We start from the raw sequence: 144,179 nt of genomic DNA, 5'->3' as shown, positions 1-144,179 counted from the left end.
AGGGGTTGTAATGGCAGCCCTGCCCCTTATGCACCACTCAACAATGATGCCTTACTTGTATTCCCGGGCTTTTTCCGCAAACTTTCCCTGTTGTGGAGCTCCTTACTCCTTCAGGCTGTAAGCTGAAAAGACACCTCTTTCAGGCTGTCTTTTCACAGCCAACAGCTATCCCCTCCCTGGGTCTGCGCTCCAAACCCCACTTTCCAGCACCCAGCCCCCCTCTACAACAGGAGATTCATGACTCAGGCTGGAATGCACAGAGCTGCAGCACAGACCATGCACATGGTTCTTTCTTTGTCCTGCCTTACACAGGCCATCCACTGTGTTCTCCTTTGATCTTCTGCATTCTCCTTTGATCCCCCGAAGGTCCCTTTCTATCCCAGTGCATTTCCCCACCATGAGGGAGTTTTCCTGAGTGTGGGGACCTCCCCTCACCTTCAGATTCCTGCCAGGGTTGCTGATCCCTTTTTTTGATTCCTCTTTTCTTTTTTTCTTTCTTTTATCCTACCTGGTTGTGAGGGGATTGTCCTTGTCCTTTTAGATGTCTGAAGTCTTCCACTAATGTTCAGCAGGTGTTCTGAAAGAACTGTTCCTTTTGTAGATGTATTCTTGATGTACTTGTGAGGAATGACAAATTTTCCATCCTCCTGTTCTGCCATCTTGACTCCTCATTTTATATTTTTCATGGTTTGTTTACCCTTCTTAGATTTGTGATTGTCTCTTCTTTCATTTGATACATTTATAAACTGTAGTATGTTTAAACTACTTGAGATTATAATTCTACATAATGTTCTTTTTATAATTCAGTTTTGTTTACTAGCATATATTAGGTCCATCTTACAGTTTTCAAAAAATTTATTGTTCTCTTTCCAATTTGCATGCATTATATGCATGTGTTATTTGTTTTATTTTAAAAACTGGAAATAGTTAATATTCTTTATAAGCCTCATAAATGTCAATAAGTTGATTTCTCACTATCATTTTTAAAATATTACAGCAGTGCTATTTTGAGTTGATATGGACTTAGTTATTCATAAACATCTCACTGATTTCAAATGGTTAACATTTTTAGTTTACGTATTGTTCATTTTTAGTTTTATTATAACATAGATTGAAATATTTTCTTAAGGGAATTCCCTGGTGGTCCAGTGGTTAGGACTCCATAGGACTCCTCAGTCTCACTGCTGACAGCACGGGTTCAATCCCTGGTTAGGGAACTAAGATCCCACAAGCCGTGTGGCCAAAAAAAAAAAAACTCCTTAGAATTTTTTATTTTGGGGATTCATTTATGCATCAATTGTAGCCTCATATGTTCACCATGTACATACATATGTAGTAGCATACATATATATGTGCATATACATCACATTATATGTATAGTATATATCATATATATGTATATGTGAATAAAATAATAGTGATAGTGGGTCTAGAAATTAAATTGTATATGTAATAGAGTAGTATCTGATACAAAGTATTGGTATTAATATTTTATTTGGATTCTGATTATATACCATATTTTCTCATTGCATATATAATCTGTGACTGTGTTCTCATTTTGTTACTGCTGTAAAATAATACATTATGAACAATTTTTAGTTTATATATTTAACATTTTATTATTTGGTATATAGTTTTTCACAGGATAGTCTATGCTGAAGCAGTAAAATGAGCTCCTCTCTTGTTATATTGTACCTATTTTTTAAATTCAGAATTCAACTTTTTCCCCTGTGGTTGTTTCCCAGCAACTGATTATCTACTCTAATTTTCTTGAACTTATTTAGTGTGCTTCAAAAATAGAGTTGATTTGTCTGTGGAAAAATCTCTCATCACCATTCTGACTTTAGGTATAGATCTCTTTCCTGGTGGCACAAAATCTCCCTGTGTGTTAATAATATGCCTTTACTTATCTTTAACCGATCAAGTAACTATAGTTTAACCAATCAAGTTACTATACAGTAACTATACTGTAATGCTGATTGTCTTCTATGCTTTTTTCTTTACCAGTCATACCCAAAGCAAAGAAAATGAGTGTACATATGACTTGCAAAGAAATGAGTATACATGGGACTTGCAGAGAAAATGAGCGTGCATATGGCTTCACTGAGCACCATATCCACTGCCACTTGGCCATGTGTATGTACATATATCTTCCTTTATCACCATACTCACTGTCATTTTGCAGTGGCAGATAGTTTCAGGGAAACTTCTGTAGCCAGCTCAAACATTCTGTTTGTATTATACCAAACAAGGAATCTTTGGTTTTATCCCTGAGTATGCAATCTATTCTGTAAAATTAATGCCTCTGCTAATTTGCCCAAGATCAACAGTAATCAGCACTCACTCCCTTTCCTTAACTTAGCCAAATTGCAATGCAGTTAGCAGCCTTTCCTTATATATGTTGTAGTTTACATAGTACATGTTATTAGTTTTATTAAGTATGGAATTTTATTTTCTCATTATTTGCAATTGGTTTCAGAATGTTCAAAAGACTGAGACTTCTTTATTGTATTACTTTGGAAGTGGAGTCTAGCACCCTTATTTACAGAATAGGAATTCTGACATGCTAATTTAAAGAGAAGGAGGAGAAAAAGCTACTTAGTTTAAGATCGTGGACAAGAATTCAGATTTATTAGCTCCACGTTCAAATCCAGTTATTTCCTAATGTGGCACTCTGCTGCCTTGAAGATAATACCTGTGATCCTTTCCAAGGTTAAAATAATCTATTTTTTCTGCTTATCTTCATTAAATGGTTATGCATTTAGTTTCTTATATTAATAGCCATTGAGATATTGTAACCCATCACTAAATCTCTGGGGGATAACTCAAAGTCAAAAGTTTATCTTTCAAAAAATATTCTGATATCTCTGATCAATGATTTTAATTTTTGCAATTACAATAGACATTTTGGTTGCCTCCAAAAAATCCATTTCCCACTTTAATAATGGCTCCCCAATTGTCATTCTGTTAAGTAATCTCTGGCCCAGAACCCACATCCTTCAAAAGAAAAGTGGGTTTCTCCCCCATATCCAGAGAGAGACCTGATTTTTGAGGATAAGCCCATCCCTTTGCTAGTGATTCATTCATTATTAAGAGAATTGGAGCATAGCATCATACTGAACAAGGAACTATTTCAAGATAATTATGTGCCCAGTTCAGGTCAATGAGATATGAGAAGTATTCTAGGGAGAGCTTGGATTCTTCATCTATTTTCTATTAAGAGATTGTTGCTGCAAGAGATAGGTTTTTCTATCAATAATGACATATATTTATGTGAAAAGCTGCAACCATTTTACTGCCAGACTAAGACTGAAACTGTAAGGGAAGGTTGGGGGACAGAGCTAAGAGATTGGCGGAAAAAGGAGCTGAAGCCCTGACTGAACATTGGCAGCCATCTATTTAAAATGTAAAGTTTTTCAGTTAAATATGCCAGTTTACCCTCTTTATTGTATGAGCCAGAGTAGTTTTCTGCTATATGCAACCCAAAACATACTAGATTAAATGTAAATGCATGTTCATTAAAAGATAAAATAAATTGAAAATATTTTGAAGTCTACATTTTCTTGAAAATTATTCTCCATATATATTGTCAGAGGCCCAGTCTTTAAAGGACAAAAATATTTCAAAATACATAAATGTTCTGACTCTCTTTGTTGGACTGTAAGAAACATTACAATTAAGCATATTATTTAAAAGCTGTTTTAAATCTTTCCGGGGGAAAAGGAAATGTCTAAATTATTCACTTGAGAGTTTTTCTAGTTCTAGGGTAACTATAGCCAACATGTAGTTTAATTGTCTCTTAATTGTAACAAGAAATTGCTGGACATTTTTTAAATCAGTCTAATTTCATCTAGTTTAATCTTTTTCACTAACTTTCTATAATTTTTAGGCATTATATATTTAAGATATTTTTATGAAAGTAAGATATTGTTTTTTTACTGATTATAAATGTTGCCTCGAAGCAATTCTAACACTGTGGTGTATCTAAATCTCACAGCATAATATTTTCTCTTACTTCATTTTAACATTAATGCCCATCTCCTGCTTATGTGCCCATAAGCAAAGGTGAAAGGAACAGCAGTATGAAATTGACTTTACTAGCTATATGACTGAAGAGGTGGACCTAAAGGCAGAAAGACAATTTTAAATCAAAATTAAATAGCAGAACTTATAAGTTGAGAGAAAAAGTATATTTAGATGATGTCCATGGACAAACTCAGAATTATGTTTAAGATATTTTCTTTTTTAAAATAAATCCCTAAAACCTCCTTAGTTTTTCACTATGAACTTTCAAAATGTAATCAACTAAGGAAGAAAACTACTCAGCCTAGATTCAAACTAAGTTAACTGGGTGTATGTAGCAATTTGAAAAATTTATATTTTTAAAATCTGAAAATGATTGAGACTGCTTTTTTTCTTTTAACTAACTTATCACTTATTTTTAGAGATACTGCTATATTCCTCATTTCTATTTTAATTTTCTTTAAGAATTCCTAATATTTCTAAAAATACTTGAAGTATTTAGACTTATCTTTGTTTTTAGTTGAAGAAAGTATTTCATTTTACTATTTAATCAGTTGGTTTGGATATCCCACTTGATGTCTCTGAAACTTAGAGTTTTCACATTTTTACATGAAATCAGTGTTTGCTTTAACTTACACACATGAATTTTAAAACTACATAAAATAATTAATGTATGAGAGCAGTATAAATGTTTGATTCTATATTCATGTAAATATTATATATTTTCCCCATTGCTTACAAAATTTAGCTTTCTTATTTAATACTTTGTTATTAGTATTTTGATTAAATGTTTTGGAAAATGTGTTAACTGTCCAATTGTTTAATTGATTAATGGATTGAAAAGCATATGCCTGATAAAGCAAAAGTTGAGAAAATGAGGTTAATAGAAAATTCCTGTGAAAGTTCTAGAGTCATATGTTCTAGATTAAAATGAAGAGAATTTATAGTTTTAAGAATTTTCACTTAAGTAATATGACAACACTTCAGTTAACTGGAATCTTCCATTGACTAAAATATAGGTTAAATAAGGTTTTTATTATAATGTAGATATATACCTATTCAACAGTACAACTCTTTCCTTCCAATAGAATTTAAGATGATAGAAACATTCTACACTGTTCTTTATGGTAGCTACTAGTAGCCACATGTGAGCACTTGAAATGTAGATACTGTGACTGAAGAAGTGAACTTTGAGTTTTAATTAAATTCTTTTGAAATAATTATATATCCATATGAAGTAAGAAATAATACTGAGATCACACTTACCTTTTATCCAGTTTCTCCCAATGGTCACAGATTGCAAAACTACAGTACAATATTACAGAATATTGACTGTAATAGATATAGTCATGATACAGAACATTCCATCACCACAAGGATCCCTCCTGTTGTCCTTTTATAGACATACACTTCCTTCCTACTCCAACCCCTGCTAAACTCCTGGAAGCCACTAGTCTGTTCATTATTGAAATTTTGTTGTTTCAAGAGTGACATTAAAAATGGAATCATATAGTGTATGAACTTTTGAGATAGCTTTTTTAATCATCACACTTCCCTGGATATTCATGCATGTTGTTGTGTGTTTGCTCTTTTTATAGTTCATTCTTTCTATTGCAGGGTAGTGTTACAAAATATGTATGCACCACAGTTTGCTTAACCATTCACATAATAAGTAGCATCTGGGTTGTTTCAAGATTATGGATATCACTAATGAAGCTACTAAAAACATTTGTGTATAGGTATTTGTGTGAATATATTCCATTTTCATTTCTCTGGACTAAATTCCCAGGAAAGCAATTGCTGGGTCTTATAGTAGTTTATTTAGTCTATAAGTCTATGCTGGGTTTTATTTAGTTTTTTAAATTTTTATTATTTTTGCTTTTTTTTAATTGCCAAGCTGTTTTTCAGAGTGGCTGTCCCATTTTCCACTCCCACCAGCAGTATGAGTGATCTAGTTTCTTCAGTCTAGCCAACTTTGGATGCTGTCACTATTCTTTATTTTAACCATTATGATAGGTATGTAGTGATATCTCATTGTGTTTTTCACTTGTATTTTTCTGAGGCTACTGATGTGGAACATCTTCTCATAGGTTTATTTGCCATCTGTATGTTTTTTTCCCTGAAAAGCCTGTTCATGTCTTTAGCCCAATTTCTAATTGGATTGTTTGTTGGTTTTTTCCCCTATTAGGTTTTGAGAGTTCTTCATATATTCTTGATAGTAGCCTTTTATAGATATGTCACTTGGAAATATATTTTCTCCAGTCTGAAGGTTGTCTCTTTAGCCTTTACATATGGACTTCCACAGAGGAAAATATTTTCATTTCAATGAAGTCAAATTTATCAGTTTTTCTTGCTATGGACTATGCTTTTAATGTCAACTCTAAGAGCACTGTGTATAGGCTGGGATTGAAAAGATTTTCTATTTTTTTTATTATTTTATAGTTTTTTATTTACATGTAAGTATATTCATTTTCAGTTAACTTTTCAAAGATTGAGATTTAGATAAAAGTTAATTTTTTGCCTATGAATGTCTTATTGCTCCAGTTAAAAAGACTATCCTTCTTCTGCTGAATTGCCTGTGCAGCTTTATGAAAAATCAGTTGAGCATAGTGTGTGGTTCTACTTTTATTGTTTCATTGATCCTTGTCTATTTCTTTACCAATACCACACATTCCTGATTACTTTAGCTATATAGAGAGTCTTAATATTAAAGGTTTTTTTTTTTTTCCATTCTATTCTTATTGTCAAGATGGATTTAGCTATTTAGGCCCTGTGCCCATGCAAAAATTCTTAGTGATAGTTTGACAGGAATTTCATTAAATCTGCACAGTAATATGCTGTAATGAACATAGGGTGCATATATCTTTGGAATTAGTGTTTTTGTTTTCTTTGGAAAAATAACCAGAAATGGAGTTGCTGAATCATATGGTAGTTCTTTTTAATTTTTTGAGGAACCTCCATATGCCAACAATGCACTTGGGTACCCTTTTCTCCACATCCTCACCAACACTTGTCATTTGTTGTCTTCTTGATAATATCCATTCTGACAGGTGGGAAGTAAAATCTCATGTGGTTTTTGATTTGCGTTTAGCTGATAATTAGTGACATTGGACCTCCTTTCATGTGTGTGTCTGTTGGCCATCTGTATGTCTTTGGAAAAATGTGTATTGGGTCCTCTGCTCAATTTTTAATTGGGTGTTTTATGGATGTTGTGTTGTATAAATTCTTTATATATTTTGGATGTTAACCCCTTATCAGATAGATCATTCGCACATATCCTCTCTCTTTCAGTAGGCAGCTTTTTCATTTCATTGATGGTTTCCTTTACTTTTCAAAAGCTGTTTAGTATGATGTAGTCTAATTTGGTTATTTTTGCTTTTTGTTTTCCTTGCCTGAGGAGACTTATCCAAAAAAATATTAAGACTGATGTCAAAGGGCATACTGCCTATATTTATTTCTAGGAGTTTTATGGTTTCAGGTCTTAGATTTAACTCTCTTTAACCCACTTTGAGTTTATTTTTATAGATGGTGTGAGAAAGTAGTCTAGTTTGATTATTTTACATGTAGCTGCCCAGTTTTCCCAACAACATTTATTAAGAGGCCATCTTTTCCCCATTGTATATCTTGCCTCCTTATCTAGATTAATTGACCTTACAAGTGTGTATTCATTTCCATGCTCTTTATTTTCTTCCGTTAATCTGTGTGTCTGTTTTTGTGCCAGTACCATAGCATTTTGATTACTGTAGCTTTGTAGTATAATTTGAAATCAGGAATCATGATACTCCAGTTAGTTCTTTGTCTATATTGTTTTGGCTCTTTGAGGTCTTATGTGTCTCTATACAAATTTTAGAATTATTTGTTTGAGTTTTGTGAAAAATGTCAATGGTATTTTGATATGGATTGCATTGAATCTGTAGATTCCCTTGGGTAGTATGGTCATTTTAATTAATTCTTCCAATACGTGAGCACAGTATATCTTTCCATTTTTTGTGTCATCTTCAATTTCTTACATCATTGTCATAGCTTTTGGAGTACAGATCTTTTGCCTCCTTGGTTAGATTTATTCCTAGGTATTTTACTCTTTTTGATGCTATTGTAAATGGGATTGTTTATCTTTCTAATCTTTTGTAGTTAGATCATTATGATTTCTTTCCTTATATTAACTTTGGGTTTTGTTTGTTCTTTTTTCTACTTCCTTTGGTTGTAAGGTTAGGTTGTTGGAGATTTTTCGTTTCCTTAGATAGACCTGTATCATTATAAATTTCCCTCTTAGAACTGCTTTTGCTGTGTTCCATTGACTGGATCATTGTGTTTTTATTTTCATTTGTTTCCAAGTATTTTTTGATTTCCTCTTTGAGTTCTTTCATGACCCTTTGGTTGTTTACTATCGTATTATTTAGCCTCAACATGTTTGTGGTTTTTGCAGTTTTTTGCTTATGGCTGATTTCTACTCATAAAATTACTGTCAGAAAGGCTGCTTGGTATGATTTCATTCTTCTTAATTTGATGAAAGTTGCTTTGTGGCCCAGCATATGGTCTATCATGGAGAATGTTCCATGTGTACTTGAAAAGAATGTGTATTCTGCTGCTTTTAGATGGATAGGTTTGTATTGTACTTATTGCCATTTTGTTAATAATTTCGGGGTTGTTTTTGTAGTTCTCTTTTGGTTTTTTCCTCTTCTATTGCTCTCTTCCCTGTGACTTGATGACTATTTTTAGTGTTATGTTTGGATTCCTTTCTCTTTTGTGTGTGTGTGTGTATTATAGATTTTTGGTTTGTTGTTACCATGTGGTTTACATATAGCAATATATATGTGATTTTATACATATGATTTTTATGTTGATGATCTCTTAAGTTTGAATGCCTTCTAACAACCCTCCATTTTCAGCCCCCCCCCCATTGTTTAATGATTTTGACATCATATTTTACATCAGTTTGTTTTGTGTATCCCTATAGTGGATATAGATGATTTTATTACTTTTGCCTTTTAATCTTCTTACTAGCTTTATACATGGCTGATTTACTACTTTTACCACATACTTGCCTTGCCAATAAGATTTTTCCTTTAGTCATTTTCATGTTTTTAGTTGTGGCTTTTTCTTTTATGCTTAGAGAATTCCCTTTATCATTTCTTGTAAAGCTGGTTTTGTTGTGCTGAACTTTTAGCTTTTTCTTGTCTATAAAAGTTTTGATCTCATTCAAATCTGAATGAAAGCTTTGCTGGGTAGAGTATTCTTGGTTGTAGTTTTTTTCTTCCTTTCTTTACTTTAAATATGTCATGCCACTCCTTTATGGCCTGCAGAGTTTCTCCTGCAAAGTCAGCTGATAGTCTATGAGAGTTCCCTTGTACATAACTAGTTGCTTTTCCCCTTGCTGCTTTTAATATTCTCTTTAATTTTTGCCATTTTAATTATAGTGTGTCTTGTTGTAAACCTGTTTGTGCTGATCTTGTTTGCAACTTTCTGTGCTTCCTGGACCTACATATCTGTTTCCCTTCCAAGTTTAGGAAAGTTTTCAGCTATTACTGCTTCAAATAAGTTTTGAGACCCATAGCATGGGAATGATAGTACACTTCATGTTGTCTCAGAGTGGGTTTTGGAGTGTGTGAGATTTAACATGTGCCCTTGAAGAGCTGAGTCCCTATTACCTACTGCCCTCCAATTCTACCACACATAAGCACAGCTGCCCTTCAAAGCCAGATGTTCTAGGGGTTTATCCTTTGGTCCAGGACCCTTGAGCTTGGGAACCTGATGTGGCGATTGGCTCATTTGCTTCTTCTGTAGAACCTCTGCAATTGTGAATATCCTACCGTTTGTGGGTCACCTACCTAGGGGTGTGGGTCTTGACTATACCATGTCTCTGCCCCTCCTGTCTCATTGTGGTTCCTTCTTTAGTTCTGGAAAATATTTTCTACTAGTCATCAGGTTGTTCTCATAGATAGTTGCTCTGTAAATCATGGTAATTTTGGTGTGCCCATGGGAGGAGTTGAGTTTGGGGTCTTCCTATTCTGCCATCTTGGCCACTTCTAATCTGAAGTAATTTGATATAAATTATCTTTGGCCATCGAATATGTCAAAGAACATTGCACTCCTTAGCAGTGATACATTAAAAATACTGTATCATTTAATATATTCTTTAATATCTGTTAAACTTGATTCAAAATAAGATCTTCAAATCATAAAAATTGTCTTTAAGACTGTTTCAAGCTAAGGTAAGGCTTATATTTTATATAAGATATTTCATAGGGAAAATGTTGGAATTTGGGCTCCACATCTTTGTGTTCAAATATAGGCTATGTCACTACTATGCCAAATTTGACTTTGGCAATTTACTTAATTCTTCTGTTGAACACATTTTTATTTACTTATTTTTATTGAGATATAGATGATCTACAGTGTTGTGTTAGTTTCTGGTGTACAGCAAAGTGACTCAGTTTATATATATAGATAGATTTCTTTTTCATATTATTTTTCATTATGGTTTATTACAGGATATTGAATAGAGTTCCCTGTGCTATACAGTAGGCCCTTGTTTATTTTATATACACTAGTTTGTATCTGCTAATCCCAAACCTGATTTATCCCTTCCCCACCCCCTTTTCCCCTTTGATAACCATAAGTTTGTTTTCTATGTTTGTGAATCTGTTTCATAAGTAAGTTCATTTGTGTCATATTTTAGATGCCACATATAAGTGATATCATATGGTATTTGACTTTGTCTGACTTACTTCACTTAGTGTAATCATCTCTAGGTCCATCCATGTTGTTTCAAATGGCATTATTTCATTCTTTTTTATGGCTGAGAAATATTCCATTGTATATATTTACCACATCTTCTTTATCTATTCATCTGTTGATGGACACTTAGGTTGCTTCCATGTCTTGGCTATTGTAAACAGTGCTGCTGTGAACATTGGAGTGCATCTATCTTTTCAAATTAGAGTTTTCTCCAAACATATGTCCAGGAGTAGGACTGCTGGATCATATGGTAACTCTATTTTTAGCTTTTTTAAGGAGTCTCCACACTGGTTTTCATAGTGGCTGCACCAATTTACATTCCCACCAACAGTGTAGGAGGATTCCCTTTTCTATACACTCTTTCCAGCATTTGTTATTTGTAGACATTTTAATGATGGCCATTCTGACTGGTGTGAGGTGGTACCTCATTGTAGTTTTGATTTGCATTTCTCTAATAATTAGCAATGTTGAGCATCTTTTCATATGCCTGTTGGCCATCTTCTTCATAGAAATGTCTATTTAGTTCTTCTGCCCATTTTTGATTGGACTGGTTGTATATTTGGGAAATAATCCCTTGTCAGTTGCATCATTTGCAAATATTTTCCCCCAGTCTGTAGGTTGTCTTTTCGATTTGCTTATGGTGTCCTTTGTTGTGCAAAACCTTTTAAGTTGAATTAGGTCCCATTTCTTTCTTTTTTTTTTTTTTTTTTTGCTTTTATTGATATTTCAATTGCCTAGGGAGACTGACCTAAGTAAACATTGGTAAGATTTATGTCAGAGAATGTTTTCTATGTCCTCTTCTAGGAGTTTTATGGTGTCATGTGTCTCATATTTAAGTCTTTAAGCCATTTTGAGTTTATTTTTGTGTATGGTATAAGGGAGTGTTCTAACTTCATTGATTTACATGCGGCTGTCCAGTTTTCCCAATACCACTTGCTGAAAAGACGACTGTCTTTTAAGAACATATTTTTTAACTGCAACTTGATTGACCTTACAAGTTTTAGGTGATGACTTAGCTGTAATTGTTTTAAAGTATCCTGTAATGCCCAACATATTCATTTAACATTTTGGTATGTATTGGAAGTCCTCTTACCCTTCACCTATGTACTCATTTCGTTAACTGTTGCTCTCCATTCTTTCTGTGAAACAAAGTGACAATCACAACTCACGGGGCACTTAGTATTACTAGGCTATACTTTAATATCTACTATCCTTACATATCTGCTTCCACCAAGTACCAAGTTATGTTTATTTCCAAACTTATTAGTGCCAGTTATACTTATGACTATAGTACCTAATTAAGTATTACATAAAGTGTTAAAATATGACTGTAAAGAAGAAAAGTTTTTGCATTGAGACAAACGGTTTGGAAAAGCTACTTGAAAATATACATTCTAGCATTATGTGTGAACACAACAACTGTAAATGTCAGAAAGGCTCCTTAAAAAATCATGAATCATTCTTCACTTACATTTTACTTCTATTAATGAACTAAATAGAAATAAAGGTTCTTATCTACCTCATCAAACAATGGTCCAATAGATAAATATTTAAGTTTAAAGTATGTTCATATCAATTTTTAGAATCCCCTTAAGTTTTTTGGTTAATCACCTACATAAATACCGTTGATCACTCCTTGAAACCCTTTTGCACTTGGCTTTCCAGACATGACCCTCTCCTGTTTCTTGTTGTACCTTATTGGCTCCTCCACACTATTTTCATTTCTAAAAAATGTCCTTCATTTTGTAATATTATATAAATCACTAATGAAGTGACTTTCCATCCCAATTAATAGTATCTGGTAATAATTTTAATACCATTTCTAAATGACTTAATTCTATGATTGCACTTAAACTTTGGGGAGATAAAATTGAATACAACAACCCAAATCCCTGCCTTTGTATAGTTATGTGCGAGAGTCAAAATAAACAGTTAAATATATTTTATACTTTCTATTAGTTTTAGCATCAGCAGGGAGAAGGGGATAGATTGTTGTGTTCATCCCAGCTTGTTTTATAGTCACAGAATGGTGATATCTAGAAATTTGGGTTATAATGTAAGCAAGAAGATACAGTAAAATAGAGCAGATGGAAACCATCAGTGTACCAACATTTCATTTCAAATGGATAGACTGCATATTTTTCAGACTGGATAAATTTCTTAAAATATGTATGATAGAATAGTCCCTTTAATGCATGCAATACATACCAGGTTAGTGGTATTACTAATGCTAATACACTTATTAATGATAGTAACTACTGTATATTGACTGCATATTTGATCTTACTTTTCAAAGCTTCAAATATATTAATCCATTTATTGTTGCCTTAATAACTAACTGCATTGTACAAATGAGGAAACTGAAGTTCCAAGGAATTGATAACTCGCCCGAAGTCATACAACTAATCAGATTCTACAGGAGTCAAACTCTGGCAGTCCGGCCCCAGATCCTGAGGTCTGTTATACCATTTACATGTATTAAACTAAATCTTAATATTAAATATGCACAGATATGTATAAACTTTAACTTTCTTATATACTTAATCAATCATTATTAATCATGGTATTTATTCATTCCTTCAGGAAATGCACATTGTTTTTCTACATGCCAGGCACTATTATAGATGCTGAGTATAAAGTGATGGACAGGATTGCTAATGAAAAAAATTATTCTGACAGTTATTATAAAGCGGTAAGAAAGACCTTATTTAAGAGATCAGGCTCAACTCCAAATATAGCAAAAAGGTAGTTGGGGATTTATAGCCAGCTCTAGTGAGAAAGTCACTGAATGAAAAATTACTAAGAGGAGATATCAAGGGTAGGGGGACTGGCTAACCGACTTTGAATTCTTGCTACGACTGGAGGTGAAGACAAAGTCCAAAGATGAGGCCGAGTCAGAAAGAGGGCTCAGGAAAGCTTCACTCAAGTTTCATTAAGGAGAGAGTCTTTATCAAGATAAACAAAGACGCTACGATTTGTAGCTTAAAATCTAGTAGACAGAAACAGTTAACAAAGGGATAAACACGGACATTTCTGCTCCTGTTAAGGACTATAAAGAAACTAAATTAAGGTAATGCCTTGGAGAGTTACTGAGGAGGAGTTAAATTGAGGTAGTGTTTTAAGTTACTCATGGTTTGAGGAAGGGCATTTTCAGGACATGCTATTTGAACTGAGTTTATTACTAGATACCAAGCCCAAAGTTGTACCTTAAAATAATAGTGAGGGCTTCATAAATATTTTTTTCCACACAGTGAAAGAGGAAAAACTAATTTCCCACCTCTATTTTATGTTTATCTTAATAATGTTCCTTTTAAAAGCAATACAAATATTATATTCAATATATATATAATTTTAATATATAAAATTTTAATACATCCTTAGTGATAAACCTCTTCTCTTTCTCTAATACATCAAGAGAAGGTTTAACTTATGGTAAGAAAAATACAGTGAACTCAGAACATTTTCCTCACAAAAGCCTTAAAGAATCCATCAGAACTTCCACTTTATCAGATAATTTTTAGTCTCACATCTCTTTTATTTTACATTACCTCAGAGAGAAAAATAATTTAAAGAGAGCACTTTGTCTTGACAAATTAAACCACACTAGTGGATAACTGTTTTTTCTGGGTATTTTTTCTAGGCAGGGTTTCCTATTGATCTTTATAAATGAGGGGAGGGGTATTTTGAAATGTATAAAGAAAGCAACGCAACCTAACAGTCTTATATATAAAAGAAAATTCAATTATAATAGGGAGTTGACTTTGAAATTGGATCAATAAACAACTCTGAAGAGGATAAGAGCTGAAAGAGAGAAAGTAATGCTAAATCTTACTTATACCTTATATTCACTTACCTAAGAAATAACTTATACAAGGTGAGTTGAAAGAAATATCAACTAGTCACAAATATGTCACTTGGGCAAACAAGTATGAGGGGAAAGATGTTTTAAGGAAAATGTAGAGATTGAAAGCTTTCTAGTATGTTTGTGATAGGCTGACCTCACAGAGAAGAGCTGCATAGTAAAGTAGAAAAGCTAAACCTTCCCTTGGTATCATTATTCAAAGATTTTTTTTCTTCTAGATTGACTGCAATATAGCTGACATACAGTACTGAATAAGTTTAATTTCAAAGCTTTCTTTTAAAATAAAGTTACTTCTATAACAAAATTTCTTTAAGGCACTGATTATGCCAGATTTTGGATTTTTAAAAACAATTTTTAGATTCATTTTCAGGTATAAATATTGTGAATATTTCAAATTATTTTCTCATATAGGCTTCTTTCAATGTACTTCCAAAGACCAAAAATAAAAGATGCGTACATTCAACTCGGAATGTAACACGGTTGTTCGGTAAGAAATAAAGTGGAAGGAACACTGTTACTCAAACAATGAAAATGAGAAGAATACCTGCCCTATTTACTTTAAGGGATTTCTGACTGTTGAAAACATATTCAAAATAATATATTAAATTCAAATAAAATTAAAGATGACATGAAAATATATAAGCTAAGCTATGGAATGGATTAAATGCAAATGACAAGCATGTATGTACAAAGGTGCATATATATATATATATGCCATCAAGTAAGAATAGATAGATTGTAAAGAGTAGAAGATTTTAAACTTTTTGTTTCTCAAATGATATTGGATTATATTCATGAAACCTGCAATAGTTGAAATTTATATTTGACTTAGAAATTATATAATTAATTAAGCATTGATTTACTGTGCACTAAACTTCGTAGCCTTCACTTTTTTACATTGGTCAGCATGAATTATAAGTGTCAAATGATGGCAGTTTATAAATGTTGTAACTATACTTTATAAACTAATCAGCCAAGAGATAATTGATTTTATTTTTCTCAGCATTATAAAATCATACATCAGTTTAGGTGTTTCTATTAGATATGATACCAGTTTGGTCCCAGCTTTTTAAAAGAGTAATAACATGGGCAGCTGTAGTGTAGTAGAAATCATGTTTTTTTCAATGGTAGACAATTTTTGCAGGAAAATAAATAAAGCCTGGAAGAAATATTATATAACATGTTCTGTAATTTAGCAACAATTATCAATGTGATAGATTGAAAATCATGACATTGTTTACCTACAAAATTTATTGTGACAACTTATAGATGTGAATAAAATTTAATTTCTATCTGAAGATGATTCTTGCATTAAAAATTGTGGAATTTGGAATCTATTTTATTGAATTGTTATTTACTTTTAGCTATACCTTTAGAAAATAAATCTTTAGAAGTAGCAAGTAATGAATGATTGCAGATGATTGTTGAAAATATGGCATTGTTTTATTTTGGATAATAATTGTAAAATAAATATCCTGATCAACTTTCTTTAAAATCTTCTTCATGTCAGTGTGCCTCTTTGAAAATGGTTTCTCAAAGGTGTTATTAAAATCAAACAGAGAAGTAATTTAGATATTAGTTGCTAGGACTTCTGTAACAAAATTCCATTGGTTAGAATACACCAACTGAAGTTCTAGAGTCTGGAAGTCCGAGAGCAATATTCTGGCCAATTGCCTTTCTGGTGAGAATGCTTCCTGACTTGTAGCCACCTTCTTGCTGTGCCCTCGTATGTCCTTTTCTTGGTTCATGTGCACACAGAGAGACATTGAGAGTGTGCAAGCTCTGGTATCTCTTCTTCTTATAAGGACATTAATCCTATCAGATCAGGCCTCCACCCTAATAATCTCATTTAACCTTAATTATTTCCTTAGAGGCCCCATCTCCAAATACAGACACACTGGTGGTTTGGGCTTCAATATATGGAAGTATGAATTTTGGAGGGACACAAACATTCAATCTCTAACAGATCTATATTATCCTCTCTGAGTCATGTTGCCATCAACCAAGCCTAGATTGGATAATCTAACAAGTAAGAAGAAAGCTCATTTGTTACATTAAAATCTTTAAATACTGACAGACATACGTGGTACTGTAAATAATTTCTAGAGGTTAATGGTAGCTGCTTAAATCAAACTCTATACATCCACCCCTCAAAAATATCTAAATTTGAGAGTAAGATAAATTTGTTCATACATGACTTACTTATGACTTCAACATTACTAGGAGACAGAAAACCAAAAACTTCAAATTAACAGTATGTGGAGAAATAAATCCAAATTCCATCTGTGATCCTACTCTCACTGTAAGACAAATGGGGAAGGGGAGCCGTGGGAGGCTCAGTTTTTTAAAAAGGGAGGGTTTGGAGTAAAGAATAATTTCAAAAGGACAGGAAAACCTACCACCAGAAAGACACCATCCAGGACTAAATGTCAAATGAAGATATTATGACTGGGTAGTACAGGAAATGAGCTTGAAAGTGCACTGGAATGAAACATTGATTCTGGGGTACAATCAATCACATAAATAGAAAAGGAATGACAATGAAGGATGAAGGGAATGTAAGCATCCTGCAGAAATAAAAAGGAAACAGGAACAACACAGGCTAAGCCATTCTCTCACCACCTACCACTAACTCTGTTCAATAAAGAAATTGTACTTCACTATAGAGACCAAAAAAGGCACTCCTGAACATGAAAGACTGTTTCCAAAAGGCACAGGAACAGTAAAAAGCAAACTACAGACTAATCTCCTTAAGAAGAAAACAGAAATGCAAATCATTTCAGTTGATGAAAATGTCTAGAACAATAAATTTTAAACCTAAGTGCAAAAAGGAACAAACTAGAAGTGGATCTAGTTTTGATCAAACTCGGGAAAAAAATTGAAGGGAACAAAAAACCCATATCAGTATTTTTAAAAATTACAAGAATTTAACTTATTATAGATATGGAAGAAAACAAATAGGAAAGTGATATATATACATGGTACCCAAAGTATCTATGTAGGTATATAATATGGGGAGTTAATATTCAGTCATAATTTCACTTTCAATAAACAGCATGCACGATCTTAAGTCTCTCTTCCTTGTGCTAAGACCATTTGCCTTAATGGATTTACTAAAATGTATTTTCATGTCTATTATATCTAATAATAAAAGGCTGGCATTTTTATGTCTTCCTTAAGTTTTCTATTTATTATTTTTTATCTTGCAAAATATCAGTCTACATTACATTGGGGGAAATAGTCATTACAGGAGATTGAGAAGCTATATAGTTTACATTACTTAAAATGTATATACAAAACATCCCTACATGTTTCATAAGGCTATTCAAAGCTACATATCAAATATATTAGATTGGTATATGTATAATGTATATGATATACAGAGAGAGATTATAAGACCATATTCTACCTTGTGGCCATGTAGTATCCATACAAATGCACACCTACATAACACAATCTGTTCCTTCTTTTAAGCACATATATGATAAAATGGAAGGATTTCCAGCACTGTGAATAAAACAAATAACTAAAATAAATAGTAAATAAATAAAACTTGAACGGGGTCCTATACTGACCACTGATGATAGTTTCATTAGTTAAGTATGAAATGAGCTAATCTTTCTACATCCAAGACCAAGAAAATTTAAAATATAATATGTGACAATCCAAAATTATGCTAAAATACTATAATCCTTTACTTGTATTTTGAGAACCCCTTGAAAGTGATCCAAATCCTTAGTCAATAACATTTTTTTAAAATATATTATGTGACAATCCAAAATTATGCTAAAATACTATAATCCTTTACTTGTATTTTGAGAACCCCTTGAAAGTGATCCAAATCCTTAGTCAATAACATTTTTTTAAAAATTTTACCTTTCATCCATTTAAACACACTTGGTGGTTCTGCCTGTGCTTATTTTTTCATCCGTATCTCTCTGTCAAACAAAATATAGGAACATTTTCTTTTCATCCTGCAATTTTAGGACTGTATCTCCTCTTTTCTATTGGTATGATAATGTATAATTGCTTGTGCACTGGGGCTAAGCCCTCTTCCTTTCCTCTCAATTCTGAAATTCTGTTCCTTTATCTCCTTCACCCTGATTTTACCTGTTTAAGGCGTTTAACTCTGCAAATCCTTATCTAACACAAAGTAGACACTTTGTGAGAGTTTGGAAAAGGGGCCGAGGTATGGAGGGGTGATAAGGTGGGTGAAGTTGTAGAGAAACTGGGCCCACAAAAAGAATTTCTTTGGCAAGATGGAAAAAAAAGTTGTTAGCTATTCAGAGATGAGGTGTTTATTCTCTCACATATATAAGACAATTCAGTCTCATCAGTGCTGCAATATTTAACAACTATTTTTCTTATATCAAATTAGCTGACATTAAGAAAGTCTAATAGTACTTAAATCTTACATGTTATTTAGGAGAGAAGGGGCCATACTTTTTTCTTTTTTTCCAGAGGCTTTCAGAGATATAATTAACTGATAAATTACATATTTTTTTGGAAAGCCACAAGCACTGTAGGAAAAAAATAATAAGAGCTTGCCTAGAGTGTTCAAAAAGAGCAAGGGTAAGAGTGAGGCTGGAACTCAGTAAGTGAGTGAAGGAGAGAAACCAGAGCAGGTCAGAGAGTTTGGGGTTAAAAGGACAATATGAAACCTGCAGGCCAAGGTATGGACGTTGGCTTTTAGTCTTAGTGAAATGGAGAATCATGGCAGAGTTTAAGCAGAGGAGTGACAAACTCAAACTGGTATTTTAAAAGAGTCACCCTACCATTTTGAGGAAAAAACTGTAAGAGGTCACGTGTAGCAGCAGAAGTATCTGTTAGGAAGCTGTAACAGAAACCTTGATCAGAGTACATTTGGGGTGATAACAGAAGAGGTAGTATGCAGGTATTAGGTAATTCATACATTTTGAGGTTAGGGGAAACAGGAATTTCTGATGTATTGTGTGAGTGGTATGAAAAGGAGCAGTCATGGATGGCTTGAGGTGCCTGTGCAACTGGAAAATTATGAATCCTGACTGAGTAAGGTGAAATGTGGAATATGTTGCGGGGAGAGACCGTAGGTCTAATTTTGGATATGATAAATTTGAAAGTGTTTCACATTCTAGAAGAGATTTCAAGTACTCAGCTTGATATATGGGTATGTAGTTCCAGACACAACAACATAACAGATCTTTTCATCTTTACTAAATCAACTGAATGAAAGTCCTATCTTGGTATCAATTTTCATCAGAATATCTTTTCATATGTACTCCAGCCATTTAGATTTCTATGTGAGAGGATTATCCATTCCTAACCTTTTTTCTGTCAGTTTTTCTATGGAGTTGTCTTAAATTCTATGAATTTTAAATGCTCAAATCCTGTATGCTAAGGACAAGACTTCTAGTTTGAGATTCTGAATAGACCGCATCAAGGGATGCAGGGAGGAGGAGAAGTGGGTGCTTTGGGTGGAGTTACGCATTTCTAACATCTGTTAAAATATAAAGTACGTACCAGACTCAGAAATATTGTTCAGCTAAACAGACGGGTTAGGTTTACATGATGAACATGAATTCTGGAGACAGACTGCTCAGATTCACACCCCAGCTCTGCTAATTGCACGGTGTTAGGTAAATTTCCTTTTTCTTTCTTTCTTTCTTTCTTTTTGCCTCAGTTTTTTCATTTGTTTGGGTTGCCTTTTTAAAAATTTATTTGTTTGATATGTAGGCTGGGGTAAGTGGAATGAGATTGCATATAGGACCACTGGATATTACAGTTGACCCTTGAACAGCTCTGGGGCTAGGGACACCAACTTTCCACACAGTCAAAAATCTGTGCATAACTTTGAAGTCGACCCCTAGTATTCACATTTGCGGATTCAACCAACCATGGATCATGTAGTACGGTAGTACATATTTATTGAAAAACATCCACATATAAGTGGATCCACACAGTTCAATCCCAAGTTGTTTAAATTCAAGGGTACTACACATCTTCTTCATCCACCTTTGTATTTCATTTTGCTTTGTAGTGATCACATCATTCTTTTAGAATTAGAATTTAAGAAATTTTAACACTTCTAGTTTTTGCATCTTATAAGTAATTTATATTGCTATATTTTATTTTTGTTTTTATTGTATTTATAAAATACATATTTATTCAAACAATTAAAAAATTTTATGTATATCTAAATTATTCCCTTGTTTATTGAAGTATTCCATTGAAAATATTTATTGTTATGACCTATTCAGTGTTAGATAAACTTTTTGGATTATTCACTCAAAATTCCTTCTGGGAACACAGAGTATAATCAGTGCCTTCTGGTGGTCTACATGGATAGGTAAACTGCCAAGATGTGGATTCCTAATTCCACCAGCAAAAGGTATGTGCTGGCTTAATGCCTTGGTCAAATGTGGGTATGAGCATGCCAAAGTTGTCTGCCAGCAATCTTTACTGACCTGAGCCTCAATCTCTGGCAGTGAGGGCTTTTAATGTGGGATTTTAATGCCTGAATTTGATTTTTAAAAATTAAAATGTTTACTTTTCAACTATGACATTTTTCCTATACAAAAATAAGCCTTTGGGAACATCATTCAGGCTAGCCTAAATGAGCTTATATATGTTTCCAACAAATAATTCCATCATTTGTCTTTCCATATCTGCTTCAGTTTAACACTTAAATTTAGCAACTTTGCCTAAAGCCAGTTGAAGATTTTCTTTCCCTTTGCATGACACAGACTAAACTTTTATCTATGGAAATTCATATTTTACTGAAGTATTCTTTTTTATTTACTCTTGTGGAGAAATGCCTCAGTCTTTCATTACCTTATTTGACTTCTAGTCATTTCAGTTAGATTTATTTCAAGCAACATTTAAAAAGTACTGTATGCCAAAAATATACTGTCACCATTTTGCAAAGATGAAAAACTTTGAGCCCTGTTATCCTCAGGTAATGTAGTTCACAAGTATGCATTGTTTCCTTAGCTTTTGGCATCCATAGAGCACTCAACTGGAATTCATGTCCCCATAGGCTAATAATTTCATGAAATTTTATAAAGATTCAAATCAATTTTAAATAAAACCTGTTATATCAGTAGGAGGAATAAATTTGTTTGCAATCTTCCAGTAGACAAGTAAATCTGGTTTATGATATTAAAAAAAAAAAAACCCAAGAGTCATAGGGAAGGCTCTACAACCATTAACTTTTTTCTCAATAATTATTTCTGTTAAATTAGAATATGCTAACTTACAATTGTATGCCATAAGAATGCTAGCAAATACTTGAAAACTCATAAATTGTATGTATGTAAATTGAATGCAAATCCAGAAATCATGGAGAAATTTCTCATTGAAGATTACTTTCAGCATCTTAGAAGCTAAATTAACAAGCCTATTACTCTCAAGTTGAAATATTGCATTTTTCATCCTCAGAGTCAGTGGCAAATGGATTCTCTTTATAATCTTTTCTTAAATGGAGGTCTTTATTTCTTCATGCCCACTGGAACATGTGAAAGTGTTTGTTAAAACAACCCCAATCATCATTTTATCTTCCTGATGGATTAAAACAAATCACAAACAAATATCCAAAAATATATAGATATTAAACACCACAAACTGCACAACCATTGGGTCAAGTAAGAAATCAAAAGGGGAATTAGAAAATATCTTGAGACACATGAAAATAAAAACATAGCATACCAAAATTTATGGCATGTACTAAAAGCAGTAATAAGAGGGAAATTTATAGTGGTAAATGTCTGCATTTTAAAAAGAAGGTATCTCAAATCAACAACCAAAATTTACACCTCAAAAAGCTAAGAAAAGAACAAACAAAATCCGAATTTAGCAGAAGGAAGGAAATAATACAGATTAGAGCAGATATAAATAAAATAGAGAATAGAAAAACAGAGGAGAAAGTATCAATGAAACTACAACTTGATTCTTTGAGGAAAAAATAAAACAGAATTAACCAGACTTTATCTAGATAACTAATAAAAATAAAGACTCAACTGACACCAGAAAAGAGGAGGCATTACAATGGATGCCACAGAAATAAAATTATGAGACTACTATGAACAATTATATACCATCAAATTGGATAACACAGAAGAAATGGATAAATTCCCAGAAACATGCAACCTACCAAGATTGAATGATAAAGAAAGAGAAAATCTGAACAGACTCACAACAAATAGGGAGACTTGTAATCGATAATCAAAAACCTCCCAATAAAGGAAAGCCCAGAACTGAAGACATGACATCAGGAAGAATTCTATGAAACATAAAGAAAAAAATAAACCCAATCCTTCTCAAACTCTTCCAAAAAATTGTAAATGAGGGAACACTTCTCAAATTATTTTTATGAGTCCAATATTACCCTGATACCAAAACCAGACAAAGACACCACAAGAAAAGATTACAGACCAATATCCTTAATAAGTATTAATGCAAAAATCCTCCATAAAACACTAGCAAGCCAAATTCAACAGCACATTAAAAGGATTATACACCATGAACAAGAAGAATTTATCCCTGGGATGCAAGGTGATTCAACATGTGAAAATCAATAAATGTAATACAACACATTAACAAAACAAAAGATCACAAGAGAATCTCAAGTGATGCAGAAAATGTATTTGACAGAGTCCAACACTCTTTCAGAATAAAAACATCACAAAATATGATTGAAGAAAATTACCTCAACATAATAAATATCTCACATATGAGTATCTCACAGCTAACACAATACTCATTAGTGAGAAACTGAAAGGTTTTTCTCTATGATCAGGAACAAGGCAAGGATGCCCACTCCTATTCAATATATTATGAGAAGTCCCAGCTAGAGAAATTAGGCAATAAGAAGAAATAAAATAATCTTCTACGTAGAAAACCCTTAAGATTCCACACACAAAAAATATTAGACCTAATAAATGAATTTAGCACAGTTGCAAGGTATTAAAGAAACACCAAAAAAGATCTGTTGTATTTCTATACAATGAACAATCTGAAAGGGAATTAAGGATACAATGCTATTTACGATAACATCAAAAATAACAAAATATTGGGAAAAAAATGTATCAAGGACGCAAAAAACATGCATACTCAAAACTATAAAACATTGCTGATACAGATTTTAAAAGGCACAAATAAATGGAAAGACATCTAATGTTCGTGGGTAGGAAGACTTCATAATGTTAAAGTGTCTATTCTATGCAAAGTGATCTACAAAATAAAAGAAATCCCCACCAAATGCCAAAGGCATTGTTTATTTTTCGGAGCAATAGAAAAATCCATTCTAAAATTCATAGGGAATCTTAGAAAACCCTGAGTAGCCAAAATAATTTTGAGAAAGAACAAAGTTAAAGGCCTCAAACTTCCTAATTCTAAAACATATTATATAGCTACAGTAATCAAAACAGTATGTTATTTGCTTAAAAACATATATAGACCAAAGGGACAGAAAAGAGCTCAGAAATAAACCCATGTGTACATGGTCAAATGATCTCATGTTAAGTATTTTTTACCGCAATTAAAAAAAAAAAAAAAAAAAAAGTCAGATCAAACTTGTCCTCTGGATGGTAGTAAATTTAAAGATTGGTAAAGTACAAACTAATAATGTATTTAACTCCCCAAAATTATTTTTAAAGTATTCATTCATTTACCACAAGCATTCATAGTACCATATGTGTACAAAACCATATTTTTTTAAAAATGAAACACAACTAACTCTTGAAGATGTTGATAATGAGAAACATTCTACTGGAACTAATAATCAGACTCCAGACTACTTGCATTACATATCATGCAATGCCCATGTGATGTTTTTCATCAACAATTTTTATAAATTTCTGAATCATCAAAATTTCAGTTTTATCTTTTAAAAATGCTAGAAGAGATTTTATATCTGAATTATAATTATTTCTATTATCTCAGTCAACAGAAATATATGCCATATCCTCACTATAGAGCATATGCAGTTGCCTACAGAGTTGCAGGAAAAGGTATTTTAATTTTGACTTAGGCAGTTCATAAACCAGCACATTGACAATATATGATAGCCACTTATTTGAACTCATTAATGTTCCCATATTTTAAAATTAAGTAAGAAGGTATGTTAACCAACACCTGCATGAAACATCATTCAATCCTGTATTTCCTTTTAAGTTTTGATATTTCTCATTTTATTTTCAGGTCTTTCCTGTACTCATCTCTTCAGTGCTATTGTGCTCTGATGTGGCATTTTACCCTCATCTGTCATTTTTTCTGTATTTTACCCATGAGCAATTAAAATCTCATCCTTCTAAGGGATAATGACTCCCATAAACACAAATACACACCAATACACACAATCTATGTCTGTCTCTTGAGTTGTTGCTCCAAATAACCATATCCTCCACTTAAAGACTTGGGAAGTAGGGCTTCCCTGGTGGCGCAGTGGTTGAGAATCTGCCTGCTAATGCAGGGGACACAGGTTCGTGCCCTGGTCTGGGAAGATCCCACATGCCGCGGAGCAACTAGGCCCGTGAGCCACAACTACTGAGCCTGCGCATCTGGAGCCTGTGCTCCGCAACAAGAGAGGCCACGGTAGTGAGAGACCCGTGCACCGCGATGAAGAGTGGTCCCGCTTGCCGCAACTAGAGAAAGCCCTCGCACAGAAACGAAGACCCAACACAGCCACAAATAAATAAATTAATTAATTAATAATTAAAAAAAAAAAAGACTTGGGAAGCACCTCAAAAACTCTCATATTTAATACTTTAAGGAATAGAGTCCATCATGTCCCTCTTTTGTTAAAAAGAAAATGTCTACAGACATATATAAACACCTGAACTACATTTAGTAACCTCAAAATAAAGCTGTAAATAATCATTTTAATGTTCTACCCAAATCTGTATATAACATGGACTTTTATTAAATATAATCATTAAATGCCTTTTTATTCCAATTGGAGATTCTAAATATATGAAGGGGAGCAAAATTTGCCACCCCAAAATATGTCTCTTTGGTATAAGAAGTATTTTGAGTTGGTTATTTTTAAGAAAGAGTAGACACAAGAAAAGCTCTGAAAAGAGAGTAGATGTTACTCTGTGTAAGGACCATCTACATTTATAAAGGAAATCACCATTTGTAGATTTCTCTTATGAATATAGAGGTATCTCCCTCTCTGTATCAGAAAGAGAAGAAGGACTAAAAACTCTAGACATTCTTATCTATGGAGAAGGCATGGACGTAAATCATCATGACAACCATACACTGTTTACTGTGCTTTTCCTGATACCTCTCATAACTGGCCTTCCCCCAACAAACTCAAAATTTTTTTAAATTGAGGTATAATTGACATAAAACATTACATTAGTTTCAGGTGTACAACATGATTCAGTATTTGTATGTATTGTAAAATTACCACCACAAGAAGTCTAGTTACCATCTATTACCATACATAGTTACAGAATTTTGTTTTTTTCAACATCTTTCTCTTGTCTTTAGCTTGAGGTGGTATTTAGGTAATGGCTTGGACCATTTCAGGGGGTTATTCACTTTCCCTGTGTATCTCCCATGTATACAGGAGGTACAGAACTTATTAAACTTTTATTTTTCTCCTGTTAATCTATCTTTTTATTACAGGGGGTCTTACAAGAAGCTAGAAGGGTAGTAAAAATTATTTTTCTTCTCCAACAGTTTGGCAACCCACAATGGGACCATTGGAGGCACCATACTAATTTGGAGCCTGCAGAAGGGATCCTGGAAAACTGGCAGAAGCCAGCAAAGGGTGAGACTTCTTATCAAAGTTAGCTCTCCTAGATCTCTCTCTGTAGTGCCCAGTCAAGAGAGGAAGGTAAAAATTTCTTGTCTCTTCCTTTCTAAATTGAAGTTCCTTGGAGAAAACATTTCTGCAAACTAATTTCTTGGGTATAGCAACTCTGGTAAAGATTTTCTCAGGATAACTCTTGTTTTCTATTGATCCCTTTCCTCCCAGAGATGGTCATTGTTTTTATTTCTGTCTTTCTCTATGGAGAAAACCACAGGCTAAATGAGGTTTTCCTTTCATCGTGTTCTGGGTCTTGAGAGCATGGCTTTGTGACCACTGAGAATATTCTCTCTAGCTTCTCCCAGCCAAAAGATGTGCAAGGGTTTGCTCACATCTGGCAGCCAGCTGAACAGGCTGGGGACCCAAGATCATGAAGTGACAATCAACATTCTCTTTGTCCGACTGTGCCAGCTCTCAGGGGAGTTTGTATCAAGGGGTCACAGTCCATAAAGGGCCTTTTTCCTCTCAAACTTCATTGCCCCATTACTGCTGAAAAGTCCCATTCCAATAGTGCCTGCCTGGTATCACAGATGACTAGGTCTTTAGCTGGAGGCATATCACATTCTTGTATGAAACTGAAGACAATGTTTTTACTAACACCACAGTTACAGCCTGTGACAAAGGGCTTTGCTTTCTTAGGCTAGCTCTGGGAGTGAACTTTCTGGATCTCATAGGGCTGTATCTTTTACATCCTCTTTGGGGATGCCTCTTGCATCCATGTTTAAGCCATAAAAAGGCTTAATTCTTTGAATCACCACTGAGAAAAAAATATACCATTGAAGATCCTATTTGCCAAGAGCCAGATGAATTCTTTGAATTGGAAAAAATTCTACGTTTGAAAAAATTTTAGAGAGTTCTCATCCTAAATAACTGTCTTACTGGTACCCATGGAAAGACCAAATTGAACAGAGAACACAAAGGAGTATAGTGGCTATTCTTAGGGACTCCCTTAAGATAAATTACACAGCCCTTGGCCTCTACTTGCAGAAGATCCTACCAAATTTAGAGAGGAGTTAGAAAGATCAATGGACATTAATAACCCTACTCACAGGGACCTTGATGAGCTGCTAAGAGATGTTCTTCTCACCCACGATTATACTGTATTCACCAGAGAAGCCAGGTCCCCTGGAGAAAACCTCCCTCAAAGAGGAAACAGATGACTGGGATTTTCCCCAGGCCCTCTTATAAATGATCAGGCAATGGATCAGCTGGAGGACTGTGTTCAGGAGCTGATAGAAGCAATAGCAGAGGTTCTTCCCTCTAAAGTGAATTTGTCCAAGTTTGAATTGTACACTCAGAAAACAACAAGAGTGAGCATTTATAGCACTTATACAGACTTTACAAAGGCACGCTGTTGTCAACTACAAATTGGCATTGCCATCTACCTCTACAAGGATTAAATCAGGTGCCACTTCAACTGCTGACCTTCAACACCCCCTGAAAGGAATTCAGGGTAGAGATCAGGAATGAGGCACTGGGTGCTCTGAGAAAAACTGGCAGAACAGGTCTTCAGATAGTTAGATATTTTCAGAAGCTGATTTTATGAGCCCAATTCTTGCATCTCCTCATATCTAGAAAAACACTAAATTCCTTCATGGTGACATCTACTCCTTGTGACTAGCAGTAACCCTCATGAGACCTTCTGTAAAAATATGTGCTTGATTGCATGTATTCCCCCCTTCACCAAGATCACATATATATTGATCTTCCTCCCCTGTCTCTCTGGAGCAGTTTCTCAGAGCTATCTGAAATGCTGTCTCCAGGGCTGCAGTCCTCATTTTGCCCCAAATAAAACTTAACTCCCAACTCTCACGTTGGGCTTTTTTTTTTTAAGTCGACACTGCATTAGACCCTGAAGCTCCAGAGCATAGGAATCTTTTGAATCCCGTCTTAATTTATTTCCTGACATAAAGAAGCAAATTGAAGAAAATATAGTTGGATGGGCAGATAAGCTCCTTGATATCATTCAGGCTGCAATCCAATTCTTTGAGAAATTAAAAGCAACTGTCTTTGTCTTACAAATCAAGTTTTTACAACAACAGAAATTTAGCTCTAGAAGCTATTCAAAGCCCACATATCCATTCTGCCAAGCCCAAAACCTCCCCTATTCATCTCAAAATATTTGCAGATATTGTTAAAGATCAGGATATTGAAAACAGAACTGTCCTCACTTAAGAAAAATGAAAATTTAGATAGTAATTAATCTAGACTTCTGATAATAGGCAAATTTGCTGCAGGACTCCTTGGAGAAAACTTGAATACTTTCTCTGTGCCTTTGAGATGTAAATTTTCCATGCTGTTTTCTCTAGAACCTGAGAACTCTTTCTTTGAAATGCAAGCTTTAAGGAAATGCATCTCATCAGGAGGGGGAAAAAAAGCTATTTGGAAACTAGGCAAAGGAAAAAATCTTAAAAGTCTTCCCCACAAGTATTAGTAAAAACCTTTAGCCATCTGAGCAGAGAAACTTAACTTATTCCAACCACCAGAAACAGAATTTGGATTCACCTGTTATTTATAAACTAGTGAGTTTTGTATTACACTGCCTGTCTCATTACTAAATATTTTAAAGGTAAGCTATAACATCTCTGTGTCTGTATCTTTTTGTGTGTCTATATACATATATTGTAGATGTGTGATATTTTTTTCTACCTCTGGATATCATCACCAAAATTAATTTATAAGAGAATTCTATTTAATTGGCCTAAAATAAGTGTTAGTATGAAATAAATATTTCAAAGCTTTCAGAAATATTGTTTCCAAACGAAGTTTGTGTGCCCAATGCACAGTGAGGCCAAACAAACTGAAACATGAGTTTGGAGCAGAGAAAGGTTTATTGCAGGAACAAGCAAGGAGAACAGGTGGCTCATGCTCAAAAACCCCGAACTCCCAAATGATTTTCGAGAAGTTTTTATAGAAATTTTGGAGTGAGGGCTGCAGGGTGTGTGACTTTCTTCTGATTGGTTGGTAGTAAGGTAACAAGGTGGTATTTCAGGAATCTTGTGCTCAGCCTGAAGTTACCATCCTCCACCTGGGTGGGGGCCTTAGTTACCTCAAAATAACTCACAGATACTGTTATGTATATTTGATGAGGAACCAGGACCCTGCCCCAAGGCTGCACTACTGTTGACTGCTCCTTCCTTATTTCTACATTCCCTCCCTTCCCTGATTAGCAACTGTTTGAATTTGCCCTTTGTGAACTCAAGGAAGGTCAAGGAGGCTGAATGCAGCCTATTTCCCACGAACAAGAAACTGGAGACACAGAAAGGACTTAATGCCCTGGAAGGCCCCACAGGGTCCTGCTTCATTTCATTATAATAGAAACTAACCCAAATATTTTTCAAGTTCATGTGATTTGGGATAATCTTCGGTAAATAAAAGACAGTTGAAGTTTGTTGGTTCAATGAAAGTAAGACTGTTTTCAGAGTTATCAGCATTAAATATAATGCAGACATGCAACTTTGATTCTATCTGGGTTGGCTAGTCACAAGTTTATTATCTCTGTTGCAAATTTTGTCAGCAAGAAAAGTAATTTAGGTTGACGGTTAAGCTTGTCTAATGTCTCATGAATTTTTCATGACTAATCTAAACAATGTAAGCAGATAGGTTAAGGGGTCTCTGGAAAAAGAGAACCAGGAATGGCTTTCTTGACATAAGAAAACCCATCTTGGCCTAAGCCATTTTTGTGATCTAAGCCTGGCCACAATGCTTGCCCTTGAACAGGTCTCTTAAGAGACAGAATGCAGAAACAAGGGAGGAGCAGTCAAGAAAAAATACTACAGCCTTGAGGCAACGTCCTGGTTCCTCAAGGGATATACATAGTAATATATCTTTGAGTTCTGCAGGAACTAAGGCCTCCACCCATGTGAAGGATGGAATGATGATGTTGACCCTCCAGACTTCAATCAACTAAAGCTTGGACTCTGTCGACCTTTGCCCCAATTCTATGCTGAATTCTCCTCTGCTCAAGCCCCCTCATGAATACGCATGTACCCTTAGATTAAAACTTCCCAAATTTTGCTGTCTGGGGAGACACTGGTTTGGGAAAGATCCCCTGTGTTCTCCTTACTTGCTGCAAGTAATAATAAATCCTTCCTTCTCCTGTGCTTTGGCTTGGTTGTGTCTATTGGCTCAACACCCTCCAAGACGCAAACCTGTTTACAGGTAACAATAATTGTTTAAAACAAGTGAATTAAATAGATTTAAGAGGGATAAAAGTTCTCAAGTAAACTTTTCAACAATAATTGTGGTTTACAGAATGACAATTGTGAAATAAAATTCATATTTTATGGCAAGACAAGAAAATTTTAAATATAAAAATTCTTCTCTGCCCTTTGACCTCCTCTCTCCCCTAACAGTGCATTATGTATCTGCATTATGCATTGACTAAACCTCTCCCATCAGCAGGAATACCTGCTCAACCAGAAAGGGCAACATTCTCCTAGCATCACCAAAACAACTCCTTAAAAAAGAGCATTCCTTTTTGATCCCTCCATGATAGCACTTAGATCTGGATTATGTAAACTGTCAATAATACATCTTTTGATGTACAGCCTTCTGTCTCAAAAAACTTATATAACCTGTGTCTTGACTTCTAATGGGCGGGACAGTTCTCAGAGGTTTCTGAGACTCTCTTCCCCTGTAATAATCCTCAAATTTGGCTCAAATAAAATTTTCCAGTTCATTCTTAGATCGACTGATGAATTTGTCAACGCTACTTAAAATACTTATCCAAAACCCTTTGGTGATTTCCACTGTTAGAGTTTTACTTAGCTAAATGATAAAAATTCATTGACTATCTAGATAATTTCCAAATAAAATACTGAAACATTAATTGCTGAACATAGTTTTATCTACTTTTGGATTCTTATTACAGAGAAACTAAAGATATTTGGATCTATTACTAAACACGTTCTATGTTACATTTAAAGATTGTATTATGAAGAAGTATATGCTTTTAGAAATTATGAAATGTATTTGCCAACCTAAAGAATGCTGATTTAATGGTTCACAATTGCTTTCTTTTTAGTTATCACTGGAAAGTAAGGTTTCTAATGGTTAAGAATTGTAATTAATATATGTAATTAAAACTACTAGAAATAACAAGTGAAACAACTTTGTATGCAAGGAGAGTAGGATATGTTTTTGGCTAAGAAAATATGTGAGACATATTTTTGGTAAGGCAAAGAGTAATTTTTGTCCTTGTTTATTCAGAATGAAAACGAGGAGAATAAAGGACAAACTAAATAGCTATAGAAATTTGGGGGCAAGAGACAGAGAAATTTAACTTGTGTAGTCAAGCTGGCTAAAATGTAATGAATTTAAGCTTTTTTGAAGTAAGTTTAACATCAATAATGAACTAAAACTTAATTTTCTTTCATCTGCTAAAAGGACAAATTATGCTTGGACTGTTTTTCTGCTCTTGATAAGAGACTGTAAAAGGTTTTTCTTTACCTTTTGAATAATCCTCCCAGAAAACAAAGATTTTGCATTTTATCAAAATAATTTTATCTGTAAATTGGTGCAGCCACTATGGAAAACAGTATGGAGGTTCCTTAAAAAACTTAAAATAGAGTCGCCAGAGGAGGAGTCAAGATGGTGGAATAGGAGGACATGGAGTTCACCTCTCATCACAAGTACTGGTTTGGCCAAAAAGTTCGTTCGGGTTTTTCTGTAAGATGTTACGCAAAAACCCAAACAAAATTTTTGGCCAAACCAATACATCAAGAATACATCTACAAGTGGAACAATTGCCACAGAGCACCTGCTGAACACTAGTGGAGGACCTCGGACACCTAAAAGGACAAGAAAAATCCCCATGCAACTGGGTAGGATGAAAGAGAAGAAAAAGAAAAGAGGAAATGGGTTGGGACCAGCACACCAGGGTGGGGAGCTGAAGGAGAGGAGAGGTTCCCACACTAAGGGAAGCCCCCTCACAGCAAGGAGACCAGCTGGGACAGAGAAGGAGCTTCAGGGGATTGGAGGGGAGAGTAGCAAAAAGTCTGTGGAAGACAGGGCAGAGTAAGACCTATGCACATGGTCTGTGCTGCAGCCCCACGCACCCCAGCCTGGGTCATGTGTCTCCTGGTGTGGAGGGGGTCTGGGTGCTGGAATGTGGGGTTTGGAGTGCAGACCCAGTGAGGGGACAGCTGTTGGCTGTAAAAAGACAGCCTGAAGGGACAGGAGTAAGGAGCTCCACAACCCAGAAAGTTTGCGGAAGAAGCCAGGGCCAACATAGAAGCAAGGTGCCATTGTTGAGTGGTATGCAAGCAGCTCCCTTCCCCACCTACCAGCCCCTGCCTCCACTGGCATGTGGAGGGGCACCCACCTGAGCAGGCTCACCTGCCCCTCAAGACAAACACCCCCCACCCCCCCTCCAGCAGCACTGGAGAGCTGGAGCACCGCCCTAGCCAAAACACCTGTGGAACAACCAATGGACAACAAGTGCTCCCACAGCTGAGACAGGTCTGGCTTTAGTAGCTGTGGGCTCTGTGGGCATGTAAACATGGGCATGGGGCCAGGCCAGAGTCTGAGCTGCCTCCATAGCTCCCACAGTGGGTCCAGGTACACGGAGCTGGAGGAATCAGGCTCCCTGCCTTCAGACTACACCACAAAGCTCCCTGACTTCAGATCATACTACAAAGGCACAGTAATCAAAACAGTATGGTACTGGCACAAAAACAGAAATATAGATCAGTGTAACAGGATAGAAAGTCCAGAGATAAACCCACACACCTATGGCCACCTAATCTATGACAAAGGAAGCAAGAATATACAATGGAGAAAAGTCAGTCTCTTCAATACGTGTTGCTGGGAAAACTAGACAGCTACATGTAAAAGAATGAAATTAGAACATTCTCTAACACCATACACAAAAATAAACTCAAAATGGATTAAAGACCTAAATGTAAGACCAGACACTATAAAACTCTTAGGGGAAAACATAGGAAAAACACTCTTTAACATAAATTGCAGCAAGATTTTTTTCAATCCGCAGTCTAGAGTGATGAAAATAAAAACAAAAACGAACAAATGGGACCTAATTAAACTTAAAAGCTTTTGCACAGCAAAGGAAACCATAAACAAAATAAAAAGACAACCCTCAGAATGGGAGAAAATATTTGCAAAGAAAGCAACTGACAAGGTATTAATATTCATCAACAAAATATACAAATAGCTCATGCAGCTCAATATTAAAAAAATAACCCAATCAAATAATGGGCAGAAGATCTAAATAGACATTTCTCCAAAGAAGACATACAGATGGACGAAAAGCACATGAAAAGATGCTCAACATCACTGATTATTAGAGAAATGAAAATCAAAACTACAATGAGGTATCACCTCACACCAGTCGGTATGGCCATCATCAAAAAATCTACAAACAGTAAATGCTGGAAAGGGTGTGGAGAAAAGGGAACCCTCCTACACTGTTGATGGGAATGTAAACTGGTACACCCACTATGGAAAGCAGTATGGAGGTTCCTTAAAAAACTAAAAATAGAGCTACTGTATGATCCAGTAACCCCACTCCTGGGCATATATCCAGGAAAAACCATAATTCAAACGGATGCATGCACCCCAGTGTTCATTGCAGCACTATTTACAATACCCAGGACATGGAAGCAACCTAAATGTCCATGACAAATGAATGGATAAAGAAGATGTGGTACATATATACAATGGAATATTACTCAGCCATAAAAAGGAATGAAATAATGCCATTTGCAGTGAAATGGATGGACCTAGAGATTGTCATACAGAGTGAAGTCAGTCAGAAAGAGAAGACAAATATCATATAATATTGCCTATATGCAGAATCTAGAAAAATGGTACAGATGAACGTATTTGCAAAGCAGAAATAGAGTCACAGATGTAGAAAACAAACTTACGGTTACCAAGGGGGGAATGGGGGGGTGGGATGAATTGGGAAATTGGGATTGACATATATACACTACCTTATATAAAATGGATAGCTAATAAGAACCTACCGTGTGGCACAGGGAACTCTAGTCAGTGCTCTGTGGTGACCTAAATGGGAAGGGAATCTAAAAGAGAGTGGATATATGTATATGTATAACTGATTCACTTTGCTGTAGAGAAGAAACTAATACAACATTGTAAAGCAAATGTACTCCAGTAAAAATTAATAGAAAATTTTAAAAAATAGAGTTGCCATATGATCCAGCAATCCCAATCATGGGCATATATCTGGATAAAACTATAATTTGAAAAGATAGATTCACCCCAATGTTCATAGCAGCACTATTTACAATAGCCAAGACATAGAAGTAACCTAAATGTCCATCAATGGATGAATGGATAAAGAAGATGTGGTGTGTGTGTGTATATATATATATGTACACACACACACACACACACACATATACAATGGAATACTACTCAGCCATAAAAAAGAATGAAATAATGCCATTTGCAGCAACATGGATGGACCTAGAGATGATTATACTAAGTGAAGTAAGTCAGAGAAAGAAAAAGAGCATATGATATTACTTATATGTGGAATCTAAAATATGATACAAATGAACTTATTTACAAAACAGAAACAGTCTCACAGACATAGAAAACAAACTTATGGCTACTAAAAGGGGAAGGGGGTGGGGGAGGGATAAATTAGGAGTTTGGGATTAGCAGATACAAACTGCTATACATAAAATAGATAAACAAGGTCCTACTGTGTAGCACAGGGAACTATATTTAATATCTTGTGATAAACCATAATGGAAAAGAACATGAAGAAGAATATATATATATATATAACTTAATCACTTTGCTGTACATCAGAAACTAACACATTGTAAATCAACTATACTTCAATTAAAAAAATTTTTTAATTAAAAAAATAATTTCCTCTGCTTCATGTTGTGTTTATTAGGTCTTTGATTACATATGTTAAAATATAAGCTGAGGTTTATTAAACATTTTAAGAGTTTATTTGAGAAAAACTTGATTCAAATAGGCAGCAACCAATATAGAAGATAGAAAGGAGCTCCAAGGAGCTATACAAAATAAAAGACTTTTATTGGCAGAAGGGAGCAGGAACAAGGAAGTTATACTAGGCAAAACAGTGTGTCGGTTATTTCAAAGTTACTTTCCTGTAGGAGATGGCAGGAGTCTATCATGCAGATTACCTAACTAGTGCTGATCAGGGAATTCCTAATTGAATTGTTTAAGATTCCATTTCAGGGAGAAGCAAAACTGTAACTGAGTCTTGGATTGGTGACATGGGTCTTAGCATAAGTAACTTCATTTTGAGCCTATTGTCTTGTTTTTTAACACTTAAGAAAATCATATGTTCTGAATATTAAAAAGCCAAGTTTTGCTCACAACTATGTAACCTTTTGTATTTGCTTTGGGAATCTTATTGTAACTTTGATTAAATAGATATTATTCATAATGATTTGTGATACTATTTAGTCGCATCCAAGTATTTTGATATTTGACAAACTTTCCCAAAACAAATTCTACACGAAGTCTTTTTGACCTAGAACTAACTTTGAGATATTTCAGAGCTCTGCTGTAACATCTCAAAAGAAATACTTTTCTCTTAAAAAGAGACAGTAAATTAGGTTTATTTCATGTGATAAATTACATGAGAAACACTGTCAAATAGGAAGTGATGCTAAACTTTTTTAGGTTACATTTGTATGGATATGTGTGATTAATCCAGAAATTTTACAAAATTCAGGTGTAATTCTAGTTATCTTAAAATATATGTCACAGAAAGAACCAAATTACCTTTTCAATTGCATTATAATGAGCTCTCATCAGATCTTTAACCATGGCCATTTTTAAGTCTTTCGTCATTTACAGACAGTTATTGTTTTACTCTGATGCTTTTGCAAAAGTGCTTCATTTTCAAAGAAATTGATAGAAAAGTTTCTGACAAGTATAGGTTTCTGATAACTTTTGGATCATATCACTGAACTGGGTAAGAATTTACAGAACTCTAATAGAGAAACTGATGGCTTCATAAAACTGCTGACAAAATATCAAGATTAATAAGAATTAATTAATGGGACTGAATGAAATGATGATGATTATAATTTTTATGACATTTTGTTTAAAACATTGCTGGTTCTTCGATGTCTTGTTTTTCCAGATTTAAGAAAATCTTTTCTCTTAAGCTATCTATGACTTATAGCAACTTGGTAAAGTATATTTTTTGTTAACAAAGATGAAACAATTACTTTTCTTTCCTACTTCATCCTTGCAGAATTCAGAAATTTAGTAAGTATTCTCATTTTCGTGGCAACGTAATTATTTACATAAGTTCAGTAAGAATCTGTTCTCCTTGTAACAAGACACAGTGGGAAACATTGATTATATTACCAAAGCTTTGACTGGAATGTCTTATTTGAGAATGATGTACCTAGATTCAGATATGACAAGACAGTTTTAAGAAACTAACGTTGACTTTATGGAGCCAAAAAAGCCCCTTGGGGAAATAAAAGTGCAGTCTAGTACCTTGCTCACAGGGTTGCCAACTGCCTTACAAGGTAAGGAAGGTCATTTTCTGGCAGGTGCAGGAACCTCAGGATATCTGAGGGATCTTGAGAAATGTAAAATTTACCCAAAGTTATAGGTATTGCAGGTGAAGTCTAATAGTGATTTTTGGCTTGGCTTCCTAGCCTCAAGAGGCTTTTAAAAATCCAATCTGAGATTGCTTATAAAAAGTTCTAGCAAAGCAAACTTAAAAGAGCCTATATGGCCAATCACTATCCTTGCTGCACTTATGCAAATAATCAGGCCAAGCTTAAAGCAAACAAATTAGTTTTACTATAATTATCTTTGGTAAAAATGGAAGTGATCATAGAGAGAAAAAGTTATGTTTCAGTAGCACACGTTTGTGGATATCAGATTCTAGTCCTATTGTCTTTCAAGTTTTTTAATCTACCTGCAAAATGGACTGGATCCTGAATTCTTCTAGTGTCCTCCAACATCTTGCTACAACTCTCCACACTAATGTTTCCAATTTACTTCCACCCTTCTGACCTAGAATCACTAAGAACGAAACTTCCCTTTTCCTGAAGTTCTGCACACTAAATGTGAACAACTTCATATGAACTTCAGAGAAATCACCACAACAGCTTTATGGACAATCTTTATTCCTGTTGCTGCGTGGGCCACTCAGAAAGATCACCAGAGACATTCAAATTGCAAACCAGAAAAAAATCTGTCAGATGTCCCTCACTCCATCTGAAGATGCTTTGAGCCTGACATATGCCTGCCCTAAGAACTTAAAAACTGGGTTTATAATTTGCTCCAATGATTCAACTTTGTTCTTCTTTTGTTTCCAAAGAAATGTCTCTTATTAAGTACCTGATTGCCTGCACCATATAGGCCTAACTTTGGGATCCAACCTGCATCACCACCTTCTGAAACGAGACTCAACTATTTAACTGAAATGACCTATTCTCAGGACTAAGAGACTTATTCAATGAAAATGAAATAATGGAGCAATCTACCAACTCAGCTTCTGAATTGTGGAATTTTTTGGAAGTTTCAGAGGCATTATTGAAGGGGAGCAGAATATACCATCCCTGAAGCACGATTTTAGCAAAGAATTATTTTGAGGGTTTAAAAAAAAGAAAACAAACAAAAAACCAAAACAGCAGACACAGGGAAAGCTCTGAAAACAGAATGGAAGTTATTCTTTTAAGGGCCATTTATATTTATAAAGGAAATCTCCATTTTTAAGGGTTTCTCCCTCTCCGTACCAGGCAGAGAAGGATGACTAAAACTCTAGAAACTCTTATCAATGGATAAAGCACCTGACTTAAATCTGCATAACAGCCATATTCCTGTTACTATGCTTTTCCTGGTAACCTCCCTTAACTGGCCTTTGCCCCATCCCCAACAGCTTTCTTTTGTCTTTAGTTGGAAATGGTATTTAAGGTGGTGGCCTGGGCCATTTGAAGAGTTACTCAGTTTTATTGGGTATCTCCCATGTATACTGGAGGTACACATGTTATTAAACTTATATTTTTCTCCTGTTTATCTGTCTTTCATTAGGGGGGGAATCTCAGCCAAGAACCTAGAAGGCTGGAGGGCCAAATTATTTTCCTCTCCTACCTATGTTACTTATGTCAATAATGTTTTCCATAATCTTGTTTCCAAATTTGAAATTCTATAACCTTTTTTGAATTTCTCTTGTATCAATGATATTAAAGTATCTTGCAATAATGTATTTTGCTCTCTAGTAGATCTTCTTGTAGGTGGTCTATTTTTTTTTTTAACCTACTTCTTTTCTTTTTTTTTTTTTTAGCACCAGTGGTAGAAAGTCTTTTGTTGTTGTGATCACTAGCTATCTAGTTATATATTGGTGTTCTTAGATCAGGAACCTAAAAATTATCATTAGACATTGCCTTGTAGAGAGTGCTTTCTGTGCAGATTTCAGTTTATTATATAATAGCATATATTTTTCTACTTGCTCACTGATCCAAATCCCCACTCTTTTAATATTTATGGGGTGACTCAATCGCTTATTTATGCATGTTTAACTTCTGCAGTCTTATTAGAGCTGATAACATTTTGTCAGTATTCTTTTAGACATGCATGATAGAAACACATCTATTGAAAATTTGTTTGTTTAAGAAATGAATACTTCAAGGGAAGGTTGATATCTTTAGCAGAAAACAATAGTAGGACTCACTTTAAACCAAAGCCATTATCAGCTCTATAGCCTTGAAGCTGGCTTCCTTCTGACTTCTCAGGAAGTCCAAACCCTCTTTTCACAGCCAAGACAGTTTGAATTTCACAGCCTTATGCCAACAAGCCCAGAAGGGAAAATGGAATTTGTACCTCCCTTATAATGAAAGATCTTCTTCACTGAAATTGGACCAACTTAGTTCACCCAAGTATCATTTAATCACCCACTGTGGCTCAGTGACTCCAATACATTCCTTGTTTCAGGAAATAAGAGCTATACTTAGAAATGTAAAAGGGGGAGGTCATTCCTACTCAAATGAAATGTGTGATACTAATAATAAAAGCAGTTTCCTGAGGAAAATTTTAGACTTCATCTTCTAAAAGTAAAAAGGTCGACTATTATTCCAGGAAACTTTACTGTTTTAAAACCTGATTAGGGAATACGAGTTTCTTGAGGGCAAAGCCTGTCTTGTCTGTCTGCAGCATCCACTATAATGTCAAAACTAGGGGTTGACAGAATTATTTGTTTTTAATCAGAAGCAGGTTGGTCCCATTTTAAACTGCAAGCTTAATCTTTTATTTATTTATTTATTTCTCCTGTCATTGCAAATAGAGGCATGGTTTCTATATTTTCCAGTATCTGCTACCAACACAGAGTTTGGAGAACCTGATTAGACTCATCCAAGAAAATTTTCTTCCATTTCCCCCCTTAGCTGTGTTCTTTACCTTCTTTAGATGTATGGCATGAGGAGTGGTAGAAGCTGGGTAAACCTTACAGATACCGATGTTCAGGCTTGCAGCCTTGGAGTGGACATATATTCCCACCTACGTATTCATTCAGATATGTTCATTTCAGCGTGTGTGCATCCTTATATAGATAGGTACATACATGCACACGTAAAGGAGTATCATCCTTCTACTCATGCCACTGAAGCTGCAGCCCAGCAAAAATAAAGGGGTAAGAGCTTCGTATTTATACAGGTATCTCCTGCTTTTCAAAAGTTCACTTTACACCTGTTTTTGCTAACCGAAAAAAATCCAAAGAGGATTTTCACTTTTCCAAGAAGTAAAAATAGCATTCAGCATTTGCTTTGCAGCGAGCGGTTACAGAGGCAGCACACATCTCAAACAGCTAGAGTGGCTCCACCAAGCTCCTTCCCTGGAAAATACACTCAGCATCTCAGCATCACAGCTCTGAACTTTTCCTGCCAGCATCTGTACTTTATCCCAGTTTATTTTGTGCATCCATTAGCAAGATGTGTCCTAAGATAATTGCTTCTTCCCTTTACTCCATTTTGTGGCTTATGAAAGATTTCATAGAATGGTCTACTTTTGGATAGCAAGGGAAACCTGCACAATAAATTAACAGTGTATAGCCTCTTTCCTGACAAAGATACTTAGTTTTTTTCCCCAATGACTGATTCTTCCTTTTCATAAGCTTTAAATTATGAATTATCTTGCTATTATAGACTTCTTCATTTAAAGGTTTATGGTTATTCTTTAATTCTCAACTGGAATCAAAACAATTATTTTAGCTAATTGATATACACTCCCTAATTGTAATATTATATTTAGTATAATAAAAGTATTATCTCTGCCTCTATTTTTAATTTATTAATACAAGAAAGTTTTCAACCACATAGCTAGCTACATATGGCTTATGAATCATGCATCTGTGCAAGAAACTAAACTTTTCTGAATGAATATTGATCATAGGTCCTGTTATCAAATTATAAATTAACCTATAAATTGTTATTGGGACATGTCCTTTTTAGTCTTTGAAAATTACAGGTAAGTATACATATTTTTTCCAAATCTATATTATGGCTACTTGTTTCAGTGATATGATATATTGCATTGTATAAAATAGACTGTCTAAAATCATAAAGATTAAATATACATGTTGATATAGATGAAACTAAATGTATTAAATATTCCCAAGTAGATATTAATATATTAATTAATTAATATATATTAATATTAATATTGCGAAGTATATTCTCCAACTTAAATTATACAGGAGATTCATTCCTATTCACAGGTAACAGGAAATCATTTCTGGCAGAAGATTTGTCACAAAACAGACTTGTCAGCTTTTTCTAGCTGGCATGTAAAGAAGGAACAAATTTCCATACAGTGAGTGCATTTTGACTAATTTTACAGTATACTGATAGAGTTATGATACACTATCTGAGTATTTTTGAGGTGTCTCAACTTTTAAAATGTTCTAGAAATCATATTAAGTAGCAAATTTTGCTCTGTCTTTTTACAATAACCTGCTAGTTACAACAGGAGATATTACTTTGATTTAACAATGCTGTAAAAGTCTCCTTCCCCAATACTGTATTTTACTTTTAATACACAATTGATGTTTATAATAAAAATGTTCTTTGTTTAAAAATAGCATCTTCTGGGCTTCCCTGGTGGCACAGTGGTTGAGAATCTGCCTGCCTGCCAATGCAGGGAACACGGGTTCGAGCCCTGGTCTGGGAAGATCCCATATGCTGCGGAGCAACTAGGCCCGTGAGCCACAATTACTGAGCCTGCGCGTCTGGAGCCTGTGCTCCGCAACAAGAGAGGCCGCGATAATGAGAGGCCCGCGCACCACGATGAAGAGTGGCCCCCACTTGCCGCAACTAGAGAAAGCCCTCGCACGGAAACGAAGACCCAACACAGCCATAAATAAATAAATAAATAAAAATTAAAAATATATATATATATGATGTCTGAAATTTCAAAAAAAAAAAAAAAGTAAAAGACTCATATACCTATTAGCTAAAGAATACCCGTTAGACTTACAAAAACATTCAAACTCCCTACCCTGAATTAAGTGTTCTGACAGAGGTGGGCCTACCTCTTTCCCCCACTTCTAAATTCCAGCCCCTGGCCTTCATTTTGTTTCTCATATGCAATATGCTTATGCTTATTGATTTTTTTCTCAACTTGGATATTCTTCGTAGCATTCTTTGTTCTAATATTTACATGTGTTTGGCTTTGTTTTGTCAGTCAAGTACCAGCTCTTATGTCACTTCTTTGAGGAGATCAACCTTGATTAGACCAACTAAGTAATCTCGTCATCACTCTGTCACTTTCCTGTCCTCATGGCATTTCTCACTATTTGAAATCATGTCAATTTATCTATTATCTACATGTCTGTGTCTTCCACTCCCAAATTTAAGTATCATGAAGGCAGATATTCACTACTGTAATATCAGTGCCTAAGATGTAACAGTACAAAATACATGGCAGGTGCTTAATAAAAAGCTCACATATGCAAATCATGAATTTTTTTTTTTTTTTTTTTTATGTGTTTGGAATGGAATTCTTTAACATTCTGTTTAGGTAAAGTAAACAAACCTGTGCATTCTTTTCAATCTGAGAAATTCTTCATTTTGACTTCATAGAAACTCCTTTTCAACATAGATCTAACATTTGGAAGCCACAGAAACATTGTTACTGAAAAAGTTAAAGACTTTTTAGATGAACTGGGTCAAGTAGGCAGAAACTCTTAAGAGGGTAATTCTCTGTTCAAGTGGCAGTTAAAAGTCATGTGATCTGAAAGGCATGGTGAAGACATAGCAGATAATGGTCTTTTCATCAGGTTAGTGAGGGAGGATAAGAGGCTTACTGAAGGCTTAATTTATATTGAATCCATCATCAGACCTAGAGTGGTAGTCGATGGATTGAGGATTTACACTGCATCCTCCTGGGAGAGGACACAGGCAAAGTCAAGTCCTGAAAGTCCTGAGGACCCAGAGAAGCAGATTGAGATTCAGGACTGAACCTAATTTTCAGTTAGGAAAATGGAGAGCTAATCAGTTATCCACGGTAAAGGCCACCATATGGCCTGGATGAGGAGAGCTGGTGTGGGAAAAAGACTGCTGCTGCTCCTCAGGTGTTCAGGTACTTGGACCCTGCAGACCATCAAGAACTTAGGGAGGCACGACAAGGTCAACCTTATTTCAGGGCATAAGGTTTTCTTAACCTTCTGATTACAGTGAAAATTTTAATTGGAATAATACTAATAATAATATAAACAAAAATGTTTTAATAGCTGAAAAATATCTTATCTAGCCATGGATTAAGTGAAATAAAAGCATTCCAAAGCATATGGGACTTTTAATAACATCAATATATACTGAAAAGTTATATAATATCTGGCAGCATTTTTAATATTCTAAGTCTCTAGTAAACACTCAAAAAAAATAAGTATAATCATATATAATGATATCTAAATGGTTACCAAAGACCAACAGAAAGTTAAAAACTATTCTACTAGGGATAGATACCATATATGGCCATCATTATTTAATATTGCCTACATTTCTGACAAATTTATGCAAACACACAAAATAACTAGTATAATAAACAAAGTCTTTCCGTTCTTAGACCTGACAAATCCAATAGATTTTTTTATAAGTTGGGATAACTTGTAAAATTTGGTAAAATGGCTAGATATGAAAACAATTTACAAAAACAGAATTTGTCTACTTGAGCAAATAGTACATAGAAATGAAAATGAGAATTTCAGACTAAAAAATAATACTTAGAAATGTGTGTAAATGAAAAGTATCAGGACCTATGAAGAGTATAAAATGATACTGAAATATATAAAACAAGATCTGAACAAGGAGAAAGATATACCATATTTCTATATTCTGTGTGCATTTCTTTCAAGATATTATATAAATTTAATCGATTATTAGGAATTTTTACTAGGTTCTCTTTTGTTGTGTCCTTTAAAAAATATAGCACCTAAATGATAGCATTCTTGGAATATGTATATGCATTGGTGTCCAGGAGGGAAAGTGACCTCTGAGAAACAGGGAAGAAAACACACTGAAAATAGCAATAGAAGTATCTGAGGTAAACCCTGCCTCACATTATTTTAGCTGATGCAACTAAATCACCTTGGTTTTTAATTAGGATCACAAATATTTTTCTTAAGAGATATTCTTCATTTAACTGTATGTGTAACTGATACACACTTTCAGTTTCCAGGAAATGAAATGCATTTGCCTTTATGGTAATAAGCAAATTGAGATGAATCAAGGCACTATATTCCTTCTGGATTTTTTATTTGTTATGCAAATAAAAATGCTTTCTCCTGCTAGATGTATTTGAGGTGAACTGATTATTCAGATTATCCCTCAAAGACAGCCTAGGCCACATAGGTTCAAAATTCTATCTGATGATATAGTTTAATTTTCTGATCTTGCCTTCCTCAGGTCTCATTTGGCAGCATGGAGGAAACTTGCCCTTTTGAAAAAATATACATGTATGATATCATCTCTTCCTATTTCATCAATATATTTTTTTCCCCACAGTAAAACACTGACATGTTATCTCTGAAGGATGAACTTTAGATAATGAGAAATGAAACATTTCCTGCCATATCAGTAAACAAAGGAGGTCACAGTCATCAGCGCTTGCAGCCCTCCAAGGTGAGCTGGTGAGCCCTGAGGGAACTCAAGAAGGAAAGAATACCTGCCATCTAGCAGCCATCAAACTGCAGCCACTCCCCACGGTGAGCCCTGAGGAAACTCAGGATGTGAAAACACAGGACACTGGTTATTCAAGGTGTTTAGAATTTGAGCCCATGATACATAGTGTGAGTCTGGACAAGTGACATAAAATACTTGATTCCTATGACAGGTTTAAGTCAACTTGGTAAGGGAGTACTTCCCCGTATGAATCAGAGTATAAGATACAACTGACATTTACCACCACACACAAAAAAAGGAATGTGGGGAATAAACTCCAACTCAAGAGACAAGACATTTAAATATATTGCAATTGACTTTTAAGAAAATTTTGAAAATACAAGGAAAATTGACTTCCAAATTAGATAGAAATATTAATGTTTTTTATACCTTAAAATTTCATTTGGCGTGGATAGATTTCATAACGATGCCTAGTTCTCTCATGGTCCTCAATGAGTTCTCCATTTTTATGTTACTTCAGGAGAAAAGGAAGTTCCTAGTTTGACTTTTGCAGAGGAAAGAAAATTCAACATGTGTGTGAATCCAACAGAGAGAGTTTTGTACTTAGTACTCAAATAAAATATTGAGAAGTGTAACATTTAGCCATAAAAATAGGTTGATTGATGCCAAACAACTAGTTTTGATTTATTTTCCACTTAGTTTATTTGGTGTTTTGATATTTTATATATATATAAAACTATCATCTTGAAGCAGAAACTATAAAATGAACATAAAAGAATGCTTGTCCATTATCTTTTTAAAATACCTTTACAAATGGAGAGATTCATTATACAATATAAATGAAATATTCGGAAGCATTCTTTTACTTTTGATAACATCCCTTCCTTTGCTCATCTCTGGTATTTTCATGCATTATTTTTTCCTAATCTCATTTTCTTTCTGAAACTCAGTTGGGAAGTTAAAATATTTTTTGAATAGTTAAAGGCCTGCTCAGGACAGACTGATAGGTGATTCAACTAAGGTATGCTGAGGAAAAATATCACTGAAAAATTAATACTCCCACATAAGAGATAAAGAGCATTTAGGTCCTCGAGAATGACTTTAGTTTCTAACATAATGATATATTTTTTCAGGTTCTTGTAGTACCTTCTCAATTTAATTTCTTGTTTATGTTACACATTCACTGCCTATAGACATGTCTTCCTGGTGGAATATCATCTCCTCTCCTTAAAACTACGTCCAACGATGCAGCAACCATAGCAAGACTGTGTAGGCTTTAAAGAAGATCATCTTTTTTTGGTACCAGTTAGTGGAACCAGGGGTGAAGAAGAACAGCTGAAGGTGTTTAGAGAAAGCACGCTCATTGTGTTCCCAAGAGATGGAAAAACACTTTCTATGAGGAAACAAAGAACCAAACCAAATTCCTTAAGAATCTCTGATGACAAAATCACATTTTCAAATTTTCTTGCCTCTTCCACTAGTACAAACTGCAAACAGAAACACATTCTTTTTCTTCATAATTATGTAATTACAATAGTGGTTTTGTCGTGTTTCATCGTGTACATGTAGGGCAACACACATACGTGAGATTGTTCAGTACAGAGAATATAAACCCTTGGTCACTAATACACACATGCATGTGCACACACCCATTCTCCAAAGACTGAGAGATCTATGAGGGCGTTGGCCATGATGAATTCTCAATTTTTTTTTTTTTTGATAGTTCTTTTACATGGCAATTAAAAATAACTGAATCAGGACATTTTCAGTGAAAGCAACATTTCAATTACAAATTGTAATGCCTGTTAAACTACTCATGGAGAAGCTCAAAAGTCCTAGAAAAAGTTTTCAATTTCTTGCAGGCAAGAATAGTAAACATACACATCACACGGTCAGTAAACAATCATTCAATTAGTACTAAGATTAAAAGGTAATTACTAGGTTCAATTTAAAGATGTTTTCACTATTGTTAACTAATCCCTAGCAAAGAGGCTCTGGACCTAGAACTAGCTGAATGAGTATCTTATTCTAAAATTATTGAATGTAATTCATTTTGGAATGTATCCTTACGAAACTGTACTTTAAATGCACTAGGAACTATCAGCAAAAACTTTCCTTTAAGTTAAAAAAGAATTGGAGAAAAAAAAATGCAGGAGACATGTGTTCTTGGAAATTACTCCTTTCCATTTTCTCCTGTGGATATTTTATAAAATTTAACGTCTAGTAGATACCATAGTAGATACCTAGTTATAACTGGTGATCAACATATATTTGATAAATGAATTAAGTCCAGTAGGAGGCAAAACTTAATATTCTTAATGACAGGGGCTCATTAAGGTTAATTGATACCTGAAAGTATAGTCGGCAATAATTTGCTAAGATCTATCTAAATTAAAAATATTAGAGAAAGAAGGTACTTATTTCATAATATGGATATTTATTAAGTAACAGCCAATTGCAAGGCTGATTATTTAAAAAATGGTACCATATTGGAGGCAGAAATAAAGAATTTTAAGAGGAGGAAATTTGCCGTTATGCTAAACCAGATCACATACTGATCTCTTTAGCAGAACTCAAATTTTAAAATTATGAATCCATACTTTTTGATATTTTATTTTATAGAAAGTTAATGTCTAAAATCCTAACCAAAACAGTACTTTATAAGGGCCAATATTAGCCTCTTTGTCAACTAAAATCCAATAAAATGCCCTGGGTAAGAGACTCTCTCCTTCAGAAATGGCCATAGTATTTTGATAAATTCCCTTCCCTTCACAATAATGATTCCTCCCGAGTTAAAAATTCCTTTCTCCTTTTTTTATTAAAAGAGCGAAATGAAGTGGAGGTCAGGCAATGTGGAACAAAGCTAAACAGAAAAGTTGTAGCCCATTACCTAAGAGACCTGTGGCAAATATATATAGACCTAAAGGAAGGTGATAATTCCGGTAGCTCATCATGTGTCCCAAAGACAGGGAAGAGTTTCCTGGACTTGCCTGGGAGAGCTTCTGTGTGTAGGGCCAACCCTCCCCCCATCTCAGGTCCAATGGGCAATGGGAAAATAGAGCAAGAATAACCAAGCCTATGATTTTGTTATCATTGGCCCAATGATCAAATCCAGAGCAAAAAGATTTAAACTACTTACAAGGGAACACCAAGTGTGTATGTCTGAATAATTTGAATATAAATTCTCTAGGAAAAAACCACATTCCTAAAACACTAAAATAAACTATACTGTTGTGTCACATGTTTGGGTTAAATATCAATCAATCAATAAATTTACAGCATGATCAAATGACGGAGAACCACACTTGCAAATTAAACACTAACTTGCGCAACCTAGTTGGAAATGATCCATTGGTCTTTTTATTGATTTGGCTAACAACTTTAAGGGTATTTCATCACTTTCAGCTGTGTAAGGCAATAACAGTCTTTAAAAAATTCCCCTTGAGTGTCACAGATGCCTAGAATGTTTCCTAAAAATAGATCTGTTAAGTGGTCTTATAAATTACACAAATCATTTCAGGTTTTACCAGATCTTAAAGTCATTTCAAGTTTAAGACATGAACTTAAAATAATTAAAAGGATATTAATAGTGAAGCTAGAGGTTTTAAAAAAGTGGTATTTTCCCACAAAATCAAGTTAGACGTTAAATCTATAAGCAAGGTCATTTAAAGTAATTTCATATTCCAATTTAACTAAAAGCCAGTACTTTCTTCTCATTCTAGTTAGACGCACACACAAAATACAAAAAAGATAACTACCAACCCTATAGAAATAAATATTAAACTCAGAGGCAGTTACTGAAACTAAAATTTCTCTTTAACTATGAGTTTATATAGATTAGAGTATGGGTTATCTAAGTATCTTCATGGAATCAGCAGAATTCTATGTGCAAAGTAAATTCTTTGTTAACAATAAGGATTAGAAAGAGAAATAAATGATTTGGTAATTTTATCTGCAACTAAGATCATTACTTCTTTAAAATGGAGCACTGACATCAAAGTTAAACTCTTATAACTATCTGAAACACTTTACATATCAAAATCCTTTTACTTTAATGTGATGTGTTGCTCTTATGTATTGCTAAGTTAGAAAGTAATCTTAAGCATATTTGAAAATTTGCAATTTTTCTAAAACTCATATCATTACCATGACAGTATCAATTACATTCAAAACATCAATGTAAGGCAAGATGTTGACTTTCATTTTTTCTGTGAAGAAATTGTAATTATGCTGAGAGATAGATGGTCAAATATTTAAGGAGATTGGACAATGATTGAAGTAGCTGATGTGAAAAATGAAACAAAAGTTTGTTCTGCAACACAGAAGGCACAATTGAGGTGAACACTCTAAAATTAGTAGCAGGAAGCCTTCAAGGTTATATCATTTCATAGACGAATTTTCAGCTGCCTCAGATTTGGCATAGAGAATGAATAGTATTATAATTTGAGTTTCTCAGACTGTAGTTTTACCAGGTAAGTTTAAATAAAGAACACTGGTAAAACTGAGTTGAAATAATATGCCTTACTAGAAAGCTGACAGGCCAGATAAAAAGCTGATTTAAAAAACCTAAAAAAAACTTAGATATTATAGGATTGGGTTTTTCAATCAAGCCAGAGAAGAAATATAGTGGGAATAATTGAATAAGAAAAACTGACCTAAGATATGGGATTTGAACTTGATTTCAACTATGTAGGAAGTCAGTATTATTTAAAAGAATGTATCCTTAAAGTAGTAATGCAAGAAGTCCAACAGATACAAGGGTATCCTGTAACTAAGACTAGTTGTTGTTGGATATTCCAGATAAAACCAGAAGTCAGCAAAAATCTTCAAAAGGATAGAAAAGTTTGATCTAGGAAATCAACAGAAAATGAACATAAATTTACTTGGGGAAAAATGAGAGTCAGAGTGCTATAGCTTATTGTTTTTAACCTGAGTGCAAGAAGGCTATTTTACAAAAGGCGCAGATGGTTTGTGTAGAAGCAGCAGCAAACAATACCATGTAAGTTTCTGTCCCCACTTTCTTGTTTTGAGGGCCCTGGGTATGCAAGAATAAACACTATATACCTAAGAGGGCAACAGAAAGTTTCCAGTTTCGGTACAAGTCAACAAAAGGAATGTGGAAGGGAGAAGTTAGGATGGGAATTTGTTTTCCAAAATATGCAGAGGTTCCAGAGTACGTGGTGAAATGATCTGGTAATAAAAGAGGGGGTTTTGCGTGAGAGGAAAGTAATGACAGACCACTCTGTGATGATAGTGTGGGAGACGATACACAATCAGAGAGGACCTGTTTTGGGGAATCACAGATAATAGGAATAGAAAACTGGGTGGTTTTAACTGGTCACAGCATCTTCTAGATTATTAGTTAAAACAGTAGCCAGGTAATTGCAGCACATGTCACAGACAGTCAACGTTGACTTGTTGGGCTGCACCTCTGGTGGATACTTACTGTCTAGTAATTATGGGGACTCATCCTACCTGAAAGGAATGTGACTTGGATTCTTTGCTTTTTATAGATAATCTGTGGGGCCCTTTGTAGAGGCTCAGTGTTTAATGCCACTTGTATTCAGAATCCCATGGTTAGAGGTGTGAAATATGTAATTTAAAAGAAAAAAGAGAACATGTTTTACTTGTTCAACTAGGAAGAAAACATCAGTAAATTAAGTGTAGGGTTTTATTGTAAGAAATCAGAAACTACTACATTGGAATTAGAACTCAGTAATCATGTTAAAACTCAGATTAGAAAAAGGAGAGAAGTCTTGGCATTGTAACAGCATAATTAATTAAAGGAAGATAATAAGACTCAGATAAGTACTTGGATATAGAAAGGGAAAACATAGCTTGATGAAAACAAATACATGTTCCATCCCTGTTGGATTTTGAACAAGTTGAGACGTAAATTAAAACAGGGGCAGATGTATCCAAACCTTCAACTTTATCCCTGATAGAGGACAGACTAGAGAATAGGCCTTCAGGGTTGCTTGAACCCAGAATCAGGCAGACCTACTCAGCAAGGTACAGACTAGGCTGGACCAGTGAAGGCCAGCCCAAGAGGGTAGAGCTTCTGCACAAATGACTGCCTGGAGGGGTGGGGCAGGCTGGCTCTGGAGAGGAGGGTGTGAACCAATCACGTGTGAGCCAATCATCTCTTCTGAGATTAACAATCAGGCAAGACACAGCCGCTTATCCCCACTTGGGGGGAAAAAATGGGCGAAGGAAAAAGACAGCCTGAGAACATCCTCAGGGATCAGCTGTCCACATGGAAACTAGCCGTAGGGAAATCTTATTTTTAATACAAAGCAGTTAGGAAAAAAGATTAGAAAGGGCAGCAACTGTTGAATTTTTCATTGAAGATTCAGATAAAAACACGTTAAGGAAATTTTAAATTTCAAAAAAAGTGTTCAAAGGAAAAAAAGAGCCCATTCTTATGCTATCCCTTCATTATTTTACATTCTTACCTGTTATAATTAAAACTATTTATTTTTGTTCTTTCAGCCAAAGCTCATAAAAATATACGCATTCCAAATAAAATAGTTTCGATTATTTAATCCTATTTGTTCTTTTTCATTCCAATCTACTTATCATTAGAGTGTTCATTTTGTACTTTTATCCATTTATTCATCCTATGAATATTCAGCGCCCCTTTGTGCTGCTTAGTTTGCATTTGCAAAGTGTTGTAGATAAAGAGATTAAAAAAGTCTACATCTTCTAAAAAAGCGTTGTTAATCTGATGAAAAGTAAATCCAAATTTTGACACAGACAAAAAAAATAAAATAGACTTTATAACCCAGATGAATAGGACTAAGACACATGCTGGCTTTATACCTCCTAGCCATGAATATTAAATAGGCTTATGTGTGCCATCATTAATTAAACCAAGGTCCTTCAGTTAAATAAAATACCACATCTGTGTTATCCAATTTAGCCCTTGCTTGGCTAAAGGAAAAATTATTTTTCTGAACACATTTTACAAGAACACTTTTTACAATTATACTTCAGATTTGATGGATTAGTTGATTAATTGATGGATGGGCTTGTTTTGCTTCCTCATGAACAGGTATGTGATGGAGTGTATGCCAGCATGAAATGAGGCTTGCGGAGTGCTGATCTGCTGGAGTGGTACTGTCACTCTCCATTTTAGACAAATGAGTGATATACACAGAAAAAAGCAGGCCCTCCTTAAATGCTGGGAAATAAACTAAAATGAGTGTTGGTAAAATAATTTTTCTTCAACAGGGAACTAAAAATTCTTACTCACATTTTATCTTAATATTGAGTTATGATCCTCTAGGTCCAGGGTCCTCAACCCCTGGGCCATGGACCGACCGGTACCGGCCCATGGCCTGTTAGGAACCAGGCCTCACAGCAGGAGGTGAGCGGTGGGTGAGTGAGCGAAGCTTCATCCGTATTTACAGCCGCTCCCTATCGCTCACATTACCGCCTGAGCTCTGCCTCCTGTCCGATCAGCAGCGGCATTAGTCTCATAGGAGCGAGAACCCTACTACGCTCTGCACATGCGAGGGATCTAGGTTGCATGCTCCTTATGAGAATCTAATGCCTGATGATCCGAGGTGGAGCTGAGGTGTTGCTAGCGCTGGGGAGTGGTTGCAAATACAGATTATCATTAGCAGAGAGGTGTGACTGCACAGAGACCATAATAAATCAATTGCTTGCAGACTCATATCAAAACCCTATCAGTGAGTGGCAAGTGAAAACAAGCTCAGGGCTCCCACTGATTCTGCATTATGGTGAGTTGTATAATTACTTCATTATATATTACAATGTAATAATAATAGAAATAAAGTGCACAATAAATGTCATGTGCTTGAATTATCCAGAAACCATCCCCCCGACCCCCCACCCCAGTCCATGGAAAAATTATCTTCCATGAAACTGGTCCCTGGTGCCGCAAAGTTTGGGGACCGCAGCTCTAGGTAACCTAATGCCAGGCTTATGTAGCTCAAAAGATCATATAAAAATAACCATTTTACACTTTTAAGAGACTCTTTGGCTAACTTTGCTCTAAGTTGTGTATGTAAAGAACATATTACTGAAGAAGAAAGGACACAAAACCTATTATCAACTAGAAATGAAATGGTACAATGGCAAATTACTTTCTAAGCTGCAGCATTTTCTCTTTTGTTATGTTATATTCATTTGTTAAAGCTTTACTGAAAAACAATGACTTTCTCCTTTTACTTTTACTACTTATGACTTCTATGCTAGTTTTCACCACACCTCCATTTTTTTTTTTTTTAATATTGGAGGAACTATTAGGATTATGAGTCCCCACTGACATGGCGACAGTGTTCTGTATTTTCATCTCACCTATTATTTCAAAACTCTGTCTTTCATGACCTAAAATATCACCCAATCACATAGCTTTTAAAAATAAATAAATCTTGAATAAAATTTCATTCCTTGATGTATAGAACATAATGTATTAACTCTGTACAATTGCTACAAAAAAGCAAGAAGCTATCCAGTTAACACTATTTTCTAAATTCCCTTTTGTACTTAATGTGTGATTTTTAAAAACCTATTTTAGCTTTATTATATGTCCATTAATTTATGCCAAATAAACGTATTTTCAGCTTCAAATGTTAATGAAGTATCGGGTTTAAAGATCAACACACAAATTATCTTTCCTACACAAGAAAGTCCATTTAAAAGTTGCCATATTTGTTCAATAAATTCTTTTTTTGAAAGTCAGCATTTTAATCATAGATATATAAGTTTCTATAAAATTGTACATGTATGAAAATAGGATTAGGGATCATTCAAACCTATGCAAATGTGTAATTCCAGCACAAAAACAATTATCTAAATACATATACAAATGTAGTAAAATTCCTAGTAAATATTCTAATCAACTCTGTACTCAGCTGCACACCACAGTTAGCCTTTCTTTTGTCCCCCACACGTAAAAGTTCCAGAAGACAGAAGAAAATTCTCTCTCTACTAACTCAAAATATGGGTTGTCTCACAATATAAATTCCTGGCCCTCAAATATTCTCTTTTAGTAAGTTTGATTTTGAACTTTTAATTCCCTTTACTCATAAAGTTCACCAGCCACACAGTTCGCTGGGTTGGCCCAAGTATCTGCAACAACTTTTTCATACCCTGAGTAAGATCAGTATTTACTTCTGACCCTTATCCAGTAGAGACTTCTACTGGATATATATTATATTATTTAATATAAAACATTTCCACTGCCAACTCTGAATCTTGGTGTTGGTGCTATTAAGGCAGCACTAAAACTGAACTTATATATCTTGAGGGAAAAAAAGTTAACCCCTCTTGTACCACTCAACAAGGAAGCAGTAGGTCCCACTCAGCAATGAAACAGTCCCTTCATGGTGACATTGTTTGGCAAGATGCTTCTCTGTCTCGAATGACCTTTCTCACTGTCCCACTGTGCAATGTAGCTCTTGGCAGCCCAGTTATCAAAGGTATCAGGCTTACAATGCCTAACAAAAGGGATAAATTCTCAGGACTTTTCCCCCCAAAACATAGGAACAGCCTGTCTCGAAGTTTCTTCAAATAACATCAAGGAACAATATTTGGGGGAAAAAAAAATTATCACTACTCTGAAATGGCAGTTTTTGTCTAAGCCATAATTTTATCAGCTATTTCTTGAGTGGCATATCCTACTTTGGTGTGTTTACTTTGATTCCACAAAAAATTAAGTTGGTTTAAAATACTATGAGTAGGCATTTAAAAATTTTTTTCTTCTAAATATTAAGACTATTTTTAGGCCAGTTTTATGTTCACAGCAAAGTTGAGAGGAAGGTACGGAGATTTTCCCTTATAGACCCTAACCCCACACATACAGAGCCGCCCTCATTATCAACATCCCACACCACAGTGGTACGTCTGTATGTCTCTTTAATGAAGTCTTTGGCCTATTTTTTAGTTAGGTTGCTTGTTTTCCTATTGTTGTTAAGAGTTCTTTGTATATTTTGGATAATAAAAGTCAAGTCCCACTGACTTTCTGCCTGCCAGGTATGTTCATTTTGGATAGAAGGTGTTGAAATATCCAAAAGGATAGTGGATTCATCTATTTCTTCTTGCAGCTCTATTAGTTTGTCCCTCACATAGTTTGACACTGTTATTTGGTGCATACATATTAAGGATTGTGATGTCTTCTTGGAGAACTGGCCCATTTATCATTATGTAATGCCCTTCTTTATTGCTTACAACTTTCCTTATTGTAAATTGGCTCTGTCTGAAATTAATATAGCTACTCTTGCAATTTATAATTATACGTAGCATGGTATATTTCACAATCCATTTAACTGTAATCTGTGTGGGTGTCTGTGGGTGTGTCTCTGTGCCTCTGGGGGTGCTTGGGGGTGTATCTCACTGCACCTCTGGGGGCTGCCTGGGAGAGTGTGTCTCTGCGCCCCTGGGGGTGTCGGGGGGGCAGTGTGTCCCTGGGGGTGTCTGTGGGGATGTCTGGGAGGGAATATGTCCCTGGGGATGTCTGGGAGGGAATGTGTCCCTGGGGGTGTCTGTGGGGATGTCTGGGAGGGAATGTGTCCCTGGGGGTGTCTGTGGGGATGTCTGGGAGGGAATGGGTCCCTGGGGGTGTCTGTGAGGATGTCTGGGAGGGAATGTGTCCCTGGGGGTGTCTGTGGGGATGTCTGGGAGGGAATGTGTCCCTGGGGGTGTCTGGGGAGATGTGTGTCCCTGGGGGTGTCTGGGGAGATGTGTGTCTCTGGGGGTGTCTGGGGAGATGTGTGTCTCTGGGGGTGTCTGGGGAGATGTGTGTCTCTGGGGGTGTCTGGGGAGATGTGTGTCTCTGGGGGTGTCTGGGGAGATGTGTGTCTCTGGGGGTGTCTGGGGAGATGTGTGTCTCTGGGGGTGTCTGGGGAGATGGGGGTGTCTGGGGAGATGTGTGTCTCTGGGGGTGTCTGGGGAGATGTGTGTCTCTGGGGGTGTCTGGGGAGATGTGTGTCTCTGGGGGTGTCTGGGGAGATGTGTGTCTCTGGGGGTGTCTGGGGAGATGTGTGTCTCTGGGGGTGTCTGGCGAGATGTGTGTCTCTGGCGGTGTCTGGGGAGATGTGTGTCTCTGGGGGTGGCTGGGGAGATGTGTGTCTCTGGGGGTGGCTGGGGAGATGTGTGTCTCTGGGGGTGGCTGGGGGGTGACTCTGTGGCCCTGGGGGGGGGCGTGTCCCTGGGGGTGTGAGTGTGTGCCTCTGTGTGTGTGCATGCCTCTGTGTGTGCATGCTTCTGTGTGTCTGTCTCTGTGTCTCTGTCTCTGTCTGTATATGTGTGTCTCTGTGTCTGTCTCTCTGTGACTGTCTCTGTGTGTGTCTGTCAGTGTCTCTGCATGTGTCTCTGTGTCTCTGCGTGTCTCTGTGTGTGTCTGTCTCTCTGCATTCTGTGTGTGTATAAAATGGGTTTTTTGTAAGCAGCATATACTTGGGTCTTGCTGACTCACTGACAATCCCTGTTTTTAATTGGTACATTTAGAACACTGATGTTCAAAATCATTATTGGTACAGCTAGAATACTATGTCATTTATCCATTACTGTTTTCTATCTTTGTTTCTATTTTTTTCTTCCACTCTTTTTACCTTTAGTGTTTTTAAAGGGATATATATGATCCCATTTTCTCTTTTTTAAGTATATTGTATATACATACACACACATACACATATATTTACTTTTTAAATGGTTGCCCTAGAGTTTGAAAATACACGTGTACTGCCAATCCTAGTCCACTTTCAGAAAACACTACACTGCTTCAGGAGTAGTGAGAGTACCTCACAGGAACACCACCAAAAAACTCTTAATTCCTTCCTCCCATCCCTTGTAGCATTGCTGTCATTCAGTTCACTTATATATTCATACCCAAGCATATATACACATATAAGATGTATACGTAAACATATATAATCAAGTACATGCTATTATTTTGAACTTACATGTTTGATCAATAAGAAAAATAAGTGTATTTACTTTCACTTATTCCTTCTCTGATGTTCTTCCCTTATTATAGAGATCTAAGTTTCTGACCTATATTATTTCCCTTCTCTTTAAAGGACTGCTTTTAACATTTCTTGCAAGGCAGGTCTATTGACGACAAATTCCCTCAATTTTTGTTTGTCTGAAAGACTCTCCTTCCCCTCACTTTTGAAGGATAATTTCCAGGGTACAGATAGGTTGATGATCTTTCTCTGACCATTTAAAATAGTTCACTCCACTCTCTTGCTTCTATGGTTTCCAAAGAGAAGTCAGACTTTAATTCTCATCTCTGTTTCTGTATAGGTAAAGTATTCCCCCCACACCAAATCCTGGCTTTTTATTTTCTCCAGTATTTCATTTTTGATTTTCAGTAGTTAAAAAGTGATATGCCTAGGTGTAGATTTGTTGGCATTTATATGGCTTGGTTTTCTTTGATCCTCCTGGACCTGTAGTTTGGTATCTGACATTAAATTAGGGAAAATTCTCAGTTATTGTTTCAAATATTTCTTCTGTTTCTCTTTTCCTTCTGGTATTTCCATTACATGTATGTTACAATTTACCCATAGTCCTTGGATATTCTGTTCCTTATTTTTGGGATTTGTTTTCTTTGCTTTTCAGTATAGGAGGTCTCTAATGATGTACCTTCAAATTCAGAGCTTCTTTCATCAGTTATGTCTAGTGTGTTATTAAAACCAAAGTAATTCGTCATTGCTGTTGCAGTGTTTTGCTTCTAGTATTTTTTTAAGGATTTCCATCTCTGTTTATACTGCCCTTTTGTTTTTGCATGCTATGTACTTTATCCATTAGAGCCCTCTATCATACAGCAAATTAATCATAGTAGTTTTAAATGCCCTATATTGATAATTTCAACATCCCTGCCAGGTCTGGTTCTGATGCTCTATCTCTTCAAATTTTTCAAACTTTTTTTTGGGGGGGCGGTATTTTTTTTTGCCTTTCAGTATGCCTTATAATTACTTCTTGATAGCCAGACATGATCTACTAGGTAAAAGGAACTGTGGTAAATAGGTCTTTAGTAATGGGGTGGTGAGGTGTTGAGGGAGGGGAAGCATACTATAGTTCTATGACTAGGTCTCAGTCTGTCAGCGAGTCTATGCCTCTGGTCTGAACCGCAAGTGTTTCTCATTTTTTTCCCTCCTCCCTCAGGTGGGATGGGATAGCTAGAGTGGGCTGGAGTTAGGGATATTCCTTCCCCCAGTTCCATTAGACTCTGATAAAATCCAAAAAGTTAGGCTCTGGTTAGTTTCTCCTGGGGTCAGGCCTTGTTAAAGACAACAGAGTGTTCTGGTATATTTCCAAAAGGGTCCCTTTTTTCACCCCCTGCTGGAAGCATGAGGGGTTATTTTCTGTTATTTCCTGAGAGCCTGGTGGAGCTCATGGAGGTAATCAGTGCCAGGGTAGGAAAACCTGAACTAACAAACTGCTGGTAGCTCAGTGTGGACAATTCAGTTTAAAACCCCAAGGGCACCCAGTCACAGGGGAGCCTGCACTAGTTTTTGAGGTTTATCTCCAGGAGTGTCTACCACCGTGTTCTCACAGTAAATGTTAGATTAAAATCACCTCATGCCTCCAGCAGGGAAGGGGGGAAAGGAACCCTTTTGAAATACAGGAGAACAACACCCTCAGCAAGTCTGCACTGAGGAGAATCTAATTAACGAGAAGAAAGCAAATATATTTAAGCTATGTTTTTATTATGATGTTTTTTCCTGAATATATTGCCAGATGATTTTAGTTAAAATATTATACAATGCTTTCTAAAGTTGTTGGTTTTTAAAATCCAATTCATACAGAATACATGTGCCAGCTTCCCTGGGACAGCAACCGATACACTCTGTTCATTTATTCTGAGTTAACAGATAACAGTCTTAGTAACTGAACTCAAGTACCTTTAATCTCATATACCAAAGTGAGTAATGGCTCAGATATGGATTGTTCTAGTGTCACAGAGATTACACAACTCCAGGTGAAAAATAGTGAAGGACTGTGTTCTCGTCAGCTGGCTTAATTTTTATACACAATTTTATTTGTAAAAATTTGATCCTAAATATTTCAGATTAAAAAAAATAGTGGTGGTGGGTTTATAAAAATTAAGAAAGTGAGTTTAAGGAGGAAGAAAGAATAGGGAGTATAATTTCTGAACTTCAGGACAATTTCATACAAGAAGTAGAGAAATATGAATGTTAACATGTTAAGTACAGGAAAAGTGATGATCATTTAATTATAAAAGAAGTTTAATAAATCTAAATGTTTTATGATAATTGACAGGAATTAAGTTTAAAGATAAAGTTTTATGTTTCTCCCCCAGAGTAAACTAATTTTACATTTTCGTGTTCTTTAGAAACGTTCATACTAAGTAACAAAATTAAGTTAACTTTAGATTGCTGGTTGTGCTTCCCTGGTTGACAGAAATGACCTTATTGCCCAAAGAAATTTAATTACCTATCCATCTGAAAAACTTAATTAGAGCACAGAATTTTGGGTTACTCAGATAGAGTATAATAATGTCTAAAAGATGATGTGCTCTGATATAGAACAGCTGAAATAATGGTAACAAATCAGTGACCAAAAGAATTAAAGAAGAATCAAATCAGCTGAGCAGAGGTTTACTAAACATTGAGGAAGGCTATCTATTCTAAATGCATTTAGTCTTACACAGCAAAGCAATGTCTGGAAAAAAAGTTTTACCTGAGACTTTTAAGATTTTGTGTTTTTTCTACCGTTTAATATGGTTTGGTGAAATAAGAGCCCAGACGGCATGAATCAGGAAACAGTCCCCAATGATTTTTTTTTTTTCTTAGTGTATGTCAACAATGGGTGCATCTTTACATGAATTTGTGAGGAAACTGATATCTAGCTGTGCATAAATCCATGCTATTAAGACATTTTAAATGAAAAAGAGTACTTATAATTAGCATGTATGTGGTAGAAGTCAGCTTCTGAAACTACTAGAAGCTGCTAATTTAGTTCTGAAGTCTTAAAACTTAAAAGGCATGAGAAGTGCTATATATGTGAGAGAATTCATCTGTTGCTACGATTTCTTTTAACCTATCGCTAAATGGCATTTTCATTTCGCATGCTTTCAACTATTCCTTATATTAAAATGACTCTGATTTCTATATTCTCTTTTGATTTCCTAAGCCAAAAATGTGCTAGACAACTAAACATCTCAACAGGCACCTTAAATTCAATAAACATAAAAGTGAAAAATCATGACCCCTAATGAACTTCATTATGATCCAGCCTTTCTGGTTTCTGCTTTTTTGTGGGATTTTTTTGAGAATTAAAAAAAAAAAAAAGAATCAATGCCTAGTAACCTACCTACAGTAAAAATCTGGAAGTCCTACTCCATTAAACTCCTTTCAACATTGTTGTACCCAGGCCACTTTGTAAAAACAGGAGGAAACTCTACCCAAAACTTGGTTTGAACGTGGCGACAGATGATGACACACATACACCAACAAGGTATGAAAAGATTTATGACTTACATAACTGAGCTCTCCAGGACGAGCAGAGCTGTCACGAGCAAATCCAAAACGGCATGAGAGAACAAGGAAAGCAGCCTGGGTTGAGGCTTTTATTGTGGTCAGGGGGCGGGCCTGGGTGAGGATTCCCAACAGAAGGCAGGCGATTGGGCGGTTTGAATCTCCTACACGTGCTAAAGGGGGAACACCTGGGCTTCCTTATCCTAGTGCCCAGGTGAGGCACAGGAAGAGGCAGCGTGAGGCTTAAAAGCTATTTGCAGTCAAGTATCAAAATAGAGTTTAACTCTTTATTACAAACCTCATCCACACAATCACCAACATGTTCTTCCAATGTTACTCCACAAATCTTTCTTAAAGTTTTTCTTTCCTCTCTTACTATCTTTTTTTAGTTTTAAGTTATCCTCTTTTCTGAATATATGTGATATATTTCCGACTCATTGGATTACTGTAATTTTGTATTCAAATTCTATCCTTCACACATAGAGTTTCTAGAACACAGCAAGAATTATATACCTTTTTCCCCAAAGCATTACCTCCTCCAAAAACCTTTTGTCCTTAATTAAAACTAAAGGACGTCTTTACCATTGTACATGCAATCTGATTGATCTATTTGTTTATTTTTCTCCTATCTTTTATTTATCATTCATCAATCTACCTCCTTCAATAAGTTCTTTAAATGGGAGCCATGTCTACTAGTTACTGCATCATGTTAATCACCTCTGTGTCTGGCAGAGGGAATGACAATAACAACTGCTGAACATGTGAACATTTGGGGCTCAGGACCACAAAGACCCCAATCATCATCGAAGGCTCCCTATCCATGGAATTACATTTCTTTGATACAATCTGAGATTTAGAATTACATTAAATAGTTAGAATTATTTTAATTAAGAATGAGATCAAAGCTCAAATAATTCAAAACACATTTTCAGTCTTTATGTAATTTAGAAAATATATTTCTAGCTAATGATGAGCAGGTGATAAAGTAAGTTACACTTCTTCAATTTCTCCTTAATGTGTTTGGTGGCTTTTCCCACTGCACACTCTTAGGAAGGGCTTCACTTCAAGATCACAAAGGCACTGCCTACTTTGAATAAAACTGCATTTGCATAAAAACTCATTAATGACCAAAATACCATATTCTAAAATTTCAGCAAATAATAGCATGTGAATAAAAATTTTTTTAAGTTTTCAACATAACATTTTGAAATGGAAATATTAGACAGAATAATTATGTATGTTCAGTTTTTTCCCAACATGTAATGCATCTGAACCTTTAATTTACCTGCATATACAATAATGGATTTCAAAAGTAACTAAACAGAAATTTGAATATAACTTCATTATTAATTATTTTCTATTATGTTAAAGGGGAGAGACTAAAATATTGCAGAGTACATGGAGTGGGTTTTTTTTCAGTCTTTGTACATGAAATTAATAGTATTTAATGTATTCTTAACGTATTTGACACGAGAATTCACATCACTAATATTTGGGAGATATTACCTAGAGCAAAAAAATGCATCTTTAGCAAGATATAATTTTGCTCTACAGTTTGATCCTAGATATTCTCCAAAACTGACAAAGCTATACACAATAAAGATTAGGAATCAAATATCTGTTTTCATTTGAGAGTAATCAGTATATAATGTAAAAGAGATAAGATCATCCAGGGATTTGATTTAAAAGTAAAATAATTGTAGGTCACTTTTATTTATATTTTACTAATACTAAACTATGAGTCATTATGCAATCAATTAAAAAATTAAAAATCTTCAAATAATTGTCTTCCTGTATTTACATGCAGCAGTTTTACACGATGAGAAATACAGTGTAATTTAAACACATCACAATGGTCTTCATATGGGTACATGGAGAGTGTTTCATAAATTTGGAAAGTCAATTTAAATCTTCATGTTTATAGTTGTACAAATATTTTTGTGTGCCTCTCTCTCCTTAAGCTAATTTTCAGAGTTCTAAAATAATGTAACAAAAATAAATAGCATACTTGGCTTTCCAAAAAAATCTGAATTGCCATATATATGAATTTTAATTGATAAAAAATGATTTAAGTAATTATTATTAAGATATGTTGATATCTTGATTTCATAGTTAAGCTGATTAGATGAGTAACATGCTTTAATAGTAGATAGTTTCTTCAAAGGCATTTTTTAAAATGGTGTCAATTTGTAATTGTGAATCCACATGGAGAAAAATGTTAATGACTGTATGCTTTGATACTGCCTTCATTTTTCATAATTCAGAGAGAAGTATATAATATACTTCTTTTATCTGGGGCAGAAAATAAAATAAAATGTGAAATTCTGAGGTAATAGGTACCTACCTGAACATCATGGGTGATCATCACTGCTTCCTTCTTCCCTCCAATCACCAATATCCATAACCATGCACTTATCTAAGGACGATGCCATCTTCTTCCTGAGAGGGAGGAGATGGTACATATGGAGATGCACTTTTCCAACAAAAAATCAAGTTGCTGCTTAAAAAGTTGACCAAATGCAGGCAGGCTTTGCAACGTATCCCTCCGAGCTAATGGAGACTGTGGAAATGCTCGTCACATATAGGCCCGTCATGGGTCACTGTTACAGACCTTCAGCCATACAGTAGTTGGGTACAGTTTAATACCCAACGCATAGATTAATAACTTAATTTAGGGTTGTAGTTTTTGAGTGAATTTTTTTAAGTAGTAAGACTCAGCTTCTATGTCCATATTTCATTCAAACCCAGGCAGACTGTTTGTATCCTAGCAAGAAATATTTATTCTTTACCATTCCTACTAAAGTCCATTAAAACTTTCAAAAAGGCCTCAAGAAATTATATTCATTGGAGAGTCTAGGTCTGAGATAAATGCAGGTGTAACTTCTGATAATACATGTTTACAGTTAGTGGTCTGTTTTGTCCTGAAGAAAAATGTTCTGTCACTGAATTTTATTCATGTTTCTTGCACATCCACATGATGTGATGATCCACACGGCCCTAGCATTTCTAGAGAGCTGACATGGATTCCTCTCACCTTCATAATAGGGGATTTTTTTCAGTTGAAGTATAGTTGACTTATTAGTTTCAGGTGTCCAACATAGTGATTTCACATTCATGTGTTACACATTGTTCACCATAAGTCTAGTAATGATGTCACTATACAAGTTATTAAATATTAACTATATTCTGTATGCTGTACATTACACCACCTGACTTATTTATTTTATAACTGGTAGTTTCTACCTCTTAATCCCCTTCACCTATTTTGCCCAATCCACACAACCTCTCCTTTGCTGTCTCTTTTTCTTGTCTGATTGCTGTGGCCAGGACTTCTAACACTACATTGAATACAAGAGGCAATAGCGGGTAACCTTGTGTTACTCCTGATCTTAGAGGAAAAGTTTTTAGCTTTTCACCATTGATTATTGTTAGCTGTGGGCTTGTTATATATATATATATATATATATATGTATGTGTGTGTGTGTGTATGGCCTTTATTTTGTTGAGGTACGTTCCCTCTATATCCACTTTGTTGAGAGTTTTATCATAAATGGATATTAAATTTCATCAAATGCTTCTGCCACATCTATTGAAATGACGATGATTTTTGTGTATTTTTTTAAATTAGTGTGTCACACTGTTTGATTTGTGGATATTGAACCATCCTTGAATCCCTGGAATAAATCCCTCTTGATCACAGCATGTGATCCTTTGAATGTGTTGTTGAACTTGGTTTTCCAATATTTTGTTGAGAATTTTTGCATTTATGTTCATCAGGGTTATTGGCCTGTAATTTTATTTTTTCAGAGTTTTTATCTGGTTTTGATATCAGGGCTTCCTGGAATGAATGTGGAAGTTTGTTTTCTTCTTCAATTTTCAGAAGAGTTTAAGAAGGATAGGTTTTAATTCTTCCCTAAATATTTGCTAGAATTTCCCTATAAAGTTGTCTTGTCCTGGGCTTTTGTCTGTTGGGAGAATTTTGATTACTGATTCAATTTCATTACTAATGATCAGTCTGGTCAGATTTGCTATCTCTTCCTGATTCAGTGTTGGAAAATTGTTTCTAGGAATTTATCTATTTCTTCTAGGTTGTGCAATTTGTTTGCATATAATAGTCTGCAGTAATCTCATATGATCCTTTGTATTTCCGTGGTGTCAGTTGTAACTTTTCCTCTTTCATTTCTGTTTTTATTGAGTTGGGTCCTCTCTCTTTTTCTTCATGAGTCTGGCTAAGGTTTATCAATTTTGTTTACCTTTTCAAAGAACCAGCTCCCAGTTTCATTGATCTTTTCTATTGCTTTTTTGGTCTGTATTTCATTTACTTCCGCTATGATCTTTGTTATTTCCTTGCTTCTACTAACCATGAGCTTTGTTTTCTTTTCTAGTTCCTTTATGTGTAAGATGAAATTTTTGAGATTTTTGTTTGTTTGCTGAGGTAGGCTTCAATAGCTATCAACTTCTCTTTTAGATGCAGATAATATAACCCTGTCCCATGCTCAGCATTAAACTCGAGACTTGAATTATTAAGGCATATCAAACTTGAAACAGAAACTATGGTTTCTTATTCTGATTAGGTATCATATGTGAATATGGTAATGCTGTATTTAGAATACACTTTATTGTCTTTTCAGATGTTCTAGTTTACTAACTGTAGATGGTTAGAGTAAATGTTCTACTCTGAAAATTTACCACTTGCATCTTGTGTTTGGAAGGGATACAGTAAATTTTAAAACTCCTAAAATTTTTCTCATAGATGCATGAGAATGTTTTAATAGTATTTCATAATATTTATCATTTCAAATTTTAATTTAGTAAAAACAACTATATAACTTACATTTTATTTGAATGCAGAATGTCATGCTTTAGGAAAGAAAACAGTTCACTACTGAGATTTGATGATGTTATTAAATTTCTTTCATTTGTCATTTAATTTACCACTAGATGGACAGAGTCAGGAGTAATATTATAGGTATTAAAACTCCAAAATTCTAGGAGAAATAGAGGTTACACTGCAAAAAAAAGTTTTCACTGGTATTGGCCTCACAGTCATGCTGAGAGTTTTAAAATACATCAGCATCAGTGTATCACACTAAAGGAACATGAGATAAATTTGATTCTTCTGCTTTGAACGGTTTATTCCTTTAATCCTGAAACTACTTTCCAATTTTTTAAAAAATAGGTGCACTTTGTTAATATTTTTAGCTTCTACAGCCATATTCAGTGATTATCCAGGGTTAACTGGGTTATGAGTGACTGATTATTTTGGTCTCTCCATTAGGCAACCTAAAAGGTATACAATCAATTTCTGACTTTGAATCACACATGAAAAAGACTAATACTAGCTAAGAAGTACTTAATGCAGAAGACAGAAGTGGAGATTCAATAGACCCTTACAATTTCAGTCCAAGTGTCTACTGAATTAGAGAAAAATCTTCAAAACAGAACACATAAATGTATCAAATTAATTTTCTATTGCTTATATACAATTATGTTTATTCTTGAAGTTATTTAGTTGTAGACTATAAAGACTGTAAATATTCATGCTTTGAAAATAAATGCCATTTGTCTGTGATGTTTCAATTATTTTCTCAAAACTTCAGATCTTTTATATGCAGGTATTTCAAGTAGGTCTCAAGCCATTTTATGAAAGCAAATATTCATGTTTGATTAACAATGTATGAATATTTAAGTGAATAATATTATATTGAAACTGAAGTAATTTTAACAGATGTAAACTTGCCACCAATGGAATGTGAAAATCCCAACAGAAAATGTGATTGCAGCTTAAAATCTAGAAGTTTATTTGGATATTATAACTGGCATTTCATGGACTGAAGTAACATGATTATGCAGTGTGTCTTAAAGGTAGTCTATAATAAAATAAGGGTTAACATTCTTTGCATTTTCTTTCTGAAAGTTTTAAAATTCATATTTCATTGGTATATCTGGTATATCATGTATTACTAGAAGCAAACTAATTATTTCTTTAATACAGCAAAAATGCAGCTTTGACCAGCTTCATTATTCTTCCTTGAAATTAAAACTGCGTTCCTGTGATAAAACTATATCAAGTTGTTATGAAGATACATTGTGTTTCAGAACCTAGCAAACTTAAGTAGAATTGAAGTTTTTTATGCATGTGAAGGTGTACATTTGGAAGAAAATGCTACATTTTGCAATAATAACTGTCTTGTATTCCCTTTTTCATGATATGCTTGAATGTAGAATTAGACAATGAAAGAGTTACAATATAACCTGTCCATTATTTTATAATGTATAATCTCAAATAAATGTTTCCATAAAATAATAAAATTGACTAAGTATAAATTATGTATATATGTGTACTTTTGTGATCTGTATGTACTAAGAATGAATTAGCATGTCATTGTCTTTGTTAACTAACAAAATGGATTTGTAAACTTACATAAATATTTTCTAGCTCGTGTTGGCAAATTTTACTTAAAAAAAATATTTTCCAAACTCAACTTAACTTTAGTAGCCACTGGCAAAAAAAAAAAAAAGTGGAAACCTCAACAAAATAAATAAGCCCCATGTGTCAAAAAATAACATAGAAGTTGGAAATACTAGATGACTTTTAAGAATGAAATAAAGGAAAGCTACAGTACCTATTGCCCACCAGCTTACTGAAGTATTATTTGATAAAGCACTGCTTTGGAAAAGTAAGACAGCAGAATTTATCCTACAGTATACTAAGGACTGATATGAGTTAATTCTAGTCAGATTGAATCAATATTCTTATGTCAGACTAAATTAGACCCTGCTGTAAGAAATACCCAGGATAAAACTAAGGGTCACATACAAAACCAACACACCAAAACTACAAAACATTTTTGAGAAGAGTTAACAGAAAACTAAATAAGTGGAGGGATATTTTTTGTTTGGAACATTTCACATTTTAAAGATGTCAATCCTGTTAATGCATTCTCTGCCAAAATACCAATAGTGCGCACTCGCTCTCTCTGATTAAAATAGCAAAATCAACCTTGAAAGAGCATAAAGATGCATGATTTCATCTACCAGTTATGAAGGGCTACTGAAAGAAAAACCCTCAAAAAATCTACAGAAACCAAGAGAGGGTGGTATAGATGCTAGGGTAGCAGATTGGAACAGAACAGAAAGTCTCAAAACCAACCTACATGTACAGTTAACTGATAACATTTCAGTGTAGCGAGGAGAAGATGGTCTCTGCAATAAATTCTGTTGGGTCAACTAATTGTGCATATGGAAAAATTAAATATTATTTTACCTGACACACAAATATTAACTCTTAATGAATTGTATATTAAACTATGAAAGTTAACAAATTACTTAAAAATAATAAAATATTTCTATTAACTTGTAAGCAAAGATTTTTTAAACAGGACACAAAAGTGCTAATCATAAAGAAAATATATTGATAAATTTGACAAGATTATAAGTTTTTTATTCAAAAAGAAACTATAAGAGAATGAAAAGGCAAACCACAGAGTGAGAGACAATATTATAATATATATATATATCAAAAAAAAGGCCTGTATACTTTTAAAATTAAAAGTAAAAAAATAAGTAAGAATTGGGTAGGCTCTACCTGATGAAGTATCCCCAAATAGCAGGTAAATATGTGAAGATGTGTTTAAATTCACTAATAATTATGGAAATATAAATAAAACCTCAATTCAGCATCACTACAGCCCATTAGAGTGGTTAGAGTGAGAAATACAGACAATACTACGTGTTGATGAGAATATGGTAAAAATAGAATTCTTATACACAGCTGATGGAAGGGTAACTTGACATATATCCTTTAGAAAACCATTTAGCAATAATTAACCTAGACCAAACATCTGCAAACAAAATGGTACAGTACCTCCACCTTAAGGTGGAAATACATTCATGAGCACACTAAAACACATGTTGAAGATATTCATAGTAGCACTAATCCTAACAGCAAAAAAATGTAGAAGTAAAATCACGTGTCCATTGATAAGTATTTAGATAAATGTAACTGAGATATATTCATACAACTTAATTATAGCAATTAAAATGAGCAAATTATATCCATACACAACAAAGTGGATAGGTATCAAAAACACAGCATCACAAGCAAGAAGCCAGTCATAAAAGAATATAGATTATATAATTCCTTTTATCAAAAATTAAATAACAAGGGAAATTATTAGGAATCAGGATAGTAGTTATACTGGAGCAAACAGTAACCAGAAGGAGAAACAAACGGGGCCTTTAAGGGTGTGCTTATGTTCTATCTCTTTATCTGTGTGCTGGTTTTATGGGTTTATTCAGTATGCAAAAATTGAGATGCACAATTTTGGTTTCTAAAATTTTCTCCTGGTATACTATATACTGATAAAACTTTGCTTAAAAGATAATACAAATGTCTACTGGCTGTTATAAATATACAACTCCATTATTATACTCTATACAGGGCTTTAAGTGAAACATGAAAAGTATTAATAACAACAGTAAAAAGCTGTGTCAAGGCCTCTGAGTGCTGAGATGAAATCTTACAGCTTTGAGTAAAGATATTAAAAAGAAAACAATATTGCAAAAACATATTGTTTTCAAATCAAGAAGTGAAAAAAAAAGTAATAACAAATTAAGCCTAAAGAAAATAGAAAATAGCAAGGAAATAGTAAACAGGGACATGAGTGCTTCCACTTTCTCTATGTATGTGGTGTTTTTTTTTTAACATTTATTTTTTCCTTCCAGTTTTCTTGAGATATGATTGAACTGTATAAGTTTAAGGTGTACAGCATAATGGTTTGACTTACATCACGGAATGATTACCACAATAAGTTCAGTGAATATTCATCATCTCATGTAGATGCAAAATTAAGGAAAAACTCTTCCTTGTGATGAGAATTCTTAAGATTTACTCTCTTAACAATGTGCATAGATAATGTAGAGCAGTGTTAGTTATCTTTATCAGGTTGTACATTGCATCCCTAGTACTTATTTGCCTTATAACTGTAAGTTTGTACTTTCTGGCCGCCTTCATCTTATTCTCTCTCCCTCCACCCCCTGCCTCTGGTAGCCACAAATCTGCTCTCCATGAATCTGTTTGTTTTTGATGTATAATTGACCTAAAACACTATGTCAGTTCCTGGTGCACAACAAAGTGATTTAATATTTTTATATATTATAAAATGATCAACAGGATAAGTCTAGTTACCATCTGTCACCATACAAAGATATTACATTATTTTTGATTATATTCCCCACACTGTACATTTCATACCCATGACTCATTTATTTTGTAACTGGAAGTTTGTACCTCTTAATCTCTGTCACCTATTTCTCTGTTTATGGTTTTAATAGTTAAAATACATGAAACAAATATGTAGTATTGAAACTGGCTATATCTAAGTAATGAATTTATAGATGCCCTTTTTAATATTTTTTCTTTTTTTTAATGTTCTTTTTTATTTTTATTTTTTTAATATCTTGTTTTTTTTGTTTTTTGGTTTTTTTGGCCATGTGGCGCGGCATGCAGAATCTTAGTTCCGACCAGGGATCAAACCCATGCCCCCTACGGTGGAAGCGCAGAGTCCTAACCACTGTACTACCATAGAATTCCCTTAATATTTTTCCTTGTGTGTCTTTGAAATGTTTTATAATAAATTATTAGATGAATAAAAATGTAGATTTGGCTTAGCTCTCTATCATAAATCATAAACATTTCTGCTGAATTTTTCTGTTATTCAATCAAACGGCGTAAGGACTTTTTCTCCACTAAAATGTTTTAAATACAGAAAATTTTTTACCCTTTACACACCTTTAAGTTTATATAGACATCACGGAATGACGAATATTTTTAAATGGTCACAGGAGTCAGGGAAACATAGTTACTATGGGGATAGTGCCAGCTCATAAATTGTACTTATTGTTCAAATGTCTCTGAAGTCACGATTAACTGCATGCGTTTTTCACCTAGAGCTAAAACTTTGCTCCCTACACCAAGATCAAAACGTTAATGTGCTTTCTATCTTATGTAACAGTAGTTCTGTCTGTTTTCTCCTGAAAGCAGCTTATGCAGCTTAGAATTAAAGGTGCCTTGGAACTTTTCAAAACATAAATTAAAACCTGAAGCTATATTTATGCTCCAACGATAACTTTGAATAAAATGTCTCTTTAACCTCAAACATCTGAATAACTTTGATGTAAATTTCCCCATTTTCATTATTTTTCTGCACTTCAGTCTCAACTTTTAAAGTAAATTTTTGTTCTAGCATGCACATTCAATCTAGTCCAGATGGAAATTGATACACACATATATAATACAAATGAATGCTTCATGTGTGCATGTGCATCTGTATCTATCTATCTTCCCACCTACCTACCTATTTGCATGTCATACTTCTAAAATTAGCATTGTTTCAATTTGTTTGGTCCTATCTACTTTGAAATATCTAATAAAATTAAAAGAATGTGAGATTTTAAAAGGTACTAAGAGATGCATTTTCTAAAATTTTAAGATAATTTATAAATATTTCTTATGCTTTCTATTTATTTCTATCTACATTATATACTTTGTTCAGAATTCCACCATCTGTGGTAAAAAAAATGGCAATAATCACTTAATTCATCTTCCTATTTCCAAACATAACCCATCAAATCCATTATCTACCTATCTATCACAAGTACCTTTTAAAGAATAATTTAATTATTTGATAAATACATTGTCCCAATAGATAAAGTCCAAAGTCTCTTCCATAACACACAAAATCTGACACTCATTTACACCCTCAACTAACCCGTTCCCTTCTTGCTTAATCATCATCAATAATAAAGTGCTTTCTCATTTACACAATCTTATTTCACTCTTCTGTGTCTTTCTTTATGCTTCCTACATGAATGACCATATTCCTTTTTACCATAGTTTTTATTTTTCATTTTATTCTTAAGTTCTCACCTGTTTCTAAAAAGCCTAGCCATATCCAATCCCTGTATTTTTTTCCAAGTACATCCTTCACTCAGCTCAGATTGCCTCTCATCTGTTCTCTGTAATACCCTACATTTCTATATACTTATCACTGTCCCCGAAGGGTAGATAATTTATATATATCCCAGTTATTGAATATACATATAATATACAAATATATATATTCACATACATACATACAGATATACATTATAAACATATATGCACATATGTGTATATATAACTGCACATAAATGTATATACATATCTACATGAATATGTAATTTAAAATGTTTCAATATTAATGTGTGGTGGTTTTATTACTCATTTAAATGCCACTGAGGAAACTGAGCTCATTCATTTGTCTCTGTTTAGCTATATAATAGAGAGCATAGATTTGAACCCAAGAATACCTGAGCTAAATAAGCTAGTGCTTATTTCACAATGCTACATGTTTCTAATTGATGTATCAGAATTAAATGAAGTGAATCATCATAAGATAAATGGCTCAGTATCATATTTTAAACAAGAAACTTGTTTTTCAACTTTTTTTCCTCTGAAAGTATTTTCATACCCAAAATAGATAATTATTATACATTCCAAAAATTATTAAATATGTCATTATGCTTAATTTAAATTATTTAAACTGATATATAATTATGGAGCTGGCAGATAATATCCATAATCTTAGTGAAAGCTAATATATAGTTACTAAAGAGTTCAAACATATTATTAAAATTGAATACAATTAGAAATAAAGAAGCTGATTTCTAAATATGAAAGACATTTTTTTACTTCAAAAATTTTCTATGTAAAATGTATAGATCCATGAATGAAGCAATTAATTCATATATCCAAAATTATACCAGAGTACTGTAAAAACATTTACTATTTGTAAAAGGAACTAAATTAACTTTTCTTTATATTGACATCCATTACATCATCAGGTTTTCTTCCATATGCATAAAACATAATTTGGTGTCATAAATCTAGATGCAGCCAAAAATACAAGCCCACATATAACATCCTCCTTATGCAAATTGTGCATCTGTTGCTGTATAAGGAGGCCAAATACTTTCTCCAACTAGACTCAGAAATTCATAATACAGGAAAGATAAAATCAATCAAAACCAAATTCTATTAGAAATATTTAAAATGGTAATATATTCATACAATATCATTATGTGCATGGAGTCACTTTAAATTTCATAGGATATTTGGACATTAAATCATACTTTCATAATCCAATACCCATTGTTCCCAACAAAGAAAAGTTTCCTTCGCATTTTAATCAGTATAATTATTACTTCTCAAACTATTTTACATTATCATATTAACAATTTCTTTTCTGGTTAATATTAAAATCTTCCCAATAGTCATCTATAACAGGAGGTTAAAGCAAGGGTAAAGTAACATGACATTTTTCTTAAATGTAAATATTATATAGAATCATTTTCTCTGTATAAGGAAATATTGCTTGTATATTCATGCTTTTATTTGCATTAATAATATGTATGACTTAAACATAAATAATGCCTTATAGTTTTAGAAACATGTTTACATAACTTTTTTTTTTTTTTTTTGGCTGCTCCACAGGGCATGCGGGATCTTAGTTCCCTGACCAGGGATCAAACCCGCGCCCGCTGCAGTGGAAGCGTGGAATCTTAACCACTGGACTGCCAGGGAGTATATTAAAAAGTCTGGCTCCAGGCCTAGATCCTATGTGTGATCTTTCAATTCTGACTGTAGGCCATCACAAGGCTTCACCTGGCAAGTCTCAAAGGGGAAAGAAAGTAGCCCTCTGTGCACAAGACTGAGTGCACATCTAAGGCATTACAGTTTTCTGGAGAGAAATGTAAACCCAGATCCACTGGCCTCCTCTAAGTCCCTCCCTGGCCAGCCATGCTCTGAAGCCTGTTTCTATTCTTAGCCCAGGTGTCTTCATTCAGAGGTCTCCTGGTGGAGGGGATGGAAGTTTAGGCTGAAGCACTGTTCAGGAGCTCCTGCTTAGACCTCCTTTTGGGGTAGGGGAGCCTTGACTAAGATACTTCTCCACTCTAACTCAGTACTTTTCTACTCCTAGCCCTTCCCTCTCTCCCATCCCCAAGCTCCCTGGGTCCACAAAATGTCAGGAGTCTTTTATTCAAGTCTTCTCAGCAGTGAGAGTATTACCCCCACTTGTGCTACGTGTCATCAGACTGACACTTCCCAATACCAGTCCAGGGGAAAAATGGAACATTCCTGCCTCTCTTTTTGGCTTCCTGCCTACTCTGTTGCAGTAAATGAATAAAGGCTTGATTCTCATTTTCAGTTTGGCTCCTTGTCCTAACTGACCACTTCTACACCCAGAAGTTCAAAACTTAATCTTATGTTTCTCCCAACCACTCTGTGAAGACAGTTGATCAACTATTAATCCCAATATATCAAAGAGAAAATCTGATACTCATGTAGAAAATTATGTGCTTTAAATATAAGACATGTTTTACTGAATTCTGCCAATGACATTTAAGATTTGCTAAATGTGCATTGCTACTAGATTTGTGCTTCACTAAATACTTTTGAATTTATTATCTACATATTTAATAAGAACTGAGTGATGTTAGGTATTACATTATTCACAGGAGAAACAAAATCTAATACTTATGTTGCCCGTGGGTAGAGCTCAATACAAAAGTAATGATCTCCAAAATATACAATTTATGAAACAATTACTGATACCGACCTCTCTTTACAAAGTGATTTGTATTTTATTCTAAAGATGTTTCTGAGCCTATCTATTGCAATTGTTTTTTCTCCTAAGGGTATGATGCACTTGCATCAATGTCAGTGACCAGAGATTCACTATAAATAATCTGTAATGATGAGGCAGGGGAAAGGGATGTAATTCGAAGGATTCATGACAAGGGGTTCTCTTCCACCTCCCACTAGGGTGTCCTGCCACGTATTGTCACCAACGTTTTAGATCACTGATAAAACAAATAAAAACAAAATCAACAACAACAAAAAGAAGTGAAAGCCAAGCACTCTGCACCCCTTCTCAAAAGTATATTTTTTAAATGTTTACTTTGTATAGTAATATAATAGTAATATATTTCTTGTTTCCAAACTTAAAATTCTCAAAACAATACACTGTAAAAGTCTAGTTTCCATCCTTGTGCCCCAAATAAGTAGTCCTGAATCTAACGCAGATAAAAAAAAACAGTGTCTTGAAGAAAATTCTGAAAATACTGTATGCATATTCGAAACAACACATATATTCTGTTTTTCTGCTTTTTTTTCACACTAATGGCATTATAGTATTAACAATATTCAGTAATTTACTTTCTTATATTTATATCTGTTTCATATATTTATGTCTGTATTCTTAGTGGTCAATTCATACCAGTGCATATACCCATTCCTCATTCACATTTCAGCTACACAGAAACTTGACTGACATAACTTATTTACCCAGCAATAAATGGATGAGCATCTTGTTTCAACATTATTTTGCCATCAGAAATAATGGTGCAATCAGCAATAGTGCAATAAATAACCCTGCATACATTATTTTTTGTATGTACAAATGTATCTGTAGAATCAACTACTTGAATGAAAATTACCAGGAAAAATGATTGTAGAATGGCATCTTTGAAAAATATAGTTTTAAAGTGATTTATTTGCTATTAATTACTTAATGTCTGTGACAACCACTAGAATATTAGCTCTGTAACTCTGTCTTTGATAAAATTTAGTGCCACTCCAAAGTGTAATAACACTGTTTTGCATCATGTCCTTGTTGCTGTTATTGAATGAATGAATTCTATGGACATTATGAAATGACAGGTTGCTTATCTAATAGCTGCCTATATATCCTTAAGCTACATACTCTCTCTCTGGAACACTTGGCATCATTAACTATTTTTTCCATTTTAAAACATTTTATACTACTATTGGCTTCTTTTGGCTTACCACTCTCTCCTAGCTTATACCTTTATACTATTGGCTTAACCTCTTATGCTACTGGCTTCTCTTTTTCATTTTTTTGCTGTTGTTCTCTGGGCCTTGTTCAAATACCTAAATGTATTTGTTGGAGTGCCTCATGGACTCATCTATACTTATCTAAATAATCTCATCTGGTCCCTTGTTTTTACTTACCATGCTGTGCCTTCCCACAGACATACCTTCAGCACTGATCTTTAGATGTTCATGTTAAACTGCCTTCCTGGATGTTTGAAAACATCCCAGTTTTAAGTGCATCACACCACCACTATCCACTCTGTTGCAAATGCTGGAATGCACTACTAATATGCATGTCTAGGCCAAAATTCTCTCTTAGCTACATTATTCACTAGGCTCCTAACTTTTCTTGAATCTTGTTCCCCTAAAAATCCATTCTTCCTACAGCAGACACAGTGATCACTTACCATGCTAACGCAGGTACCGTCACTTCTCTTCTTCAAGCCATGGAGCGGCTGCTCACTGTTCTTGCTTTCCTTTCTTATGTCATCCACTCTTCTTCCTGATCATCATTCTCTGTCAGGCACAGTGGTCACCTTTACCTTCTACTATTCATTTGTCAAATATTTATTGAACAACTATTATGTGCCAGTCTTTACCTTCACTGACAGGAACACTGCTGATAAAAAATGGGAGGTAGTCAAAAGGTACAAACTTCTGGCTATAAATAAATAAGTCATGAGGATGTAATGTACAGCATGTGACTATAGTTAACAATAGCATATTGCGTATTTGAAAGTTGCTATGACAGTAGATCTTAAAAGTTCTCATCACAATGAAGAAAACAATTGTAACTATGTATGGTAATGAATGTAGCTAGACTGTGCTGATCATTTCATAATATATACAAATAATGAATCATTATGTTGTACACCTGAGACTAATGTAACATTATGTCAATTATATCTCAATTAGAAATTTTTTAAAAGGGAAAAATCCCTGTTTTTATAATGCTTAATTATTTTCAGAGGAAAACAGGAAATAAAACACAAATAAATACATAATATGGCAGTGGTAGAAAGTACTAAGAATGAGGAAAAAATAAACAGGTTAAGGTTAAGGGTCATAAAGTGATGAGAGATAACAGTATTTACAATAGGGTTGCTAGTAAAAGCCATAGCTATAACTGAGGAACAGAACAGTAGGATGAAAGAGGAGCATTTACAAAGACCTGAAGCAGGAACATTTTCTGTGCATTGAAAGAAGAATGTGACCAATGTGGCTCGAATGGTATAGGTGAGTGAGCAAGGAGAAGGAATTGAGGATAGTTTATCAGGAGGGTAAGATTATGTAGAGCCTTGTTTGATATGAAAGTTCTTTGGCTTTCATTGTGAGAGTAGAACCACAGAGATATGACACGATCTAACTTCAGTTCTGGAAAGATCACTCTCAGGGTAATGTGGAAATACAGTGGGTGGATATGGAAACAAGGATAAAAAGAGGGAGACTTTTTGGAGGCCAACGCAAAAATCTAAGTAAAGGTGATGGTGCCATGAACAGGCTAAATAGTGGAGTTATTCAAAAGTTACCTGATTCAGAATGCATTTGAAACTAGATTTGCTAAAGAATTTTGTGTGAAAGATGAAATAGAGGCATCCAGGATGGAACTGTGCATTTTTGTTGTTTGTTTTCAGCTTAAGCAATTAGAAGATGCAGCAAATTGACCAATTTTAGAAAAAGCAGCTATTGGGGGTGGAGTCTTGCCTTGTTCACAGGTCAGTTATCTGAGGTGGATCCAGAAAAGGGGAAAAAGGGACGGCGCCCCTCGTCTCTGCCTGCGCTGGGCCTGCGGTGGGCTCTTGGTGCTCCAGCCAGGTGTCAGGGCTGTGTCACTGAGGTGGGAGAGCCGAGTTCAGGACACTGGTCCACAAGAGACCTCCCAGCTCCATGTAATATCAAACGGAGAAAATCTCCCAGAGATCTCCATCTCAACGCCAAGACCCAGCTCCATTCAACGACCAGCAAGCTACAGTGCTGGACACCTTATGCCAAACAACTAGCAAGACAGGAACACAGCCCCATCCATTAGCAGAGAGGCTGCCAAATCATAATAAGGCCCCAGACACCCCAAAACACACCACCGGACGTGGACCTGCCCACCAGAAAGGCAAGATCCAGCCTCATCCACCAGAACATAGGCACTAGTCCCCTCCACCAGGAAGCCTCTACAACCCGCTGAACCAACCTTAGCCACTGGGGGCAGACACCAAAAACAACGGGAACTACGAACCTGCAGCCTGCGAAAAGGAGACCCCAAACACAGTAAGATAAGCAAAATGAGAAGACAGAGAAACACACAGCAGATGAAGGAGCAAGGTAAAAACCCACCAGACCTAACAAATGAAGAGGAAATAGGCAGTCTACCTGAAAAAGAATTCGGAATAATGATAGTAAAGATGATCCAAAATCTCAGGAATAGAATGGAGAAAATACAGAAAAGGGGAAAAAGAAACAGCCAGTGAGGTTGGAGGATGGAGTTAGAAAATATTTCAAGGAAGGAATGATCAGCGCTGTCAAATGCTGCCAAAAGTTCAGGAAGACGAGGAAGGAAGAGTGAATATTGGATTAGGCAATGTAAAGGCTTTGATGACCTTGAGAACGGCCTTTTTTGTGGAATTATGGGTATATTAACCTAAGTGTGTTCAATATGCAATTAGAGGAGTGCAAGTGAAGACAGGGAACATAGACAACTCTTTCCAGGTTTTTAGTGTAAAAGAAAAAAAAAAAACATAGTTTCTACAGTGATGTGAGGTCAAGAAAATATTGTTTTAATTGAGATGGGGATAATATAGCATATGTGGATAACAATGGGAATGATCCAGTAAAAAGTGAAATTTTAAAACACGATGTGACACTGCAAGAGAGAGAGGTGGCAGATGCAATTAAGAATGGATGGGCTTCCAGGGTACTTTCAGTTCTTTCAGTTTCTGCTTTGGCTAATTTGAGGTTCTATTTTTAGTGTATAAACATTTAAGATTGTTATTTCTCCTTGGTGAACTGACCCTTTTATCAATATATAATATCTTCTTTTTTCCCTGGTGATTTTCTTTGCTTTGAGATTACTTCTGATAGTAATATAGCTACTCAAGCCTTCTTTGATTAGCTTTTGCAGAGTATAATTTTTTCTATCTGTTTGACCTTAAACTATCTATATCATTATTTTTGAAGTGAGTTTCTTATAGACAGCATATAGTTGGGTCATATTTTCTTAATATGCTTTGACAATCTATGTCTTTTAATAGATGTTTTAAAATAATTTACACAAATGTAATTATTGATTGATTTGGACTTTTTTTTTTTTTTTTCGGCTGCACCACGCGCTATGCGGGATCCCAGTTCCCCAACCAGGGATTGGAACCGCACTCCCTGCATGGGACGCATGCAATCTTAACCCCTGGACTGCCAGGGAAGTCCCTGGACTACTATTTTTTGTTATTGGTGTTCTTTCTTTTTTGTTCCTTTGTTTCCCCTTTTCTGTTTTATTTTGGGTTATTTGAATATTACGTTCCAGCTTAATTTATCATTTGTAATTTTGAGTATATCTCTTTGTATAATTTTTTTAGTTGTTATCCTAGGACTTAAAATGCATACAGACGATTTAAAATCAACATTTTTTCTACTTCAAGTGAAATTATATACATATATATATATATATATATACACACACACACATAAACTATACATATATACTATGAATATATTCTCCTCTAGAGTTCTTAAAGCACGTTTAGCAATTGAAGCGTGTGTATGCATATAAATAACATACAGATATGTGTGTGTATATATATATTACACAATTGACAAACATTTGCAAATATTGACTTAAATATTTATCATTTCTGTTGCTCATCCTTCCTTCCTGATAGTCCAGTCTTCTAGGTTTCCTTCTGGTATCATTTCCTTTCTTTCTGAAGAGCTTTCTTTAGTAACAATTTTAGACCTTATTTGCTGGCTATGAATTTTCTTAGTTTTTCTTCATCTGAGAATGTATTTTCACTGGCTATAGAATTTAGCATTGACAGTTCTTTTCTCTCAATACTTTAAATATGTTGTGCAACTCCATGGTTTCTGATGAGAAATCTCTAATTATCTGAATTATCGTTACCCTAAAGGTAATACTTTGTTTCTCTCTCTGCTGCCACTGCAGTCACCAATGCCATGGCACTGTCTATGATCCGGGGCACGAGGAAACAGAAAAAGGTAGAAGAAAAAAAAGTTACAGGGGTTTTTCTCGACTCACTCTGAGCTTTAGAAGTTGAGCTTCCTGCTCCTTAAGCCCGAAGTAGAAAGCTTCTCCTGCAGCTCTCTGTCTGCACCATCACATTCTACCCAGGTTTCCAGCTAAGCTACGTTCACGTGAGGGGGCTAGAGGCATCAGAGGGGAAAATAAAAATTAAGATCACATAGGTTCAATGGTACTTCGAATCTGGTCAGGCAGTTTCTGTTTACTTTTCAATCCTCAAATACTTTCCCCAAGCATTCTGTCTAGATCTCATTGTTGCATTCCATGGGAGAGTCAGGGTGGCATATGTGGACACCATATTACCTGAATAGAATCCTAAGGAAATTTCTTATGTTTTCACCTAGGATTAAGGAAATAAAGGATCTATAGGAATAATTTAAATGGAAAATGAAAGCAAAGAAAGTTTTCCTGTTTCCACCCTATTGTTTTCTTCTACATTTCAGTTAATACATAGACTATTTCAATACACCAAGTGTACCTATTTTATATCTGCTATCATATGCAATGCTTCTCCCATCTTGTACACAGGTATATTATGTTTTTTACCAGTCTTTATCCTAACCAAGAGACATGGATTTGAAACAATTCTGTTATCCAACCTGCCCAACCTACTCTGGGAATGATTTGATCAGTATGTCTGTGTTTTGTATGTCCAAAGCCATTGTAAAAAAGTTTGAACTTATAAAAAAAACATGATGGATAAATGTGTTGGGATATGTTCATATGTCTGAGACAATTTGTAAGAATATTAGGTCTGTCTAAAATGCTTCTGAGTCAAATAACTGAAAGAGGATATGTCACCAAAACCCTGTAATGGAGTTTCCCTACACTGACTACTACTCAAATCCCAGTTCCTCTATCAGAGTCATCAAAGTCATTCTCATGCAATGGTTTCATTTTCTGTGAAAATCACAAACACAATCACTCAAAAATATCTGCAGTCACTACACTATGAGGTTGTAGACAATTTGGAGTAACTGTCTTATAAAACTGATGAATGTTAAAATGTCCTTTGTGTTAGTTACAGGATGTGCTTACAAGCAAAATTACAGTCACTGGAATAGCTGATAGTTTCAAGAAATAAAATCACCCATTTCACAATATTTTCACAACTAGAAACCAAAGAACACAATTTTGTGATGTGAGGTGTAATGAAAAACATGTTATCATCAATTCAAACTATTTATATTTTTATATATAAAGTGAAAGCCTGTAACTTTAAATCTAACAGTGAGGAAGTGAGAATACTTTGTGCTTGTAATGAGATTTCAGTCAATCAGTGGAAGGATAAGCAAGCTGTGTTACCTTTGCCAAACTGTCAGCTTATATAACTACCTTGTGGGAAAACCACTACTAATGTTCGAGAATTCCTAATGCCTTAGAGCTCTCTTCATGTGCTATGACATGATAATAAGCTATGCCAGGCTGTGTGGGCTCTGTCTCTGCCAACTCATGAACATATTTTTCAAAAAGTTCCATAAACAGACGGGAGTCTAAGCTGCTTCTGTCTTCAGAGCCTTCTGTCAAGAATTTAGAAGCTCTCTTGTTGGAAAGACAAAATTAAATCGAAGCCAAATTGAAAATGTCAATTCTTACCAAGAAAATAACATTTAGGTCACAGTCAACTCCAAATGGTCTTAACATCATAAGAAATTGTAATTTCTAATCCAAACTATTTGAATATCTAAATCATATATTAGTGCGGCATATTCTGAGCTCTGTAAAGTCTGTGAGAAAGTATATTACTCTCCTGCTTCGCCAAAGCAGTGTTATGAGTAACCTGGCTGTTTCTTTGTTCTTTACGGTTTACTCTTCTACTTTTTTCACCTGGGTTCCTTATTTCTAGACTTCTTTTAAATTGATGTTGAAGGGAGAATAAAGTTAATTGTCATCATGAAGAGGTAGAAATATATGCTTGCTTGTTTGTTGTTTTTTACTTACGTTGCAACTTGCAGAGTCATCACTATATTGGAATCATAATATGGTAGATTGCAAAATCTGCCACAAATCCATCCTTTCTTTGTGCCCATATCCTTTGTTAGTGCATCACTTTGCCATATGATTTCCTTTGACCAATGGGATATTAGGGAATTTGACATAGTGGGGGTTGTTTATTGGTTGCTTCAGGAAATGTAATGGACTTGGAGAAGCATCTCTCAGATCCTCCTTTACGGGAGGATGTATTTTCCAGCTTCAGGGAGTGCGGTTAGCAGACTACCTACAGTTATCAGCTCCCTCAGAGTCTACCTCAAAGATTCATGTTGCTGGAGGTGAAGCCTTTCTGACAGTCACTACTCAATCTAGGGCTCCCAGATGGGCTGGAGTGAGGGTTCACTGGAGCTATTTCACAGTCTGACTTCTCTCTCTCCCCAAATATGCTTGTTTTTGTTTCTGTTTATAGATGTTGGTCACAAATAAACATCATGCACTCCACAGTCCATCTCCAAATTTGATCCTGAAAAATCCATCCTGAGACAGAACTCCATCACCACGTAAAGAAGCCTGGGTTAGTCTGCTAGAAGAAGAGATAACATGCAGAGAATAGATGAGCTACTCCAGCTGAGGCTCCACTGAACCAACCAAACAGTAGCCACCTGGTTAACCGATTAAAGACACGGGAGTGAGCCCAGCTGAGATGAGCAGGCAAATCACTCAGCTGAGCCCAACCCTGGTACAGGTTAGCAGTTTGTGATGGGATTAATGGTTTTAGTTTTGTAGTGGTTTAGCATAGAGGAAAGGTAACATTAAAAAACTTTGGACACCTAAAACTGAAGGACTGCTGAACAATTGGGAGTTTGGGATTGACATGTACACACTGCTATATTTAAAATAGATAACCAACAAGGACCTACTGTATAGCACCGGGAACTCTGCTCAATACTCTGTAATAACCTAAATGGGAAAAGAATTTGAAAAAGATTAGATACATGTAGATGTATAACTGAATCACTTTGCTGTACACCTGAAACTAACACAACATTGTTAATCAACTATACTCCAATATAAAATAAAAATTAAAAAAAAGGAACAGGCAGTACTGATTCATTGATTTGAATGAAATTCAAACTAGCAAAAGGACCAACAACTTGGACTAAAGGGGTATGAGTTACTTAAACTGTGAAGGGGCCTCTGGGCCCCCAACTGTCTACAAACAGAAAGCACATGGGCAGAACTATTAAGCTGCATTTATGGACCATTTCTTAGGAAAAATAAAGGAAGTCTTGGAAAAAAGAGTAAATAAATTGGAGGGCAGAGCCAAGAGACTCAAAGAACGTTGAATGGGGGAGGCATTCCCAGAGAGTATCAGAGAAAGAATGACAGAGGAGCCACTTCCAGGGCGCAAAATCTAGGCATAATGAAGGTACATTCTCTGTCACCAGAGAGCTGGATTTCAGAATGCTAAAGAGCAGCAGCTCTTATGGGAAAAGAAGTGTCCAGTGTAAGTAACCCCTCTCTCAACACTGCATGTTGGGTGAGTCAGCGGCAGAAAACATCTTTTTTTTTTTTTTTTTTTTTTTTAATTAATTAATTTATTTATTTATGTCTGTGTTGGGTCTTCGTTTCTGTGCTAGGGCTTTCTCCAGTTGCGGCAAGTGGGGGCCACTCTTCATCACGGTGCGTGGGCCTCTCACTATCGCGGTCTCTCTTGTTGCGGAACACAGGCTCCAGACGCGCAGGCTCAGTAGTTGTGGCTCACGGGCCCAGTTGCTTCGCGGCACGTGGGATCTTCCCAGACCAGGGCTCGAACCCGTGTCCCCTGCATTGGCAGGCAGACTCTCAACCACTGCGCCACCAGGGAAGCCCGAAAACATCTTTTTAGTTCATTAGTTTCTAGATCCAGAGTAGCTGTATTCAAGGAGCTGCCTCCATATATGATTAAAGCTCATGAAATCCTGGACTTCATGGCTGATACCATTAATTTTATGAGATTTTTGGAAGGATGGCAGTGAGGATAATCCTTTTTCACAATTATTAAATTCAGGAAATTTAATGTTGACATAATACTATTATCTATAAATTCTATAAATCAGTCTATATTCTAATTTAGCCAGTTGTCCCAATAGTTTCCTTTAGGGCATTTTTTGCTGGTACAGGTCCCAGTTCAGATCATGTGTTGAACTTAGTTGTCACATCTCTTTAGTCTCCTTTCATCTGGAAAGGCAAATCAGCCTTTTTTTGTCTTTTAAGAAACTGAGGATAATTTTTATGTGAAAAGAATGTGCAAAATTTGTAGCCAGAGGGAGTACTACAGATTGTAAAAATGTCTACAAAAGTTTCCTCTCCTTTAAAAAAAAAAAAAAGTTTCCTCTCCTTAGTTCCATGTCCTTCAGTAATGATTTCTCACAATGAGAAATTATATTGGCCATGTTACCTGCTTTGCCAGTGGGTCAATAAGCAAATGTAACACAAGTGAAGGCTTAAAAATGCTTGTGCTTTAAGGTAGGTTTGCTTGTTGACCGTGGGGAAACACAGCAGTGCCCTGTGAACTAGCCAACCTGCTGGCCAATGAGAGACCTCATGAAACAGAGAAGAGCCTAAACAGCTGATACTTCCAGGGAGCAAAATCTAGGCCTAATGAAGGTACATTCTTTGTCACCAGAGAAGTAGACCTTGTAATACTTGCCTGGCCAGATTTCAGGATTCCCTGCAGTGCCCCCTTCCCTAGCTGACTGGCAGCTGACAGCGGACACGCACAAGCGTGAATCAGCTGAGATGAATAAAATTGCCCACCTATGTCAACCCAAATTACAGCCACAAAACTTGAAGCCAAATACATTGTTTAAAACCACTAGGTGGTTTATTACACAACAAGAGCTAACTAAAACAATCAAATGTAAAGGGTACCCTGAATGAATAATTTCATGAATATTAAGCCACAATGTAACATAAAATGGACTTTTAAATTCTTTAATGTGACACAATCCTTGAGCTGCTATATGCATTAGGTATGATAATATTTCAAATTTAATTCCTTCTCACTGCTTCGCCACAGTTCAGTTTTTACTTGAGAAAACCAGCATATTGTTATGAGAAATATTATATCGCACTGATATAAATGCATTATAAAAATAAAATTCAAGTAATATTTACTTCAATTAATTTTAACATGATTGCTTATTGGCTCCTGAACATATAAATCAATCATTTTTGATAATTTGACATTTTAAGTATATAATTTATTAAAACAAAAAGTCTTAAGTAACTTCGTAGTTTTCATTTTGAAGTAGTGTCTTCTACTTTATTTTTAATTAGCAGTACCTAATTTTGAACATAAATGTACTGTTAACCATATACATTTAAGGGTTATATATATTTAAGGATTTCATCATGGACTGTTTAAAAAAAGTAAAGAAACAAAATCGTCAAACTATCATATTTGTTGAGAATAGAGAACCTGGGATGGGGGTTGAAACTACGGCTCTGTTACACAGTCCTTTTATGTGGCAATCAACTTTCCGTTCTATCTACAGTAAGAAGCTTGTCCATGGCCAAGTCAATAATTATAGAATCAAATGGTACATCAACTTCCTTCCAAGGTTTAACTTGGCACACAGTGCTTTGAAAATAAAACCATCATAAAATATTACAACTCTTGAATCTAATATCCTACTAGTGTTTCTGACCCAGTTAGGGGAAATAAGTTGAAATCCTTTCATTAATATGTTAACAGAATCATTTTAAAATTGAATTTTGATAGTAATCTCCTTGAAATTGCTTATAAAGAACAGTAATATATTGCTGAGTTTCTTACGCTACTTTTAAACAGATAATATCTTTTCTATCTTAGGACCTTAAAATATCAATGCCAGGTTCTCTGTTCATCAATTTCTTGGCAACAAAATAACTTTTAATCTGATTATTCTTGATTTGAACATTTGCTAATTCTTTTGTTTAATTTGTGAAGAATAAGTTTGGTAGAATGTTTAGATTCTATTCAAATATAGATATCTACTCAAGTATAGATACCCTATAATTGTAGGAGGTGAATACGATCACATTTTATAAATATTGCCTAGGTGGTGTCATACCTAAGCATGTTGTTTGTAAATATTGATGGGTTAAAAAAATCAGTGGGCAATTTATTAAAAATTCAGATGGCGGGACTTCCCTGGTGGCACAGTGGTTAAGAATCCATCTGCCAATGCAGGGGACACGTGTTCGAGCCCTGGTCCGGGAAGATCCCACATGCCGCAGAGCAACTAAACCCGTGTGCCACAGTTACTGAGCCTGAGCTCTAGAGCCTGCAAGCCACAACTACTGAGCCCACGAGCCACAACTACTGAAGCCTGTGCACCTAGAACCCGTGCTGCAGCATGAGAAGCCACAGCAATGAGACACCAGCGCACCGCAACGAAGTGGCCCCCTGCTTACCGCAACTAGAGAAGGGCCATGTGCAGCAATGAAGACCCAACGCAGCCAACAATAAATAAATAAATAAATGTATTTCTTAAAAAAAAAAAAAAATTCAGATGGCCAAAGAATCATGTTGGTAACATTGTATTGCTAATTAAAAGCTAGGAGTTCCAGGATTTGTGAACCATAATTCTAAAGGAATTCATTGATAATAAAATCACCTAAGTGAACATATTAGATAGTATAAGAAAAACATAGCAGTGATCCTTTTCCATATGACAGAAAAAATGAAACATTTTGAAATAACATTTTTTTCTATGTCTATCTTTTTTATTCTTAAAGAAATGATAAGAACTGGGTTGCCATAAACATAAAATAGTCTCAAAGATATTTGTTCAAAATACAAAATCCTATTCTACTCCTTCCCATATGAATAGAATTTTGGAAATCAAAGCCCAAGGAATCAAGCCCAGAAGTTGATTGAATAAGTGCTTCTCAAAGTAATTCTTAAAATAGAGCACTTACTAATGAATATTTTTATGTTGATATACTATCTACTTCTTAGTAAGTATCCACCTTCGACATGCATTGTATGCAAATGCCTCTCAGTCTCATTTATTTTACTGCACAAAACAAGCATATGATGTAGATAGTCTCATACCTATGCTCCAGGTGTAGAAACTGTGGTGAAAAAGTATTAAATAATTAGCCAAAGTCACATAAATATTAAGGAATAAAGCCAGGATACAACTCAGGTCTGTCTGATTTCAAAGGAGATAATAATAATTTCTGATCTAAATACCCTAACATTTTACTTTGATTCTTCAGGTCTTAAGCTGACTACAGCAACCAAATTCAGTAAATAAAAGCTACTATAAATGTTATCACTGTGTATAGATATTCAGAAATTGATATCTAAATTGTATGATAAACAGACACTGAAATTAGAAGAAATCACTAGGATAAACTTAGTGGTATCTTAATTTAAATATGTTTTATTTCTTGAAAGCTTCTACTGTACTCCAACTTCAGGAAAGGCTGTGAAAATAGCATAAAATAATAAATACATAAACAGTATCAAAGGCTTATAAGGTAGGTGAAATAAATGCTAACAGATAGATAGACTGGAGTAGGCAAGATTCTTGTAGGAACAAAACATTTATGAAGTATTCATCACCTTGTTGATGGATGCTCTCTTTCTACACACACACACATACACACACACATACATTTTTTTCTTGTGGTGTCTTTGGTTTTGGTATCAGCATAATATAATACTGGCTTCACAGAATTCACTGAAAAATGTTTCTTCCTATTCTACTTTTTGGAAAGTTTTGTGAAAGGTTGGTGTTAATTCTTCTTTAAACATTTATAAAAATCCCAGTGAAGTCATCTGGTTCTGGGCTACTTTTTTCCAAAAAACTTTTTTTTTTTTTTTATTACAAATTCAACCTATTTTGTTGTTATAGGTGTATTCATATTTTCAATTTATTTTTGAATCAGTTTTGGTAGTCTGTGTCTTAATAGGCATTTTGTCCATTTCATTAAGGTTATCTAATTTTTGCATTAATTTATTTATGATGTTGCCTTATAATTACTTTTATATTTCTGTAAAATCTATAATAATGTCCTCTCTTTCAAACTTGACTTTAGTAATTCGATTTTTCTCTATTTTTCCTCTTGGCCAGTCTAGCTAAAAGTTTGTCAATTGTGTTGATCTTTTCAAGGAATCAACTGTTGGTTTCGTTGGTTTCCTCTATTGTTTTCTTTCCTAATCTCTATTTTGTTTCTGTTCTAAGCTTCACAATTTACTTCCTTCTGCTTGCTTTAGTTTTAGTTTGTTCTTCTTTTCCTAGTTTCTCAAGATGGAAACTTGAGTTGCTGATTTGATTTTTTTCTTTTTTCATATAGACTTTTACAAATAATGTGTTTAAAGCTGTACCCCATAAGTTTTGGTATACTGTATTTCATTTTCATTTATCTCTAAGTATTATTTAAATTCTCTTGAGATTTATTCTTTGATGCATTGGTTATTTAGGAGTAGATATTTTTATTTCCTCCTATATTTACTTTCCCAAATTTGTTATTGTTTACTGATTTTATTCTATTATGGTTGGAGAACATACTTTGTATGATTTAAATGCTTTAAAACATATTGAGGCTTGTTTTATAGTCTAGCATATGGTCTATCCTGGAAATACTCCACATGCACTTGAAATGAATGAGTCTTTTGTTGTTATGGGTAGAATGTTCTATAGTTGTAAGTTAGTTGTGTTATAGGTGGAGTGTTCTATAGCTGTACTCCCAATTGGTCTATAGTATTGTTCAAAACCTCTATTTCTTCATTCATCTCCTAATTAGTTGTTCTAATCAATATGGAAAGTGAGGCACTGAATTCTTCCATTATTGTACTGCCTATTTTTCCATTCTGTTAATTTTTGCTTTATGTATATGTTGTTAAGTGCATATGTATTTCTAATTTTTTTGTCTTCCTGATACATTAACACTTTCATCATTATAAAATGTCCTATTTGTTTCTAGTTACAATTTTTGTACTAAAGTTTGTTTTGCCTGAAATTAGCATATCCAATCCAGCTCTCTTTTGATTACTGTTTGCATGTATATCTTTCCATTCCATTACAATAGAATCAATTCATTTTTTTCCATTCTTTTTCCGTTTACTTCAACCAATTTGTGTTTGAACCTAAAGTATCTCTTATAGGCAGCACACAGATCACATTTTTTATCCATTCTATCAATCTCTCCCTTTTGAATGGAATGTCTAATCCATTTATATTGAGCATAATTACTCATATGGTAGAGTTTTGTCTGCCATTTTGCAATTTATTTTCTATTTTTCTTACTTTTTTGGTTCCTATATTTTCTATTATTGCCTTCTTTTGTGTTAAACAGGTATTTGCTAGTATACCTTTAAATTTTTTTCGTTTTCCTTGAATAAATGCTCACTAGATTGTTGCAAGCCTTTGGTTAATTTACAGAGTTCTGAAAAGGTTGATTTTGCCTTTTTTTTTTTTTGGCCAGTGTTCTCATTCTTTTTATGGAAGTTAGGGTTTTGTGAGAGCCTTATTCTGCTATTCTCTCTGATGTCATCCCTTTGGACCATTTTTGATTGACATATTAGAACTGTCTGAATAACTAACTTGGTTACAGCTTCATATTTCCAACTATTAATTTAAAAGAGCATAAGTGAATCTACACCAGTGATTAATTTATCTGTTATGATTTTTTAAGGGCCCAGTTTCCATCACATTAGCTATTAAATTCACATTCTAAAAAGTCTTCTTTAATAGCAAAATGAGTTTATAAAATTCCCAAGGCAAAATCACATACTTCTAAGAAGTAATTACTTTAAACACTGATACTCTTCTGTTACATACCTGATTTTTGGCATTAATTTCAAATTAAATTATCTGCTGTTAACTAAATGTAAAATTATCCAGAGAGAATACTACAATTTCTGTCTCAAAATGTATCAAAGAAAATTGGAAAAACATTTTTAATGGCTTCAAAATGCTTAACTTTATATAAAACAAGTCTAAATGAAAGCACATGGTATATATGATGTTTCTGTAATTTATCACCTTACTGTAGTCATGAGTAATATGGATGAAATGAATTCATAAAGTCATCTAATCCAAACTTCTATTATCTCATAAACAGATGGTAACCCAAATTTTACTTAGATACCTACGAGTATAAATATCAATAAAAGACAATTCCTGAGACAGTTTGTTCCATCTTTGGAAAGCTCTAATTATTATAATTTCTTTACCTAAATGAAGTCTACTTCTTTGGAATTTATATGTTAGTTCCTGTCTGAATTCTGGAATAAAACAGAACAAATATTACTTTTCCTGCATAGAAGAACCTCACATGGTGAATATAATGAAAATACTACACTTACATTTCTCTCATGTAAATGAACTAATAAATAACATAAACCCAAGAATTGTAAAGTCTTCCTTTCATGTGCTCCTGTTGAGCTCTCAGAAGATAAACTTAGCAGAATCAGTACTGAAAACATGGTTGGAAAAAGCACTAGGAGTTGTAAGAAATCAAGATGTCTGAACATCCCTTGCTATTCCTCCCAAGAAGTGGAGGTTAATTCCCTTTGAACTTTGGCTATCCTTAGCAATTTCTTGACATATGATACTGTACAGAAGTGATATTCTGGAACTTTTGAGAATGGACCCTAAGAAACCTTGTAGTTTCTATTGAAGTCCCTTGAAATGCTCTTTCTTAGGGTGTTCCTTCTTGGAATGTTTCCCCTAAAAACTTAGCTTCCGTGTTGCAGAAACCCAAACAACATGAAGAAATTGTATAGAGGTGTTCCTTTTGAAATCTCCAGCTGTACCCCTAGCCGATTTCCAGCATCAACTGCCAGCCATGCCTGTGAGAATGAAACAACTTGGAATTCTAGCCTGGCTGGGTCATTTAATAACCACAGCCTCAATGCTATCTGATGCAATCATATAAAGAACTTGAGGCAAGGAAACCCTAGCTGAAACTGTCAACCAACAGGATCATGAAAGGTAATGATGAATTGTTTTAAGCCTTTAAGTTTAGAGTGCCTTTCTTTTCTTTTTCTTCAGTAAGAAATAAGAGGGACAGAGAAATAACCTCTTGTTCTGAATAGAACTGTTATATTAATGCAGGCTCTTTGTACGAATTTATGCTTTGCACTGCTGGTTAATTATAGCTATATACTTAAACTCCTAATTGAAAATTTTAACTAAACTAGTAAACTAAGTCTTACAGATTTTTTAATTGTAAAAAAATAAACATTAGCACACTGTAAGTTGAGATCTTACTTATTAACATTTGCAGAGAGATTACAAATAATTTGCTTATTTTGAATGAAAAATAATTTCACAGGTACTATACATTATTAATCAGCCTTTAATGTTTGGCCTAAAAACCCTCTATATAGAGCCTCAAATATTAAATATGAGAACTTGAGAATTATTTTTTTTACACCTCATATTGGAGAAAATGGTTAAGTATTAAAAAATGTCTTATAAACCATGTGAAATGAATATTCAAAGAATAGGAAAGATCTATGACAAAATTGCTATTATCTCTAAAATTCTAGAAAATAATTACCTTTACTTTTTATTTTCTATTTCCCCTACCAATTTTGACTTTATTATCAAAGTTCTCCCTTTTTCCCATACAAGTTAAGAAAGAAAACTAACATGGTGATAAGGACCAGAAGAAACAACTAAAATTCCAAGTTATCTGTAGATTTAGTATATTTAGTGTAGATTTAGTATATCTGTAGATTTAGTATATATATTTAGTATATTATAATGTGCATGGGGTGGATTCTTTTAACATTTCAATGTTCCCTTAGAGTTAAAAAAGAGTGCTGTTCTTAAAAATATTAATTTGCAAAACTTAGAATTCTTAGAATTCTTTCCCTTAGAATTCTTTCTCTTAGAATTCTTAGAATTCTTTCTCTAAGACTTGCTTATATTTAACCTATTTATATATTTTATGTGAAAATTAGTCATTTTATTTTAAAAAGTAATTTTCTAATATAATTTCCTGAATTTAAGTATAAGAAAATATCAGTTGTTTCAAATAACAAAGTCTTCCAAATTGTTTCACTCTCACAGGCATGGCTGGCAGTTGATGCTGGAAATCGGCTAGGGGTTCAGCTGGAGATTTCAAAAGGAACACCTCTATACAATTTCTTCATGTGGTTTGGGTTTCTAGAGCATGGCAGCTAAGCTTTGAGAGGGAACATTCCAAGAAGGAACACCCTAAGAAAGAGCATTTCAAGGGACTTCAATAGCAACTACAAGGTTTCTTAGGGTCCATTCTCAAAAGTTTTAGTCTTGAGGTCTTTTTTTTTACTTTCCTAATGACCATAAACTGATGGGTTTGGGCAAAGTTCATATTAGGAAAAGGATGCTAACATGACCTAGCCGGTAAGGCCTTTGGGGCCAATTCAATGTACTGTTGTAGATTTCACATCTAAATGTATAGTTGGGATATATTTGTTATATGCTTATATATCACTGTCCCATAAATACTGGGGGGTGGGGGAGTCTACAGATTGGAAGGAGCTGCAGGTAGAGAAGTGTTAGTACTTTGGGGTCCACAGAATTTTAATATTCCTTTGAGCTAAAAGTCTCTGTGATTGATGATTTAATGTTTGGAAACAAACATCCTCTCTGGGAAAGAGAGGCAGCTTTACCCAGAAGAGCCCCTTGGGGTATTGTACTCATCACGTCTCTGATACAGATACCAGGAAAACCCATTTGAACAGCAGATTGATAATGAACTCCAACTAAAACTTAATGTCTCACCCATGGAAACCATGTGATTCTCGCTCCTGACCTTCCCATTTTGGGAGTGGGTCAACTCAGACTCAACAACTAACAAGACCCAAAACCCTCATTAATCAAATGAAAATAGTACCTTTAAGATGAGAGCTGATAACGGTGATCACTTTGTAGTGTATACGAATATTGATTTATAATGTTGTATACCTGAAATTCATATAATGTTATATACCAATTTTACCTTATTAAAGAAAAAAAACATGAAAAGAACAGAGCTGACAGGTATCTCACAGCATCTAGGGTTTAGATAAAAATGTTAAATCTATCTTTCGGAAAGAAATTTCATTTCCACTCAGCTATCTGAAGGAACACTGCTGGCTCACTGGGGCCCTTGACTCACAGGATTCCCTAAATAGCTGGGTCTGGTTTACTCATGGTTCAGCTAACCTGGAAAACAGTGGTGTCCACTGGGCTGCTATGGCTGGTCAACTTGAGTGGCAGCAAGCCAGAACTGAAAATAGACAATGATTGCTACAGTAAGTGGGCAGAAATCAAGGCCATTCTCAATTGGTTTTGAGCAATACTCCCCTTGATAAACCTCGTTACATTTTTACTGACCCTTGGACTGTTGCCGATGACCTAGCTATTGGGACAGCCACTTTGAAAACTACAGACTGGCAGATTAAAGGCTCTGGACTATGGAAACAAATCATTGCTGCTGATCAAACTGTTTGGGTCACTGATATAGATGCTCAGAATAAAGGCAATTCTCTGATGAGAGAACTAGATCACCACCGTCGCTCCCTAGAGCCATCATCATATCTGATATAACAACGCCATCTACCAGTCAAAATTCTATGTACAAAGTAAAGACTCTATCTCTGTTGCAGAGGCTACCACTGCACTCCAGACTGTTGTTCCTGTCAAAACCTGACTTACTTGTCTTTAGGTGAAGGAGACTATACTGCATGGCCCCCTTGCCCTCTCCCTGCCTGCTACCACTACCAGCAATCTGACTACCTCAGACCTTTGACCCCCACTGGTGGCGCCTCACTGCTCTCGATACATTTTGGGTTATGCTATTGTTGCTCTAGCACAGAAAACTGACTGTGGTCCCACTACTGTGGTCCTTAAAGCTAATCTGTGTTACGTTTTTGGCTTTTCAGACCATTTGTAGTCTGACAATGGTGCATTTTTTTTTATTGCAGAAACCACTCAAAAATGGACTCATGATCAATGGATTCCATGTACTTTCCAGGCTATCTATAATCCAGTCATCTGATATTGTTGAGCATTGGAACAGCTTGCTCAAAAATTAACTCAAAATATTCCTGACATACCTCCCTCCCCTCCTCCTGGTACACACTCCTCAGAAAGACAGTTTAGTCACTGAATGTAGTTGTCTCCGGAAAAACATTATCTCCTCTTGCCACTTCCTGGGTCATTATCAGGATGACAGTGGTGAAGCGTTATATAATCCTCATTGGAATATTCCGGACTCTTCACTGATCATTCCTTGGCATGTTTTCTTCTTTCCCTTAATGGGTCTGCCTGATTGGCATGCTTTCTGAATAGCAATCTTTCCAAACAGGAGCCTAAGAAATTTAATCTCATTCAGCTGCTTGGATTATTTTGTTGGATCGATATATTCCTAGATAATAATGAAAATGACCACTTGCTGGAGAACACCACTGACAATGGATATGATTTTATCCTACTATGCAATACTAATTAATAAAATGAATCAAATAACAAACGAAATAACATGTAAGAATCTCAAAACCTTAGGCTAAGTTAAAGAAGAAATGAAAGGCCATGTTATTTTTAATTACCTTTATATGAAAGGCTAGGAAACAAAATTTCTGTAGTAACAGAAAGATTATGGTTCTGGATCCATTTGTTAAAAGAAGGGAACAACTGAAAATAGGCATGAGGAGTCTTTTAAAGGTGATGATATTGTTCTATATTTTATTATGGCAGCGTTCACATGACTATATAATGACCAAAATTCATCAAAAGGTACCCTTTAAACTGATGAATTTCCTAATTCAAGTTATATCTCAACAAATCTGGAAAACAGTATTATTCTTCTAAAACGCGATTTTTCACAGTAAAAAAAAAAAAAAAGCCCATCGCCAAGATCCAGATTAGCTTAAACAAGTCCCTGTACTCTCACAACTACTAAATTACCACATCTTTCAGAAATCGTCATAAATGTCATTTCCTAAGGAAAGCATTCCATAAACAGCTTCCTAGCTTAGCTTTAGCCATTTGTGATTATTTAATAACACCTTTCCTTTTATTTAATACCAGTTTACTATGACTTTAAAAATTATATTTACATTTTATGTTTATTTTTGTGTTTAATGTCTATTAATTTGTTAAGCTCATGAGAACAGGGCCCATACATTTAAAATTTTATCTTTACATGTCTAGCATTGTTCCTGAATTCTTGGTTATTTAAGCAATAGTTAAAACTCAAACCTAAAGAAAGCACCTCCTAGCTTCTCTTTCCATATAGTCTCTGTTTATTGCAGAGGCTTTTCACATTAAAAGTAAGCCTTTATACTGGGGAAATTTCTTCAAGACTACTACACTGAAGGTAGAATACTTTGAGATAAGGTGTCAGTAAGGATCCGACAGCCTCCAAATCTTGACTATAGAGGAGTCACCACAGAAACTTGTAAAACTAGTCCAGTATTGAGTAGATTATGAGTCAAGCTCAGATAAACTATTCTATTTTTTTCTCCCCAAACAGTTTTATTTCCCCAAAAAGAGGATTTCAATTACATTGCTGCCAAACAATATATCTCACCCCTGTGAGCAGAGATCAGGCCAAAACCTTAAACTGAGAACTGGTCTTTCTTTCACTTAATTCACTTACTTATTTTATGGATGCTTTTCAGGACCAATCTCCTTTGTGGTTCCCGTGCTTTTTCCACTGTTTGTGGTCTGCAGAAGTCCTACCAACTACGGAGTGAGTAACTCTGTGTCACCTCTTTACTCAGAAAGGGGAAATATGACCTAAGTCATCTTCATATTTAGTGAGTTAAGAGCAAATTGAAGGATAGATTTGGAGCCACAGAGGAACACGATTTGGATGGAAGATCTAAATGTAGTTGAAATGAAGAAAAAAAAAGTTCAATAATAGTAGTAGATATGAGGTGACTCTTTTCCTTCTCTCTCCCAAATCTAGAGTGAAAATCTGAAAATCAAGGAGATGCGATCAATGTTGAACCTGGAGAAAGGAGAACAGAGATTGGAGTGCAAGCTTACACTACTCTGTCTACGGTGAAGGAAGAAACAAAACAAATGTCCAGTTCAGTTCACCAAGACAGAGGACTGGATATTTACTGTGGACAGAAACATCCAAAGGAAAAAAGTACCTAGATTATCCTTTAATATTTAATGCCAATAATCACACCAAGAGATATTACTAACACCATTTGATATTTTTGAGCATTGTACTGGGAAATTTCAATAAACTACTAGACCTAATCCTCAAAACAACTCTGCCTGTAGGTTTAGGTAGAATTAATGCCACATCTACTGCCATTCAGCATATTAAAGCCAGCAACAGAATTCTCCCATATTTATCTGACTACAAAGTTTGTACAGTTTCCTCCACACAACTTCCCTTGGGTATCAACTATATCTCAATAACTAACCACAACTTTAGTGTCTAGACATCAACTCAAGGCATACCAGCCTGTCATGAACACAAACGCCATCTTTCTATAGTAAATGAACCTGCACCTGGCAGTTTGTCAGTCTGGGAGGGTTGGGGTGGAATCTGCAAACGTTGTACTGGCAGAACAGATCTGATGTCTTTGAGCTATCAGAGAAATGCTTCATAGCACCTTGCATGGCTCTGTCTGTAGAGTGAGTATTGAATGAATAAGTAATTTAAGCAAGGAATCATTAAAGGGAGAAATGAAGCAGTAACAAAACAACCAGGAATTATAACCTTGAATGAATGAACATATATTGTAACTTTTGTAAACAAACAATCAAAAGCAACAACATTCGATTTTTCAGGATTGCCTTTGCTGGGAAGAGTAAACAGATTTAATTTTTCTGAAACAACATTATAAGGAAAAATTCTATTAATGTTATCAATCAGCAGATGGTATATAAAATAAATCCAGAAATAAATCATTATAACTGAGATTTTCCTAGCAACCTCTCCAGATGTTTAAACAGAATAAATGTGGCCACCTGTGACTGCTTATATACAAAGACCATTTCAATAACTACATATAAACAAAACAACCAGGATTTTCATCAGCCCTACCAGGTGCCCAAGTGCATGAGATTCATTTTACTCCCAGGAATTCTTTTTGAGAAAAGAACCTGATGAAAGAGATCGTGAAGAAGCTGCTTATGACTCATCACTCAAAATACACAGATGAATTGACTAATGCAGAAAAGAATTTTCAAAATGCCAGAGGCCATATTGACATGTTGTTGCTAAGTGGTTTATGTATGAAATGCTGAGTTGTAGACAAGCATGACCAGATGTTGGCATCCTCATGGCACCTCCTGCAGTGAAATTGCAGCAGTGCTGACCAAATCCCAGTGTAGGAATTTTCATTTGTATAAAAATTGTAGCGAAAGAGGGAGCAGTAAATCATGATAATGTCTAATTTTTAATCAAGTATTCTAATTTAAATATTCTAATTGAATGATTTTTATCCCTATCTGTACATTAAAGCCATATTAAAATCACTTAAGGGGCCTGTAAAAACTCTCAGAAATGAAAATAGTCTAATTCTATGATTCTCATCACTGTCTGTACATTAAAATGATATCAAAGCCACTCAGTGGAGCTTTAAAAACTGTCAGAAATTAGATCTCCTAAATAAATCATATATCTGAGGATGGGGTTAAATACCGCTCACAGATATTCCCCTCCAATATATAGCCAGAGTTGAGAAATTACTGCTGTATAAAACACACACACACACACACACAATGTAGGAATTTTTTGAGAATAATTTAAAACCTAAAATGTTAGCTATGAATAATTTAAAGGAAACAGATTAAAATGCAAATTGGGTACATAATTAGAATGGGAGAATTTCAAGAAAGCTTTTAATAAAAAGAAAACTAACATTCACTGCAAAAGGAAAACGTTTTATCTCCTATTGTAGACACAGATTAATGGAAAAAGAAGGATTACAGAACGGGAAAAAAAACATAAACAGAAACTATAAGATGGGTTGTAAAATCCTAAGAATAAACTGGAAGCTCAAATATTTGTTGATGTTATCCATATTTCTGCTCCATACCAGCCTAAGATTTTTTTAAAAAGTGACAATATTTTTAAAGTTCTTGACTCACGCTCTCCTGTAAGATCTAAAGCTCCACTTCAATGTCATCCTCGTGTCCTTCCCCACCTCTTTTTCTCCCACCTCACCACCAACTGTTACTAGGTATGACCAGCGACGTAATCCACCCAGTTTTCAAACTGCAGCTGTCATTAGCTCCCTTTTCCGCGTTAACTCTATAATAGGAAGATGAAGCAACTCATGTTACTGAGTGTGATGTCAAATTCTGCCATCTTCCATGACTGTGCTTCAGTTCTACCCAGAAATCAAACCGTAAAGGACAATTGTGTTTATTCTGTCTGCAAAACAAACTACACATTCAAGCTAAATACTGTGCTAAATTGTTATGATTCTCAAGTAAGACCACTGTACTCTGCCACTCGTCCACATGTGGCACACAACACAGCTTCTGCATAATAGCACCTGAACTCTGTGTGCCAAGCCACAAAGCTCTACGGCCAGACTCCGGCTGCTGCCTGCTGCTGTGAGCACCCACCACTACGAACAGAGTGAAAAGGAACACTAACCTACACTACAGAATCATCCAAAGCCCACAGTCCTTGGCTGAGCACTGCGAGTCATGAATGCTCACCAGTCTCCAGGTGATCACAGTACTAAATTCATCGGGCTTCACATCTGTTTTACTTCAGTGCCGTTTCCCCTCACGGAGAACTTTCCCCCTTGCATTCTCCTATTTATGGTGCTCTGTTTCCTCTTCCTACCCTAACATAATGCTTCTCTTTTCTAACACAAACCTGTGCGCTTTAAAACTCCTGCTCCGTTAACTTACAACACCCTCTTTTTCATGTCCAGAATTTTGGCTTTCCAAAGCTCCATTCGCAAGACAGCGGAGTCCTCTATCATTTTTATGTCCAAGTTTCTCTTTCTCTTGACCCCTTTTCCTGTTCAGCTAAGCTATATCATCCTTGTTTCCAGCATACTCTCTTTTTTGTCTGGTAATTCTGGGATGCAGGTATAAATTTACCACACAGATGATACTTGAAGATAAGGGACTAGTTGAAATATCCCAGAGGAAGGGGAAGATGCAAAGAGAAGAGAGAATGTGTGCACCTTGGTTACCATTTGCAGCTATTTCTATTTCATTCAATCTTTTATATATATATATATTTATACATATATATATATTTCAGTTTTGTACTGTACTAGACATTTTACATTTACAATCTCATTTATTATTCAGCAACATCTACCTCTGTATGATGGGTTTACTAACCACATTAAATAAATATGCATTTTCAGATATGGGAAATAAATGGCCCTTACTCACAAAGCTATTAACATGAAAAGAAAGATTGTTTCTCTGTGGCTTCAAAAATTCATGTTTTTTCCACTATGCTCGTTGTGAAATACAGATTTTGAACTAGTTTGTGCATATTTTAACTTTCCCACTCAAGGTACATTAAGAACAAAATAAGTCTACCCACTGAAAGGAGAAAGCAGAATCAACTCCCCATTTCTTTCTTCCCTCTTTCTGGCTACAGGGAATTTTCTTTCACAGAGTAGCCATTCTCTCCCAGGAAAGTCATGATTTTGGACTCCTGGACTTTGACTTTACTGCCACTCATTCTTACTAATCAAATCAGAGAGGATTGGTGATCTCAGTAAAACACTGAAATAGGAAGGATGTGCCAACCAAACAGCTATAACCTATGACAAGGGCTAAGACCTTTAACTGTGGTCCCACTTACCAGCTCATGTGATCAGGGATGGGCAAACTCTTGGTGGTTCTAACCCCAAGATGTTGGATCTGACTTCCCATTGGTAACTCTACTACTAAGACCAATTTAGAACAATTGTTAACTTAATAAAATTGAATTAAATGGTTTATTTAGTGAGACAAAGCCTAATACATAGACATAAATTAATTTTATGGCCAAGTCTCATGAACAGTAAAAAAAAAAAAAAAAAAAAAAACCAATCTCTGATCTCTTATGTATCTTATTCCAAGATATACCCACTTCTTTAAAAATATTAAATATTATTCCAATTATCCAATGCTCTATAGTATATTACTATAAAACTTACTGGCACAAAACAGCCATTGATTCTGTGGTCAGGATTTCAGACAGGGCACAGCAGTGATAGCTTGTCTCTGTTCCACAATGTTGGTGAAATCCCAGAGACTGGGGCCTGGAATCTTTTGAAGAGTAACTGACTCACAAATCTGGTGATTGACACTGGCTGTCATCTAAGGGACTCATTTCCTTTCCACTGTGCCTGTCCACACAGTCTCTCCAGATGGGCTGGTCCAGGCTTCCCCACATCACAGCAACTGGGTTCTACAGTCATGTAGCCTGACAGAGAGATAGCCAGACAGAACCTGTAACATTTTTAACACCTAGCATTAAAATTACATAGAATTTGCTTCCACCATATCCTATGGAGTCAAGCAGACCCCATCCCAACACAGGTTCTACAGGAGGGAGTACAGATCCCACCTCCTGGGTGGAAGAGTGTCAGTCACTCTGTAAGAACAGCATAAGAGAAAGGATATGTGGCCATCTCTGAAAAATGCAATCTACTACAAATATGGACATGAGTTTACCATTCACCAGCGAGAAGGAGGAAATTCTTCGTGTCCTTGTTCTCATTTCTTCATCCTCTGTTGTTAGGTATTCACAAACAATTAACTTAAAAATTTCCTATATACTAAACCATGTCTCTATAAGGAATATGTAGGTATTTATAAGACTTAACGATAAAATGTTCATATTTTAGGAATAAATAGCTAATTTCAAGAAATTTCAGCTTTCATTGATATGAAAATGATGGTATTGAACAAACCTGTAAGCAATCTTGTTGTGAGATGTACTATCATATCTATGTAGGGATCACAAATGCATTTGGAAGAAAAGTAGGGTAGCATTTTAAAAAGATCTAAATCACAATAAATGTAGGAAAAAGAAACTATCAAATAAATTCCCAGTGACAAATGTTTCATATAACATCATAGTTGTGACATAATGGTACACATTATTTTCTATAAATTAGAGTTTACTTATAAAGAGACCTTTAAGAAAATATGACAGCACTATAGAACATCTCTGGAAAAAAGAAATTACAGACAAACTAGACAGTGTGCACCAACCCTTACAGTTTTATTAATGCTATTTTTCCAGGTAAATTAATTCTAAGTAATTTTACATCATTACTAATCTCTCTACATTATTATAGTTCTCATGATTTTATTTGGCTAACATAATTCCCAAAGGGAACTATACTGGGATACATATTTCTTGCAATTATGAGACCATGAATGGTCAAAACTTACCTTAAGAAAAATTACATGCAAAAATTGCCACCTTTGATTAGAATTATTGGCAATATATTTAATTCAATACACTGCCTTTTCCTAAGATGATTCTAGTTAAAGTGTTTTGGACTTACTTAAAAATTTCTAAAATAGAAAAAGCTCAACATAAAAAGGAAGTTTTTGTTGTTGTTGTTTTTGTTTGGTTTTTGGTTTGTTTGTTTTTTAAACCTAGCAGTACCTTTATTCTCATGTATAGCCAACACTGTGGAAGGTAAAAGCCTAGGAGAAAATCTATTAGAATCAGGTTAGCCTAAGATTTGTTAAAAAACATAAAAAATAAACTGAGTTCAGAACTGCACAAACACACAATAAGTTTCAGAAAAAGATGAGTGCAGGATTCCTCTAAAATGGTTACAGCCTCCGCATCCACTAATTACCTAAATCACCTTTGGAAAGTTACTCAAACTTTCTAAATCTTAGCGTTTTTCTCCTTGAAGTACTAAAAATGAAAGTATTTACCTTATAGAGATGACTAAAAAAAAAAAAAGAATATAAAGCATTAAACACAATTCTTGACACATGTTAAATATCAATAAATATTGCCTCTTGTTGTCATTTCCATCCTTGCTCCATTGCTTCTTTCCACTAATATCCTATAAAAGTGTTAGCACTCCACTAACGAGGAGAGTATTTCAACATTACTGATCTACTCTCTTTATAAGATGCATGTCTTTCCCTACTTCCCTGGCCATTCCCTAGGTTTGCTACCTCCTTGCTCTGATCCCAAACCCTCCACTGGTAACATGGGGACCCAGCATGTCAAAATACGATGTTAAGAGGAAGCCACTTTTACATGAGTTTTGGTTAATAATTGCAAAAATCAGTCCAAAATTTGCACACAGTACCAAATAGAATTACCTGAAATACCACCTCATTAGAAAAACCTGAACTAAATTAATGTTGACCATTCTACAATACTGATTACCAGGTTTTATGAGGCATATATATGTATATATATATATATATATATATATATATTTTTTGACTCCAATTTGAGAATGCTTATTTTAATAGGAAAATATATATTATTATATACAAAATACAAATATAATGTCATATAATATTATGATAGTATAAAATATAAGTGTATTTAAAGAGTTAATCCTGAAAGATTTTTATGAAAGTAGCTGTGGTGATAAGTGTTTTTAAATCTTCCTACATCTCTGAAACCAACCCCATTCTAAATTAACCCAATGCCTTACAACTTGTCATTTGTCATTTATCTTTCAAGTATGTAGTACAGCCTGTGAATAAATATTTATTTGCATAATTATTTGATTTTCCCACTAAACAGTAAGCTGACAGTGTGCATTTGTTTTGTTTGTTCCTACAACCCCAGTTCTTAGTCAATAGCGAGCAATAAGTAAACATTTTTGAATAAACTGATACCATAACTGCCATCCCTTGTTCTATTGTTCCTTTATTCAATTTTGTCAGTAAAAATACACTGTCAGTCTCCAGGATGGATACTCGATAACTCACAGAGGAATTTTAATATCTGTATAATGAGTATGTGGAGAATACCTTTAACCCAGTAGCTGAGATTTTTCATTTTATCACATAAATTATAATTAGTTTTTATGCATTTATAAGTTTAAACTAATATACAAAATTAAACATTGCATAAAATTTTTATAGATTATGCATCAAATATCAATAGTTTCTAAATAGAGGATACATGACCAGTACAATTTTATGAAGTAAAGAAAGATGCTGTTTTCTGTTAATGTTAATTAATATTCCACAAAAGAAAAAAGGATCAATGTTCATCTTTTACAAGCAACACATTAAGTCTCATTATTAAATAAGTAATTTTTGTCACTATCCTTACTAACTTTGGGGGGTGGTGGCTTGAATTCATGTTAGTAATAAGATTAGTACTTTAACAATTTTTTTCATTTCATACTTTTGAACAAGAAAAACGTTTTAAATTTTTACTGATGAATTTAACACCTATTGAATATTTCAGTATTTTGTATACAGGACAGTCTGCAAAAAAATGTAATTTGAAAATCCCTACAATGATAGAAAGTTTAGCAGATTCACTGAACTATAATAAAATGAAAACAAATCTAAAACAATCACTTTGGTTAGACTGCCCCATTTCCTAAGAATAGGGGAAATTGAAATTCATGTCTTGGTTAACAATCTCACAGTATTGACAATTTACATTTACATGAACACAAAAAAGATTTTCTAAATGTTTGCATATTTTAATACAATTTGGAGTTAAATATAGATACAAGTAATTTTGCTTTGATTTTCAATGGGGCTTCTCCAAAAGCGATGGCATTTGAATCAATACTTCATATTAAAGAACTACATATGTAAGAAAATACATTTCTCCAGAGACTGGCTGCATGGGGTGGGGATGTGGAGTGCATGTTTGACAAATTAAATTAGAGCCTTTAGAACATAATACACACATAAACACATATATACATCCATGTGTGTGCATGCTTGTGTATGTGTGAATGCAAACAGTACATGAGGGAAATAATCAACTCATGAAAGCATGTTTTAAGACAATGTGTTTCCTAAGGGGAAACTGTGATTGGTTATAGACATTTCACTTTATGGGAAAATGTGGTAACTCTGACACCTGGGGAGGGAGGAGCCCTGAAACAATGGTTGTGATCTGGGAAGGTGAGGTATGGCGGTGAGCGCCCAGCAAGGTAACCAGATATAGAGTTGTCATACGAAAGAGGCTAATCTTCGTCCAGAACAAAATGGAAAAATAGGTTTTTAATCTATAAAGGTACTATAAATTTGATAACAAAATGGTTGTCTTATCTTATGTAAATGCAATAATAAAATTATTACTTTAGGAGATAACAGCTGAATTATTTAAATAAAATGAGAGAAATCCTATTGGACAAATTCTTTAGAAATCAAAAAAAAATACAAGGTTAGTTAAAAATCTGGCACTGATACTGAAATAGAAGTTAGAGGATGTACAAGTGGGGAAAATATACAATTCTTTCAGCAGAGAGCAGGACGCCAGTCAAGACTAGACTATGGCATAGGACACAAAGCTGGGAAAGACATAATAAAGAACAGAGCAGAGGTTTCTAACAGGGTACCAAAACAATTTGAGAAAAATGGGACAAGATCGAAACTTAATGACTAGACCCAGGGCATAAGGTCCAACTGGGTCACAAAGCAGAATGACACATTACTAAGCCTTATATGTAGGGAATTAAAACTCCTTCAGTGCCGCCTGCCTCGAGAGCCTGAAATGAGGCAGAAACTAGAGATGGAGCCAAGTGGCCTCAGCTGCATAGAGATGGGACCTCTGTTTGCCTCTCCAGTTATTACTGAACACCATCCTCTTGGGAAGGATGCAGAGCTGAAGATTGGCATGGACATACGGGGACATCAAAGGGCTTGGAAATCTAGGCTAGTGAAAAATAAAGCATTGAGTATCTGACTGTGGAAGGAATCCAATGCAAACACAAGACTGGGTGAGGGAGAAAAAACTGAGTGACTGAAGATCTTGGTATGGCCATAAAGAGCAAAATTATTTTCTTCTTTCTCTTTGATTAAATAGTTGAATCCAATACACATAAAATTTTCTTTTTTAAAATGGTAAACAGTCGTAAAATTTTAAAGTCACTATGCTGATCATGTTTCTATTCATTTGACTATAATATATTAAAATACCAAATATTACATAATATTATACTGTGTAGTATATATACAATAATATATTTCATGGAACACTCACTTACTTCATATTTGAAAATATTACAAAAGATCTATAAACTATTAGAGATATTCAGACACTACTATCCTTTAGCCTTTATTTTAATTTGTAACTTCTAAGGAAAAATTGTTTAGGGAAGAGTGTGTGCAATTTTCATTGAATCCTCCTTAATAACTTGGTCATTAATTTCAAGTAAATCTAACATGCCTTTATGAGAAGAGCTTTACAAAACTGAAACTGATAGGATTCATTTACCTAAAAATCTCTAGCTGGCAAACAAACTAATTAAAATATTATCATAAAGTCCTTAATGTCAGCAAGTCATTCAGCATATTTCAAATGGCATTTTGATGCTATAATCTTTTGGTTCTATGTTAGAAAAGTGAATGTGCTCAGTAATCTAAAAAAAAATGCAAACTGAAAATAGACATTCCAGCTATTATATATTATCATGTTCTGCTGAACTTGGAAAAGAGCAAGAAAGAACATTATTTGAAAGAATGATGATAAAGCCATCAAAGAGTAGGACCTTTAGTAAACTTTTTTTTAGAAACATTGCTTTATTTCTACTAATAATTTAATAGTGTTGTTATTAAAGTTTATCACTCGATATCTGCAAAGTTTTTATGATTTTAAAAACTCTACTATTTGCCAAAATTTAGGTAGTGTTTCAATTGAGAATACACTTTACAGATGATATTACTTGTTGTTTAAATCTAATGTTATTTTATTTCCCCATTGATATTCCCTCTTACATAAAGTTACAAAAGACAGTAGGAGATAGGATTCTTGAAGCAAGGTTGAAGTGATGTGAAGAAAGGGTCATAAACCAAGGAATGCGGGCAGCCTCAAGACTCTGAAAAAAAACCCAGAAGGACTATGTCCCCAGAGCCTCCAGGAGACATGCAGCCCTGAACAACACCTTGGTTTTAGACTTCTGAGGAATTAAGGGGGTGTGTCCAAGATAGTTTAGTTGGAAGACCCTGAGCTCACCTCCTCTGTCACACCAAAATTCCAATTATTTACAGAGCAAATATCAATGAAAAAATGTGAATACTAACAGAAGACTTTTTCCACAACTATAGATATAAAAAGGAACCACAATGGGATGGGTAGGAGATACAGAGATGTATTATAGTCAAGATCCAAACTTCTGGGAAAGGCGACCCATAAATGGGAGGATAATCATAATTGCAGAGGTTCTCCCCAGGGGGTAAGGGGTCCAAGCGCCACATCAAGCTCTCCCGACTGGGGTACTGGACCAGGAAGATGAGCTCCTAGAACATCTGGCTTTGAAGTCCAGCAGTGCTTGCATACAGGAGAGCCTGAGGGCTGTAGGAAACAGAGATTCTGCTCTTAAAAGGCACACACAACATCTCACACACCCTGAGACCAGGTGCAGAGGGAATAATATGAAAGGAACATGCATCAAACACACTTGCTGATCTTGGAGAACCTCCAGAGAAGCAAGAGGCAACTGGGAGTCCCTGTGGGGACACAGATGTTGGCAGCAGCCATTTTGGGGAGCTCTTTCTACCATGAGGACACTGGCGCTTGCAAGCACCACTTTGCAGTTCTCCCTCTAGCCTATTAACAAGGAGTTTACTTGCCCACCAGCCGGTAGGCACAAGTCCCTGGACACCCTAGACTCAGCAGCCAGCTATGTGGGAACCCAGTCCCACCCACCAGGAGGCTGACAAAACACTTGGGCTCCCACAGGTCCCCCAGCAAGCAGCCTCGTGACCTGACACTGCCTACCAGTGGGCAGGGACTGGCCCAGACTCCCCTGGCCTTGCAGCCTGCTGTGCTGGGATCAGTCCATGCACCAGTAGACTGGCACCAGCCCCAGGCCCTAGAGCCAGCTGCCCCAGGACTTGGCCCCACCCACTAGCAGGCCAGTACCAGGACCCCCCAGATGCCACAGCCAGCTGCCCAGGACATGGACATGTCCACCAGTGCACCAGGACCAGACCCAGGACCCCATGGTCCCATAGCCAGCAGTGCCAGGACCCAGTCCCACATACCAGCAGGCCAGCAGCATCCCACATAGGGGCACCCCTAGATCATACTGCTCTGATGACCAGAGGGGAGTGTGCTGCTGGGCCTCACAGGACATCTCCTACATAAGGCCACATCTCCAAGACTGAGAAATGTAACCAACCTACCTAATAGAAATAAAAACAGAGACTCAGGCAAAATAAGGCAAAAGAGGAATATGTTCCAAATGAAGGAACAATATAAAACTTTAGAAGAAGAACTAAGTGAAGTGGAGATAAGCAATCTACCTAATAAGGAGCTCAAGGTAATAATCATAAAGATGCTCAACAAACGTGGGAGAAGAACACTGGAGAAGAATGGGTGAACACAGTGAAAAGTTTAACAAAGAGTTGGAAAATATAAAGAAGAACCAAACAGAGCTGAAGAAAACAATAACTGAAATAAAAAATACACTAGAAGGAATCAACAGCAGATTAGAAGATACAAAGAAATAGATCAGTGAACTGGAAGACAGAGTAGTGGAAATCATGCAAGCTGAAGAACAAAAAAAAAGAATTAAAAAAATGAGGACAGTTTAAGAGACTTCTAGGACAACATCAAGCATTCAGATTATAGAGGTCACAGAAGGAGGAGAAAGAAAGGAGCAGAGAAATTATTTGAAGCAATAATAGCTGAAAACTTCCTTAACCTGGGGGAAAAAAATGGATATTCAGGACCAGGAAGTACAGAGAGTCACAACAACATCAACACTAATAGGTCAATACCAAGACACATTGTAATTAGCAAAAATTAAAGATAAAGAGACAATCTTAAAAGCAACAAGGGAAAAGGGAACTCCCACAAGACAGTCAGCTGACTTTTCAGCAGAAACTTTGCAGGTCAGAAGAGAATGGCACCATATATTTAAAGCGATGAAAGAAAAAACTTACAATCAAGAAAACTCTATCCAGGGACGTCAGCAACATGGCAGAGTAAGACAGTACCTTTCCATATCCCCTTCAACCTATAACCAGTAAAACATCCAAAACTCTAAAAGGTGCCTCTACCCAAAACAACAGGATGCCAGAGAATTCCACAAATCTATACATTTAAAGGTGGGTGGACTGAAACACATAGAGGAGGTGGAACTGAGGGAACAGCAGAGTCAGTGTCTGTAATACCAGCACTCTGACCATGGCACAGAGAACCCAGTATCACTAAGGAAGGTGGTGCACATGACCAGCGTCCCCTTCACAGCAGCACCCATAGCCATGGCCATAGATAACTGGCCAGCAGAGGCAGTGGGGACTGGGACCCAGTCCCTCCAATGCTGAGATGACCATGAACCCAGCCCCTGCCCCGCCACTTGCAGTGGCAGATCCTGTGAACCTTATAACACGAGACACAGAAGAGGCAGCTATGTAATGTGGCTCCCTTTGACCATCCTCCTCCTGCTACAGCTGCAGAGTCTGTGACTCAGGGGATCCTGGACACAAGGGAAGAGCCCACCATGCCAGTGACAATAGCAGCTCTGGCAGAAGCAAGGCAGCAACGACCTCAGAGGCAAAAGAAGCTATAATGAAGGCACAGAGCCACAGTTCTTATAGAGGCTGTGAAGGCTGGAATGTGCCAACTCTCAAATATAGCCAGAGGCAGCTCAGGTAGGAGAAACCAAAAATTTGTGTTATAGCACCACCTACCAGAAAACAAAAGAAAGACTCTTAATATCTAACTTGTCATTTAACTTCAAATACAGAGACAGAGGAACAATTCATCAAGTATCGTGAAGAACCACAGTAACGCTATACCACAGGAAGAAAATGACAATCCTCCAGAAACCAACATAGCTGATAGAGAATTCAAAGTAACTGTCAGAAGGAAACTCAATGAGCAACAGGAAAACTCAGAAAGGCAGTTTAAAGAGCTCAGGAATAAAATTAATGAACAGAGGAATACTTTACCAAAGAGACTGAAACTTTAAAACAGAACCAAACAGAAATTCAGGAGTTGAAGAACTCAATAAATGAGATGAAGAATATTTTAGAAAGCAGTGGACATTGAGCAAATCACATGGAAGAGAGAATTAGCAGGCTTGAAGATCAAAATCTAGAAATGATACAAGTAGAAGAGGAAAGAGAAATAAGATATAAAAAAACGAGAAAATTCTATGAGAGCTACCTTACTCTTTTAGAAAGGGCAATGTTAGGGTAATGGATATTCCAGAAGGAGAAGAGAAGAAGAAGGAAGCAGAGAGTGTATTTAAAGAAATAATAGCTGAGAAATGAGGAAGGAACTGGATATACAAATCCATGAAGATAATGAACACCTAATTACCTCAGTGCAAAAATATCTTCTCCAAGAAACTTTATATTAGCACTGTCAAAACTCAATGACAAAGAAAGAATTACAAAGGCTGCCAGGGAAAAAAACGATGGTAACCTATAAAGGAACCCCCATTAGGCTCTCAGCAGATTTCTCATCAGAAACCCTACAGACCAGGAGAGAATGGAATGACATTCTTATTAAAGATTAAAGATTAAAACTGTGAAACAAGAATACTCTATCCAAGAGAGTTACCATTCAGATATGAAGGAGAAATAAAGACAAATAAAAACTGAAAGAGTTCATCAATACTAGACTTGCCTTACAAGAAATGTTGAAAGTAGCTCTTCTACCAGGAACAAATAGGCAAAAGTACACAAAACTTTGAGTAAGGTGATAAACAGAACCAGAAAACTGCAACTCTTTATAAGAACAGCTTTTCAAACACTTTATTATAGCCTAAAGGTTAAAGGGAGAAAAAAAGAAAGCAGAAAAATACTGCTATTGCAGTTTGGTAACAAACAGTATAAAAAGGAATAATTTGAGAAAACAAACACATAAAATTGGAAGAGGAAAAGGAAAAAAAACTCACATAGGTTAATGAAGATAAGATGCCATCAGCAGAAAAAAGACTATTGAATCTGTGGCAAGTTTTATACAAACCAAAAGGTAACCACAAAACATAAGCACAGAGCAAAGACATGAAACACAAAAAGAGGAAACTGAGAAAAATGTCATAGGAAACCACCAAACCAAAATGGCAGACAGAAACACAAGGAAAAAGAAACAATGAAGATATAGAACAACCAGAAAACAAAAGATAATACTGCAGTACTAAGTCCTCATCTATCAATAATCACCCTAACTAAATGGATTGAATTAACCAATCAAAAGACACAGAGTGGCTGGGCAGATTAAAAAACATGACCCAACTCTATGCTGCCTACACAACTCAGCTCTGAAGACAACCATAGGCTGAAAGTGAAGGGATAAAAGATGATAGTCCAAGCAAATGGTAGCGAAAAGAAAGTGTAACTATACTTATATCATGTAAAATAGACTTCAAGATAAAAAGGTAATAAAAGGCAAAAATGGTTAATATAAATGCACCTAGTTTAGGAGAACCAACATGTAAAAAATAATTATTAATAGATCTAAAGTGAGAAATTGACAGCAACACAATAATAGTAGGTGACTTTAACACCCCACTTACATCAATGGATAGATCGTTCAGGCAGAAAATCAACAAGGAAACATCAGCTTTTAATGAAATATAAGATGAGATGAATTTGATAAATTTTATAGAATATTCCATCCAAATGCAGCACAGTATACATTCTTCTCAAGTGCACATGGAACTTTGCCAAGGATAGACCATGTGCTGGGACATAAAACAAGTCTCAGTAAATTTAAGACTAAACTCATACAAAGCATCTTTTCCGATCACAATGGTATGAAGCTAGAAATCAAGTACAAGAAAACAATTGGAAAAATCACAAACATGTGGAGACAAAACAACATGCTACTGAAGAACTACTGGGTCAATGAAGAAACCAGGGGAGACATAAAAAAGTTACCTGAAGAAAAATGAAAATGAAAATACAACATACCAAAATCTATGGGACAGCGCAAAAGCAGTACTAACAGGCAAATCTATAGCAATACCTCAAGAAACAAAAGAAAAAAAGTAAAAAAAACAAAACAAAACTAAATTACCCCCAAAGGAACTAGAGAAAGAAGAATAAATGAAGCCCCAAGTTAGTAGAAGAAAGGAAATAATAAAGATCAGAGCAGAAATAAATGCAATAGAGACTAAAATGACAATAGAAAATATCAATGAAATTAAGATCTGGTTCCTTATAAAGATAAACAAAACTGACAAACTGTTAGCTAGATAGCCTCACTAACAACAACAAAAAAAGAGATAAATAAAATCAAAAATAGAAGAGGAGAACTAATAAGGGATACAACATAAACACAAAGGATTATAAGAGAATATTAGAAACAACTCTATGTGAACAAACTGGACAACCTAGGAGAAATGGACAAATTCTTAGCATCATGTAACCTTCCAAGACAGAATCACAAACAAAGAGAAAATTTGATAGACCAATCACTGGTACAGAGATTGAAACAGTAATCAAAGAGCTCCCAAAAAACAGAAGTACAGGACCAGATGGCTACACAGGTGAATTCTACCAAACAATTAAAGAAGATTTAATATATATCCTTCTCAAACTATTCCAAAAATTGAAGGGGAGAGAATACTTCCTAAGTCATTTATGAGGCCAACATCACCCTGATACCAAAAGCAAAGAGAACACACAAAAAAAGGAAATCATAGGGCAATATCTCTGATGAACACAGATTTAAAATTTCTCAAGAAAATATTAGCAAACTGAATTCAACAATATATCAAAAGGATCATACACCATGATCAAGTGAGATTTATTCCAGGTATGCAAGAATGGTTCAACATCCACAAATCAATCAATGTGATACACCACATTAACAAAATGAAGGTTGAAAACTATATGGTCATCTTAATAGAAGCAGAAAAAGCATCAGACAAGATTCAACACTTATTTATAATAACTCAGTAAAGTGGGTATAGAAGGGAGGTACCCAACATAAAAAAGGCCATATATGAAAAACCCAGAGCTAACATCATATTCAAAAGTAAAAAAATGAAAGCTATCCCTCTAAGTACAGCAACAAGACAAGGATGCCCACTATCTCCACTCTTATAGTATTGGAAGTTCTAGCCAGAGCAATTAGGCAAGAAAAAGAAAGAAAAGGCATCCAAATTGGAAAGGAATAAGTAAAACCATTACTATTTATAGATGACACAATACTATGTATGAAAATACTAAAGACTCCACCAAAAACTCTTAGAACTAATAAATGCATACAGAAAAGTTGTAGGATACAAAGTCAATATAGAAAAATCTGTTGCATTTCTATATATTCGGTTGGCCAATAAAGTTCATTTGGGTTTCTCCATAACATCTTACAGAAAAACCCAAACGAACTTTTTGGGCCAAACCAATACTAACAATGAGATGGGAGAAAAAACCATTCCAATTACAATCTCAACAAAAAGAATAAAATACCTAGGAATAAATTTAATCAAGATGAAACACCAGTACACTAAAAACTATAAGACAGTGGTGTAAGAAATTAAAGAAGATATAAATAAATGGAAAGATATTCCATACTCATGGATTAGAAGATTTAACATTGTCAAAATGTCCATATTACCTAAAGCAATCTACTGACTCAGTGCAATCCCTAACAAAATTCCAAGGACATTTTTTACATGACTGAAACAAAAAATTCTAAAATGTATATGAAACCACAAAAGATACTGAATAGCCAAAGCAATCCTGAGAAAAAAGAACAAAGCTGTAGGTATCGCACTCCCTGATTTCAAACTATATTACAAAGCATAGTAATCAAAACAGCATGGTATTGGCAGAAAAATAAATACATAGATCAATGGAACAGAATTAAAAGCCCAGAAGTACACCCAAACATATATGGACAATTGTAAGAAGGAAGCAAAGAACATATAAGAGAAAGGATAGTCTCTTCAATAAATGGCATTGAGGGAACTTCCCTGGAGGTCCAGTGGTTAAGACTTCGCCTTCCAATGCAGAGGGCGTGGGTTTGATCCCTGGTCAGGGAGCTAAGATCCCACATGGCTGGCAGCCAAAAAACCAAAACATAAAACAGAAGCAATATTGTAACAAATTCAATAAAGAATTTTGATGGTCCACATGAAAAAAACTGTAAAAAAAAATTAATGGCACTGAGAAAACTGGACAGCCACATGAAAAAAAATGGAATTAGACTACTATCTCAAACCATACATGAAAATTGACTCAAAATGGATTAAAGACTAAGATCTGAAACCATAAAACACCTAGAAGAAAACATACAGTAGGCTCTTAGTAATATCTTTCTAAATATGTCTCCTCAGGCAAGGGGAACACAAGTAAAGATAAACAAATGGGATTACATTAAACTAAAAGTTCTGCACAGCAAAGGAAAGAATCAATAAAACAAAAAAACAACCTACTTAATGAGAGAAGATAATTGCAAATGATATATACAATAAGGGGTTAATATCCAAAATATATAAAGAACTCAAACAAGAAAAAAAAGAAAACAAACAATACGATTAAAAATTGAGCGGAGGGCCTGCATAGACAATTTTTCAAAAAAGACATAGAGATGGTCAACAGGCACATGAAAAGGCATTCACCATCACTAATTATTAGGTAAATCAAATTAAAACCACAGTGTGATATTACCTCACAGCTGTAAGAATGGCTATTATCAAAAAGACAATAAATAACAAGTGTTGAAGCTACAGTAATCAAGACAGTATGGTACTGGCACAAAAACAGAAATATACATCAATGGAACAGGATAGAAAGCCCAGAGATAAACCCACAAACATATGGTCACCTTATTTTTGATAAAGGAGGCAAGATTACACAATGGAGAAAAGACAGCCTCTTCAGTAACTGGAGCTGGGAAAACTAGACAGCTAAATGTAAACAAATGAAATTAGAACACTTCCTAACACCATACACAAAAATAAGCTCAAAATGGATTAAAGACTTAAATATAAGGCCAGACACTATAAAACTCTTAGAAGAAAACATAGGCAGAACACTCTATGATGTAAATCACAGCAAGATCCTTTTTGACCCACCTCCTAGAGAAATGGAAATAAAAACAAAAATAAATAAATGGGACCTAATGAAACTTGAAAGCTTTTGCACAGAAAAGGAAACCATAAAGAAGACGAAAAGACAGCCCTCAGAATGGGAGAAAATATTTGCAAACGAACCAACTGACAAAGGTTTAATCTCCAAAATATACAAGTAGCTCATGCAGCTCAATATCAAAAAAACAAACAACCCAATCCAAAAATGGGCAGAAGACCTAAATAGACATTTCTCCAAAGAAGACAGACAGATTGCCAACAAACACATGAAAGGATGTTCAACATCACTAATCATTAGCGAAATGCAAATCAAAACTACAATGAGGTATCACCTCACACTGGTCAGAATGGCCATAATCAAAAAATCTACAAATGATAAATGCTTGAGAGGATGTGGAGAAAAGGGAACCCTCTTGCACTGTTGGTGAGAATGTAAATTGATACAGCCACTATGGAGAACAGTATGGAGGTTTCTTAAAAAACTGAAAATAGAACTACCATGTGACCCAGAAATCCCACTACTGGGCATATACCCTGAGAAAACCATAATTCAAAAACAGTCATATACTGCAATGTTCATTGCAGCACTATTTACAATAGCCAGAACATGGAAGCAACCTAAGTGTCCATTGACAGGTGAATGGATAAAGAAGATGTGGCACATATATACAATGGAATAGTACTCAGCCATAAAAAGAAATGAAATTGAGTTATCTGTAGTGAGGTGGATGGACCTAGACTCTGTCATACAGAGTGAAGTCAGAAAGAGAAAAACAAATACCGTATGCTAACACATATATATGGAATCCAAAAAAAAAAAAAAACTGGTTCTGAAGAACCTAGGGGCAGGACAGGAATAAAGATGCAGATGTAGAGAATGGACTTGAGTACACAGGGAGGGGGAAAGGTAAGCTGGGATGAAGTGAGAGAGTGGCACTGACATATATACACTTCTAAATGTAAAACAGATAGCTAGTGGGAAGCAGCTGCATAGCACAGGGAGATCAGCTCCTTGCTTTGTGACCACCTAGAGGTGTGGGATAGGAAGGGTGGGAGGGAGACGCAAGAGGGAGGGGATATAAGGATATATGTATACATATAGCTGATTCACTTTGTTGTACAGCAGAAACTAACACAACATTGTAAAGCAATTATACTCCAATAAAGACGTTAATGTTGATTTAAAAAATAATAATAAAACCAAACATTATCAGAAGGAAAAAATAATAACAAGTGTTGGTGATGATGTCAAAAAATGAGAACCCTCATGCACTGTTGGTAGGAATGTAAATTGGTGCAGCCACTATGGAAGACAGTATGGAGATTCCTCAAAAAATTAAGAATAGAAATACCAGCTATCCCACTTCTGAGTATTTATCCAAATATTATGAAAACACTAATCTGAAAAGATATATGGATCCTCATGTTCATATCATTATTTATAATAGTCAATATATAGAACTTAAGTGCCTATTACCAGATGAATGGATAAAGAAAATGTGGTATATATATTTTGAAATACTACTTAGCCATTCAAAGAGATGAATTCTTGCAATATGTGACAACATGCATGGACCTCAAGGGTATTATGCTAAGTGAAATAAATCAGACGAAGAAAGATGATTATGGTATCAAATACCATATGATTTCATTCATGGGAAATATAAACAACTAATAAACAAAAATAAATATATGAACAAACCAAACCAAACAAAGCAAACACATAGGTAGAGAGAATAGAGTAGTGGTTACCAGACTGGTAAGGATTGGGGTGGAAGAGTGAAATGGGTAAAGGCGATCAACCATATGATGACGAATGGAAGCTCAATTTTTGGTGGTGGGCACATTTCAGGGTATATAGTAGTAAAATGTAATGTTGCACACAAGAAACTTATATAATGTTATAAATCAAAGTTACCTCAATAAAATTAATTTAAAAAACACTCTATTCAGCAAGGCTATCATTCAGATTTGAAGGCGAAATAAAGAGTTTTACAGACATAATAAAGGCCACATATGACAAACCTACAGCCAACATCATACTCAATGGTGAAAAGCTAAAAGCATTTCCTCTAAGATCAGGAACAAGACAAAGATGCTCACTCTCACAACTTTTATGCAACATAGTATTGGAAGTCCTAGCTATAGCAATCAAGCAAGAAAAATAAATAAAAAGAATCCAAATTGGAAAGGAAGAAGTAAAACTATCATGGTTTGCAGATGAAATGATACTATGCATACCTCAAGATGCCACCAAAAAACAATTAGAGTAAATGAATTCAATTAAGTTGCAGGGTGAAAAATTAATATACTGAAATTGGCTGTGTTTCTATACACTAAAAACAACTATTAGAAAGAAAAATTAAGAAAACAATACCATTTATAATTACATCAAAAAGAATAAAATATCTAGGAAGAAATCTAACTAAGCAGGTAAAAGACCTGTATTTGGGAAACTATAAGACACTGATGAAAGAAATTGAAGACCACACAAACAAATGGAAAGAGAACTATATTCATGGATTGGAAGAATTAATATTGTTAAAACGACCATACTACCCAAGGCAATCTGCAGGTTTAATACAATCCCTATCAAAATTCCAATGGCATTTTTCACAGAATTAGAACAAATAAATCTAAAATTTGTATGGACACACATAAGACCCCAGATATGAAAAACAATCTTGAGAAAAAACAACAAAGCTGGAGGTATCACACTTTGCTTTTGAACTATACTACAAAGCTACAGTAATAAAAACAGTATGGCACTAGCACAAAAACAGACAAAAAATCAGTGGAACAGAATAGAGAGCCCAGAAATAAACCCACACTTATATGGTCAATTAATCTATGACAAAGAAGGCAAGAATATACCATGGGGAAAAGACAGCTTCTTCAATAAATGGTGTTGGGAAAACCAGACAGCTACATATTAAAGAATCAAACTGGACTACTTTCTTACACAAAATAAAAACTCACAAAAATACACAAAAATATACACAAAATATACACAAAATACACAAAAATAAACTCAAAATGGATTAAATACTTAAATGTAAGACCTGAAACCATAAAACTCCTAAAAGAAAACTTGGGCAGTACACTCTTTGATGTCAATCTTAATATTTCCTCTTCAGGCAAAGGGAACAAAAGCAAAAATAAACAAGGCTACATCAAGCTAAAAAGCTTTTGCAGTGAAGGAAGTCATTAATAATATGAAAAGACAACCTACTAAATAGAAGACATTTGCAAATGACATATTCAATAAGGAGTTAGTATTCAGAGAGAACTCACACAACTAAATATCAAAAAAACAAACCTGATTAAAAAATGGGTAGAGGACCTGAATAAACATTTTTCCAGGCAAGATATACAGATGGCCAACAGGATGAAAAGATGCTCATCATCACTAAGTCATGGGGGAAATGCAAATTAAAACTGCAATGAGATATAACCTCACACGTCAGAATGGTTTTTAACAAAAGGACAATAAATAGCAAATGTTGGTGAGGATGTGGAGAAAAAGGAACCTTCATCCACGTAAATCAGCGCAGCCACTATGGAAAACAGTATGGAGGTGCCTAAAAAAAATAAAAACAGAACTATTATATGATCCAGCAATTCCACTCCTGGTGGATGGTATTTGGTATTTATCCAAAGAAAATGAAAACACTAATTCAAAAAGATACACATACCCCTATGTTCATCACTTCATTATTTACAATAGCCAATATATGGAAGGAATCTGAATGCTCATGGATAGAGGAATGGATAAAAAAAATGTGGTATATATGTACAATGGAATGCTACCCAGCCATTAAAAATAATGAAATCTTGTCATTTGTGACCACATGGATGGACCTGGAGGGCATTATGCTAAGTAAAATAAGTCATATAGGGAAAGAAAAATACTGTATGATTTCAGTTATATGTGGAATCTAAGAAACCAACAAACAAAAAAAAGAGCAATCATGACAGAACAGAAACAGTCATTGATATAAAGAACAAACAGGTGGTTGCCAGAGGGGAGGGTGATGGGAGTTGGGTGAGAAATGGATAAGGGAGATTAAGAGGTACAGTAAAAACTTCCAGGGACAAAATAAATGAGTCATGGGATGAAGTGTACAGATTGGGAGTATAGTCAATAATAATGTAATATCTTTGTACAGTGACAGATGGTAACTAGCTTCATCATGGTGATTATTTTGTAATACATAGAAATGTCCAATAACTATGTTATGCACCAAGAACTTACAAAGTGTTGTTGGTCAATTATACCTCAAAAACAAACAAACAAACACACTAAAAACGATCAGATTTGTGGTTACCAGAGGCAGGGTTTGAGGGGAGGGGGATGAATGTGGTAAACTTCCAGTTATAAGATAAATACGTACTAGGGATGTAATGTACAACATATTAATATAATTAACATTGCTAGATGATACATGTGAAAATTGTTAAAAGAGTAAATCCTAAGTGTTCTCATCACAAGGAAAATTTTTTTCTTTTATTTTGTATTTGCATGTGATGATGGATGTTCACTGAACTTATTATGGTAATTATTTCATGATGTACGTAAATCAAATGATCACGCTGTACACCTGAACTTTATACAGCGCTCTATGTCAATTACATCTCAATAAAACTGGAAGAAAAAAAATAAAGTTACAAAAGAGGTTGGATTTTCTCAAATTGTTACAGCTCAATATTATTTTTTTCAGTATATGTTTTCAAATATTTATAATCCTTCTATATACAAAAAGGTGCTCTTTATTCCTTTATTCATTTGTCAATTCATTTGCCAAGTAATTTGAAAGCCTATTATGTTGCAAGCCCTCTTCTACTCCATGGAGAGATAGCAGTAAATATCATTTATTTCATTTATTTCAAACACTACAGTGCTAGGGTCCAACCCCTGTCCCCTACCCCAATAGTATTAATTTCTCCCTCACTTCTCATTTTGATTCCTATGTTATTTACAGTTTCTTCTCTCCAAAATTCTTTTTGCCCACATTGTTTTTTAAACATCTTTATTGGAGTATAATTGCTTTACAATGGTGTGTTAGTTTCTGCAATAGCAGAAACTAGCATTAATAGTTTAATTAGCATTAATTCCTCCCTCACTTCTCATTTTGATTCCTATGGTATTTATTGCCAGTTTCTTCTCTCCAAAATTCTTCTTTGTTCCCACATTTTTTTTTAACATCTTTATTGGAGTATAATTGCTTTACAGCGGTGTGTTAGTTTCTGCTTTACAACAAAGTGAATCAGCTATACATATACATATATCCCCTTTCCCACAGTGTTGAGAGTTAAATACAAAATCATTTTCTTCTCCACACCCTCAAATTGGTTGTCATTGCCTATAGCAGCAATCTTAGACCTCAGAAGAGGGAGTATGAAAGTTTTCTGATCTAAGCAGAAATTTTAATGCTCCATATTATAATGTAGGGCAATATTTACCCAGATTTACTATCTAGAGAACTAATATTTATAGATCATGCCTATTATTTTTGGGAAAAAAAAGGTCTCCTTGGTCTCAGAGGGTCTGGCAATGCACAGCAAAGGTGCACTTGAAGCCATGTGTCTATATTTAAGGATAAAGTGAAGTTAGTGCTCCTGGTGCTACCCATAAAGTAACAGTTTTCTGTTTCTACAAGAATAAATAAACTTTATAAATTCTAACTGTGTTTATTATAAGTTTGAGTAAGGTACAGTGAGGGTCAACTGCCCAAACATTCCAACTCTATCAATTTCACACAGAACGCCATCACACTTTAGTGGGCATCAGTGTTCTTTACAATATTCAGAACAGCCAGAAACATCAAACAAATAAAACCCAAAGCATCAGCTGTACAGCCAGTTAGCCAGACATGGGCAAAATGAAGCACTGCTGATATTTCCATGGGTTAACATGGCAAAACCCCTATATTTTTTAAAGTAAAATGTACTAAGTGCAGGTTTGTGAAGAAATGGTATATTTTCGAATTTGGGTACTTGATTTGGGGAAAGAGCACATATATCATGGAGTTATCTCCAATTAATCTCCTTTACAAATAATCAACTTGAGCAGACATCAAATCGGTCATTTCTAGAAGAAATAGCAACGGGGTATAGCGTGAGAACTTAAATCTCAAGTAAAACATTTTCTATCAAGGAAATTTTCATATTTAGTTTTTCCAAGTCATGTTCAAATCAACCAGAAGATATTTCAATTTATTTAGTCCTGGACGAAATCTATAGGATCTGCCTGGAAAATATGATTTGTCCATTTTGGATTTACTAAAATTCCTTCAAAAAAACACTATATAAAATAAATAAGCCATGGGGATATAATGTACTGTATAGTGATTGTAGTTAATAATACTGAGCTGTATATTTAAGTTGCTGAGAGAGTAGATCTTTTTTAAAAATTTATTTATTTTATTTATTTTTGGCTGTGTTGGGTCTTTTTTGCTATGCGCCGGCTTTCTCTAGTTGCGGCGAGTGGGGGCTACTCTTGGTTGCGGTGCATGGACTTCTCATTGCAGTGGTTTCTCCTGTGACAGAGTAAGGGCTCTAGGCGCGCGGGCTTCAGTAGTTGTGGCACACAGGCTCAGTAGTTGTGGCTCGCAGGCTCCAGAGCACAGGCTCACTAGTTGTGGCTCACGGGCTTAGTTGCTCCATGGCATGTGGGATCTTCCCGGACCAGGGATCGAACCCGTGTCTCCTGCATTGGCAGTTGGATTCTTAACCACTGTGCCACCAGGGAAGTCCCTAAGAGAGTAAATCTTAAAAAAAGTTCTCATCACAAAAAAAGAAAATTATAACTATGTGTGGTGATGGATGTTAACTAAACTTTTTGTGGTGATAATTTCGCAGTATATACAAATGGGGACTCGTTACATTGGACACCTGAAACTAATATGTTAAATGTCAGTTATATTCCAATAAAAATAAAATTATTTTAAAAAGGAACGTTATACAGGGTGTCTTCAAGATAATGTGTTTTCACCTTTGCTTTTCCCTCTTCATCAGATGCTCTTGGTACCACAGTGTAGTGCAAAAATACAGCTATTGGAATTGAAAAATGGTAGCTCATTTGTAGGTTCCACCACTCTTGTTTCCTCATGTCTATTCCAAATCTCCTTGATTTTGTCACTACCTCTACCCCTCAGGGTGAGAGGTTATAATCTCTGAGTGTTATATGGCAGAGGGGACAATGGGTTTATTGATTGAGCAAACCATTATGATGACCCCAATGCTATAATTAATGCGTAATCCACTCTCACATTCCTGGGACTTGCCAGTGTTTATTTTATAGCTCAGGGAAGCCACCCAGTATGGAATGCCAAGTAAAAGGAAAATGCAAAAGAGCATTTATAGTATCTTTGCAAAGCTGAATCCAGGCAGGGCTTTGGGTTTTGCTACCCTTGGGGGATAAAGGAAGAAGGGTCTGGTAAGTATGTGTTTTGTAGATGTGCTTGATAATGTTTAGAGACATGGTAACAAGAGGGTGGTGGTTAGTTCCCTCATAATTAAATATCTCTACTTAGATCCATGCTATCCTCCTGTTGCTGGACTTTTTTTTTTTTTTTTAATTTCCTCAGAACACAACAGCTAGCATGAAAATCAGTTACCTCCTTCATTTTTCTTTCCCAAATTGTAAACAGGCAGAAATCTCACAGTGGAGGTCCCACAGTAACCAGGTACTATAAACGCTTTTTTCTGATTTTGCTCTTCCCTGCAATATGAGTATGATTAACATGGGCTGAGATTTATGAACAGTCACCATCCCTGATGTTCTATTCCCTGTCAACTAAACTTTCATCTTTTCCTGCATCCTTCCTCCCATTTCACCCTCATTCATTTTTCCAGTTGTCCTTTGCATAAACTTTATTTATCAAGACACAGACCTTTTATGTTTGCCTGTTTTTAGGAAAAAAAAAAAAAAAAAGTGATTCAGGCATCTTTTTCCCTTTCCAGAATATCATAGTTAAATTCGAGGCAAAAATATCAATTCATTTGAATCATGCAGGAGTTAAATTATGTCTGCCCTCCTTGATTCTCCATGGCTCTGCCTTATTTGATTTCCTTAAATCTGACTTTGGGGGCTGTTTCTATTTACATCAGAATTGATTATAATCTTTACAAGCATCTATCGTTTATTAGTTTACACATAAATGATAAAAAGAAGTTGGAATTTGATTGTTCATGGCTGGATTATCCTGGTCTCTTGTGGTCCCTTCATTTCCCCATTTTCCCCATACTTGTCAGAAATAAAGGAAGACATAAGGGACAGAACTCAAATTCCTCAATTTTAAGTGCTCTCACCTGAGTTATTAAAAGACTATGTTTTCAATATAATTGTAAATTATTATTTACTAATATTACATAACTATTTTTATGACATCTCTCTTCAGTATTTCCTACTCTGATATTATATAAAAACTATCACTGATTGTAAATTTACCAGTCTCAAGCATTGTGCTAAGCACTATAAAATTATCTCATTTAATGCATACAAATCACCCCACGTGGTAAGTCACGGTTAGCCCCATTTTACAGATGAGACAAATGAGTCAAAGAAAGCAGAAGTAATGTGCCCCAAGTCAACAGAGTTTATGGGGAAGAACTCAGACTCAAATCTAGTTTGAACAACTCTAAATCTGTGTACTTTATATGCCATAGACTTTAGAAATATGTTTGCGTTTTTAAATTAACTATAATTTTATTCAAATTTTCAATACTTCCATGACTCTATTTAGAATTTACAAGTACTATTGGTCCTCAGTGGCTTGGGAGAAAGTATAAATCTAAGATAAGAGTGTAGTGTAAGTGTCTGACAATAAGTTTTTTCTTTTGATTTTAACATGTCTGACAACCATGAGGCATCCATTTCCAAGACCTCCATCTTGAATAAACATATTGCCAGCATATGATATAGCTACTAATAAATGAGATAATAAACCAGGCCTCTCAGCCCATGAAGTTCCCCTTTTAGAAAGCCCTGAGTAACCCAGATAACTGACTGCTTGAGAGACCCCATTTTTCCCCTCCTGTGCCCTAATTTCTGCTCTTATATTTTAAATTTGCCAATAAAGAGTGAACCGGTGAAACCCTAGGCACCTCACCCATGACCCCAATCAAGTCAGAACCCCAGGTCTGTGTTCCCTCTCTTTTTCTCCACCCAAGACTTCGCCGTGTGGCCCCTGATGTGTCGGGTACATCCTCTGGGACTTGTGAGTAACAGATATTTTTTTCAAAATTCCCTGATGGTTGTTGCTGAGGTGCGTCTTGCATTCATTATAAGAACGACAAGGGCTGATCCAGCCACAACATTGGCTCCAAAAGGGGAAATGTCTGTGGGAACTTGCCATAGGTAGTAGGGACCCATGTGAGTGCCACAGGTATTCTCAGCCGATAGATTGAAACCAACACAAAACAAAGGGGTAGCAACCTCTTGTATTTCAGCTCCCTTAGTCATGGATTGCCTTCTAAATAATAACAAAAAGAAAAAAATTTCAATTTCCTAAATCAACAGCCATAGGCTCAGAATGAAATAGGGTTAAGACGGTCCTTCGATAGTTCAACTGTTCTTGGGCATCCTTGAGCTAGTTATTTAGATACAGAGTTTCTTGACATGGTTTCTATCCTAGATTCCAAAGAGATAGTGCAGGAAAATCACTCGGCAGTGTCTGGAACATAGCAAGGGCTCAGCAAAGGGCAGCCATTATATTTTCTCCCATCTTTATCACAATATACACAAACTTTTCATAATTCAAGAGAAAAAATTAAGCACTATGTAACACACTCAAAACTCTTACAAAATAAAATCAAATGTACTGTTTTGGCAGTGCTATCTTTCTCGCTCCACTCTGAGTTAAATGGATGACAATTCCAACAGGAAAAGAAAAGTATTTCTTTTACTTTCAAATTTTATAATTTTTCAGTTTTAAAAATTTCAGAGTCACTATTACATTTACTAACAATTCTCACCACAATATATTTTTTTTTCTGTTCTCAGACTATGCTGGTGGTATTGAGGCAGCTGCATATGTTATACGGATATCTTATGAGGCAATACCCTCCCCGCCTGAGTGCAGCACACTCCAATGCTCCAAGGTCTCCTGGGCGGATCAAGAATATTATCATCATGAGCTCTGGGAAAGACAGAAGAAGGATCCTTTGGAAGAAGGAAGAAGAGAGACTGATATTTGTGATGAGGGAACAAGAAATAAAGAGGGCTTCATTTTTCAGGACTTAGAGTTGAACAGAAAAATTCAGTTGCCATAAAATGTTTCCTGAATAACTTTAGATAGTCAAGGGTTTGTTTGTACTGGTCTTCCCATGATTTCCCCTCTCTCTCCCACTGCTGCACAAATACAAGTGGTCCAAGTGTCCAGAACCCATGTGCAGGTCATTCCTCAAGTGCTCCAGGACTCCTTACAGTTTAGTAATTCTATCTACCACCTCCCCCCAACATGCACACACAAAGAATGCGAAGGCATCCATGATAATCCCCCTGGATTAGGCCAGGATTAAGAGGATGTTATGGACAATCTCTACTCCTCAATGTCATTGGTGATCCCCATGCTGTGACTTTAGCAGTGCTGTGGATATAATTTTGTCAGGGACATTGGCAGAACTATTATGCATAAATGGAAAACTCTCATGTATGAATATCTGCAAAGATGGCAAAACCATCCTCCAAGCAAGAAATTTTAAGAGATACAAGGGGTTGTATCTTTTTTCTTCTGAGCAACTACACTGCAAAGTCAAAACAAGGACCTAGAGTGGAGACGGTGAAGAGCAGGTAATATGAAGAGAAACTGCACACCAACATGATTTGGCTTAAAGACCTTTCACTTATTATTTACTTTCTTTAACAAGGCAAGCAGCAACTGTGAGCAAGCAGGAGGGGAAGGGGTGGATGCTGTGTGCTCCCTGTGTAGAGATTGAAGGGTCTCTTTTATTGCCTTGACTGCTGATTACTCTCAGCTGGCATGTCTATTTCTTCTAGCAGATGTCTTTGCCCTATTGGTCCCCTTATGGTAAGCATGTGACCCCCAGAAAGCAGCTCAGCTCACTCAAGAAACACGCAGCGAGTCAATTTCAATGCCCGTCAAGTCTGGCAGGCCAGATGGGCCTCCATGCTAATGAGGGCCTGGGTGATCTGGGTTTGCCTTGCATTCTACTGTCTTGAAGTTGCATCTGGCATATTCTGACTGGTGACAAAGACTCTCTCCATGAACAAACTTTACTTTAGATAGGCTCTTCTGAGGCTCTTTTTTGTCTAAGCCTCATCCTTTGGCCTCAGTCTTTGCTGGGCCAGCAAAGGCCAGTTGTAGCAAGATTTCTACTAAGTCTGTTAAGTGAGAATCCACCAACCCTTGGTATCTGATCAACCTTGATATCTGACCAAATTCTTTATCCCCCTCTCTCAATATCTGATCACCCTGGCCTGCCTTCAGCAAGAATCCTGGTAAGTTGGTTTAGCAAGAATCCCCCTAAGTTTGATGTTTCCACTTAGTAATTTTCCATCCACTGACACTGACCCACCCCCCCCACACACACATACACAACTTGACTATAAATTCCCAAGAGAAAATAATATACAAATAATTTCTTAAAAGAGTTTTTAATAGCAGGCATGATTAAAAAATAACAACTCTCAGGAAACTAGAAATAGACTGGAAATTCCTTAATCTGATAGAGCGCATCTATAAAATACCTAAAAGTGAACATCATACTGTATTCCTAACAGCTTTTCCCCTTAAATAAAAAAGAGCACTATCCTTCTGCTAGCACCACATTTACCCAACATTGAACCAAAGGCCCTAGTCACTGCAAGGGAGCAGAATAATGAATTAATTAACATTGGAAAGTTAGGAATATAAGTCATTATTCTCAGGTAAAAATGTATTTAGAAAATCATATGTATACTCAGAATATTCTGAATATATACAAAAGGAATATATATACAAAAACATTAGAAATTATTAAGTGATTTTAGTAATGGCACAGGATACAAAAGCCATTTAATTTCTATATATCAGTGTTCCAGTTATCTACTGCTGCCCCAAAACTTAGTGGCTTATACAGCAACAACCATTTTCTTAAATTTCAAGGTTGTGTGGATCAGGAACTCAGGGAGAGCTTGGGTAAGAAATTCTTCTGTGGTGTGCAGCATAAGCAGAGGTTTCTGTGATAGATGGGCTAATCTGGAACATTCAAGACTGATTTATTCACATGCCTGCTGTCTTGATGGAAATGGCTGGAATCCTAGGCTCAGCTAAGGCAGTGGACCATAACGCCTACACAGGGCCCTTCCAGTGGCGCAGACTCAAGGGTAGTCAGATATTTACATGTCAACTCAGAGCTCACAGACACAGCAAAACAAGAGATGGGAGGAAATTACCCGGGCTGGGTAAAGAGTCATTTCTATTAGCAAAAGCCATAACGAAGCCCATCAAGACTCAAGAAGACGTATCAAGGACCCCATCTTTTCATGAGGTAACTGCCACAGCCAGTGACAAGAGTTAAACTAAGCTCTGTGTTAAGTATCATGCACAAATTACCTCCTTCAATTCACTCATACAATCCATTTTTTAGGTGAGAAAATCAAGGCACAGAGATTAAGTAAATTGGATAAGTCTCAAAAAACTGACTCTTCATTAAAAAAACAAAAACCAGAGAATTTGGGGTATCTCTTTAGAAGAGAAATACATGTTTTCACAAATCCACAAATAAAGAATAAGTCAATTCACATGTATCGACAACAGTATTAATCTGTTACGCAGAGTATTGAGAAAAAAAAACCTCTAGTGACAAAATGACAACTTGTAAACAGCCACGTACAGCAAAAAATCCAGTTTATTTAAAGTACCAATGAAGCAATGGTATGGAGATGAAGGTGGAAAAAACAATCATGCTAGAAAATGTCATAAAAATGCACCATATTTGTAATAGGGAATTGTGTGTGTGTGTGTGTGTGTATGTGTGTGTTGTTTGCTAGATACAAAGATACAGAACAGGAGAACAAAGAAAACATGCAGCTCTCAACTGGAGAAAACTAATAAATATACGTGACTGTAACCAGCTTTCCAAAGACAGGTACACTGTGCTGCACATGATTTATATGTTTAGCTCCTGGCTTGAAAATGAAAATCAGCATTGGCTCCAGAAAAGCTGTTGACTTTTTCTGACGTCCAGCATTACAAGAAACTGTTCAACGGCAACTTTATTCTCAAGAAGCTAACTGACTGGCTTGTAACTTTATGCAAATTTCTACCTGGTAATTTCAGTCTGGGGAGGGGAGGCAGGAGCAGAGAAGAAAGATTTCACTTACTGAGATGTATAATTCACGGTTAATAAATTATAACAAGCACTAATAAGTAAAGAAACAGTAGTAGCTTAAGGAGAACATAGGAAAGAGGCATTAATTTTCCTCATTAAATGTACTTAATTAACACAGCTCTCCTCTGGGGGCCAGGAAATAATGAGACCATGACAGCCCCTGACTATGAATGCTGCTAAATCTCTTTAAAAAAAAAAAAAAAAAACACCTACAATTACAAAAAATCCCTCCTATCACATTTGAAGAACGATTTAGAAATAATAAGAAAAGTAATTTATGTCTGTAAAAGTAAACAGTACATTTCTGTAACTCTGTAATTTTATAGCCACAAATACATATACACACATACACTCACTACTGAAGGATGTATGTATACATCCTTTTCAAAATAGGCTTAATTTTTTTAAGCACACAATGAATTGATGAAGAGTGTATCTGTAGTTGGTGCACACAGTTAAATGGGAATTTATAAACACCCACAACCCTTTCTGAGACGAAGCACATTTTGCAGGATAGATAATAAAACAATCATTTGAGGACATATCTCATTCAGCACCTTCAAGCATTATGAGGTAGGTGTCTTCATCTCCATTTTTTATATGAGACAACTATGGTTCAGAATGTTATGAAACTGGCAAAGGTTCTGCTCTAGTGAGTATCTGAAATCCCACCATTGGTTTGCTCAAACCCCAAACCCATTATCTTTTCACTTTCCACCTAGGCTTTTGTAGGAGGCAAAAGACAATTTCTGGATTCTACATGCATAAATTAAGATGTATCCTGAAACTTGACCACTGAGCTTTGATCAGTTTTCCAAGGTCAGTCACTGGGGGTGAGGAGTTAGGGCCTGGCAGAAAAGCGAGCTGTCCACTTAAATGCCTTCCTCAGACAAAATGATTCAGGCCCCAGTAGCTAAGGAAAAAATATGTCAGTCACCACATTAAATGATTAATTTAGAAGGTATTTAAAGTGAGCACTTTCTACTACATTCCACCATGCCAGGGGCAATGACATGCCTAAAGAAATACACCACACACGTGAGCCACAGAAGCCTACAATCTAATGTGAAGGCATTAAGTGAAATGTTAAATGAAGGATAATTTGTGGTATAGATCTTCCAATGTGACTTGTTTCATGAGTTAATTTAGGAATTAGATTTTCCCTAAAAATTAGTGAGGTATACAATTATTTCTGACTCCCTGCTATTTCTGTGTCATCTGAGTATACCTGAGCAATGACCTTAATTGTGAAGTGCTTCTCATCTTTTCTTTTTTTCTACTTTGTTGGATCATTCTTCCTTTAATAATAATTAGTACATACTATGCATTAGTTTTGCAATCCATAGACTAAATCTGTGATATTTCATTCAGTCCTGGAGCTTTAAGTACCATCAGTATGCTGACAAATGCCCAGTTTATACCTTGAGCATTGAGTCTTCGTGATCTCTGCACTCATTTATTCAACACATCTTCACGTGTATGTTGAAAACCCACTTCAGCAAGTAAAATGTGACTCTTGATCCTTCATCCTTAATAACTGGCACATACCATACATTTGATATATTAGATTTTTAATCCTTAGGACCAAACTAGGAGATAGTTTCCATTAGGCTTCTCATTTCAAACATGAGGAAACTGAGGCACTCAGGTTACAATATATGCCTCTAGCTAGTAAGTGGTGGAGATGGGATGCAAACTGCAAACCCAGTCTGTCTTCAGACTCCATCCAATCAACCATGACCCTCTATTGCCACATCTCTTCGGACCTACCTCCAACATAAATCTCAAACTGGATCACTTCTTTGCATCTTCACTGCCACCATACTATGACATACACATGCATCTCTGCTCAGAGGTCCAATAGGTATCTCAAACTATACATATCAAATTTTTTTTTTTGCTCTCCATTCAGTGAGATAAAACTCACCATGTCAAGCACTGTGCTAAATAATTTTAATGCAGCATCTCCTTCAATCCTTAGAGCAAGTGATGAGACAGGTATTATAATTCTCATTTTATACATGAGGAAACTAAGGAACAGAATTTAAGAAACTTCAATATCGAGGATTAACCAAGATGGCGGAGTAGAAGGATGTGCTCTCACTCCCTCTTGCGAGAGCACCAGAATCACAACTGGATGCTGGACAATCATTGACAGGAAGACCCTGGACTTCACCAAGGAGGATACCCCACGTCCAAGGACAGAGGAGAAGCCACAGTGAGACGGTAGGAGGGGCGCAATCAGAGTAAAATCAAATCCCATAACTGCTGGGTGGGTGACTCACAGACTGGCGAACACTTATACCACAGAAGTCCACCCACTGGAGTGAAGGTTCTGAGCCCCACGTCAGGCTTCCCAACCTGGGGGTCCAGCAACAGGAGGAGGAATTCCTAGAGAATCAGACTTTGAAGCCTAGTGGGAATTGATTGCAGGACTTCGACAAGACTGGGGGAAACAGAGACCCCACTCTTGGAGGGCACACACAAAGTAGTGTGCACATCGGGACCCAGGGGAAGGAGCAGTGACCCTGGGGGATACTGAACCAGACCTACCTGCTGGTGTCGGGGGGTCTCCTGCAGAGGCGGGGGGTGGCTCTGTTTCACCGTGGGGACAAGGACACTGGCAGCGGAGGTTCTGGGAAGTGCTCCTTGGCATGAGCCCTCCCAGAGTCTGCCATTAACCCCACCAAAGAGCCCAGGTAGGCTCCAGTGTTGGGTTGCTTCAGGCAAAACAACCAACAGGGAGGGAAGCCAGCCCCACCCATCAACAGTCAAGTGGATTAAAATTTTACGGACCGCCACAGCAACAGTCAGCTCTACCCACCACCAGAGCCTCCCATCAAGCCTCTTAGATAGCCTCAACCACCAGAGGGCAGACAGAAGCAAGAAAAACTACAATCCTGCAGCCTGTAGACCAAAAACCACAGTTACAGAAAGATAGAGAAGATGAAAAGGCAGAGGGCTATGTACCAGATGAAGGAACAAGAAAAAACCCCAGAAAAACAACTAAATGAAGTGGAGATAGACAACCTTCCAGAAAAAGAATTCAGAATAATGATAGTGAAGATGATCCAGGACCTCAGAATAAGAATGGAGGCAAAGATTGAGAAGATGCAAGAAATGATTAACAAAGACCTAGAAGAATTAAAGAACAAACAAACAGAGATGACCAATACAATAACTGAAATGAAAACTACACTAGAAGGAATCAATAGCAGAATAACTGAGGCAGAAGAACAGATAAGTGACCTGGAAGACAGAATGGTGGAATTCACTGCTGCAGAACAGACTAAAGAAAAAAGAATGAAAAGAAATGAAGACAGCCTAAGAGACCTCTGGGACAACATTAAACGCAACAACATTCGCATTATAGGGGTCCCAGAAGGCGAAGAGAGAGAGAAAGGACCAGAGAAAATATTTGAAGAGATTATAGTCGAAAACTTCCCTAACATGGGAAAGGAAATAGCCACCCAAGTCCAGGAAGCGCAGAGAGTCCCATACAGGATATACCCAAGGAGAAACATGCCGAGACACATAGTAATCAAAGTGGCAAAAATTAAAGACAAAGAAAAATTATTGAAAGCAGCAAGGGAAAAACGACAAATAACATACAAGGGAACTCCCATAAAGTTAACAGCTGATTACTCAGCAGAAACTCTACAAGCCAGAAGGGAGTGGCATGATATACTTAAAGTGATGAAAGGGAAGAACCTACAACCAATATTACTCTACCCAGCAAGGATCTCATTTAGATTTGATGGAGAAATCAAAAGCTTTACAGACAAGCAAAAGCTACGAGAATTCAGCACCACCAAACCAGCTCTACAACAAATGCTAAAGGAACTTCTCTAAGTGGGAAACACAAGAGAAGAAAAGGACCTACAAAAACAAACCCAAAACAATTAAGGAAATGGTCATAGGAACATACATATCGATAATTACCTTAAACGTGAATGGATTAAATGCCCCAACCAAAAGACATAGACTGGCTGAATGGATACAAAAACAAGACCCATATATATGCTGTCTACAAGAGACCCACTTTAGACCTAGGGACACATACAGACTGAAAGTGAGGGGATGGAAAAAGATATTCCATGCAAATGGAAATCAAAAGAAAGCTGGAGTAGCTATACTCATATCAGATAAAATAGACTTTCAAATAAAGAATGTTACAAGAGACAAGGAAGGACACTACATAAGGATCAAGGGATCAATCCAAGAAGAAGATATAACAATTATAAATATATATGCACCCAACATAGGAGCACCTCAATACATAAGGCAACTGCTAACAGCTATAAAAGAGGAAATCGACAGTAACACGATAATAGTGGGGGACTTTAACACCTCACTTACACCAATGGACAGATCATGCAAAATGAAAATAAATAAGGAAACAGAAGCTTTAAATGACACAATAGACCAGATAGATTTAATTGATATATATAGGACATTCCATCCAAAAACAGCAGATTACACGTTCTTCTCAAGTGCGCACGGAACATTCTCCAGGATAGATCACATCTTGGGTCACAAATCAAGCCTCAGTAAATTTAAGAAAATTGAAATCATATCAAGCATCTTTTCTGACCACAACGCCATGAGATTAGAAATGAATTACAGGGAAAAAAACGTAAAAAAGACAAACACATGGAGGCTAAACAATACGTTACTAAATAACCAAGAGATCACTGAAGAAATCAAAGAGGAAATCAAAAAATACCTAGAGACAAATGACAATGAACACACGACGACCCAAAACCTATGGGATGCAGCAAAAGGAGTTCTAAGAGGGAAGTTTATAGCTATACAAGCCTACCTAAAGAAACAAGGGGCTTCCCTGGTGGCGCAGTGGTTGAGAATCTGCCTGCCAATGCAGGGGACACGGGTTCGAGCCCTGGTCTGGGAAGATCCCACATGCCACGGAGCAACTGGGCCCGTGAGCCACAATTACTGAGCCTGCGTGTCTGGAGCCTGTGCTCCGCAACAAGAGAGGCCGCAATGGTGAGAGGCCCACGCACCGCGATGAAGAGTGGTCCCCACTTGCCGCAACTAGAGAAAGCCCTCAAGCCCTCACACAGAAACGAAGACTCAACACAGTCATAAATAAATAAATAAAAGAACGTGAATTTCTAAAAAAAAAAAAAAAAAAAAAAGAAACAAGAAAAATCTCAAGTAAACAATCTAACCTTACACCTAAAGGAACTAGAGAAAGAAGAACAAACAAAACCCAAAGTTAGCAGAAGGAAAGAAATCATAAAGATCAGAGCAGAAATAAATGAAATAGAAACAAAGAAAACAATAGCAAAGATCAATAAAACTAAAAGTTGGTTCTTTGAGAAGATAAACAAAATTGATAAGCCATTAGCCAGACTCATCAAGAAAAAGAGGGATAGGACTCAAATCAATAAAATCAGAAATGAAAAAGGAGAAGTTACAACAGACACCGCAGAAATACAAAGCATCCTAAGAGACTACTACAAGCAACTTTATGCCAATAAAATGGGCAACCTGGAAGAAATGGACAAATTTTTAGAAAGGTATAACCTTCCAAGACTGAACCAGGAAGAAACAGAAAATATGAACAGACCAATCACAAGTAATGAAATTGAAACTGTGATTAAAAATCTTCCAACAAACAAAAGTCCAGGACCAGATGGCTTCACAGGTGAATTCTATCAAACATTTAGAGAAGAGCTAACACCTATCCTTCTCAAACTCTTCCAAAAAATTGCAGAGGAAGGAACACTCCCAAACTCATTCTATGAGGCCACCATCACCCTGATACCAAAACCAGACAAAGATACTACAAAAAAAGAAAATTACAGACCAATATCACTGATGAATATAGATGCAAAAATCCTCAACAAAATACTAGCAAACAGAATCCAACAACACATTAAAAGGATCATACACCATGATCAAGTGGGATTTATCCCAGGGATGCAAGGATTCTTCAATATACGCAAATCAATCAATGTGATACACCATATTAACAAATTGAAGAATAAAAACCATATGATCATCTCAATAGATGCAGAAAAAGCTTTTGACAAAATTCAACACCCATTTATGATAAAAACTCCCCAGAAAGTGGGCATAGAGGGAACCTACCTCAACATAATAAAGGCCATATATGACAAACCCACAGCAAACATCATTCTCAATGGTGAAAAACTGAAAGCATTTCCTCTAAGATCAGGAACGAGACAAGGATGTCCACTCTCACCACTATTATTCAACAGAGTTCTGGAAGTCCTAGCCATGGCAATCAGAGAAGAAAAAGAAATAAAAGGAATACAAATTGGAAAAGAAGAAGTAAAACTGTCACTGTTTGCAGTTGACATGATACTATACATAGAGAATCCTAAAACTGCCACCAGAAAACTGCTAGAGCTAATTAATGAATATGGTAAAGTTGCAGGATACACAATTAATGCACAGAAATCTCTTGCATTCCTATACACTAATGATGAAAAATCTGAAAGAGAAATTATGGAAACACTCCCATTTACCACTGCAGCAAAAAGAATAAAATACCTAGGAATAAACCTACCTAGGGAGACAAAAGACCTGTATGCAGAAAACTATAAGACACTGATGAAAGAAATTAAAGATGATACCAACAGATGGAGAGATATACCATGTTCTCAGATTGGAAGAATCAACATTGTGAAAATGACTATACTACCCAAAACAATCTACAGATGCAATGCAATCCCTATCAAATTACCAATGGCATTTTTTACAGAGCTAGAACAAATCATCTTAAAACTTGTATGGAGACACAAAAGACCCCGAATAGCCAAAGCAGTCTTGAGGGAAAAAAATGGAGCTGGAGGAATCAGACTCCCTGACTTCAGACTATACTACAAAGCTACAGTAATCAAGACAATATGGTACTGGCACAAAAACAGAAACATAGATCAATGGAACAAGATAGAAAGCCCAGAGATTAACCCACGCACCTATGGTCAACTAATCTATGACAAAGGAGGCAAAGATATACATGGAGAAAAGACAGTCTCTTCAATAAGTGGTGCTGGGAAAACTGGACAGCTACATGTAAAAGAATGAAATTAGAATACTCCCTAACACCATACACAAAAATAAACTCAAAATGGATTAGAGACCTAAATATAAGACTGGACACTATAAAACTCTTAGAGGCAAACATAGGAAGAACACTCTTTGACATAAGTCACAGCAAGATCTTTTTTGATCCACCTCCTAGAGTAATGGAAATAAAAACAAAAATAAACAAATGGGACCTAATGAAACTTCAAAGCTTTTGCACAGCAAAGGAAACCATAAACAAGATGAAAAGACAACCCTCAGAATGGGAGAAAATATTTGCAAACGAATCAACGGACAAAGGATTAATCTCCAAAATATATAAACAGCTCATTCAGCTCAATATTAAAGAAACAAACACCCCAATCCAAAAATGGGCAGAAGACCTAAATAGACATTTCTCCAAAGAAGACATACAGACGGCCACGAAGCACATGAAAAGATGCTCAACATCACTAATTACCAGAGAAATGCAAATCAAAACTACAATGAGGTATCACCTCACTCCTGTTAGAATGGGCATCATCAGAAAATCTACAAACAACAAATGCTGGAGAGGGTGTGGAGAAAAGGGAACCCTCTTGCACTGTTGGTGGGAATGTAAATTGATACAGCCACTATGGAGAACAGTATGGAGGTTCCTTAAAAAAACTAAAAATAGAATTACCATATGACCCAGCAATCCCACTACTGGGCATATACCCAGAGAAAACTGTAATTCAAAAAGACACATGCACCCGAATGTTCATTGCAGCACTATTTACAATAGCCAGGTCATGGAAGCAACCTAAATGCCCATCGACAGATGAATGGATAAAGAAGTAGTGGTACATATATACAATGGAATATTACTCAGCCATAAAAAGGAACGAAATTGAGTCATTTGTTGAGAAGTGGATGGATCTAGAGACTGTCATACAGAGTGAAGTAAGTCAGAAAGAGAAAAACAAATATCGTATATTAACGCATGTATGTGGAACCTAGAAAAATGGTACAGATGAGCCGGTTTGCAGGGCAGAAGTTGAGACACAGATGTAGAGCACAAACATATGGACACCAAGGGGGGAAAACCGTGGTGGGGTGGGGATGGTGGTGTGCTGAATTGGGCGATTGGGATTGACATGTATACACTGATGTGTATAAAATTGATGCCTAATAAGAACCTGCAGTATAAAAAAACAAACAAAACAACTAATACTAAACTTTCATTGGGTTATTTGTATGGGAATATGTTAATATAAATGTTTCAGACATTACATGAAATTTCTAAAAATCTTATATTTGTATGGAAATATGTATGGAAATATGTTAATATAAATGTTTCAGACATTACATGAAATTTCTAAAAATCTTATATGTTCTGGTATAATGTTATAAGTAATAATCCTAGTTATTACTTTAAAGTGTATATCTCAGAAATAACTAATTTTCTTGTCAACTGCATTATTATGAACTTTCATCAAATCTTTAACTGTGGTCATTTTTAAGTCTTTTGTCATTTACAGACAGTTCTGGGTGTACTCTGATGCTTTTGCAAATATGTTCCTATAAAAGGGATTCATCTTCTAGAAATTCATGGAAAAGACTCTGACAAGTACAGGTTTCTGGTAACTGACTGTACTGCTGAACTGAATGAATAAGCATTTTCAGAACTCTAATGGAAAACTGATGAACTCATAAAAGTGCTAACAAAAGATCAAGATGAAAAAAAAAATTAATTACATGGGACTGAGTGAACTGATGAGGATGAGTATAATTTTTGTGACTTTCTGTCTGAATTTAAAAAAAAAAAATCCCACAAGGACTCAGAGGCAAAGAATATACAAATCAATTTTCACTGCAAAGTAAAGGAGCTGTTACAGTGGAGGATTACTGGACTGAATGTCAATATTATGACATAGTATGAGTGTGTTTCATGTTTGGTAATTGCAATCATTGTTGCTTTTGTTGTGGTCATCCATGTACAATGCTTGGTGTCAGACTATTTATCTCTTGTAAAAATAAAATACAGTGTGTGTGTGTGAAAAAAAAAAAAAAAAAGAAACTTGCCTGTGGCCAGTATGTGATGAAGATGAAAGCAAGCAAACCCTTTCTGTCTCCAGCACCCATGCTCTCACATCCACTGCACTATACAATCCCTCCTCTCCGGGTCTTCCCTGCTGCAGGAATGCACTTCTATCCACATGCCAGGCCAAATCCCTGGGATTTATCCTTGATTTCCCCCCTTTTGCTATTTCAGTTCTTCCCAAAATACAATTATTAAGCAGATTCCCCTCAGTACTACTTCCACCATATATCTCAAACCTGATTACTTCTCCCCATCTTCACTGCTATTATTCTCTTACAGTCCAGTGGGTGGACTGTGTCCCCTCTTCTTGTCTGTAGAAAGAGCTTTAGTCTCCTAGGCCTTCCCAGAGTTCCAAAGAGCAGACCCAAACAGCTAATTATGAGCGAAGTGGAAAATGCAGAAACAAAGGAAAGCAGTCAAGCAAGGAATAATAGCCTGAACAACAGAGTCACAGGACTCCTAGTTCCTCCTGAAAGGGGTATAGGTAACAATCTAAATCATATCTTTGAGTTGTTCTGCAGACACTAAGACCCCCACTGGTAGAGGATGTTGACTACCCAATGACCACAAGCATATAGAGCCCAGACTGGTTGGAACCAGAAGACTGATGATCAAGACTCCCCAAACATCACCCTGTTACCTCATGACTAACCAATCAGAAGAATGTCCATGAGCTAATCAGGGACCCTACAACCCTCACCCATAGTGTTGCCTTTAAAAACCCTTGCCCGAAAGCCATCAGGGAGATCAGGTCTTTCGAGCATTAGCTGTTCATTCTCCTTGCTCAGTGTCCTGCAATAAATGCTGTACTTTCCTTCACCACAACCAGTGTCAGTAGACTGGCTTTGCTGTGTGTCGGGTAAGCGAACTTGAGTTCAGTTCGGTAAGAGTTTCTCACTCGAAATCTCAAGCCCTTTCAAACCTATCTGGTTATGAATCTGACAAGGGTAAATAAATAATTTTTTAAAAAGGAAAGGGTAAAAAATGTTTTTCAGTATGCAAGTGTGAAAGACAAGAAGAAAATAGTTGTGTTCTACAAGGGTACAAGGAGAATGATGTCATATTTGGTTAAGGGTGAGGTGCTGGTAAGATCATGTTATACCAGAAGCTTCTGGAATTTCTTTAACAGATGACAGAGAGTAATTACATAAATATCTTCAAATATTTTAAGTGTCATATTACAGATAGATAATAAGTTATTCAGGGAAACCAGAGTGTCTTAGAATTATGTCCATCACATAATGAAGAGGCTGAAGTCAGGGAGGCCAACCACATCTTGTCGCAAAACGCCCTTTGTTTAGGCAAAGCTTAACATGTAGACAGATGGGGATTCTAACTCTCAGAGAGGATGTTCTGTGCACTCAATTTTACCACACAATTACTAAGTTCAAATGAATGCGTGTTGGGTCTCCCTTAGTAACATTTTAGAGAATTTCACACAGTGCAAACTGGTAGAGACTTCAGAAATGATTAAATCGAATTTTCACATCTAATAAACAAAGGAATTGAAAACAAGATAAATAATGACCTATAATTTATAAAATGCTTTCCCAACCATGGGCTCATTACATTCTTATAATAGCTAGGTGAAGTACAGTAGTTCCTCAGTAACCACGGGGGATTGGTTCCAGGACGCCCTGAGGATACTAAAATCCACACATGCTCAAGTCTCATATATAAAATGGTGTAGTATTTGCATATAACCTATGCACAACCCCCCCATATACTTTACATCTCTAGATTACTTATACCTAATACAATGTACGTGCTCTGTAAATAGTTGTAAATATTGGGTTGGCCAAAAGATTCATTTGTTTTTTTCCATAAGATAGCTCTAGTAGCACTTAGTTGTCTTTTACTTCATTCGAAACAATTTTGTTAGACTGTATTGTGACACCTTTTAAAAAAAAACTTATCGAAATTGGTGAATTTTTGTGTAGCCATTTTAATATTGAAGATGGGTAAAAAAGCAACATTTTTGGCATATTATGCTTTAGTATTTCAAGAAAGGTAAAAACGCAACTGAAACGCAAAAAAAAGATTTGTTCAGTGTATGGAGAAGGTGCTGTGACTGATCGAATGCGCCAAAAGTGGTTTGCAAAGTTTTGTCCTGGGGATTTCTCACTGGATGATGCTCCAAGGTTGGGTAGACCAGTTGAAGTTGATAGCGATCAAATTGAGACGTTAATTGAGAACAATCAACGTTATACCACAAGGGAAATAGCCTACATATTCAAAATATCCAACTCAAGCGCTGAAAATCATTTGCACTAGCTTGGTTAAGTTCATCGCTTTGATGTTTGGGTTCCCCATAAGTTAAGTGAAAAAAACCTTCCTGACCGTATTTCCGCATATGATTCTTTTCTTAAACGTAATGAAAATGTTCTGTTTTTAAAACAAATTGTGACGGGCGATGAAAAGTGGATATTGTACAATAATGTGGAACGGAAGAGATCATGGGATAAGTGAAATGAACAACCACCAACCACACCAAAGGCCGGTCTTCATCCAAAGAAGGTGATGCTGTGTATATGGTGGGATTGGAATCGAGTCCTCTATTATGAGCTCCTTCTGGAAAACTAAACAATTAATTCCAACAAGGACTGCTCCCAGTTAGACCACTGAAAGCAGCACTCAACGAAAAGTGTCTGAAATTAGTCAACAGAAAACGCATAACCTTCCAAGTGGAAAGTGTTAATGCAAGACCGCATGTTTCTTTGATGACCAGGCAAAAACTGTTACAGCTTGCCTGGGAAGTCCTGATTCATCCGCCATATCCACCAGACATGGCACCTTTGGATTTCCATTTATTTTGGTCTTTACAAAATCTTCTTAATGGAAAAAATTTCAATTATCTGGAAGACTGTAAAAGGCACCTGGACCAGTTCTTTGCTCAAAAAGATAAGTTTTGGGAAGATGGAATTATGAAGTTGCCTGAAAAATGGCAGAAGGTAGTGGAACAAAAGGGTAAATACTTTGTTCAATAAAGTTCTTGGTGAAAATGAAAAATGTGTTTTTTACTTTTACTTAAAAACTGAAGGCACTTTTTGGCCAACCCAATACAATGTAAATGCTACATAAATAGTTATTTGTGTGCAACAACTTTGTTTTGCTTTTTGGAACTTTCTCAATTTTTTTCAAATATTTTCCATATGCTGCAGATGTGGAACCATGGATACAAAGGGCAGATTGGAGGAGGTAAGGCTATTTACATTCCCATTTTAACAAAGGTATCAGTCCAGCGTTATGAGTGTCTGAAAAGTCCCATGACCATTAAACTGCCATCAAGGGGCTCCTGCCACACAGGAACAAAAATGGAAAAGGAACATAAGATGCTGAGACTTAATATTTCTAAAAGGGGTTGAATAAGTCTTTCTCTATAACATCAGTGAGATTTCCTTACATCCAGTTTATAAGCAGCTTTATGTAGTTCTCTGAAGGCATAGACATTAGAGCTTCATTTACTAACAAAATCATAACATTCTATTTACGGTATAAAACAAAAAAGAAACATTATTATTGACAGCAGAGATCTGAATTCATAAGAAAATTCATTATTTCCTTTACTTACAAGAATGAAGAAAAATACTAGAAAAAGTAAGCAACTACTATTATTTCCAATTAACACATTATCTTCTTCATGAAGTAATAGACTAACAAATCAATAAGAAAAAGAAAAACCCCAATAGAAAAATGGACAATTAGCAGTTCCAAAAATAAAAATGGCAATAAATATATTTTTGTTTTTTGAGAAACAGATGGAATACAGAAAACATTTATAAATAAGGAAGATGAGTCTAAGCAGAAAGGGAAGAATAACTGCTAACAGAATTAAAACACCTTGGAGGGAAAGAAGGGAGTGAAAAGAGAAAACATAGAGAAGGAGTAGAATTCCACTGGTGTCTTTGAATTGGGGTAATTGATGTAAAAATTAGATGATAACACCAGTTTAAAAAAAGGGGGGTGGGGGGAGCTAAACTGAGATGGATAGACATACTGAAGGTCAGGAAAGTTTGAAAACAGTTCATTATGTGCCTCACTTAAACCAATAGATTTTTTTTTTCCTGTTATGTTGTACATATAATGAGTTTTCTGAGTACAAGTATTTTTAAATTCAGGCATGAAAGAATATCATCCTTCCTGTTTTCATTAGGAAAGTAACCTTTTGTTAATAAAAACAGGTTTCCTCATCCTAATGTATTGTGTAATAAGTGCACATTTACACTGTAAATGTATATTTACACATTATTGACAAAAATGTCTCTTAAGGACACTTTTGGAGTGAGATGAATGTGAGGGGTCAAACATTACCTAAGGCACAATGAACTTGGTATTAGACCATAAGGATGTCATACATTCCTTAGGAATAGAAGATTTATCTTAGAGTCACTGTCGTGTAAAATTCCACTTCTCTGTGTTTGTGTGTGTGTGTTTGAAGAAGGCACAGTAATTATTTAAAAATAGTTAATCTTCCTTGATATCCAGAAATATCTTGTTCTGCTATCATTTAAAATAATTCTCAAGTCTTAGTGCCTTTTGGAAAATGCAAGCATGTTTCTAACAAGTTAGTCAGAAACATGGGTGCTCCTTTACGTGGAATATTATCAGAAGCTTAGGTTTTATTTACTAATGAATTTCTATGTCAGCAAGTATATATTTATTACCTACCATATCCCAGCAGATTTCCATGGGTTATGAGGAATTTAAAACAATAAGAGAGGGTTATAGCTCCAGGTCTTTTATTGTGATACTTTGCTCCTATACCCTTTCATGTAAATTGATGATGTTAGATTAAATGATTTGCTAAGAATCTTCTGGCTCTGAAATCTTATGATATTCACCTAAAAACTGTTAGTGAAGAGTACTGCGGTGGATTAAAGACAGTCACAGATGCTTTGCTATTTTCCCCATCAAGGGATACTGCTGATTTCTCATCTCTAGAGTCAGGGATGCCCTGTAACTGCTCAGACTGCTGGAGGTGGGGAAAGTGATGCTGTACAGGTCCAGGTCTAAGGCTTGAGAATGCCTGACGGCTTCCACTTTCATGCTCCTTGATGACCCTGAGTTTCCATGTAAGAAATGTGGCTACTCTGTTAGGGATAACACATGGAGACACCAGATGGAGAGAAGAGGCCCTGGGGCTACTTGGAGAAAGAGGGACACACTGTCATCATAACCTACCAGTTGACCTCAGACGCCTCCAGCCCCAGCTGCCATCTGATTATAACCACATAAGACCCCAAGTGAGGGCAGCAGCAAACTGCCCAGCTGAGCCCAGTCAAGCCACGGAACCATGAGAGATATTAAAAGCTACTAAGCTTTTCATTTAAGCTTTTAATTTAATTTTAATTTGAGTTACCAAGTTCCAGGATTGTTTGATATACAGCGATAACTGAAACAGATATAGCTCAGTATTACAACAGGTATAATTACATTACTTATCCCACAAACGATATATCTCAGAACATACATAATAAAGTACCTATATAAACATATACAGGCAGTTCTGCTATAATCTAACATATGCAGCGCTAAAAAAAAAAGTCACCAAACTGAAAAATCTTGCAATATAAACTACAAGGCCTATGGGAAACATGGAGTTAGGCAGACATCACTCAGAAACTCTGTCGGTGACACATAAAAAATAAAGCTAGGAACCGAATTAATATGACAGCACAGTTTTAAACACGTTAAACAATTGACAAATACATAAAGATTACAATAAAAATGGCACTTTACCTTGAGAAAGACCTGAAGTTTGTGGAGTGGGTGTCAGAAGAGTCGCAGCTGTAAGTTATTGTGAATTGGCCCTCATCACCAAAGGGCAGCTAAAGCACACCCTGACTGCAAGAAAGTTAAACATTCCCCTAATTAAAAAAAAATCCAAAGTTACAATTTCCCCAAACCCACCTCAACCATTGTATATTTCAATTCCAGCTCATAATAAACTTCATCTGTATGATATACGGTCCAGTAAAAAGATTAAAATACTTTCCCACCTATCATTAAAAATAACTTTCAATTTTATCAAAATTACTCAGATATTTGCCATAATTTTCAGAAATACTATTTCCCACCCCCAAGAAATAGCTAAAAGGAAATGCCTATTGTAAATCAACAAAATTAAGTAATAACAAATCTCTTCACAAAAATGCAAGTGTTGTTTTAAGATATTTTATTATTTTAAAATCCCTTCTTTTTAAAGATGCTAAATAAAAATTTTAAATAATGAGACCAGTTTTGGGTCAAGATTTTACATACGTGAGGAGGTGGCTTCCTATTTTTCCTGTTAAGAGCATTTACGTAAAAATAATTAGCTTATCATGGGGAAGGTAAATACTGTGGGAATAGGGGAAAAAGAGATAAGCTTTGTTAGAGAAGCCTCTTGGCATGTATAGTCCTGTTTTTAAGGATCTCTACTTTACATTTGAAGTCCAGGAAAGTTAAAAATGCATGTTCTATGTAGACTTTTGAGAAATCCTCTTAAAAGGTATTCTGCTCCAGTACGGCTTGCTAAGGGCAAAGAAAGAATGCTTAAGTGTTTGATCAGTTTCACTTGTCTCAGTATTTAAGTATTAGTATTTCAAGGTAGATATTTCCAGCTTTTTAAAGTGCTTTTCTCAAAATCCTTCCAGATTGCATATGTTGCTATATTACAATTGTTTATAAAAGAAGTAAAACTTCAATCCTAACTAAATTTGAGATTCAAATAAGCTCCCAGTAAGAGGAACTAATTGAAAAAGATATTAAAATACATTCTGTCGAGCTGGAATCCCTGATATGTTACACAATTCCAGTCCCTCAAGCAACGGAAGACTTAGTTTAACAAACCTATTGAAGAGGCAATAACAAGTTTTTGGTGAAGATGAATAATTAAAAGGGGTTACTCCCTCTTCTCAACGCTGGAATGTTGCAAAAAGAGACACATAACTCACACTGATAAGAGGTGTTTGTTTCGTTCTGTTTGATTTAATTTAAATGATTTCAACTAAGAGAACAAAATTAGTTACTCGGTCAACTTTGTCTCAGTAACTAAACTTAAGAGAAACAAAAGTGTTTCATTTCTTTTACAGTTAATATGTTTATGAGTCATTATTTTTGGACAGGCACACTTACCTGAAGTTAAACTTCAAGCAGCTAATATCGGCACGTGAAAAAATTTTCAGCCAGGCAGGACAGAGCAGAGAACTGCACGATCCATCCCCACCTGTTTCCCTTTGGAAACAAACTTCACAAGCAGGTGCACTGGTAAGAGGCCCCATAACCTCGCGGTAGCACGTTACTCAAATCAGCCACGCAAGATCTAAGAACCTGGTGAGGCTCAGACCGCAAAAGCCTAATAAGCAAAACCCATCCGGGAGGGACTGGCTTTGATCCCACCTGGAAGACAGATTCTAACTAACTTGATAACAAGATGCCCAAGCGCCACAGCTGAGCCTGTAACGTGCGTTTAAGAATATTTTAAGGATTTCTAATTAGATAGGAAGTTAACAAATATACATACAAAAATAACCTCAGCATACCAAAACTTTCAGGACAATGTTTTCAACCCCAAATACTCCAGGGAAGCATTTCCTCTTGGTCTAAGTAAACTTATTTAAATAAGAGAGGGAAAGCTAGTTAAATAAAATGAGTGTCAGTTTCAGGACTCCTTTTCGAACCGCGAAAAACTTGCGCTGACCGTGCGCGCCGTCTCCGGAGTCCGCATTCCAAGTCGCCGAGGACCTACCGGTCCCTGGTGGTTCCCTCGGGCTGCGGGCGTCCGGGGATCCGCCTTCCCGGGTCCTCGGCCTCCGCGGCTCCTCGCGGCGGCCCCGCCGTTCGGGCGGCTCTCGGGGGCGACGCGGAGCCGGGAGCCGGGCGGGGGCGACGCGAGGGCGGCCCTACCCCTGGCGCTCCCTGGTTCCCTCGGCTGCGGCCGGTGGGCGCCTCTCCGGTCCGGGCGCGCCGGGGGTCTCGTGCGCTCGCTCCGACGCGCTCCGTGGCCCCAGGGCCCGCCCAGCCGCGCCGCTGCCGTCGCGCCCTCCGCCCGCCTCCCCGCTCCCGGCCCGCGCGCGCTGGGAAGGCGAGGAGGAGGGGGCGGGAGCCGGGAGCCGGAGGCGCCTCCATCCACCTGCCTCGCACCCGGGTCGGCCCCACCGGTGGGCCTGCCCTCGGCCTGGGCGTGGGGTCCCGGGCATCCCACTCTGGTCGGCCGGATCCGGGCAGGTTGCGGGCAAGTTGGTGGAGGTCGCTAAAGAACAACCCCGTCTCGCCGCCTGGGAAGTGGGTGCGAGTCTCTTGAGGCGACGACGGAGGGCGGGTTTCGGAGCGCTCCAAAGTTGATTATAGTCACGCCCAAGGGCATCTACTCCCAGCTTCTTAGCACAGTGGGTGGGAATAGTCACCGTTACTCCGACGCTTCATGAACGATAATAATTATTAGCACAGTATTACACTGTCA

General features: G+C 35.7%; 1 long non-coding RNA gene across 1 annotated transcript; it reads right to left on the bottom strand.

Annotated features, from left to right (window-relative positions):
- Nucleotides 1-62,350: 62,350 nt before the first annotated feature.
- Nucleotides 62,351-141,546, bottom strand: LOC118895962. Its single transcript, XR_005020055.1, has 3 exons — nucleotides 141,476-141,546; nucleotides 99,358-99,491; nucleotides 62,351-62,439 (listed from the first exon to the last, which is right to left on the bottom strand). It is a non-coding gene; the product is annotated as an uncharacterized LOC118895962 (long non-coding RNA).
- Nucleotides 141,547-144,179: the final 2,633 nt, after the last annotated feature.

Source organism: Balaenoptera musculus, chromosome 5, assembly GCF_009873245.2.
Source record: "Balaenoptera musculus isolate JJ_BM4_2016_0621 chromosome 5, mBalMus1.pri.v3, whole genome shotgun sequence".
NCBI lineage: Eukaryota > Metazoa > Chordata > Mammalia > Artiodactyla > Balaenopteridae > Balaenoptera > Balaenoptera musculus.
The sequence above is the reverse complement of the archived record's forward strand: the minus strand, read 5'-3'. Positions and strand labels throughout refer to the sequence as shown.